This window comes from Salmo salar, chromosome ssa17 (assembly GCF_905237065.1).
Source record: "Salmo salar chromosome ssa17, Ssal_v3.1, whole genome shotgun sequence".
Lineage (NCBI taxonomy): Eukaryota > Metazoa > Chordata > Actinopteri > Salmoniformes > Salmonidae > Salmo > Salmo salar.
This window is the reverse complement of record NC_059458.1, coordinates 62,612,435-62,726,068: the sequence shown is the minus strand read 5'-3', so window position 1 is coordinate 62,726,068 and position 113,634 is coordinate 62,612,435. Positions and strand designations below refer to the sequence as shown.

At 43.1% G+C, this 113,634-nt stretch overlaps 1 protein-coding gene and 1 pseudogene across 13 annotated transcripts; both read right to left on the bottom strand.

Moving 5' to 3' along the window:
- Positions 1-2,697: 2,697 nt before the first annotated feature.
- LOC106576342 (glycogen debranching enzyme-like) lies at positions 2,698-13,257 on the bottom strand (annotated as a pseudogene).
- Positions 13,258-22,801: 9,544 nt separating this feature from the next.
- LOC106576312 (protein phosphatase 1 regulatory subunit 12A) lies at positions 22,802-90,757 on the bottom strand. Of its 13 annotated transcripts, none has more exons than XM_045699924.1 (28): positions 90,434-90,757; positions 68,590-68,720; positions 58,657-58,775; positions 52,393-52,552; positions 51,565-51,709; positions 51,343-51,417; positions 51,000-51,091; positions 50,213-50,373; positions 49,459-49,595; positions 47,825-47,932; positions 46,660-46,923; positions 45,484-45,575; positions 44,922-45,041; positions 44,217-44,369; positions 43,687-43,851; positions 43,319-43,480; positions 42,415-42,505; positions 41,611-41,793; positions 41,221-41,416; positions 36,421-36,551; positions 35,907-35,972; positions 31,550-31,566; positions 31,140-31,260; positions 30,911-31,015; positions 30,738-30,785; positions 30,519-30,549; positions 27,438-27,488; positions 22,802-24,529 (listed from the first exon to the last, which is right to left on the bottom strand). In XM_045699924.1, exons 1-27 carry the CDS (start codon positions 90,668-90,670, stop codon positions 27,457-27,459), a joined length of 3,342 nt encoding a protein of 1,113 aa, XP_045555880.1. In that variant the 5' UTR covers positions 90,671-90,757; the 3' UTR covers positions 22,802-24,529; positions 27,438-27,456. The 13 variants fall into 13 exon arrangements, with proteins under 13 accessions (XP_045555880.1, XP_014008888.1, XP_014008894.1 ...); XM_014153410.2 differs by lacking the exon at positions 30,519-30,549 and adding an exon at positions 26,242-26,460 and having other exon boundaries at positions 24,400-24,529; XM_014153411.2 differs by lacking the exon at positions 30,519-30,549 and adding an exon at positions 26,242-26,460 and having other exon boundaries at positions 24,400-24,529; positions 43,334-43,480.
- Positions 90,758-113,634: the final 22,877 nt, after the last annotated feature.

Here is a 113,634-nt window from a genome sequence, read left to right as displayed (position 1 = left end):
TTGTAATAAAAACTGTTTTTAATTTGTCATTGAGGTATTGTGTGTAGATTGATGAGGGGGAAAAAAACACATTTGGAAAATGTCAAGGGGTCTGAATACTTTCTGAATGCACTGTATATATTATGCACATTATGCTTGAATAAAAAGTACCACCAAACGTACCAAAGAGGATGACCTTAGTAAATGGGGGCCAGCTTATGTCAAAATTTGATCAGGTGTGCCTTCTTAAAAGTTAACTTGTGGAATTTCTTTCCTTCTTAATGTGTTTGATCCAATCATCGTGTTGTGACAAGGTAGGGGTGGTATACAGAAGATAGCCCTATTTGGTAAAAGACTAAGTCCGTATTATGGCAAGAACAGCTCAAATAAGCAAAGAGAAATGACAGTCCATCATTCCTTTAAGACATGAAGGTCAGTCAATCCGGAAAATGTCAAGAACTTTGAAAGTTTCTTCATTTGCAGATGCAAAAACCATCAAGCGCTATGATGAAACTGGGTCTCATGAGGACCGTCACAGGAAAGGGTGACCCAGAGTTACCTCTGCTGCAGAGGATAAGTTCATTAGCGTTACCAGCCTCAGAAATTGCAGCCCAAATAAATGCTTTACTGAGTTCAAGTAACAGACATCTCAACATCAACTGTTCAGAGGAGACTGCGTGAATCAGGCCTTCATGGTCAAATTGCTGCAAAGAAACCATTACCAAAGGACACCAATAGGAAGAAGAGACGTGCTTGGGCCAGGAAACACGAGCAATGGACATTAGACCGGTGGAAATCTGTCCTTTGGTCTGATGAGTCCTATTTTGAGATCTTTGGTTCGAACTGCCGTGTTTGTTCCAACCGCCTTTGTGAGACGCAGAGTACAATAGGTGAACGGATGATCTCCGCATGTGTAGTTACCACCGTGAAGCATGGAGGAGGAGCTGTGATGGTGCTTTACTGGTGACACTGTTTGTGATTTATTTAGAGTTCAAGGCACACTTAACCAGCTTAACCAGACCTGGCTTCCACAATCAACCGACCTCAACCCAAATGAAATGGTTTGGGATGAGTTGGACCGCAGAGTGAAGGAAAAGCAGCCATGAAGTGCTCAGCTTGTGGGAACTTCTTCAAGACTGTTGGAAAAGCATTCCAGGTGAAGCTGGTTGAGAGAATGCCAAGAGTGTGCAAAGTTGTCATCAAGGCAAAGGGTGGCTACTTTGAAGAATCTAAAATCTAAAATATATTTTGATTTGTTTAACACTTTTTTGGTTATTACATGATTCCATATGTGTTATTTCATAGTTTTGATGTCTTCACTATTATTCTACAATGTAGAAAATAGAACAAACAAAGAAAAACCCTTTGAGTATGTGTGTCCAAACTTTTGACTGGTACTGTATATGTACGTCAAGTAGGTTAGGTTTTCCGATGTGTGTCTGGGCGTGGTTGTGGATTTTGTTCACTCAGTGTTGATTGATGTTGAACGAGAGATGCAGATGTTTGCAAGCGTGTTTTATTTCTTTATTTTAAAGACTGGTTAGATGTGTGGGGAGGCATGTTTGGGCAGCTGTTGTTCACTCAGGAATGTGTGTGATGTTGTTTATAAGGCCTGTGAGGCGTCCTGTATGTCAGACTGTCTTTTTCCCATGTTCTTCCCTCTTCTCAGTAGTGTGTGTGGGGTTAAGACATGTTGTGTGTGTGACTAAGACGATGTTCGTGTCCTTTGTTTCCACACAGCTAAATGGGCGATGAAAAACAACACATTAGGCAATGCCACTACCAGCATGTAAGCCTCCCCCTTTTTCCTCCAAACATAATGATGGTCATTATGGAAGTTCTATTTTTGTTTCATCAGACCAGAGGAAATGTCTCCAAAAAGTATGATATTTGACTCCATGTGCAAACCGTATTCTGGCTTTTTTATGGCGGTTTTGGAGCAGTGGCTTCTTCCTTGCTGAGCGGCCTTTCAGGTTATGTCGATATAGGACTCGTTTTACTGTGGATATAGATACTTTTGTACCTGTTACCTCCAGCATCTTCACTAGGTCCTTTGCTGTTGTTCTGGGATTGATTTGAACTTTTCGCACCAAAGTACGTTCATCTCTAGGAGACAGAACAAGTCTCCTTCCTGAGCGGTATGACGGCTGCGTGGTCCCATGGTGTTTATACTTGCGTACTATTGTTTGTACAGATGAACGTGGTACCTTCAGGCGTTTGGAAATTGCTCCCAAGGATGAACCAGACTTGTGGAGGTCTACAATTTTTTCTGAGGTCTTGGCTTATTTCTTTTGATTTTCCCATGGTGTCAAGCAAAGAGTCACTGAGTTTGAAGTTAGGCCTTGAAATGCATCCACAGGTACACCGCCAATTGACTCAAATGATATCAATTAGCCTATCAGAAGCTTCTAAGGCCATGACATCATTTTCTGGAATTTTCCAAGCTGTTTAAAGGCACAGTCAACTTAGTGTATGTAAACTTCTGACCCACTGGAATTGTGATACAGTGAATTATAGGTGAAATAATCTGTAAACAGTTGTTGAAATTACTTGAGTCATGCACAAAGTAGATGTCCTAACTGACTTGCAAAAACTATAGTTTGTTAACAAGAAATTTATGGAGTGGTTGAAAAACGAGTTTTAATGACTCCATCCTAAGTGTATGTACACCTCCGACTTCAACTGTATGTAATAGGATGCTATTTCAGACACAGTCACTCACTCTGGATCCAACGTCTTCAATCCCAGGGGACCGAGTAGCTTCTGATCTGCCATCCCTAGTGTCTTCCTAGGCTCTCTCCACTGTGAACAGCTCTGGAGCCTGGAGAACACAGAGAGAGACAAGGTACAGACATCCCAGCTAACAATTCTATGGAGAGAGAACGTTTTTGTAATGTTACCCCAAATCAGGGTGCGAATTACAGGGAAGCCGGGGGGGGGGCTCACCTCTCCTGAATGAGACATGAGCTCCCCTAAAGGCAATAAAAGTCCAACATTGGGGGGGTCTCTAAATAATGATAATCTGAGTATTGGTGATACACTGGTAATGTTAAACACTCCAATCGTTATGAGATCTGATATTCTGCCCAATGCAACTTGGGCTCCCGAGTGGCACAGCGGTCTAAGGCACTGCATCTCAGTGCAAGAGGCGTCACAACAGACCCTAGTTTGATTCCAGGCTGTATCACAACCAGCCGTGATTGAGAGTCTCATTGGGTGGCGCACAATTGGCCCAGCCTCGTCCGGGTTAAGCTTTGGCATGTGGTAGGTCTTCATTGTAAGTAAGAATTTGTTCTTAACTGACTTGCCTAGTTAAATAAAGGTTAAATAAACAAATTATAAAACAAGACGTAGGCCAATATGTCATATTGTCAACCAATAAAATACAACTAGTAATAATAAAAATAGCAATGTGATCTAATGTATTACCCATGGAAAACCAAAGTACTCACCAGTACACTATTTAATATGTATTCATTCACTGATTATGAGGTTAACAATTATGCAAATGGTGTTTACATGTTGGTGATAAGGATAAACAATTATGGTAGTAAATTGTTATTGACCGTGAATATTATCTTCTTTTTGACATGCTTTGGACAATTGCTATTTGTGTCTCATGTAGAGCGTTGTTCCACTGTTTTGCAAAAACTGTCTTGTGATAAGAGTTACATCTACTGTTAAAAAAAACTGTTTAGCATTTGCATTTAGTGTGAAAACAATAAAAAATTGCTAGGCTAACTGGTTATACGGTTATTTGGATCCCAGTTTCGCTCATGTGGATTGCAGTTTCCTTCAGTATTGCACTTATCGATGAATCCAATGACTGATGTGGTGTACTCCTCAATGTTATCGGAAAAATCCCAAAACATATTCCAGTCTGTCCTAGCAAAACAGTCCTGTAGTTTAGCATCAGCTTCATCTGATCACTTTTTCATTGACCAAGTCACTGGAGCTTCCTGCTTTAATTTTAGCTTATAAGCAGGAATCAGGAGGATAGAATTATGGTCAGATTTGCCAACTGTAGGGGAAGGGAGAGCTTTGTACGCGTCTCTATGTGTGGAGTAAGGTGGTCTAGAGTTTCTTTCCCTCTAGTTGCACATTTAACATGCTGATAGAAATTTGGTAAAACAGATTTAAGTTTCCCTGCATTAAAGTCTCCGGACACTAGGAGTGGCGCCTCTGGATGAGCTTTTTCCTGTTTGCTTATGGCAGAATACAGCTCATTGAGTGCGGTCTTAGTGCCATATTCAGTCTGTGGTGGTATGTAGACAGCTGCGAAAAATACAGATGAATACTCTAGGTAGTGTTGTCTACAGCTTATCATGACATACTCTACACCTCAGGCAAGCAAAACCTTGAGACTTCCTTAGATATTGTGCACCAGCTGTTGTTTACAAATATACATAGTCCACCCCCCTTGTCTTACCAGACGCCGCTGTTCTATTCTGCCGATACAGCGTATAACCAGCCAGCTGTATGTTGATAATGTCGTCGTTCAGCCATGACTCTGTGAAGCCTAAGATATTACAATTTTTAATGTCCCGTTGATAGTTTAATCTTCCTTGTAGATCTTTGATTTTATTTTCCAATGATTGCATGTTAGCTAGTAGAACGGAAGGCAGTGGGTGTTTATTCGTATGAATTCTCAGAAGGCAGCCCGACCTCCGTCCTCTTTTTCGCCGTCTTCTCTTCACGCATCTTCTCTGGCGCCATGATACATGGCAACCATGTTCTGTGTATGTTTGGTGTGATGTTGATGCAAGGGCGTAACTTTGTGTTGAATAAGGGGGGGGGGGTCAGGGTCAATGGGTTCTGGTGGATTTTTTAAATATATGTCATGACGTTGGCCTCTTTTGGTACAGGGAGGACAGTTGACCCCCTCCCTGTTGCACCACCACCCAACCTACCCCCCCCCAATCGACCCTGTGTGTAAAGGGTCGTAAAAACTCTAAAATTCCAGGAGAGTCTTTGGCCACATGGCCCATAGAGAGACAAAGGAAATTCTTCCAACTCATAGAATTGGAGAGCCAAGTGACATTTTGTGTTCTGGAGAAGGTATGGAAGATTGGTGAAGAATCCAGCTACGAACTGATCCGCTTGGTACAATTTTGTGATACTCAGAAGAGACAATATAGCCATATTACCATAAAACTGTTTATATAATAGACTCAGCTTAAGACGTGCATCATATGGGTGTATGGAATGTATTAATAAGGATAAAGCTTTTGTAAGACATTGAGATGCTATTGTACTGATGTAATGGGATAGATTTGGTTACAGAAATACAATTCTAACTCAGTCATAGGCACGCCCCCAGGGACCCATACAGGACCAGGCGTAATTTGACAAGCTGTTCTATGGGCACTATAAAACACCCCCCGATTTACATTTCCTCAGACCAGGCCTACACTCCGTTGGCTAATAGGTTTTACCTTCCAATTCCTCTACTGAAAGTGAACCATACCACATGGGTTAACTTTTAGACTATCGATACTGACAGAATAAGAACAAGTCTTTGATATTAATTATTAGTCTGCAGCTAAGTAAATTATATCATTGAACGCGAAGACCAACGAAACAACCATTCGATGACGACATTAATGAATGTCGCTCTGAAAGATCCATTCTAACCGAGATAGAGAGAGAACGCGGACAAAACTTCCCAACAGAACCGAACTCTCCAACAAAGAACGACGACACACTGAGCGTAAATATATATTGATTGCAATTGTTCCCGAATGAGTGAGCCTTCAATTGTCAATTGTTAATATTAATGAACTCTGTAACTTCTGAGCCTGACCGTTTATGATCCATTGTTCAACAGGCCGACCTGCCTGTTTAGCCCACAAGGGCACATTCCGATACCAATCCTTTGTGACGATAATTACTGTTTGTATGTTTTTCTGTTAATTACTTAGTGTAGTAAATAAATGATTTTAAGACAATTGATTTTAGTAAAGACTGGGTTCGTGCAGATACAACAATTTACGACGTTTGGGATGAGACTGGACTAGAGGTAAATAAACCATTGAAACTAGAAGATAATCGCCCTATACTATAACAGAATATAATATTATAGTACAGGAAAGTTATATTAGGAAAATTATAGCTTTGTAATCTGAATATTCTCCTTGGTGCCCCGATCTCCTAGTTAATTACAATTAAACGATTAATCAGTTTAATCGCGTGATAATAATTATAGGGAGCTAATTGATAAACATATCTTCCGTTTAATGGTACCCCCAAAGACACGACATATAGCTGTGAAATTGTTGTTTCTGGTTAATTTTTAAGAATTGTGATTCCCGTGCATTCACTGTAACTGAATGGCAATGGGAGTGACTTTTAGCATGAGCTGAAAACTTCTCAATAGCCTTCTTCCAATTTCTAAAGCCTGTGCTGACAAATGCAGGGTCTGATTTTGCGACAAATGGTGACCTCTTATTCAGAAAAAAACCCTTTATAGAGACACTAATGCAGCCCGGGGAATACTGGACAGTACATTTGTTTGAAAGACTCACATAATGTTCAGCACAAATACATTAGTAACCTTAGTACACCAACACTGAGAGGGTTAGGGTTAGCCAGAGACAGACCTGTCTTACAGCAGCAGGGCTATTAAGGACAGAAATGTGTGATAACCTTTTCTTCACCCACATTGATAGTGTTAGGGTTATCCAGAGTACTGACTTGCCTTTACAACACTAATGACGTAGCTAAGTAAGCCTTATCAGAGCCAGAGTGACCCATAGGGTAGGGGCCTATCTTCGTGTTTCTTTAGCATGAGGCAGTTTGATGTACAATTATTTCCCTTGGACAGGACACTAGAACGTTAGCTACAAAGCTAATGAGGCAGTAAAAAGGAACAGTGGTTACCACCACAATGGCGATAACAAAGTTAGGCCTTAGCTGCTAGTCACACCAGGAACATGGCTGTCCTTGTAGATGCCTGTCTTGTGCACCAGGTCTGGATGTTTCTCATTGGGGTCCTGAAGGTTGTGAGACACATCGCACCGGGCACAGACGTTGATTCAATGTCTAATTCCACGTTGGTTCAACGTAATTTCATTGAAAGGACGTTGATTCAAACAGTGTGTGCCCAGTGGGATAGAACATCTCAAAGTTCTGCCGGATCCTCCTGTTCCACTCTTCATAGGGCAAAGAGATATTACGACCAAGAACAAAACAGATATGTCTAACTTATCGATCGGAAAACATACACACCATTTTTATTTTTTACAATTGCAGTGAGGTACTGTATCATGTTTAAATAGTCAATTCAACCTCTGACATTTCTGCGAAGTAGTATACCAATTGCCATAACTCATCAACATTTTTGAGAGTTAGGGAAAGTGGGTCACTAGTAAGAAAAGCACCACTGGTATACAAAAGCGAGAATTTTTAATTCCGCCATATTAACACGGAAACATCGTAAATTGTGTTTTTATGTCTGTAACTAGTTGCTTGACAAAGTCCCAACATTTCATAAGGATACATTTTTTTTTACATTTTAGACCCGTTAGTGCAATTAGGGTTAATGGACAGTAAAGTACATCCTATTTTATCATATCTTGTCTTGTCTTGAGCAAAGGGCAAAAAAACTGTACCTAAGTGTAGCTGAGATTCCTTTGTTATGAGCTGTGTCACTCTCTCCCATCTTGTCCATCCACGCCCCACAGTTAAAACAATTTCCTCAATAGACAAACCCAGAGTCATCATTCGCCTTGGCCTCAACATTAAACCCTGGAGGGGAAAGACAACCAAGCCATGTAAATGAAACATACTCTTAAGTTAATAAAAAATACTTTGGAAAGTATTCAGACCCCTTGACTTTTTCCATATTTTGTTACGTTACAGCCTTAATCTAAAATTGATTAAATAGTTTCTCTCATCAATCTAAACACAATAACCCATAATAACAAAGCAGCAAGCTCTGTCAGGTTGGATGGGGAGCGTTGCTACACAGCTATTTTCAGGTCTCTACAGAGAGGTTCAATCGGGTTCAAGTCCGGGCTCTGGCTGGGCCACTCAAGGACATTCAGAGACTTGTCCCTAAGCCACTCCTGTGTTGTCTTGGCTGAGAGGGTCGTTGTCCTGTTGGAAGGTGAACCATTGCCTCAGTCTGAGGTCCTGAGCGCTCTGGAGCAGGATTTCATCAAGGATCACTGTACTTTGCTGTGTTCATCTTTCCCTGCCACTGAAAAACATCCCCACAGCATGATGCTGCCACAACCATGCTTTGCCGTAGGGATGGAGCCAGGTTCTCTCTGGAAGTGACTCTTGGCATTCAGGCCAAAGAGTTGAATCTTGGTTTCATCAGACCAAGGAATCTTGTTTCTCATGGTCTTAGAGTCTTTAGGTTGCTTTTGGCAAACTCCAAGTGGGCTGTCATGTACCTTTTTACTGAGGAGTGGCTTCCGTCTGGCCACTCTACCATAAAGGCCTGATTGGTGGAGTGTTGCAGAGATGCTTGTCCTTCTGGAAGGTTCTCCCATCTCCACAGAGGAACTCTGTCAGAGTGACTATCGAGTTCTTGGTGTCATGACGTTGCCCTCTTTGGGTACATCGAGCACTATACCCCCCCTCCCTCTGCACCAGCCCTTTTCTATGCACCATCCCCCTACCTCTATACTCCTGACACCAGGCTCTGTCAGAAGAGGTCGTAAATTCCTATGAGGAGATCCTCTCCTCATGGCCACAGTATAGAGAGAGAGTGAGTTTTCATAGAGAGGACAAAGGGATTTCTTCAACCTCACAGAACTGGAGAACCGAACAACATTTATGTTCTGGAGAAGGTATAAAAGATCGGTGAAGAATCCAGCTATGAACTGGTCCATTTGGTACAATTTTGTGAAACTCATGAGAGACAATACCGCCACATAACCATGTTTATAGAAGAGTCTCAGGTATGAGACTTACATCTAATGGTTGTATAAAATGAATGAATAAGGATGAAGCTATTTGTGAGATGATGGGATGCTATGTAATGATGTTAATGTGAGAGAATTGTATTTCTGTTTAAAGTTTCACCAAGTCCTTGGCACACCCCCAGGGGCACAGACAGGACCTGGTGTCATGAGACAGCCTTTTTGATGTTCCGAATAAAACCCCCACCTAGGTTTTCTACCACCAGACCAGCTTACCTCGATAACGAGAGGGCCACGGCTTGAGAGGAGACCAGCTTACCTCGATAACGAGAAGGCCAAGGTTTGAGAGGAGACCAAGCTTACCTCAATTACGAGATGGCTAAAGGTTGCAGACCATGCATTTCTCTTGCTGAACTTTTAACCATACCACGTGGTTAAACTCTTAGACTATCGATACCGACAGAATAAGAACAAGTCTTTGATATTAATTACTAGTCTGCAGCTAGGAATTCGGTATCATTGAACGCGAAGACCGACAACCGCCGAAACAGCTATTCTATAACGACATGAATGAATGTTACTCTGAACTATCCATTCTAACCACAACAGAGAGAGAGCGAGAGATAGGGCGGACTGACTCTCCAACAGAAACAAACTTTTCAACAGAGATCCCGATGACACACCGAGCGTAAATATATATATTGATTGCAATTGTTCCCGAATGAGTGAGCGTTCATGTGCAAAGGATTAGCATTTCAATTGTTATAATATTCAACTCTGTAGTGTCTCCTCAGTTGACCCCCCACTCCCCTTTTGTCTAACAAGCCGCCATGCCGGTTTAGCCCACTAGGGCACATTCCCCTATCATTTCTTTGTAACCATTGTTTGTTTGTTATGCATTTCTGTGAATTACTTAGTTAATAAATAAATGATTTTAAGACAATTGTTGTATGGATGACTCATAGTGAAGACTGGGTTCGTGCAGATAACCAACAATTTATGATGTTTGGAATGAGACTAACGTGAGGTAAATAATAATTCATTAATTCGAAGACTAATTGATCAGATATTAAAATATCTGAAAGTTATATTAGGAAAATTATAACTTTAATCTGAATATTTTCCTTGGTGCCCCGACTTCCTAGTTAATTACAGTTACATGATTAATCAGTTTAATTGCGTAATAATAGATAGAGTTATTTGATAAATAGGTCTTCAGTTTTAATGATGCCAAAGACATGACATTGGTCACCTCCCTGACCAAGGCCCTTCTCCCCCGATTGCTCAGTTTGGCTGAGCGGCCAGCTCTAGGAAGAGTCTTGGTGGTTTCAAACTTCTTCCATTTAAGAATGAAGGAGGCTATTGTGTTCTTGCGGACCTTCAATGCCACAGACATTTTTTGTACCCTTCTCCAGATCTGTGCCTCGACACAATCCTGTCTCTGAGCTCTACGGACAATTCCATCGACCTCATGGCTTGGTTTTTGCTCTGACATGCACTGTCAACAGTGGGACATTATATAGACAAGTGTGTGCCTTTCCAAATCATGTACAATCAATTGAATGTACCACAGGCGGACTCCAATCAAGTTGTAGAAACATCTCAAAGATGATCAATGGAAACAGTAAGTACCTGAGCTCAATTTCGACTCTCATAGCAAAGGGTCTAAATAATGATGTAAATAAGGTATCTGTTTTTTATTTTGAATACATTTGCCAAAAGTTGAAAAACCTGTTTTCACCTTGTCATTATGGGGCATTGTGTGTAGATTACTGAGGATTATTATGTTTTAATCCATTTTAGAATAAGGCTGTAACATAACAAAATGTGTGAGGAAAAAAATCAAAGGGTCTGAATACTTCTTCGTTCTAAAACAAGGAAAATCCTTTCCTACGTCCCCATGAGCTCAAAGGCTATTCTGAGTTTAGGGGTTAGGGTTAGAACTATGGAATTCGAGTTAGGGTAATCGGTTAGTTGTTAGGTTTAGGAGTTAGGGTTTGGTCTAGGGTTACGGGTTAAAGGAAAATAGGATTTTGAATGGAAATACATTTTAGGTCCACACGAGGATAGAAGAACAAAACGTGTTTGTGTTTAAGAATTTTAAGAAACTTGAAGCTCATTTACAGCAAATCTACACAATTGAAAAACTCTAAAATGCTATTTGGAGAACAGAAAAAAAACAAGCAGAAATTAGCCCAACCATTATCACATTGGTTGCTGTAGCGTCATTCACCTTGTTCGATCTAAAAACACGTAGCCTATTAGTTATACAATCAGGGGTTGGAACCGGTTCAGGGAACAGAACCGAAAACCATAAAATAACAAACGTTTTCAATGAACAGAAACGGAAACGAAAGTGGTTCATACGCTTCCGGAAAATAACCATTATTTTAAAACATGGGAAGCGGTTAATAACGTTTTTTTAGGTTTCAAGCATTTTTTTCCTAGTCCCATTAAAAAGCAACGAAGTGCCTCTGCAAAGGCCTCACTCTGTCACTCAGAAATGTATTCCGGTATCTGCCCGCAAGCTGAAAATCTTTGCCAGTGTGTGCGTGTTTAGGCTACCTGCCCCTCCCCTCTCCGATGCATAGGCCACTGTACTGACGTTACCATAGGCCACTGTACTGACGTTACCATAGGCCACTGTACTGACGTTACCATAGGCCACTGTACTGACGTTACCATAGGCCACTGTACTGACGTTACCATAGGCCACTGTACTGACGTTACAAGTTTGATTCAGAAGATAGGAGAGATTTTAATTAGCGAGAGAAGAATGGATTAACTTTTTTCAATGCTAGTTAAGGATTATAGGCCTAGTTATCACCTTTCACGTTGGATTTATTAACTACAAAATCTTAAGATGTGTTTTTCAATTCTGGTGCAGCTCTTTACACACAAGTTTTTTAGCTAGCTAGCTCAAAGGACATTCAAAGTTCCTCCATAGAAGCCGCTCCTCCTAGTTATAATACTGTAGACCTAGATAATGCATGTCATAACAAGATGCCCAGCGCTTCAAGCCTCCTCCTCAACCCTCTCTCTCCACCTGTAAAATTTCAGTTGTATCTTGCGTAGGCTACACTTGCCTGTCCATCACGTATGTAAATAACTAGCATGCCTGCTCTATTGGCACTGATTGGTGAAGTAATTTAATGAGCTAAATGTAAAAAAAAACTTGATTTCACAGGTTAATAAAGGAACAGAAAGGAACAATATAAACCAAGTTTTGTAAAAAAAAAAAAGTACCTTTATTTAACTAGGCCAGTATGTTCAACTAGAGGTTGAATCGGTTCAGAACTTTTTTTTGCTGGTCGGAACAGTGGTACGGTATGAAAAAAATAGTTCTGTTCAGAACGAAATTATTGGAAAATAATTAGCCGCTACTCATTAACTCAGTACTGGGATTAAAAACTCAAATTGAATACGCACAGAGGGATCTGTTAGCAACAAAAGTATTTTATTAACAAAAGGTACACCCATACGTTTGCTTTACATAACATTTTTTGTTGTTTTATAGCTAATTTCCTGAAATTCTACACATTTTGCCATGTGGTGGGGAGACATTTTTGCAGTTTTAAAAGCTAATTTCCAGCAAATCTACATATTTTGACATGACCTATGCCATGTAATATGATATCTGAATGAGGGACCCCCTAGAGGTCAGGGCCCAGTGTTCTCAGTCGGTAATTCGACCATGATTACTACAAATTTAGATGGCTGGCTAGACTAACTAGACTATTTGACCAAAACTGTTAACTGACATGGGCTAATTGAGTGACTGCCAGTGAGTCACATATAACAGAGGGAAACTGCTGATGCACAACCAAGTTTCGAAACTGCACCTTGTGTATTCTACCATTCTAACTCTCAGCAGTAAGTTGAGTCCAAAATCTATATTTTTTATTCAATTTTAATCCAGACCTCGGTGTCCACATATGTAGCTACTGCCCTGTGTGCCATCATCTGTCATGTTGGGGTCTATCTGTGATCCAGCGTTCCTCTCCCTGAACTCCACCCCCTGCATGTGATGCGTCATCGCTTCATGGATGACATCATACAAGGGCTGGATCTGCAGTGGTGACATTGCAAATCCACTTTGATATGTACAGTCAATAAAGACAAGTCAAATTCATTAATAAAACATTTCCTAATGTCCTGTCTAAAAGTGTGTGAGTGTACCCAGGCTCCGGCAGGCTGTGACTCGGACATGTTTGTGGGGTACATCCTGGACACAGGGAGCATGAGCGCGATGACACTGTCAGGCACCATGTTGCAGTAGTCATGGATGCACTGCAGCCACCACCACACTACCTCACAGCAGTTTTAGCGAGTGTCAAGTCCCCTGACACTGCAGGTTGGGGTTCAGGTCACACCTCAGGCTGCTGGCGAACGCCAGGATGAAGTTCATGTGGAAAAAAGTGACGGATATAAGCTATTAGATAAATTCAAGCAATCATCTGTGTAAACCTGATGGTCTATTGACAAACATTTATGTGAGATCCATTCAATTGTTTAGCAGCATCCAAAATCATAAGTCCACTGGAGTTTCTTACTTTTTATGGATAGTTTTATTCTCCATGCACATGGAAACTTTATATGTGAGAGCTGAGAGTGTGAGACATAACTGATCTTCCTGTCACCAGAAACAGACCTCGCAGCACAATGAAGGTGTCCCGGCCCCAGCAATGGAAGATCCCAGCTGCAAAATGAGGGAAACCTGAACGTACCAGAAAGACAAACATTAATATCAGCCAACTAGTAACTGAAAGATAAAGGAAGGGAGCAACATTATGTGGATGTATCTATATCTCTGTAACAGTACAGAGAGGGGGATTTTCCATACCCAGAAGGGCAGAAATAAAGTTGTAATGAATTGGATTTAAATTGAACTTGATTGAATTTAAAGCCTTACCTGAAGCCAGTGAAACACATCACTGCTCTTTCTCATTGGTGACATCGTTGAGACGGTATGGCACGTTGTGCAGCGTGGGTGCGAGGGGGGCAGGCCCACAAAACACATCTGTACTGAGCCCAGAGCTAACTGCTTTACCAGGGTGGAACTAGTCTGGATAAACCTTAACACACAAATATTACAAACTGAAGGACTGCCCATTAACTTAGAACAGCAGTATTTTTGTACTCTGGTCACGACTTGTCTCATTGACAAATTCAGATTTTTCAATTTTATTTATGAATAGGAATAGCAAGTTGTTATTAAACCCAGTTTACATTTGATTGATGGTTGTATAGGCCCCAACAATGATGGAGCCAAAGTAGCATGGCACCAGGTAACGAGTGATGTACAAGGGATTTGTGAACATAGCCTGGAACCACTTACCCACATGGAGGGACAACACGAGACATATCATTTAACTGCAAAACAGTATTTGTTTATAGTCACTTACCTCCAGTCTAAATACACTGAGTGTACAAAACATTAGGAACACTTTCCTAATATTGAGTTGCACCCTTTTGCCCTCAGAACAGTGTCAATTCATCAGGACATGAACTCAACAAGGTGTCAAAAGCATTCCACAGGGATGTTGGCCCTTTTTGACTCCAATTGCGTCAAGTTGGCTGGATGTCCTTTGGGTGGTGTACCATTCTTGATACACAGGAAACTGTTGAGCGTGAAAAATCCAGCAGCGTTGCAGTTCTTGACACACTCAAACCAGTGGGCCTGACACCTACTACCATACCCCGTTCAAAGGCACTTAAATCTTTTGTCCTGCCCATTCACCCTCTGAATGGTACACATACTGAACACAATCCATGTTTCAATTGTCTCAAGGATTAAAAATATATATTTTTAACCTATCCCCTCCCCTTGATCTACACTGACTAAAGTGGATTTAACAAGTGACATCAATAAAGGATCATAGGCTGACCTGGTGAAAGCTGTGTCATGGAAAGAGCAGGTGTTAATGTTTTATTCACTAAGTGTATACAGTACATAATCAATACAACACAGATGCAGAGATTGTGTGTGATGAGGTGGTTCGTTTTGTTAGGTTTCTAAAAGTCTACTGCTTGGTAAGGAGGTAGATGACCATTTACCAGTAGAAGACAGCCAAGTCTTATGGTAGTTACTTATGTGAATGTATAGGCCCTATGTCTGCAATGCATAGGTCAGATATTGTATGGGCTGAGATTCATCACAAAAACAACCAAGTAAAATAATAATGTTGAGTAAGTGCACTGCACGGGGAGTAGTGAGTATGGCTGGTGAGTTGGTGTCAGGCACACTACCTGTCTTGTAGTGATTACAGAAGTGAATGAGGCGTCTCCTCAGAACCCCCACCTGCTCCTGGAACTTGGGGTCCAGGACAACATCGGTTACAGACTACGGCCATCAGTACATCTGTAAACTACAGTTTGTAAATTGTACTTCAAATCAGATAAAAGTTTATTGGTCACGTACACAGATTTGCAGATGTTATCACAGGTGCAGCAAAATGCTTATACAAACATAATCCCAAAAGTTTTTAAATAAATAAAAATCAAGAAATACCAGAACGAGTAATATCAGTGTCTGGAATATATATACAGAACCAGTCAAAAGTTTGGACACAGTGAAGTGAAGACATCAAAACTATGAAATAACACATATGGAATCATGTAGTAATCAAAAAAGTGTTGAATGAAAATATATTTTCGATTTTATATTCTTCAAAGTAGCCACCCTTTGCCTTGATGACAGCTTTGCACAATCTTGGCATTCTCTCAACCAGCTTCACCTGGAATGCTTTTCCAACAGTCTTGGAGTTGCCACATGCTGAGCACTTGTTGGCTGCTTTTCCTTCACTCTGCGGTCCAACTCATCCCAAACCATCTCAACTGGGTTGAGGTCGGGTGATTGCGGAGGCCAAGTCATTTGATGCAGCACTCCATCACTCTCCTCCTTGGTCAAATAGCCCTTACACAGCCTGGAGGTAGGTTGGGTCATTGTCTTGTTGAAAAACAAAACGACAGGCCTGGTTTTCGTAGCATTTCACTACACTCGCATTAACATCTGCTTACCATGTGTATGTGACAAATACAATTTGATTTGCGCTTAGTTGAACTATCACTCAGAATTCTGTGGTAGCCATGCTGGTTAAGTGTGCCTTGAACTCCAAATAAATCACTGACAGTGTCACCAGCAAAGCACCCCTACACCATCACACCTCTTCTTCCATGCTTCAGTGGGAACTACACATGTGAGATCATCCGTTCACCTACTCCCCACCAGACTAATGTCAATTGCTCATGTTTCTTGGTTTCTTATTGGTGTCCTTTAGTAGTTGTTTCTTTGCAGCAATTTGACCATGAAGGCCTGATTCACGCAGTGTCCGCTGAACAGTTGATGTTGAGATGTCTGTTACTTGAACTCTGAAGCATTTATTTGAGCTGCAATTTCTGAGGCTGGTAACTCTATTGAACATATCTTCTGCAGCAGAGGTAACTCTGGGTCTTCCTTTCCTGTGGCGGTCCTTAAGAGAGCCAGTTTCATCAGAGCGCTTGATGGTTTTTGAAGAAACTTTCAAAGTTATTGACATTTTCCATATTGACTGACCTTCATGTCTTAAATCTAGATGTTCCGCTAGCGGAACGCCTCACCAATATCCAATGATAGAGCGTGGCGCGAATTACAAACACCTCAAAAATCCAAAAACTTCAATTTTTCAAACATATGACTATTTTACACCATTTTAAAGACAAGACTCCTTTATCTAACCACATTGTCCGATTTCAAAAAGGCTTTACAACGAAAGCAAAACATTAGATTATGTCAGGAGAGTACCCAGCCAGAAATAATCACACCCATTTTTCAAGCTAGCATATAATGTCACAAAAGCCAAAACCACAGCTAAATGCAGCACTAACCTTTGATGATCTTCATCAGATGACACTCCTAGGACATTATGTTATACAATACATGCATGTTTTGTTCAATCAAGTTCATACTTATATCAAAAAACAGCTTTTTACATTAGCATGTGATGTTCAGAACTAAATTACTCACGATAAACGTTCACAAAAAACAATTATTTTAAGAATTATAGATACAAAACTCCTTTATGCAATCGCGGTGTCCGATTTTAAAATAGCTTTTCGGTGAAAGCACATTTTGCAATATTCTGAGTAGATAGCCCGGCCATCATGGCTAGCTATTTTGACACCCACCAAACTCAGATTTACTATAAGAAAAATTGGATTACCTTTGCTGTTCTTCGTCAGAATGCACTCCCAGGACTTCTACTTCAACACCCAATGTTGTTTTGGTTCCAAATAATCCATAGTTATATCCAAATAGCTGCGTTTTGTTCTTGCGTTCAAGACACTATCCGAAGGGTGACGCGCCGGCGCGTATCGTGACAAATTTCAAAATATTCCAGTACCGTACTTCGAAGCATGTCAAACGCTGTTTAAAATAAATTTTGATGTGATTTCTCTCGTAAAATAGCGATAATATTCCAACTGGGAGACCTTGTTTTCGTTCAAACACTGAAAACAAAAAATGGAGTCTTCACATGCACGCGCGCACCAGTGTCATTGTTCTCAGAACGACCACTTTCCAAAAGCCCTACTGTTTTTCGCCCAGGGACTGCAGAGTTATCATTCCCCGTTCTGGCGCCTTCTGAGAGCCTATGGGAGCCTTAGAAAATGTCACGTTACAGCAGAGATCCTCTATTTTTGATAAAGATGCTACAGAAGGCCAAGAAATGGTCAGACAGGGCACTTCCCATATAGAATCTTCTCAGGTTTTGGCCTGCCATATGAGTTCTGTTAAACACACAGACACCATTCAAAAGAGTTTTAGAAACTTTAGGGTGTTTTATATCCAAATCAAATAATTATATGCATATTCTAGTTTCTGGGCAGGAGTAATAACCAGATTAAATCGGGTACGTTTTTTATCCAGCCGTGAAAATATTGCCCCCTATCCTAACAGGTTAAAGTAACGGGCTGTCGTTTCTCTTTGCTTATTTGAGCTGATCTTGCCATAATATGGACTTGGTCTTTTACCAAATAGGGCTATATTTTGTATATCACCACTACCTTGTCACAACACAACTGATTGGCTCAATCGGAAAGAAATTCCACAAATGCATTCCAGGTGACTACCTCATGAAGCTGGTTGAGAGAATGCAGTGTGTGCAAAGCTGTCAAGGCAAAGGGCAGCTACTATGAAAAATCTCAAATATAAAATATACTTTGACTTGCTTAACACTTTTTGGTACTACATGATTGAATATTATTTAGTAGTTTTGATGTCTTCAATATTATTCTACAATGTAGTAGGTGTCCAAACTTTTGACTGGTACAGTATATACATATGTTTGGTATACTCAGTGTATGTATGGTGTGTATAGACAGTAAATTAATAGAAAAGGAGTGTACAGCAATAGTTATATAGGATGAGCCATGACTTGTAACCTTCAGGCCATGTGTATCATTTGTCTCAGAATAGAAGTGCTGATTTAGGACCAGTTTAGATCATATTATATGGACACATGGGACACTCCTACTCTGAGACATTTGATACGTAGGGCACCTGAGAGAACCAATAGGACATTGTATTCTTACTTACCTAGACAATAGTCACACTACCAGAGTGAGCTGTTCAAATGTAATATGTTTAAAATTCACTGCGGTCCTTACCAGTGACGTCAGCCTGCTTCACAATCCTGCTGTCATGTAGCTGGACAGTTCCAGTAGAAGAACAAAAAAAAAATGGTACTAGCCGTGCCTTAGAAAAGGAATATAACTCATGTACATGTGTTTAGACTGAAGTGACCCAAGCACAAAACCTCAGGTCTAAGAATAGCCCTGAGTTATCACACAGTAATCCCAGTGTTCTCATGCCTTAAATTAAATTGCCCATTGTGTACAAGCCCATTGTGTACAATCACATGCCAGGCATATACAGAGACACACCTGTAACCCTAGCTGGGATGTAAAGTTGTAATTCTATGGTGCTGTTCTCATGTTACCTGGATGTGTTCTCTGATCTCTGTGTGCTTAGGCAGACTTGATGCAGTTCCTGTCTTTCTGGTTTGACACAGAGATCTGATCCACTCCACAGTCCTAGCCTCCAGAACCACCACCTCTTTTTGAAAGATAAAAAAAAAAAAAAGGACTTAAGTAGTGGTGGAAAAAAAATACTAAAATCAGTATACTTGAGTAAAAGTAAAAGCTATACATCAAATTCCTCACATTAAGCAAACAAGATAGCATTTATTTTTTTATATTTTTTAATTTACAGACGGGCACACTCCAACACAAATACAGTATGTGTTTAGTGATTCCACCAGATCAGAGGCAGTAGGGGTTACAAGGCGTTATATTGATAGGTTTGTGAATTGATCATATCGTTGTCATGGGTAACGTCCAGGAACATGGCGTGGGCGATAGAGGGCACTAGACGTCTGAGGCTGAACGAACGAGCCCACAGGCTCTCCACCAAATGTGTAGACCAGCCTGCCCTCCACGTGACAGTCCCCTGCACACGCGAGAGAGCGAGGATATTGTCATTGTAGCAACTAGATAAAATAGGCAAATGGTTATAGCCAATATGGTCTATGCAGTCTTTAATAAGAAAACGCAACCTGAATGAATGTCAATTTATTCATAGTTCACTTGAAATATTACCACCAAGGGTCCATTTTAGCCAAGAGGCGATCAATTGCAGATTCATTTAATTTCCTGTGTATCAATATTTCATAAGGCATCTCATACCATTAACAAAGGCAATACCCAACTTCATGAACACATATCCATGTCACATGTTGAAGCAAAACAGAAACAGTGAACATTTATTTTTCCATTTCTACCAGATTATGTAGTCTGGTCCCAGATCTGTCCAGACATTGTCCAGCTCCTTGCTGCCCGTGAACAGCTCAGCCAACATATACAGGTCCGGCTTCAGCTAGCGAGTTCTCTCCAGCATGTACTACATACAGCACAGCCACACCACACCACACCACACACAGGCCAGGGCACACAATGCAACATGGACAATGTTGGTGAATGGAGGAATAGTGAGATAGATAAGAGGAGAGAAGAGGATATAGAAAGAGAGATAGATATGAGACAAGAGAGGAGGCGAGGGAAAGAGATGGGAAGGGGAAAGTGAAGGGGTACAGGCTGGGCAAGAGCGTAAATATGAAAATGACAGAGCGGAGGGGGACGTGTCAATTACCAGGCAACAAACAGGTTAATAATGGTGGGAATTGGCCCGATAAAAGGGGTGTTGGGAAATGTAGTAACAAAATCAATTTATATTTAAGTGAATGTGCAAAGGTAGTCTGGTGATAATGGAAAATATAGTTATACACTTAATATACAAAACATTAAGAACACCTGCTTTAAGTGCCTTTGAATGAGGTATGATAGTAGGTGCCAGGCGTACTGGTTATGTCAAGAACTGCAACACTGCTGGGTTTTTAACCCTCAACCGTTTCCCATGTGTATAAAGAAAGGTTCACCACCCAAACGACATCCAGCCAACTTGACAACTGTGGGAAGCATCAGAGTCAACATGGGCCAACATCCCTGTGGAGCACTTTCGACAACTTGCAGGCTGTTATCTTAGCAAAAAGGAGGGGTGTTCCCCATACAGTCCTACACCACGATAGGGAAGTGGCATTGCCTCTGACCAGACTATCACATACAGGTTAGGTCTGACCGCCTTGGCTGCTGCCAGCATCACCTACAGAGACCACCACATCACAGTAAAGCCTTCCTGGGGCTACAATTTGTTCTGTGATACAGTGCTGTGGAAGGGGGCAAATACTTTGTACTTACATTTACTTGACAGCATTTGTAATTGTTCATAATGCTCTAATCTAGGATGTTCCATAGTACATTCACACAAGATGGCAGGAAGACTAAGGGCCCCCTTTTCTAGAAAGGCTTCAATGTTTTTCCCCTCCAGCAAGAACAAGAGGACAATGTTGGCCTAGTAACACCTGTAATACTCTTAAATTGAATGTACTGAGTATCATTGAAAATATTCACCAGGATATGCAGATATGAATGTGTGGATCTACACTCAGATCAGTAGACTGTATCTTGGTCATGCAAGTGCAGCGGAGCGGAGTGACAGTTGTCCAGGCGTATGCCTGTAAATTGTTAGGCCGTGATCTCTGTGTAGTACTTCATGTGAGTCCACAGGTAAGGGCTGCCTCCCACCAGCAGAGTTTCAGGCTGTCTCCCCCACATTTCTCAGGGAAGGTAAATCTTTACCACGCCTTTTTGGAATAGACTGGATATGACAATTTTAGGCCTATAACTAGGCCCCAGTTACAATAGCACTATCAGCTGACGTGGAACCTAAAGCTGCTGAACTATCAGCTGGCCTGGAACCTAAAGCTGCTGAACTATCAGCTGACCTGGAACCTAAAGCTGCTGAACTATCAGCTGACCTGGAACCTAATGCTGCTGAACTATCAGCTGACCTGGAACCTAATACTACTGAACTATCAGCTGACCTGACTCTGCAAAGTTCCTCAGGGGGTCATATGACGTCACCCAGCTGTTGTGGGCCAGGAAGTGTCTGACTCATCAGCTGCATTTCCTTGTCAAATGCCAAGTTGTCCTCAGGTGAAATATCTGCACACCACTGGATGTTTCCCGGTGATGGGTCCCAATTTAGGCTGGTGGTCCACAAGGTGTTTGTAAACTACATTTCCCACGATGCAGTTCTAGCATTCAACATTAAGCTCATCCCTCCAGGTTCCTCAACCAGTTACAACACTCCAAGATGGATCAGGGCTCATTACTGTAACAAGCACAGGAGTGACAAACATTTGTAGATCCAACACGAGTGACCAGGCAACACCCAGCTCAAGATTCCTGGGATAACTTTCGTCAAGGTATTCCCGCTCCTCTGAAATGGGTCTAAAGCACCCTTATCGGACATAAAGATCCTAATTGTCTTATAGAAGGTAGCATACAGTATCAGAAAAGGTGATTCGACATAGTTAGCAATCACTCTGTAGGTGCGGTTCTATTGCAATAATGGAGTCTCCAAAAGCAGACATGATTTGTGGCCACAGATGGTTCGTTTACATTTCTACTGTTGAGGCTAGAGGGAGTTGACGTAGGCATACAGCTCCATCTAGCGGTCGCGTCAGGGACAATAGTTGACAACTGTAGCATTAGCTTAACCCTAACCCTTTTCCTAACCTTAACCTCATTCTCCTAACCTGCTACTTTAATTCACCTAAACTGCTGCTTTAATATCCTAAGCAGCTGTGGCGACAAATCGCACCCCTAAACCTCCCCACGCCTCACAATCGTGTGATTCGCAAACATTCAATGAAATACTTCACTCAGTGTAGTCACTCCCACTAAGTCCAACTGAATTGTTGCTATGCCATGATTATTTGCGCAACAGCCCTGGGGACGAGGTTAGATGGTTCCTCACCCTGAAAGTAACCTATGAGCCAGGAGAAACTAATCCATGGTTGACATGGGTCTATATCACATCATTAATATTACAGTTGAAACAAACTGACCTGAGGTGGTGGATGTAGGCCTAGAGGAGCATGGTTGATGGGCTCTCCCCAGCTGAGCTGGGTGTTTCCATTCTGTGTAGGTGAAAATAAACTTGAACATTATTGGTAAACATGAATAGGAATAAGTAGACGTCATTTCTAAAAACAGGTACACTCGTTTGTCCTAAATAAAATACAGGTAGTTGATAGACATCAACATGGACATCTTTGAAGGTCCTCCACAGCTTTAGCCAGTTGTTGGAGTTGGGGATGTCCATAACACAGCAGAGACAACCCAAGAAACCATTCTCGTAACATGATTCCGCTGTGCTATGGCGGTATCGCTGCAGAAAGAGGTCAAGACAAAGTATTCACAGAGAAGTGACAGGTTAGCATCCCCGAAGGGCTATAAAGTCACCTTCAAGTGCACAATGTAATGAATGACAAGAATAAAATAAGCAACAAAACTTTACAATGTACAAGTTTATTTTTAATGAACTCTTCAGTGGTTGGTAGTCACAGCACAGCTCGCATGTATGAAGCCACACGCCTATTTTACAAGATGGGAAATTTAAAAAGGAAAAACAGCAAAAATGTAAACCAAAAGAGGAGACGGCCAACAGTCCAACTACAAGCAACTTGTTTTCTTTGCTACAGTATCCTTAAAAAGGCCACCGAAATGCATAAAATGGGTTTGATGCAGGGACTTTATTTGATGGTGGCTGACATCAAATACTCCTCACATGGCATTGACAGTGCATGTAGACATTGTAAAAAGGACTGGGTTAGCAATACCTAAGATCTTTTAGTGACAACACCTTGGCTAATACTACGGCTTTAAAAACTGAAAAAAAAAAGAAATGAACAGCACTCGTCCAAAGTTACTGAATACAATGTGTGAAATGTAGTGAAGCAATTATATTATTTGTATCTCACAATTACCTTGAACACTTAAAACTGTAAAGAAGAAGCACTGAACACTGCCAGCCATTCCCTTTAAGAGAGAGGCCCTTTTGTAATCCAATGTCTTTAGACTATAAATGAAGAAAATAGTTAAAAACACACTTTTTTTGTCCTCTGGAGTTTGTATATTTTTAATAGTAACAGACGGGAATCATAAATGCATGCCATGTGCTGGTCTCAAACGATACATACAGGTATATACAGCATCACTCAGTACCTGCTAAAACGAAGTGAGAAATAGAGTATAAACCAACGACTACACTACAACCTTAAAGAAAAGAGGGGGGGAGAGGGTCGGTGAAAGGGGTGAGCGATGGAAAGATGGAAGAGGAGTGAAAATCCTACTAGTGATGGACTCATCATTAAAGCATTTTTATTAGAAATAAATGCATATTGCACATACAGTGAAAGCTTAAATTCCACCAAGTCCACCTGTTCTGTAAAGCGATAATTCCATTTACCTCTGAGGGAGACACACAAAGGTACAGAAATGGAAAGGGGGTGAGTGGCGTGGATAGAGGTGTGTGCGCGTGTGCTTGTGTGGTGTGTGTCGGGGGAGGGGGAGGTTGCACGCACTAAGACGGGAGGTACCACTGGGAAGTCTTCTGCTGTGAGACAGAGCCTGAACCCCTCTCCCCCAGAGGACCTCTGGGGGAGAGGGGGGTCAGAAAGAACAGGACAACTACACATCACACAACCCTTGTATGTGGGTCGAGGAATAAACAGGAAATGGAAACAAAAAGATCAAATAAGAGTTTGTGGCACAAATAAAATCAGGTGTGAAATAACTGTCCTTCTGTGACAGCCAAGAGATCGATAGAAGTGTTTTATGTACAACTAAGGCTTATTGGTTAAATAGTTGAGGCTTCCCCGCCCGCAAATGCTTTTACATGCCGTTCACAACCCTATCCTTTGCTGATGTAAACTCAGTGGTTCTATCTGGAGAGCAGCCACAGGTTGAAGTGGAGAATAACCTAATGGAGAGAGGGAGGACATGGAGGATGCTGTGGTGGTGGGAGAGGAGGGACAGAAGGGCTGAGGGGAGAAGGAGACTTCTCGCTGCTGATGTCTTGCAATTAATACCTAAAAGTTGCAAGTCCATTAGTCACTGCCATGGAGGAGTGGGCGGGCACAGGAGGGTCTGTTCTACTTGGAAAGCTTGCTAATGACTCGAATAAGAGCTCCATTCTCGTCCTTTAGTCTCTGGTTGTCTGCTTTCAAGTCTGGTAGCGTCTGGAAGAGAACAAAAGAGAGAAGGAAACGGGCTTAGAGACATGTCACCATAGAGACACGTTGAGGTTTACCAGTCAGCCCAGTTCTAGAAACTGTTAATTGCAGTGTGTCATCAGCATCTTTGACGAGCCACAGTCAACCATTTTTTCCCCTTGTCATTTATTTTCTTCACTGAGAATGGAGCAAGCACACCCCGGTCGAAAGTCTCTGCTAAATAGCCATGCAGAACAGGAGAGGCGGCTCCACTGGCGCCCAGGAAAACATACTCTTCAAATACACAGCACAAATCCTGGCAGCACAAACAATGCTCCTTTATTTGAAGCATACAGGGCCAGAAAAAAATGCATGAGCAACAAACTGCTGCAGCATCAAATAATGGCTCGGCAATCGTTCGTTTTGTCTATGTCTTTGTGAGGTAGACTTACCACATGTAAAGCTAACACCATCTCGCAGTCAATACCCAATTCTGCCCTGAACCAAATTGCCAAACTAACTGGTATAAGAAAATAATTGCATTACCACATCTGCCTTAATACAATGAGAGCAGTTACGTTATTCACTAACATAACTACACCACTGCCTGTCATCTTGGTCACGGTTTGTGAGTTTAGTCTGAAATTGAAACAATAAAATGACTTAATAAAAGTCCTGCGCCACTCATTAGGGTCATTCTGACTAGATATCTGAATAAGGGATACCCTACTGGTTTAACTATTTATCAACACAATGTTCAGTGTGATGCCCAAGTGTTGTGGATTAAGAAATACTACCCAGTTTGTTTGACAAATGAAAATATAACTAATCACAATCAGTCATAGATGATCATTTACAGGTATAATTCCCTCAATATCAACTAAAACCATACTGGGCTAAGCAGATTCATAAAGCCATGCAGTACAGCATTGCCTGGGCCAGAGCAACCATGGCAGATTACCCAGTCCCTCTTGAAACACTTCAGCACTCACATAGGGAACAACTCAACATCCAGGGAGATCAAAAGCAAAACTATAAGGCATTTTATTACAGATGACAATCAACCAACCTGAGGTTCTTATGGTATGTAATGGAAATTGAAATCATGAGCCAAATTAATATGTCTAGGTCACTGGGAAATTAAATAAGACCAGGTGTAAACCTGCAGTATAGGGGTGACCCAGTCTCAAAGCTGGGTTGATGTCATCGATAAGACTCAATTGAAATGGGGGTAGGACTGGAGAAAGACACAGGGGAAAGGAAATGTGTCCGTCCTCTATAAAAAAAAAAGAAAGTTTGCCATTTGACGCAAAAAGAAAGCCACGTCATGCAAAGCCAGAAACAAGCCCGAACGAAACAACACTCCTTGATAAGACTTCAAGACTGCACACTGGGGGGAAAAGAACAAAATGGGGCACTCTCCTTTACAGTACATCAAATGATATAGCAAAATCAACTGCATGAAGACCTAATCATGTAGTCCAATATTTATACTTCAGGTGCTGCACTAACGAAGTAGTACATATTTGCTTATATGAAAATTAACTCCTGAATTGATACTTACCTGACTGAAAATAACATTTACCTTTACTGTGAACTATAGGTACTGTAAATGGAAAGTGCCCAGTCAAAACACACTCCCCAATATGAAAACCAGAGAGGTCTGGGGAGGTAAGGGGAGTCAGTCTCAGGGGGGAGGAGAGAATCTTGTAGTTGGGCAGGGGGGGGGGGGGACCTGCCTGTCTATGGGTGAGGTCGGAGCACGAATGGAGCATGAGAAGGGAGGGTGAGGGGTGAGGAGGAGCGGTTGGGCAGGGCTACAGGTCCACAGAGGGGGGCAGCTGGCTGCAGGCTGACTGGGAGAGCTTGACCACCACGCGGGCAAGGGCCCTATTCTCTGCCTGCAGCCGCTCCTTGACCTGACGCAGGGCCTGAACCTGCTTTACCTCTGGGAGGTTCTGCAGGAAAACCACAACAGAGAGAGGGGGAGAGAGAGCGAGAGAAAGGGTCAAACCAGCAGAGGGCAGAGAAAAAGGGGGAGATGGGAGAGTACCAGAAGGGAGAGAAATAATGGAAGGGGGGGCCAATACAAATTAGAGAGAGGATAAGAAGAGGGGGCAAAGAGAAGACAAAACAGAAAAAGGAGATTGTTAGGAAGATGGGACAGAGTTTGGAACTGGAGGAATGACAAGTGTTTTCCAGGCAGGCTGGCATGTAGGAGAGATTGCAATCTACAGTAGCATAGTAGAATAGAGCGAGAGGAAGACCGATATGGTCGCTGGGTTGCCTATGACCTAGAAATAGTCACTTCATTAGCAGAGCTGGAAGAAGGAAGAAAACTTGCTGACTCTGGCATAATGGATTTTGTTGCCCCGTTTCTGGGAACATCCAATCTGACATCTCCTTAGTTAGAAGGGCATATGAGTTACGTCAACATAGATTATATAGAGCATCCCAAAATGTACACACACACACACGTGAATACACACATATTCAGAACACACAACACAGACAGGATATACTGGGGGCTCAAATCAAACAGCACTATGCTGACTGTCGGTTAGGACTGTTAGGTTATATAACTACTATGCTATAATTCACAGCAACAGAGTTTATCAAAATGGGACATTGAATTGCCTCCAGCCCTGCTCACATTGGGCCTGTGGCAGAGATAAAAATAGCAGTCTTTGTGCAAAAACACTAACCTGTATAGTAACTGTTCAGCAATACATTTCAGCAGGGCATACTAATCTAGTACAGTAGTGGTCCAGCTAAAGTATACAGTATGTTTAACAACAGAATATTGACTGCTGTTCCTGATCTTAAAGGGGCAATATGCAATTATGTCACTCACAACCTTCTGGTGCCCTACACACAAATAGGGCCATACAGCCAACTACATACATCCCGAGGGCCCAGTCACATGAGACAGTACCTTAAGTTCCTCCTCCATATCAGAGATCTTCCTTTCTAGAGCTCTTCTTTCCTGCAGGGAGGGGGACAAACAGATGTTAACCCCGAGTTTAAAGAAGAGGGAGACGAGCATAGAAAAAAAACACAAGACAACTACCACATACAGGCGCCCACAAACTGCTTCAGTTATGTACCCTCACACCTCGTGGCCAAAACGAAGGCCATACCTCAGCTCCGCAGCTCAGCTGTTACACCCTATTTTTCTTGACTAAAACGAGATTCCCTGGGAGGAAAAAACGATAACTATTACAATTTACTTGTCAATTTAGTCAACAAAAATGTGATGAGACTCCTACGTGACTAATGTACATTTAATTTGACACGGCACGCGGACCACGGCGCTAATGTCACAACATTTGGCAGTCAAGTGTCACCTGGCTTCGCATCAATTCAAAAGATCAACGAGTGACTGAAGTGACCACCTGGAGCTGTGTGGGAGAGCTGGGCAGATCAGCTTAATCAGCTGCAGACCGCAGAACATGAAACACGTAAATTCTGCCAATGAGAGGACTGCATTAAATATTCTGCATGCATACATGCTGAGGATTGGACTTGTTTGTAGAATTGACATCTTTCAGTTGCACGGTCTGATTGAGCTGATCTAGCCAGCTCTCCTCCCACTCAGCTACCCAGGTCACTTCAAATCACACGTCAATCTTTTGAAGTGATACGAAGCCAAGTGCGAGGACACTTGACTTGTAACTAAACTCAACTAGAAACAGTAAATGTTTACTCAATTTCATGTTGGCTATTTTTGCTTTGATCACATCAGAGCCTCTATTTTCCCCATTATTCATCTGTGTTGCTGCTCATGCGCCACGGTGCTCAAACGCAACTGGTTGCTTTTTTCCTGTGGGAGAAACTAATGCTATTTGTTGAATATTAGGAGTACGGTAATACTTCTGACATTTCTGGAAAGCTCAAATTGTCCCCTTTTCAAGAAACCACTGTTTTTTACCCTCCTTGACAGTTATGATGGGGAGAAAATCTGTTGTAAATTATAGCCTATATGGTTAATTATGGCTGGCATTAGTTACAATCTGCCACAATAATCAATGTTAGAGGTAGCCTACTTATTTAGTAGAAGAAAAAAAATGCACCGACTATGTGGCTAAAATGTGACTAAGCCTAAAAAGGTATTTTAAGACTAAAAGAAAGACTAAATCTAAATTGACACTGTCTGATAGTAAAACCTAGCTGCAGTTATATCCAGTTATGTGACGGTGGAGATGAGGTATGAACGTCAGATAACAGAAGCAGGTTGAGGAGCTTCATGAAGAAAGAGAGAGGCGAGAGGAGAGTGGGTGAGGTACACACGCATGACTGTGAAGCATATCAAAGCCAGAACCATGGAGACTAATCTAAAAGACCTAACAAGTTTAGTGCTGCATGTCCCATCTTCTCCTGATGTGGTTATTTAAACATGGCAAGTTAATGAAATGACACATGGGTAATCGTCAGCCATACTGGCAGGCACAATGCAGCTAAAATCAAAGCAGTTGTCTTCGTTTACAAAGGCAGACCCAAGCTGTGAAGGTCTGGAGGTGTGCTGACTAAGGAATGCCAGGGGAAAGCCATCTAAAATCCGGTGACAACATGGACTTTAAGCAGACTAAAGCAATAGAATAGGGTATGAGTAAATCACTCATGGGAGATGTTGGGAGTTCAGGATAAAAGTTTTTTCTTGGCCACCATACGAACTACATGTGCCCGTTGTTGTTAAGGAGATGTTTGGGTCAGTCGTTAAGGTGCTGTTTCTATGGGGTCAATTTCACGCCATATGTATAAAATATAATAAATCGTGAACTTGAAAAATAAAGTTGAGAATGTATACATATTTGAGGACAGTTTAAATAATGGATGTTGAAATCAAAAACCCAACAAGACATCAAAAGAAAAACCCCAAAATTTGTAAGCAAATCATTTTAAAGCGAGAGCAAAACAAACCATCTACCTACTTAGGTAAACATATTAATTACTTGTTGCACAACATTTGGCGCAGGTGTACGGCGAACCAGTTACCAACACCTGCGCCAAATGTTGTGCGACAGGTAATTCATGTTTCCTAAGTAGTAAGATGGTTTGTCATTAAATGTATTAGACAGACATGATTCTAATATCCGTACATTATTGACCCGTGATTGACAGTTTGAAGTAAGTTAGCTAAAACGAGGTGACATCAGACCGTCTACTTAAGGAGGCAATAGAAAAAAGGCCTGTATCATGTTCATTGGATTAAGATGAACCGTCACTCCAAAACTAGCAGACCAATACGCCTCCCTCTAAACCTCACCCTTCACGGAAAAATAATGCCAAAACTCACAATCGAAAAGACTGGCAGTGAAAGCAAAGATACGAGTAGCGTAACAAAAAGGGTAGTACATGCAGGCAAGAGCGTAGGCCAAATCTGTTTCAATAGGATTGGTTGCTGGGAAAGATGAACCGAAAACGATTTTTGCATTCGTTTTCAAATCTTTTTTTTAATCATTTGTCAGAGTCTTGCTCCAGCTTTAAAATTATTTACTTAAAAGTTTTGGCGTTTTGCTTTTGAAGTCTTATTTTTGTATACAATTCTATACATTTTGCTTTCAATTGTTTGGTTTTTGATTTCAACATCAATTATTTCACCCATCCTTGAAAATACAATGTTTACATTCAACTTTATTTTTCATGTTCACGATTTTATTTTGAAATCAATACATATGGCGTGAAGTTGACCCCATATGTTTGTGTCAGTCGTTAAGGTGATGTGAGTGAACACTTGCCAAGAAAATGGCAAAAAGCACATGCAGAAGATAACATATTTCCATTGAAACAATCCATCATGTATACTCGCTATCACACACTATGCAAAAAGAACAACCCTGGAGAAGTGACCACACACACACACTGGGTAAACATTTTCAAAAACACGTGAGAGAAGGTAGGTAGCTCGTGCTTGGGTGGGGTGGCACGCCCCCCCAGCCAACTATATGGGCATGGTGAGCCAGCCAGCAGGAGAGGCAGTAGACCAGAGAAAGTAGTCAGGTTTATAAGACCATACCACCCAGCTGAAATTGGGGCCTGCTTGTAACCTTCAGACATAAACCAGTTGGCATTGATTACCACGCTGTTAACCACTACCAATTCAGTTCAAGCCAATAACAATTATTGTATTTGTAAGTGCCTTCGATACATACAACTCATTTTTGTGAGTTCATTCATTTGTTGGGCAAAATGATTATATATATGTTAAAAACATAAAACACTTAATAATCATTACCCTTTTCTCCATCTCAAGCTGCGACCGGTCAGCAAAGCGCTCCTGCCTCTGTAACACAAGCAACGTCGATAGCCCAAAGTTAGCGAGGAAGTCCTATTTATTCACAATGTGTGATCCTAATGCTACATGATAATTTCCCAACTGTACAGTGCAGCCTGGCCACAGTGCCTCACCTGCGTGGCTTTCTCCAGCTGTAGCTTCAAGTCATTCAGCTGCAGGTCTGTGTCACGTAACTGGGCTTTCAGCTTCTCATTCTCAGCTAGGATCTGCTCATAAAGCTGAGAGGAAAAACAGTCAGAAAAACATCTAACTTCACAGGGAAGAATTACTATTTCTATGGTGGTGTTGAGTCTGGTGTGATTTTAACTAAGGTAGAAGGTGAGTGTCTGGGAACTCCAGTACCTTCTTGTAGTCAGTGCTATCGTCTCGGTCCAGCCTGCTTGAGAATGACCTGCGACCCTCGCCGTAGCCACGGCTACCCAAGTGGTCATAGCGGTCAGAAGAGGAAGTGCTGCTCTCATTCCTGAGGAGAATAAAAACATTGATACTTAGCTCTAGAGTTACAGTATCTTATCGGCCATGTCTAATATTTACACTGCCATATACCAGGTTGTCAACGGTTTATTTGGTCCAAAGTGGCACAAGCCCCCCCAAGTGAAGGCTAAGTAGCAGACAGGAAGGATGCATTCCCAAATGGCACCCAATTCTCTACATTGGTCAAAAGTAGTGCAATGAGCCCTTGTCAAAAGCACTATATAGGGAATAGGGTACCATTTGGAAAGACCTGAAGAATAACTGAATTTGGCACGTACCTGGACAGTCGGTCGCTCTGTGAAAAGAAAAACAGAAGTGATTTAATGTCTTTAACCGATGTTACAACAAGCAAATCCACATGACAGATTCAGAGCAGTGCAGTTTTCCTGTTGTCTAGACAAGCGCAGTGCCTGGAATGTAGATGATCAATTAGAGTGCATTTGAGGGTTTCAGTTGTTCTGCTGGGGAATGTTTGGCGCATCACACTGAAAACAGGATGTTTAAGGTGGCATTCTATTCTCCTAGCACATTTTTTTGTCCATTCTTTTTGTAAATACTAAATTAAATGTACTGATAGGTTAGTCATTTCCTTGGCTTCACAAAGGTCTGCCTCCTTGACTTGCAAAGAGTTGACAAGGCTAGATGTTGGACCAATCAGTGTCTACCCCCTCAGCTCCGAGCCTCTCTCCCTTCTCATAGCACCTGACCACTCCGAACTGCAACAGTCCCCCCCCGACATTCCTGAATGGCTGCCAAGCCTGCCAGTGCCTTAAGGGGCTGCCCCTGAACCCCAGCCTCTCCTAGCTCCAGCGGCTACAGCAGGCGGGATGGGGGTCAGAGGGCCAAGCCTACAGCAGTGTTCAAATTGCTGTTGGCTTCCTGAAGCTGAAGGAGCCCGAATGCCAGGAAAAGCACTTGTGTGTCAGCACATCTTTAAGACCTTAGCTACAGAGATTAAAATGGTGAGGGGGAAGAAAACTGACATGTACAACTGGTTGAATTACAGAACATAAAAATACACTGCTTAACAAAAACACGTTTTATTTAACCTACTTCATATATTTCGCAGATCTTGACAAATTCAAATCTACCTCAAGTCGTAAATTAAAAAATGTAATACAACTGTGCTTCACTGCAAGTAATTGATAAATGCAGAGAGATTCTTTCATTAACTCCAGTTATCCATGGCTCTGTTTACCACCTAAAATCAGTGGGCAGACTGGAGGGGTGAAACTAGTTTCATATTGCAATATTATATCGATACTTGTATATCAATTTGTACTGAATGCATTTCTAATTTACACATCTTCATCTGGCTTTTTCAATTGTAAAGATTACATTTTTTATTGCAGCGTTTTAAAACTCCTATATCTTTTGTTGCTTTACATCAATGCACGAGCGGGCGCCCTCTCCATCAATTCTATTCAAATATCATGATAGATATATCCTAGCCTACCTCTTTCAAGTAATAAATTCAATGCAGCATTAGCCTTATATTTTGGTAATGAATGATGGTTATGCATAGTAAGCTTCTAACTTTTAGACTGTCTCTTGCGCAACACGCACAACTGTGCTCCGCTTGCTGGCCTCTTTTTTTTTTTAACAAGGGCTCCTTAGCTCTTGGAGTCCCATGCAGGAAAAGCTAGACTAGTATATTATTCAAGCATGTCATTAGAATTATGACAATAAGGACAACTTATTTAATTTAACTGTTGAAAGCGAGGAAGGAATGAAGCAACACTAGAGAGAAATAGGTAGGCTAATAACAGAGGAAATATTACAAAAAAGGTCAATCAAATTCGCTAGCCTATACTTGTAACTTTGTAGGCCACATGTGCTGCACCAGAATCGCATGTTCTCTCCCTGCTTTATCATGGTTTGAACAAGGTGCGTAATTCCAGTCCATATAATACAGTTCACACTCAGAAAGATTAGTGCCACTAGCACCTGGCCACAAGATTAGTGCCATTTATATACCCATAGCATAGCTACATCCATGTGCTTGTATGCGTTCCTGTTGTGCATAATGTGCAGTAGCCTATATATCACATAGCATATGTATTGGATAACGTCCCAATCATTTGGCCCGTCTTTAATTTATGGTTCATAATATGCATTTAATCATGCTCAGGTTGCATCGGGCTTGAATTTTCAAATCAAAGCTCTAATCATAACCAGACATAGGCCTATTTATATGCTTTTGACTGACACTTCCGGTTTTGACGGGAAATACCGGGTTACACGGGAGAAAAGTTATTCATTCTCAGGATGGAACATTTGTAAAATACCAGGAAAATATTCAACCCTAAATGCTAGGTAACGTTAGTTGACTGTACCTGCACCAAAACTCTTGTATTGTTTATCCTATAGCTTGTTCTCCATCTTCTTAAAAGGTGAGCCAACATGTTTTCAGCCCTTTTATTTCCATGACTGATCAAAAGTCATGTTCTCGTCTCTCTGTAGCAGACATAGTGAACAATATAGTTTGAAACATCAAATCGCAACACAGAATCAGGAGAGTCGCTATACATATCGGCCCCTAAGTAACATCGTATCGTGAGGTCCCTGGCAATTCCAAGCCCAGGGAGAAACCCAAATCAACTCTGCCAGGAGGGAGCAGCTCTTCCTGAATGCTTTCCTATCCATGCAGAGATAAATGGACCATTTCCTATTTGGTGTTCCGTTCAGGCCACGCCCCAATGTGCAGCCTCCAACAACAGAGATACTGGCTTTATGGCTGGTTTCTCCGTCCAGCTGCCTTCCTCCTCCCACTGTGTGCGTCATCTGCAGCCAAGCGCCTGGCCACAGCACTGTCTGCTACGCAGTAGTGCACACGACACACCCCTTCCAAAACAGGAAGACTTGGCCAGGGAGACTCCATAAGATTTAACCTTTATTTTGACAAGAAAGTCATGAGACCACGGTTTCTTGCAGATGGACTCTGCATTAAATCAGATTAAATATACAAAATTACTAAAAGTATTAAAACATCCATCAGAGGTCACTTATCATTACTCTAAACTGACCAAGGAGGACGAGAATCTCTCATTTCAGAGAGCTCTGTAAGTTGTTTTATTTTGCAACTTTTATGTGGAACAAAGCAGCTTTACCCAACTCTGTGGAGACCGAAAGGGCCTCCAGTAGTATCCAAGCCTGAGACTGGGTTTGGTGATTTGCAAGTATAAATTGAATCAATGATACAGTAGACATAGGATGTTTCTGCATGAGTCCTTTGTAGATAAATAAAATGCTGCTCTCCTTACATACAAAGAGGCCTAACCCATTTTTTTGTTAGTCACACCAACCCTCTCCTCTCCCAAAGCTACACAGGAACTCTGTGGGGGTTATTTAGCTATCATTACAGGGTGATGTCATGTCCACTAAAAATAAGTCCTGGCTGATGGCAGAATGTCTGATTTTTCACTGCATGTGAAAAAATCAAATCTAAAAAAGTAATTTACAATAACTGCCCAAAAAAAGTAACTAGTCCAGAATATTTTCTCCTCCATTCGCAGAATAGTTTCCTAATAGTGAAAACGGCCTGTACGTTCAACCTTTGACATAAACAAGACAAAATGTCCTTTGTGTGGTGGCTTGTTTTGGAACTTACTATGGTGCAGTGCTTTGCGTTTGTGGTCACCTTAGCAACAATCACAGGAAAGGAGGAACCATTAAATCCAAAGTCATCAGAAAGAGGGAGTCTTTACAGTACCAAAGCTGGCCAAAATAGGCCAAATTAAGGAAAATCAGAGGCACTTGCTTGGCCGTGACTATAGACAAAAGAGCAAAAAAAGTTGATTGGGGAGGTTGAATGGGGTGAAAAAAAAACTGGCCAGTAACTAAAAAGCAAGTGTTTTATCAAAACTATTAGTCACCCAATAAATGAGCACGTCTTTCCTTAATAGTGGTCATTAGTCAGTATGTGCTGACATCAAAGTTACATTCCATCAAAGTTTAGTTGGGTAAAAGTTAAATCATCCTTTAGTTTGGGTCACAGCCTGGAGGTTGGACCACAGACAGTTGCGATAAAAGAGGTCAATGGAACTCAACCAAAACAAATGGCAATGCCATGGAAACAAGTGGTAGAAAGATCTGGAATATCCTAATTGCCCCCCAGTAAAAACAGCCTATATTTAGGCTATTGTTTATTATGTATATTTCACAATATGTTGGGATATAAATCTTAGCACAATACTAGTAAGGATGTCAACCCCAATAGATGTGTATGTCATCGTCATCAATCAATGGGGTTCATGACATACACATACTGACACTAATGTAGACATGCCTTTCAGTTAAACTACTGACTTCCCATAACCAATTTCTGAATGCTAGCTATGCAACCATCTCATACAAAACACGAGATAGCATTTAGCAGTCACTTCTTTAAAAAGTGAAACAGGACAACTTCTAAAAGTTAGGCAGCGAAAACAGCCAAATATATCCAAATCAGACTTTAGTAACCACCTTGTGAGCCCGTTTCAAATGAATACATAAATACGGAATATCCGCTTAGTTTGATCCGATTTGTTGAATTTGCGCCAATGAGGGCGTCACTGCATCCTGTGTTCCAATGAGCTCTTCACTGCATCTATTGTGGGTTTATTTCTGCATGGTTGTGTGGACTGAGGTTACCTGAGGTTCACCCTTGATGCTGCCTTCCTCTGAGTCCGCCGACTGGTCTGGGTCATTGTCATCACTCTGGAATACAAGGAGGGACAGAAGGTCAGGAACAGCCCTGGGACAGTTATCCTCAGAATAAATCCATAGCCTCGCTGTAATTCCCCATTTTTTATTTTTTTCGTTAATTAGGCAAGTCAGTTAAGAAGAAATTCTTATTTACAATGACGGCCTACCGGGGAACAGTGGGTTAACTGCCTTGTTCAGGGAAAGAACGACAGATTTTTTACCTTGTCAGCTCGGGGATACCGCCCCAATCAGCTACATCCAGAGGTGTTTCATGAGGTGCACTTCAGTGTAGTACCTCGAGAGTAGTTGTACTGCTAAATCTATAAAATGGCTTTTTACCTCAAACGGACATGTATCCTTATTGCCTTATGTGTGGGTCAAGTGGGCTCTGATCATTACACTTGAGGCATGTCCACATTATAGTGTCTGTGTGTGTGTGTGTGTGTGTCACGTCACAAACCCCATCTTGGGTCCAGAAAGACACCCCGGTGGAGCGTCTCTTCTCACGGGGCCGCCGGCGATCCCGTATGGAGCGGGGCTGGGACTTATCCTCTCCCTCCTTCTCCTCCTCCTGCTGCTTCTTGTCTGATTCTGTCAATCACAGAGAGATTGAGTGAGACACCTGCACCTGACCTAGCACATTTTGGGGTCAATTCCAATTCTGCATCCTGCTTACATTGTCAAAATCAAAATCACCCAATAAATGAGCATGTCCTTTATCAATAGTGTTAATTATAGTCAGTATGTGCCGACATCAGTTTCATTCCATCAAATCTTTGGTTCGAGCCTCCCAAGTGGCGCATCGGTCTAAGGCACAGCGTCACAGACCAGAGGTGCTACTACAGACTCGGGTTCGATCCGAGGCTGTCACACAGCTGGGCCAGGACCGGGAGACTCATAGGGCAGTGCGCACAATTGGCCCAGCATCGTCCAGGTTAGGGGAGGGTTTGGCTGGCTGGGATTTCCTCGTCTCATCGTGCTCTAGTGACTACTTGTGGCGGGCCAGGCGCCTGCAAGCTGACTTCAGTCATCAGTTGATGTTTCCGCCGACACATTGGTAAGGCTGGCTTCGGGGTTAAGCAAGCAGCGAGTCAAGAAGCAGTGCGGCTTGGCAGAGGCATGTTTCATTTAAGGCATTTCATTTTTAGGCAACCCAATCCTCTCCCTGCCTGGGTGGCATTCAGGTTAACCGTTCTGTGCTCAGATGGCCATTAGATACAGTGCCTTCAGAAAGTATTCATACCCCTTGACTTATTCCACATTTTCCACAGCCCGAATTCAAAATGTATTAAATTGACAATTTTTTCACCCATCTACACAAAATATCCCATAATGACAAAGTGAAAACATGTTTTTAGATTTATTGAAAATGTAATACAGGAACCTAATTTAGATAAGTATTCGCACTCGAGTCAATTCTTTGCAGAAGCACCTTCGCCTTTGAGTAGTCTTTGGTGCCTGTATCAGCTTTGCCCCTTCGATTTTCTCCCATTCTTCCTTGCAGATTTTCTCAAGCTCTGTTAAGTTAGATGGGGAGTGGCGGTTAATAGCAATCTTCAAGTCTTTCCACAGTTTAAGTCTGGGGTTTGGCTGGGCCACTTAAGAACTTTGACATTCTTGTTCTGAAGCCATTTCAGCATTGCTTTGGCTGTATACTTGGGGTCATTCTGCTGTTGGATTGTAAATCTTCGTCCCCCAGTCTAAGGTCGTTTGCACTCTGAAGCAGGTTCTCGTCGAGAATTTGCTTGTATGTCTCCATTCATTGTTCCCTCTATCCTTACCAGTCTCCCAGTCCATGCTGCTGAAAAGCATCCCAGTAGCATGCTGCTGCTACCACGCTTCACAGTAGGGGTGGTGTTACACGGGTGATGAGCTATACCTGATTCTCCAGACATAGCGCTTTGCATTCAGGCCAAAGAGTTACAATTTTTGTCTTACCACAGAATCTTTTAGCTTATGCTCTTAAGTTTTTCACGTGCATTTTTGCATGCTGCCATGGGCCTTTTTCTCAGGAGTGGCTTCAGTCTGGCCACTCCCATAAAGCCCAGATTGGTGAAGTGCTGTAGAGACCATTGTCCTTCTAGCAGGTTCTAACATCTCAGCCAAGGAAATATGTAGTTCTGTCAGTGATCATTGGCTTCTTGGTCACCTACCTGACCAATGTCCTTCTTGCCCGGTTTCTCAGTTTGGTCGGCCGGCCAGCTCTAGGCAGAGTTCCATATTGTTTTTTTTAAATTTCCCAATGGAGACCACTGCGCTCTTGGAAAATTTAACAACTCTAGAAATTGTTTTATATCCTTCCCCAGATAAATGCCTCATCACAATTATCTTGGAGCGCTACGGACAGTTCCTTGGACTTCAAGGTATAGTTTCCTCTCCGACATGGACTGTGGGACTTTATATAAACGTGTTTTTCTTTAAAAAAAATCAAAAAATGTCCAAACAATTGAATTAGCCACAGGTGGACTCCAAGTTGTAGTGACATCAAGGATGATCAAAGGAAATTGGATGCACATGAGCACAATTTGGAGCATCATAGCAAAGGGGTGTGAATACTTACATACACACACTGAACAGAAATCTAAACGCAACATGTAACGTGTTGGTCCCATGTTTCATGAGCTGAAATAAAAGACCAGAAATTTCCATATGCACACAAAGGTTCTCTAAAATGGTAACACATCTGTTAGTGAACATTTCTCCTTTTCCAATATAATCCAACCACCTGACAGGTGTGGCATATCAAGAAGCTGATTAAACAGCATGATAATCACACAGGTGCACCTTGTGCTAGGGACAATAAAAAGACAAATGTGTTTTGTCACGCAACACAATGCCACAGATTTCTTAAGTTTTGAAGGAGTGTGCAATTGGCATGCTGACTGTAGGAATTTCCAGCAGAGCTGTTACCAGTGAAATACATTTTAATCTCTCTACCATAAGCCACCTCCGTAATTTTAGAGAATTTGGCAGTATGTCCAACCGGCCTCACAAGCGCAGACCATGTGCAACCACACCAGCCCAGAACCTCCACATCCGGTTTCTTCACCTGCAGGATCGTCTGAGACCAGCCACCTGGATAGCTGATTAAACAGGAGTATTTGTCTGTCTATAATAAAGCCCTTGTGTGGGGAAAAACAAATTCTGATTGGCTGGGCCTGGCTCCCCAGTGGGTGGGCCTATGCCCTCGCATGGCTGCGCCGCTGCACAGTCATGTGAAATCCATAGATTAGGGGCTAATGAATTTATTTCATTTGACTGATTTCCTTATATGAACTGTAACTCAGTAAAATCATTCTAATTGTTGCGTTTACATTTTTGTTCAGTATAAATTAGATCTGTATTTCATCTTCACACATTTTTCCTAAAAACATGTTTTCACTGTCGTTATGGGATACTGTGTGTAGATGGGTGAGAATCTATTTAATCCATTTTGAATTCGGGCTGTAACAAAATGTAGAATAAGTTTCTGAAGGCACTGTATATCTAATAATGATACATACTCCAGCCATACCTCAAGATGGGAATACATTCTACATCAGTAGAACTCAAGCTTCTATTTTTCAATGAATAGGTCTGCTGTTGAAAGCAGGAGTATCTCAGTATAATATTTGTGCGTGCATGTGGGTCTACTCAGCCACAATCAATGCACTCCTGAAAGTGTGTCCAGTATGCTTACAGTTTGGTGAAGTAATCCTTCTAAATGCTAAATGACGTAAATGTAAATGAGTACATAGATTTATCATACTGATACACCAAATGGCAGCAACAAACTCAGCAAAAAAAGAAACGTCCCTTTTTCAGGAGCCTGTCTTTCAAAGAATTCGTAAATATCCAAATAACTTCACAGATCTTCAATGTAAAGGGTTTAATGAACCATAAACAATTAATGAACATGCACCTGTGGAACGGTCCTTAAGACACTAACAGCTTACAGATGGTAGGCAATTAAGATCACAGTTTTGAAAACTTAGGACACTGAAGAGGCCTTTCTACTGACTCTGAAAAGCACCAAAAGAAAGATGCCCAGGGTCCCTGCTGATCTGTGTGAAAGTGCCTTAGGCATGCTGCAAGGAGGCATGAGGACTGCAGATGTGGCCAGGGCAATAAATTGCAATGTCCGTACTGTGAGATGCCTAAGACAGCACTACAGGGAGACAGGACGGACAGCTGATTGTCCTCGCAGTGGAAGACCATGTGTTACACCTGCACAGGATCAGTACATCCGAACAACACACCCGCGGGACAGGTACAGGATGGCAACAACTGCGCAAATTATACCAGGAACGTACAATCCCTCCATCAGTTCTCAGACAGTCCGCAATAAGCTAAGAGAGGCTGGGCTGAGGGCTTGTAGGCCTGTTGTAAGGCAGGTCCTCACCAGACATCACCTATGGGCACAAACCCACCATCGCTGGACCAGACAGGACTGGCAAAAAGTGCTCTTCACTGACGAGTCGCGGTTTTGTCTCAGCAGGGGTAATGGTCGGATTCACGTTTATCATTGAAGGAATGAGCGTTACACTGAGGCCTGTACTCTGGAGCGGGATCGATTTGGAGGTGGAGGGTCCGTCATGGTCTGGGGCGGTGTGTCACAGCATCATCGGACTGAGCTTGTTGTCATTGGAGGCAATCTCAATGCTGTGCGTTACAGGGAAGATATCCTCCTCCCTCATGTGGTACCCTTCCTGCAGGCTAGTCCTGACATGACCCTCCAGCATGACAATGCCACCAGTCATACTGCTCGTTCTGTGTGTGATTTCCTGCAAGACAGGAATGTCAGTGTTCTGCCATAGCCAGCGAAGAGCCCAGATCTCAATCCCATTGAGCACGTCTGGGACCTGTTGGATCGGAGGGTGAGGTCTAGGGCCATTCCCCCCAGAAATGTCCAGGAACTTGCTGGTGCCTTGGTGGAAGTGTGGGGTAATCGCTCACAGCAAGAACTGGCAAATCTGGTGCAGTCCATGAGGAGCAGTACTAAATGCAGCTGGTGGCCACACCAGATACTGACTTACTTTTGATTTTGACCACCCCTTTGTTTAGGGACACATTATTCAATTTCTGTTAGTCACATGTCTGTGGAACTTGTTCAGTTTATGGCTCAGTTGTTGAATCTTATCTTCATACAAATATTTACATGTTAAGTTTGCTGAAAATAAGTTGACAGCAAGAGGACGTTTCTTTTTTGTGAGTTTATGAGGTTTAAGACAACCCATAGTATTTAGAGCTCTGAACCCGTAACTCTGCTTTCATGGCTGACCTTTCTCAGTGTCCCTGGAGGAGCGGCTGTAAGAGGAGGTGATGCCGGTCAGGCTGTTGGGCCTGTTGAGGGAGCTGGAGGTGATGCCGGTCAGGCTGTTGGGCCTGTTGAGGGAGCTGGAGGAAGTGGAGGACGGGGTGGAGGCCGTGCTCAGGGTGGTGGTCGAGGTGGCGGAGGGACGGTAACGCTGGTAAGTCTTGAGAGAGGAGAAAGAACAGGAAATCCAGAGTGGTTACAGTCTCCAGATCAAACAACCTGGGCTTGAGGAAAACTGCAACAACAAAAAAATCTCAAAAGCGATTGTCAGTTTACACATCAACAGTAAACTCATATGTTGTATTTCCAGATGGATAATAGAGCATCGTAAATAACGAGGAAGCCATCACATACCTCTTCGAAGCTGCGGTACCTCGACCGGTAGTCATCCTCCTTGGTTTCACCAGTCTCCTTCTTCTCCTCCTGCTTCTCCTTGTCTTGTTTCTCCTTCTCTTCCTTCTCCTCGTCCCGGGTCCGTATGGGGCGGCTCCTGCCGATGGTCTTCTCTGCCTCTTGGAGGTCAGTCAGAGTCACACCCTGAGAGGAAATTGAGAGAATTTACTGAATCTGAGGAAAAGGGTTGCAGGAGCAATGTTTTTTATTTGGCCATTTTTATTTCCTCATGGAGGGGAAAAAACTACAAAATGGCATTAATCCTCATTTTGGAAGAGGAAAATGTACAACTAATTTCAGGCATTCACTTATTGCACTGTGAACATGATTTTGGTTATAAAAAGTGAACAATTTAACAAGGTATTTTAAGCTGAACCATATTTAGTTATTTCAGATAGTATTAGTGACGGCGTGTAAAAGGACCAGCCCAGTTTCCTACGGCTTGTAAACAATCTCATTAAAACTCGACACGCTTAGGAATGTTTGCCAATTTACACAATGTTTATGTTTCCACAAAAACTGGCAACTTGATTTTTTTTTAACAACAATCAGTTCAGCGATATTACCCCAAGCCACATTAAGACAGAATACTTGATAACACATACATAACTTTTTTTAAATGACTCACAGTAGAGAAATGGACTAACCAACCACTACAAAGTCCAATAAGAAGTGACTCAGTTGAAACTGTTTTTATCAACAAGTATCTCGTTGGCCATTAAGGCCCAGTTCAGAAGCAGAGTTAGGACAGACGTCTTTACTAACCTGGGTAGACCGTCTGGACTGTCTAGCCTGTCTGGAGCGGGCTTTCCTCTGGGACTCCGACTCTTCATCCCGGACAGGCGTGAGGTACGATCTGCAACACAAACAAGAACAAGCGTGAGGTACGACCTTGAACAAAAACAAGCTAAAGGATGAAGATGATCGACATGGTAGTTATGAGATTAGGCTCTTTACTTGAACAGTTGTCAACAACAATCTAAAATGCCAAATCTAACATCCAAGTGTTTTTTCTGCTCACCATTTAATCAACCATATTTTTATTGTACTATCAAGCTATGGAGATATTTAATCTCCGTTCACCTTTTATTTAGCATTAGTCTCAAAATATTGCAAATATTGAGACAGATAATTGTAATGTTTTCTTTGAAGAGGGAATGTGTTCCTTCATCCCATACAAAAATATAAACTCAATCACTTGTGAGCCTTGGCTAGGCCTTGAGAAACCCATCTTCCTTATAAGGAGAACTTTCTGAAGCAGTCAGGGTTCTAGAACCTTCCCACAACAGGTGGCTTATTTCAGCAGCAGTGACTTCACAGGAAGACATGCTCTTAACCCCATTCATTTTAACAGACTCCCGCTCCTCCTCCAGTGTGTACACACTGTAGGAGATCACACCCAATTCTCAAATAGAGGCAATGCAATCTCAAACAGCACAGGATCTTGCTAGCTTCAAGATATTCCGCTTTCTGAGAGACGGCAGTTATTACATTGTTTCTAGTTGTATAAACAAGAGAAGAAACATGAGCTTTGTGTAAAATAATAGACAAGGTGTGTATCAGTGACATCCGTGTTTTTCCCCTGTGGGTGCACGTGTGGGCACCCATGTGTGTTTCCATGTTTGCATTTCAGAGTGTGTGCGTGTGTGTAGACGGGGGGTGCGCGTACGTGCGCATGTCGGACCTGCGTCTCTCCCTGCCGTCAGAGCCAATGATAGTGCCAGTAGTGGACGTGGTGGTGGTGGTAGAACCAGTGTTAATCGTAGGGATGACTGCAGCAGACTCCTTCTCCCGCTCCTTTTCCCTCTCCGCACTCTCCTCTGCCCAGTACCTGATCCACACAATTGTACACAGGACTTCAAAATATGACTAACATTTTTAGGGTTCTCCTAGGATTTTTTAACACCTGAAACATCTAGATTTTAAAAGACGGCCTTATGATAATAAAATAAAATGTACTTATTTTACATAGTGGTGCAGTGCCCCTCTTACATTCTTTGGGGAAATCCCTGAGTGTGTGTGTGTGTGTGTGTGTACCTGCTGGTGAGGCTGGAGGATCCGGTGCGGGTGGAGGAACCCAGGCTGGAGAGCAGACTGCGGTCACGGTGGCCGGTGGGCGAGGTAACAGACGAGGTGGTGGTGGTGCTAGTGGAGGAAGAGGTGGTCGAACCCAGGTCTTCGTGCCTCCTGCCAAAGGAACCACTGTGGATACCAGTGGAACAACAGTCAGATAAGAAATGAGAGAACAGGAAAGAGGGAAGGAGAGTGAAAGATCAGCTGGACAGGAGAGGACCCATTACCCATACAAGGAATGACACGTTATGAAAACTAGGCGATCAAAAACAGTCAACACTGTGGCCTTTGAAGATGAATTCCTCTCCCATTAGCCGTTACCCAGTATTCCAAAATGGGGTTTCTCTCTCTTCAGTTGATGGGAGGGTCAAGAGAACACCAGTCAAAGACGCATGAAACTACACAACACTTATGCAGCCGAGACCGACAGACAGGTGACTGACAGACAGTGGAGGTGGACAGAGGTTGTTGTTCAGTGGGGGCTGGTGGTATACCTGCGGTAAATGCTGTAAGACTGGTAGTGGGAGGCGGGTGACTGCCAGGGTTTAGTGTTACAGGTGATAGGGTCCAAGCTGGAGGCAGACGAGGACTTGGCTGGCACGTCCCGCGTGCTGCCGCTCCGCCCTAGCGTTAGCGTGTGGGACGTGCTGGCAGTGTGTGAGGGTGGGGGGGGAGATAGGCATGTTAGCAAGGGGGCGCACACCACACACATTTACATAACATACATATAACATGTATAAAAACTAATCTCTGATACGCTTGGTCCATGTCTCGGTTTCTTGAGCCGTAGTGATGGATTCTGGGTAATGTAGTTTTGGAACCTTGGCAGATTGTAATGTAGAACCTGGTGTGTAGTATAGAGAAACTAAAGGCACAGAAACCCGACAGGACTAGTACAGTCATGCAGGAGACTGTGGCGCTTGACAGAGGCGTTGGACTGACTTGCATGAATTTTCTCAGTAGATGTTTGCATGTTAAGCATGTACGTGCACTTTTGTCAAATGACAGTACGAAATCAAATCGACATGAGGAATGAACAAAACTACTAAGAGTCAACTAAAGTGGAACTGGAAATCTCCACGACCTTGTTAGTAAGTCCAGAACTAGTACTGAATGAATGGAAGATGGTGCACTGATCTGGTGTAGTGAGGCGGTCAGGTTGAGGAATGAGGGGTAGCATATAGTGAAGCGTGGCTAACCTGCGCTGATAGCTGGGTGTTGTTCGGGTGGTGGAAGCACTTCCTTCACTGTTCTTCAGCTCATCGTCCCAGCGTCTCCTGGTGTAGGAGCCGCTACGTACCAGACTAGCAGCAGAGTCCCTGGGATTGGAACCACACACTACAATAGCACCCAGGGCTCCACAATATACTGGCAAGGACCCGCAGCCTTGTGCTACAAGTCAATACTGGATAAATCCTAAAATGTGCCTAAAATGTAAAATCAGTAATGACTAACAAAGTATCAATGACTGATATTTGTAACATTATATTCTAGATATTGCCAATATGATTGATGCTGGCCAAATGTGAACATTGAGAATATAATTTCTCTAACTATTTTCAGCACTTCATAGAAATATGTATGAGGCCACTTTTTAAATCTATAGATTTTTCATTGTAAACTGAAGTACTCGGATGCAGCAGAGCGGTTACATAAAGACAACATGCAGTGCTGCTTTGGGCCTGTAACACAGCAGTGAACAGCAGGTGGTGCTCCTGTCAATGCACTTTTCCCTTCAGAGGGACCACGCTGGCACTTCACCTGTTCTCCTTCTCGTCAATGTCTGATGTGCTGGCCAGCCTCCTGGGGATGGTGGGGGCAACGTAGGCAAGTCTGGTTCCTTTGTCTTTTTCCTGCACATGAAACATTGGAGCCATTTGCTTGAGCACCTAAACAAACACATGCTACATCTACTAACATTCTTCATACATTGTCCCCCAGCCAACAAACCTGTCTCAATCGACGGTGGATTTCAACTTCAATCTAGCAATGCAACTTATCAAAACAGTATGGAATGGTGAACCATCAACTTCATATGAATGATGACATCCGTTTCAAATGGTGCTATATGTCCAAGCAGCTGGACATAAAAGCATATAAAATACACACAATACCGTTTAAAAGTTTGAGGTCACTTAGAAATGTCCTTGTTTTTGAAAGACAAGCACATTTTTTGACCATTAAAATAACATATTGATCAAAAATAAAGTGAAGACATTGTTTATGTTGTAAATGACTATTGTAGCTGGAAACAGATTTTTTATGGAATATCTACATAGGCGTACAGAGGCCCATTATCAGCAACCGTGACTCCTGTGTTCCAATGGCACGTTGTGTTACCCAATCCAAGTTTCATTTAAAAAAAAAGACTAATTGATCATTAGAAAATCCTTTTGTAATTATGTAACCACAGCTGAAAACTGTTGATCTGATTAAAGCAGCAATAAAACTGGCCTTTAGACTAGTTGAATATCTGGAGCATCAGCAATTGTGGGTTTGATTACAGGCTCAAAATGGCCAGAAACAAAGTACTTTCTTCTGAAACTCGTCAGTCCATTCTTGTTCTGAGAAATGAAGGCTATTCCATGCAAGAAATTGCCAAGAAACTGAAGATCTGGTACAACGCTGTGTACTACTCCCTGTGTACTACTCCCACAGAACAGCACAAACTGGATTTAACCAGAATAGAAAGAGTGGGAGGCCCCGGTGCACAACTGAGCAAGAGGACAAGTACATTAGAGTGTCTAGTTTGAGATACAGACGCCTCACAAGTCCTCAACTGGCAGCTTCATTAAATAGTACACGCAAAGCACCAATCTCAACAGTGGAGAGGCGACTCCGGGATGCTGGCCTTCTAGGCAGAGTTGCAAAGTCCTATAGGGTCAGACAGGCACTGAGGCCTGGGGTCAGACAGTGTGGTGTTAGTTAGCTACTGACCTTCTCTTTGTCCTTGTTGTCCAGGGAGGAGGAGAGGCGGGGGCTGGAGGCCGAGCGCATCACCCCGGCCGTGTCCTTCTCCTTCTGGGCCTCCTTAGTGGCCGTGATCTCTGCCAGCGCCCCGTAGCTGCCGGTCTTCCTCAGGCCCAGGCGCCACGATGCCGGGGACTCGTCCGATTTCTTAGTCTTATCATCCTCCTGTTTATCTTTAGGGGAGACCTCTTTAGGAGAGACCTTACCAGCAGGGGACACCTGCTGGGCCACCTGGGGGAGAGCGAGGGGAGAGGGGTTAGTGGTTAGCCGTTAGCTTAGACACGTTAATAAAGGAGGTTTATTCAGAAAGCAGACGAAGGCAGCAGTCCGGGGTTTAGTTTTCTTGGGTGAAGAACACAGAGCAGTCCACAGAGGTTAAACAAGAGGTCAAAAAGCAAAGGAGTTTTGGTATGGAATGAATCTACTGTCTGATCTCTGGCAGCACTTGAGAACGTGTCATGGATTGACAACAAAATGCAGGGGATGTTTTGAGTAGAGGTGCATGTTCGAGGGGGAACCAAAGGTCTGGAGACATGCTTGAGACACCACAAGTGACTTGTTCCCCTAGAAATAATATAACCACGTCTAGGTCGACGGCTCCCTTGAAAAAGAGACCTTGGACTCAATGGGACTCCCTGCTAAAATAAAGGTAAAAGGAATAAACTCCGGTATTAGACTTTTGACTGAGGGACAGAGTACAAACTCCTTACTCTTAGCAGCAGTGGCAGGCCTAGAATCAGACACTAAAGAGACTAAACACTGTTTACTGAAACTCCAGTTAGTGCATGGATGGATGGGACTGGGTCAATGCAACCTGTTAGGGTTTAGAGGGCTATGTTAAGTCCTCACACAAGCCTTGGGCACACTGTTAAACTGCACACATAATGGCTAGAGAGACATCAAACGGACAATATTTAGAGCACATGAGCCACAGAGAACGCATTATAGGACTGTGTTTGAAGACGCATGCAGTAAATAAATGTTTTGGCAGGGAAGGGACTGTCACTAGGGGGGTTAGCAAGAATGTTGACTGGATGGGCTATAGGGGTCAGGTGATTAGGCAAGTTGTTGTTTGGTGCGAAGGCAACAAGGGCATGGTAACTAATAACTCTGGAACACACCAATGCCTCACCATGGGTTTTTTGGGCACAAGAGAAATGCCAGTTTTGCGCAAGCCTTGACGCCACAATGCAGGACAGCTTGGCTCCGCCACAGGCATGAGGGCAGTAATATAATCAGACTAAAGCCAACCAAGAGCCATGATGAGAGAGGGGCGGACAGAGAGAAAGAGAAACAGAAACAGAGTAGAGACAGAAGCAGCAGCAAAGATGGACAGTACCTTGCACAGAGAGACAAAGACATATTTTAAGGCCTGAACACACCACACAATGTTTACTGACAAGTGGGTCAATCGTTTCTATTGGTTGTGTGAGTGACAGCTCTCGCAGGACACGAGAGGCTTTTTTAAAAGACAAGACAATGCTAGTCTCAAAGCGGACATTGTTAATTGTTTTGATCACTCTCGTTAGACAGAGGACATTGTTGTGGGTGTGCTAGGCATTAAAGTAGGAGGGGAATAAGAGCATTTCTACAAGAGAGATAACAGGAAATATGGATAACTGGGATAGTGATGGGTATATTTCATAGTCTGGACTTCAGCTTGAATGCCGAGTCCTCTAACAAAATGCAATCAGATGGAGGATGCATCCAATGGGAGAAATTTCCATAACTTCAACTTAAAGGGAAAATGTGACCATTTAAAAATATTGGACTTCAAAGTGAAGTAAATGTTTGTAGCTTAACAGGTTATTTTTCTTCTAGTTTAATGATACAGTGCCAGTGGTGTTGAAGGAAAGAGAGTACATTTATAGTAAGAGTAGTTTGTAGTATCATGTGGCGTAAGTCCACCGCCTCAGTTCTTATGAGGGAATAAAGAAGTGCCCTCTGAAGAGTGTAACAGGCCTACACTTAAAGACACAGTATATGGACTGAGGTCAGCGAGTACGTTCAGTCAGCTGCAACGCCACATCTGCACTGCAGAGGGCAGCAGACAAAGGGAAACTGTGGGGACATTTTTGAATGATAAATTCCCATCCTCATTGTGTCTCGTAATAATCAACACTGCTAAAATATCTGCCTGATGGCCTTACCTGTGTCCTTCCAGGGGTCAACAGTGTACCGCTAACAACGTCGAGCAATGACTACCCATCCCCATGTACAACCACCGCCATGTTTGTTGAAGACCAGAGGTCCTGTTCTTCAACTAATCGTAACTCTCGCACCCTGGGCCTCTGTGACGCAGGCGACGACAACAAGACCTACCCAAGTGTTGTACTGTTCATGTGATGGTGTCAAATCCCACGTAACCCCCTTTATGTAAACCCTGTGTAACTTGAGCCAAGCGTGAAGCGTGGGTTTGTGTTAAAGCGTTAACTAAATAGACATTGAATTATATCGATCTGTATACCGGTGAGGTGTCCAGATGTCTCATCTCAGGGCCTCGCGTGAAAGCTGCATTCATAAACTGAGCTCAGGCGTCGCTATGTGTCCCAGATGACAGGTTACATCCTAACGCATCAGCGGTTAAACCTTCCTTTTAGGTTCTATAACTAACAAACTTCTGGGACACGGAACCACTTGGTCAGTCATATGACTGTAGAAAGAGTTCTTCAGTTGTGGGAGCTGTAAAGGCGTGATAAACTCTCTGCAGAAGAGGCTGACGAGGACAAGTGGAGGACTGCAGTGGACCTATCCACCAGGCCGTACCTTCTTGACAGGCGAGGTGAGAGTCACCTGGTTAGTGGGGCTGGTTGGGGAGGTGGAGGACACCGTAACGCTGGTCGGCGCTGGCACCACAGTAGTGCCGTTACTGTTGCTCACAGGGACAGGCGTCTTGCTCTTGTCTGGAGGGGAGGAATAGAGGTGCCAGTATGAGTTACTGATGCATAAAGATGGGTCTATACTTCATCTAACTAACTGTCTGTAGACCATTAAAATGCGACAAGTGTCGTAGGCAAAAACATATTTTTTTAAATAATACTCAGGTAGAGTGTCTGCAGACCGTCGTTGCAACTGTTGTTTGTAAGATATGGTCTGATTAGCATGCCCGCTAGCTACAGCGCTAGCACCAAACCCCTCTTCAGAAATGTGTTGTAGTACCAAAATAATTTTTAAACAGATGGGTTTGTTGCCGTTAAAATAGAACAGGTATGCTTTTTGGACCATATTTTGCTTATGTCATGCAGACCGTCGTTTTTGTGTTTATACTTTTCATAAAGATAACGACAATAGGGGATGTCATAACCAACAATGTTCATGATGTCGTTGCAACAAGTGTATAAAGACACCATTCAAAAGAGTACATTACAACATTTACAAATCAGTTCGACTAATGTAGACAGGGTGTAAAGTCTTCAGACTTGAACTCTAGACTAATGGCGTAGATTGAAATCAGGTCAAGGTTTAGAAACACCCTGCCTGCCATTGAGGTTATTGTACCATTACAGTAGGTAGAACGTACCGGCTTCAGTCTCAGACTCTGAGTCTTCCTCCTCTTCCTCCTCGCTGGAGCAGCTGGACTCCTGGTCCTTCTTGCCCTCCTCTTCCTCGTCCACCTTCTCCGGTTCCAGGGTCTCGATGCGCAGGGCGGGCTTCTCGGGCTCCAGGAGGAGGGTCTCTTTGCTGGAACACACAGAATGTTCGGTACTTTCAGTCTGCATGGATTCATTATAATCAGACTATAAAGACATGTGTGCACCATTTCAGAGTAACACCCATAAACCTCCATATTTTCAGGGTACCTCAATGACTTGGAGCTACTTTCAATGTACTGAAAGCATGGAATTTCAAACAGGCACTTTAACAATGATTTTCCCCGTGGCCTAGACCTCAAATCAAATTGTATTAGTCACATGCGCCGAATACAACAGGTAGACCTTACAGAGAAATGCTTACTTACAAACCTCTAAACAACAAAGCAGCTTAAAAAATACAAAAAAGAAATAAAAGGAACAAGTAATTAGAGAGCAGCAGTAAAATAGCAATAGTGAGACTATATACAGGGGGTACCGGTACAGAGTCAATGTGCGGAAACACCGGTTAGTCAAGGTAATTAAGGTAATATGTTCATGTAGGTAGAGTCATTCAAGTGACTATGCATAGATAACAGAGTAGCAGCGGCGTAAAAGATGGGGTGGGCGTTCTACCCTGGGGTTAATGCATAAAAGATTGACAATCCATTATATGACTGTATTTCCCTGAGTGACTACCTAATGTCACCCCATTTCCCCCCCAATCAGGATATTTACCTCTTAATGGATTTTAGATTTTGATTGTTGTCCCCAGTGGTCGTCGTTTCTATCAAGGGAGACTTCTTAACATCCTTCTTTTCACTATTGAGCTGCAATGGGAGAATGTTTTTTTTAAATGATTGACGGAAGTTAGGGTACTAACACCATAACTTCAAACTTTCAGTGGTAAAATGTTTTAATAATTGTCAGATTTGATCAAGGGCTTCTGCTATGCTTACACCTGCAAGGCATATACCAGTGAGTCGCAGTTTCACTTTTGAAAGCTATAATAACAGGTTATGCAGTTCATCCAGGCTCAAATGAAAGCTCTTATGTAAGCATTAGCCACACACTGGCTTACCAGATTCTGCTTCTTCTGTAATTCCTCTAAGTAGCCAAGGACATCTTCATCTGCAACATCAAAAGATGTCTGACCCTGAGGAGGAAACACACAATTCTCAGAACTAGTGTTACGAGAAAAGCACATATGTGCAGTACATTACGTAACAGTACATAGTCCATATTCAACTGAACCTTAGAGGGTATGGATAGAGGATGGAGATGCCTTAGAAGTACTACTCACCACTTTATTGATAAGGTCCATGTCACACAGGTTCTCAACCAGTATCTTGCAGGCCTCCTCTTTGCCCCAATGTGAAGCGGCGTGGAGCGGGGTCCAGCCGTCAAAGTCTTTAATATTTACATCATACCCTGCTTGGATTAAAAGCCTGGGGGGCGCAGAGGGGGGGGAAACAAAAATAGTATTTGAGATTTAGCTAATCTTGTTTTCTTGGATTTGGTGCTGAAACCTAATCTTATCAGTCGTTGCCAGTGTCCAGGCTTTTGCTACTGCGGCAGCATTATGGCTGTATTTCGTATTAGTTACGCAAAAACAGAACCCAAAGACAAATAAACGAAAAGGTATTCTATCAACTATTTGCATAAGCGCAAATACATTTGTGCAAAGGTTTAAGACCCATATTTCAGTGAATAAATGTCTTGCATGACAGGAAAAATGACCTCCGAGTGACCTCTGAGTATCTGGTACTCAACATGGTAGATGTTAGTGTTAGCCAACTATGGCAGTGGAGTGTGTGTGGGAGACTTTGTTGGCTGCATTCCCAGGAGCAGATGGACAGGGTGCTGCAGTCCCTCCCTTAGGCAGTCTGTCTGTACTGACAGGCCAGAGCTGGAGATGGGCTCTTGATAACCATTGAAGAAGTAAAATCCCACAAGGGACATGACTATAAGCAGCATCCACCTAAGAACAACAAATACCTAACGACAACATGTAAGTGGAAATATCTTTTAAATCCGCGTTAATAAAGGCGATAAGTCTAGAATAAAAAGGAATCCAAAGATGGGCTACAGCTTGTTAGAGGTAAAGGCGAGGTAAGGCATCTGGACTTACTTTAAAACCTCAGCGTATCCCTTGGCGGCGGCGACGTGGAGTGCGGTCCCCCCGGACTTGGCGTGTCGGACGTCGTTGATGGTTCCGCTGTTGAGCCACTGCCGGGCGTCCCTCAGCATGATCCGCTCCTCCTCCTTCCTGGCCGCCTCGATGTCCACGCCTGGTGGGGGCGGAGTGTAACGGTGACCACTGTTAGTCTGGCCTCGGTGGATTAACGGCTACTTAAAAGAGAGGCCGTCCCTATAAACACTGGAGATTATCTAGGCTACAAAGAGCAGTAGAAGGCAGAAACTGTCAGGGAATAATGCTGCCTGTCTGGCATTCAACCCCAGGGAACTAACACAATATTACAGAAATGATTCAAAGACATGAAAATGGAACCCTGAAATTAGCTGAAACTGGACACACCACATACACATGCTTGGCACACATGGCCTTAAGTGAATGCGTTGAATGCTCACACTCAAAGGGGAACTACAGTCCAGAGTTAAATTTGAAACTAACAATGGATGAAAAGTCAAAATGCGGCTGAAAGCCTTTACACAGCAGAAATCTGACCTGGAATGTTACACAACAGTCTAAATTTCCCTACGGTTTACAGTGTTGTAAGCGAGCTATGGACATTTGACATACTTTGTATGGTGAGATGTCAAAATTCAAGCCATTCAAGGCATGTAGTTGAAGCAAATAATCCACTTGTGGTTGTGCAAAGTGAGTGGGAGCAAAGCTAGCACTCTTTTCCATTGACTAGAGGCCTCTGACAAATTGCTTATTTCAATGTTATCACTGCTCTGGGACAGAGCAAACAGTAAGTTTTCCATGTGGGTTAGTATGTCTAAGGTATAGGCCGGCACTATACAGGCTGTTGCAGGAACGGGCGTGTATTGTCTTGCCGACACTCGACTGGAACGCGAGACGGCTGAAATTTGGAGCGACTGGTAAAGGTGTGTGACTACTCAGCTGTGAGTTGATTGTGCTCAACTACATAAACAATGAGCATACGTGCTCTGGGGTGGAAGCCAACAAACACTTCAGCTGATCCTATAGGTTTTGGGTTCCTCGTATGATGCACCATCATCCCTCATTGGTCAGCTCTTGCAAAAAAGGCTGGACTTTCTTTTTCTATCCATTCATGAAGTTAAATTTATTTTTCCATTCATGAAAAGGTCAAGGAAAGTCAAGCAGCATTCAAAAATAAACAAGATTGACAAAGATCGAATATCATAAGGTACAGGAATAATTTGATTTTATTCAGAAATAGATCAACATTAGTTAAAATCAGCTCTGGTTAACACTACCTGTCATTGTTGATGAGATTAGCGAGCTGAAGCGTGACTAATTAAAAGGACAAAAGAAGATTCCAACTGTCTGACAGTGTGTTAGGCTGGATGGACAGGGAGCAGTTAACTCCAGCAAGAAATTCTGGCCTGGCGCCAGCGGAGGAGAACAAGGGACGATGGGACGTAGATCTGTCAGCTAGAGGACCTGGGCAAAAATTCCTGCACAAATTCACTGACAGAGCGCCGCTTGTCTGCATGCTGCGTTTCAATCGTGGGAAGGAATTAAGACGACTCAGAAGTTCTGAAATTGACTCCTGGCTGCCCAAAAAAACACTCCTGCAGCACAGCTGCAGCTCACCACAGTCCATCTAGTTTGGTTTTACTTTCACATTGTGCAGTAAGAGTTAATGGTTGTGACAAAAATACGTCTAGCTAATCTACAGGCCTTTGCATTGAGTTGTCCATCCCTTTCATCAACGACACCTTGGGTCACCATGATGTCTGGCTGCATGGAATAAACAAGCCCCATTTGAAAGGGGGATGGGTGTGGCTCTATGAGTCAAATCCCTGACTCACTGCACAAATGAATGGTCCAATGAAACAGAGATTTTCCAAATACAGAAGTGAATCAATGGGTTCAGGCTGGTCTTGGGGGGAGATGGCACCATGGCTGCAGTGTTGAGTAACGCATTGCCCTTTAGTCCAGTCCATGTGATGCCATTACAGTGTAATACACAATGCACTGCTGTCATAATGGATCTCAATTAGTCCTTTATTCTGCTGGGCTGCTGCGCATTCAGCCTGTGGAATGGGTGGACTGTGGTACAAAAGGTGAGAGATGTCCACAACGCCACAGATGCATGTTTTACAAATGCACCAGCAAGGCAGGGGAACTCTATTAGTCAAGGCATTATCAACATTACTAGCCTTGCAGTAATTGGCCTGTATAAATGTTTATTGCAACTGCTACAATAGGGCCCATCGCTTACTAGAGAGCAGGGACATTTAAGGAGTAGCCTGTACTGGTTCTATAAAAAGGCAGGGAGACTAATAGATCCTAAGTAGGACTACAAAACAGCAGCCTGGTGGAGGAACTGGCACACATTCCAAGCTGCTTTTTCAAGAGAATATTGCACCTTCTACCGGGACCCTGAGAAAATAGAGAAAAGCCAGTAGACCAGAAAACTGACTGATTAAGTCCCCACCACACTCCCTCCCCCTCTCTCAAAGCTAGGCCTGCATATGGTCTGGTAAAGCCAAAATGGAAAATATCCCCCCCCCAACAAAAAAACTAAAATTAAATTAAAATAAATTAAATTAAAAAAATCGACCATGGAACAAACATGTGAATCCTGAGGAAAGTCACCTGGACCTCTGAGGACGTGATAACACAGGACTAAATTCAGCTGAGGGAAAACCTGTTGACAAGCCAAAACTAAAATTACCCAAGACATTGAGCAGGGAAACTGAGTGGGGGGCACCAGAGACAGCCCTTAAGGCAGCTATGGAGGGAGTGGGGGGGCTGTAGAGGCAGCCCAGTCACCTGGCCGGTGTGGAGCTACTGTCTGGGAGACAGAGAGGGGATCTGAAGGTGGAGCCAGCCGCGGGGGAACAGTGGTGGCTCCTTAACGGGTTTAACCCCATGACTAAGAAGGTACCTTTCGAGAGGAGACCATGCGACGGGAGGTGAAAATCCCATTAAAACATACAGAGTTGCACAACACTGTACCTTACTGAACATGGAGAGCTGCTCTAGCCATTATTGTGGTAAATTCAAGAACAAATGCTCATGAATTCATTCCTTATGTGGAGTTCCATCGAATAGCTTGGGCATTACCCTCGTGCTGCAACTCTGCTGCAAACTAATTGTCAGTGTAACTGCTCATCGACAAAAAAAATGTGGTATCACTGATCAGATACAGCCAGGAGGTAGAAACATTTGCATGTTAAAAAGGCTTGGCCAGGTGGTTTGATGTCGGTCATATGACTGATGGTAAATGCAGTGGTGTGCAACACTGTGGTGCTGCAGGCAGGGGTTTGTGTGTCTGTCAATAAGGGATCTTGGGAGCTGGCGTAGTGACGTCCCGCTCCAAAGCCGCAGACTGCGTATCCATCAAGCCCAGCAAACGAAGGCTGAAAGCTGCAGTCGGCTGTGAGACGCGCAGGGTTCCCATGGGATAAGCCGCCGCCTCCGTTATATAATACTCTTAAGTAGCGTAGCATGCTAACAAAACAGGAGGAGAGGTCATAACTGCTGAATGAATCCTGCACATTCAGCCCTTATGACTTGGAGTGTTAAAAGGGATAGGGCTCTGACCACCTCAGCCAAGCCCTGCTCCAGGTCCCTCCACCTCATACCCAGACATGGTTCATGTTACTAGGGCTAGGCTGGTTCTACTTAAGGCTGGGCTGTATAGCGTATTTTACAATATACCATTACTGCTGCATGGACCGGTTTGTACTTTACCTTCTGTAAGGGTATTTGAATGTTTGGTTTGTTAAATGTGACATGCCGTGTGTAACGTCCATTTTTAGAGTTTACATGCTACTTGAGTCATCCCTCGCCACTCTCTCCATGCCACTTTCCACACAGACCTAGCACAGCCCACTGTCACTCAAGGAGGGCTTTGTTGTTGCTTGACCACGAGACACATAGCCAGAGTGAATTTACGAACACGCCCCATCTACTCCGATTTCAGAGCACTCGTCTGAGTGTGCCAAAGCGCAGAATAACTGATGAATTTACGAACGCTCAACACCTGTTGAATATGGCCGGTGTCAGTAAACACCGGCAAAAATATTAAATAGTTGCCAGCAGCACAGTTACAGTCACCAACACTGGATAACATGAAAACAGCTTAACCAGCTCTGCTAGGGCAAGTAAAAGGGTGAGTGAGGTGTTCTCTCATTTATGTCTGGAATAGCAAGCTAGTTCATTTTAGCCAGTTAGCTTGGGAGCTTGACTGCCGTTGTGAGGTCAGAACGCTCCGAGTACGAAAACAATCTGAATTTACAAATGGAAAAATCTGACAATTTTCGAACACCCGGAGCGCTCTCTAGCACTCGAGTGAATTTTACAAACACACCCTTAATCCAGTCTGCATGGTCAATGCCACAATGTTGATAACGATGTTTCTACTTTGCTTCTTAATAAGCGTTCAATAATTATATTAGTTTGTGTTTCTTACATCTGCAAACAGCTAGTTTGTCTTCTCTTAGCACGTTTTGGCTAAATCATGTTTGCCGCTAATGCTAATCACTAGTTAGCTAGCTAATAAATGTACTGAGTCAGAGCAAACGTAGCTAGTTAATACAGCCGGATACCAGTGCAGGCCTAAATCAGCATGTTTGTGCAACAGTATCATATAAATCAGAGGTATAGGCAAAGTGTGAATGTTGACTACATGAAGAAACATTTAATGTAGCCAAAGATTATAGGGTCCCTTAGGAAACACAGACCATCACTTTGGTTCCTACCGTGTCAACTCCGCCCTGGAATTTTCATACGTTGTCATGTCAAACACTTCAAAATGCCCACTATTATTTATATTCTAACTATAGAATTAGAATAAATATTATATTTCCATGATTCCAACAGTTTATCAATTGTTTTGATCTAAATCATAAGTCAAATCGCAATTGCAACATTTGGTTAAAAATAAGCCCTAGTTTTTTTTGCCTATATCGTGCAGCCCTACGTGGCAGTGTGGACATTCTCAAATGAGTGCAGGAAATGCAGAGGGAAAATGTTTTTTAGGTTGAAGTTGAATTGAACAGTAGAAAACAGAATGATTCATTGAAATCACTTAGAATGTATTTGTTGCCACTGTAGGGTCACTCACTACTCAAAGCAAATGTAGAGCTATAATTATTCAAAAACATAACATACTGTCAAAAACAATATCGGCGAGCCCTAGTTCTACTCATCTACTCCTTACGGGAGGAGCAACCTAAGCAGAGAAGGGTGCAAACAGAGGGGGTGGGCCTGCTGTCTGACAAGCTGCTACCTAACTTCTTATTATGGCTGGTGGCTAGCATGGCTAACAACGTAAACAGCGCAAAGGTGTCGAGCCACACTTAGTGGATTTGAGGAGAGGTGCATTTGGAATGGCTACAAGGTGAAGGGAGAGCGCCATAATCTTCCGACAACGCAGCGGCATCATGAGCAGAGGAGTGGTTTGTCCCCGGGGCCATTAGCATGTCTGAACAAGGCCTCCCACCAGAGTTGGGGGGGGGTACATTTCATCATCTCAAGAACACAGAGGGCCAAAAATAGAAAAAGCCTTCCATCCAGTTTAGAATCACAAAGAGAAACCCAGAGTTTAAGTGGATCGCATTAATCTCCATTATGTAACTTCTCCACCGAGGCAAAGCGTCGCAGCCGCCGGGACTGGGTCTCACTTGATTTCATAAATGCTTTATGACACGGTACACTCATGACATACCTGGACTTCATGTACGTAAGCATGGTATTGGGTGAAGTAGTAAAGGGGGCATTAGACTAGACCAGTGAGGTGTTGGCCATGGAGGCTGTAGTGCTATTGAACCAGGCTGAGTGCACGCCACTGGAGGCCTGCAAAGACCTGCTTCATGATATGACCAGAGGCCACAGCGGCCTAGATGCATGTACCACGATCCATTGCCCGCACACACACACCTCTCATCCCTTAACCGTCTATTTGGAAAGTCAGTGCATAACGGCCTGGTATGGAGCAAACACAGAATGATGCTAGCAAAGTAGCAGCACTCGTTTGTCATTAAAAAGTTATCTAATTTTAAAACTTAATGAAAAACATTTCCATTATGTCGTTTTAGGCCCTTCCCTTCCAATTACATAGATGTAAAAAGTCCCATTAATTATGTGCTTGGTGGACAATGTTTGACCGGCAATGGTTCAACTGAAAGCAGAAGTGAAAGAGTTGTTGTTGACTAGCAGGTCAGTGTGGGGCAGACCGAGTGAGTCAGTGCTGCGGTCCGTCTGTACCTTGTCGGTTGATCTCATTCTTCAGGAGCTCCTCCATGGCCTCCTCCTCAGCGATGTCCAGTGGTGTCTCCCCCTCACTGTTCACCACCCCCACGCTGGCTCCCTGGCCAATCAGATACCTGCACAAACACACACACACACACACACACACACACACACTTACTTAGGACAGGTAAGTAGTAGTCCAAGTCGTATTAGTAAATTCATTCTTCACTGCATCAATACGGATGGATCAAGTCTCTTATTTAACCCAGGTGAATACAGGTTCAAGAAAAATGCCTAGGAAATCATGTCTATATCATTCTATGTATTAGGCCTATATAAGCTACTACTGTAGGCCTATGAAAGGTTTGAAGACAAAAATGGGCCAAATTCTAGCAAGACACATTTACGAGGATTGGAAAATAGATGCATTTACCAATTACCATAACTCTGTCAATAATTTGTTCTTCACCTGCAGGGAAACAGTCGACTGAATATATTATGAAAACCTGTACGTCATAACAAGGGATTCCGTTACGCAAAATGTGACAACGGACATTTCACCAGCAGCATTTCAACATTTACCCGACGGTGCTCAAAATGACAGAAATCACATTTAGATTATGGTAAATCATATTAACAGAACATACAAGTCGAGGATCAACAATGTGTGGTCTTTCTTACCAAATTCTGAGTCGCACTTTGAATAATCGTCCACATTTTCTTTCTCAGCCAACACGAGTAACGAACAGCAAAATCACTAGCCTTTGTCAATTTACTAACCCCCATAGTAGAAAAAGGTGAACTATTCTATTGGGCAACTTGTAGAAAAATAAATAGCTTATTCCAAAACAGACAGTGGGACAATTGTAGGATGATAGCTCACACATTCATATAACCAGTAGGTCTAGGCTACAAAAAAAAAAAAACACGTTAAAAAGCAATGAGTGATGCGACGAAGTTTAGCTTAAATTTTGATAAACTATTATTTCTTCACATTATAAGTGCAGTAACACGCACAACGCATTAGGCTATGAGCAATTGTTCGTTCCATAATACAAAAAAATACACCATTGTCAAAAGCGCACCGCACATGCTAGCGGTTTAACGTGAATAGGGCTGTCCGACAAAAAAACAAAACAAATTGCCGTCAGAGTCTGTTCTTTCAACCAATTGATAGGCCGAAATGTTAAGTCCATTTCTCCATATAGACATCCTATGTGTTTTAATAAAATCAACTATATGCACTGATCTTGTCTGATGTGTTAAGCTTGATTAAATAAGACAAATTAGGGTGTCGGACAGCAATTGATTTGATTGTGACGGGCATGGCTAGTCCTCCCTGCTGCAGCGACCACCACAGAACAGTGTGTATCGTGCTGTAACCATATACAATTTCAGTAGCACGTCTTAGTCTGATGACTGTGCCATCCAAGGCCTCCTCAATGGACCAGTCCCCTCAGACAGGCGTGAATCAGACAGTTGTCGTGTACACCATGGTGATTATTATTAGCTACTGCTCGACTAAAATAAATCGCAGTCAACCAAATGGGGTCAGCCCTAAATGTGACAGATGAAAATATCTGTTAGACATTTAGAAGGGAGATTTAATATGCAACAACTAGCATGGGTTGCTAATATGACTAGGACTGTGCCTTTGGCTACTGGACAATGAAAGGAAGTTCATAAAATAATTGCCTCCACGGAGGGATATGGTCTGATTTTGGCTAAGCTACTTTGTAGTAAAACGTTCAGGTTTCAAACAATTAAGCATATGTTCTCAAATTGCATACTGCCTCCAGATCATTGCAAAGTGATGCGATATGCATTTGCTGTTTGAGATGCTGTAGCAGAAGATCTTGCGCTGTCTGACAGATTTTCCATCAATGAATAGGCAAAAAATTCATTATTTCGCAATGGGATTTTCTTCGCCAGGACAATTGGCCGCCGCCAATTTTATTCATTCATCGGCTATTTCATTTATTTACTTGCATTTTAAAATCATCCGAAAGCCAGCTTTTACCAGCTAATGGAAACCCTGGTCACAACCCACTGGTAGCAGAAATCCCAGACCTTGGGAAAGGCACATATCCCTCCACTGACCTAACCACCCGAGGAGTTTCACACTACCGCTCCACCCTATGGGTTTCATGCTGTATCCCTCCACTGACCTAACCACCTGCGGGGGAATGGTGTAATTTTAGAGCGCAATTAGGGGCGTTTTCTGATAGAGTTTCTTGAAATGAAGTTAAGCACATTGACGCTGGGGCTGTAGTGGAGCAGGTTGAGAGCTTCAAGTTCCTTGGTGTCCACATCCCCAACAAACAATCATGGTCCAAACACACCTGAAAAGATTTGGCATGGGTCCCCAGATCATCCTGACTGGTTGCATCACCGCCTAGTATGGCAACTGCTCGGCATCTGACTGCAAGGCACTACAGAGGGTAGTGCGTATGGCCCCGTACATGACTGGGGCCAAGCTTCCTGCCATATATACTAGGCAGTCAGAGGAAGGCCCCAAAAAAACTTGTCAAAGACTCCAGTTACCCAAGTCATAGACTTCTCTCTGCTACCGCATGGCAAGTAGTACCGGAGCACCAAGTCTAAGTCCAAAAGGCTCCTTAACAGCTTCTACACCCAAGGCATAAGGCTGCTGAGCAATTAATCAAACGGCCACCTGGACAATTTACATAGACACCCCCCCTTTGTTTTTACACTGCTGCTACTCGCCGTTTATTATCTATGCAGTCACTTTACACCTACAAGTGACCTCAACCTGTACCCCACACACACACACACACACACACACACACACACGGTAACAGTACCCATGTAACTATTTCTTGAACTGCATTATTGGTTAAGGTAGTCTAAGTAAGCATTTCACGGTAAAGTCTACACCGGTTGTATTCAGCGCATGTGAAAAATAACATTTTATTTGGTTAACAACTGTACCATTGTCGCTAAGCCTAACCCTTTTCCTAACCTTAACAGTCTCCTAACCTGCCATGCTAATTCACCTAACCTGCCATCTAAACAAATCTGTGTCACGAAACCATCAGTTGCATAAGACCGGAGCTGACCAATGGCAGATTCCGGATATCAGGGAACACCCCAAATTGCAGTCTGTCATTACACCATATTCACCTGAGGGGTTTATTGTTGTATCCCTCCACTGACCTAACCACCTGAGGGGTTTACTGTTGTATCCCTCCACTGACCTAACCACCTGAGGGGGTTCATGCTGTCATTCTAGTACCCTGCCTCTAATCAGACAACTAGTTCACTGCATAATTAGCCTAGTGATTCACCCTTGTGGTCAACCACGCTCCAATTATCTTTTCTCATGGATTTCTCGCCCTGCGCTGGCTGATTCAAGAGGCTCTTGGAACAGCAGGAGATCTTGACTCCTGCTGCTACCAATTACAGCCGTGGAGAGCCGCAGACCCTTCTCATTAGAACACACCACTTGAAACCGGTGCATTCCGGTAACTTCCCTCGTAATGGCGATTCAGCGACCGCCGTTACATTTTAGAGTTCCACATCGTCTTTGAATTCACTTTCGCCCCATTTTAGCTGGGTTTTACAAGGTGTGGTTGGGCCTTGTGGTTAGGAGTTCACCCTGCCATCTACTGCCGAGCGATTTGTGCTTTGATAAAATAAAATCAAGTTTTCGATTTTGAAAGATTTTTTTTGCAATTAAATGCACCGTGGGTTGAATGCTGTAACACAGAATAAAACCATTAATAAAAGTCGCAAGATGGTGACTGCACAATACTACTTATTAGGGCTGGGAGATATAGTAAAAACAGCATATCATGAGATACAGTACCAGTCAAATGTTTGGACACCTACTCAATTCCAGGGGTTCTTTATTTTTACATTGTAGGATAATAGTGAAGACTTCAAACTATGAAATAACATATGTAATCATGTAATAACCAACAACCAAAAAAATGGTTAAACAAACCCTTTGCCTTGATAACAGCTTTGCACACTCTTGGCATTCTCTCAACAAGCTTCATGAGGTAGTCACCTGGAATGCATTTCAACTAACAGGTGTGCCATGTTAAAAGTACAGTTATGGAATTTCCAATCAGTTGTGTTGTGGCAAGGTAGGGGTGCTATACAGAAGGTATTTTACCACAGGGATAAGTCTAAATTATGGCAAGAACAGCTCAAATGAGCAAAGAAAAATGACAGTCCATCAGTTTAATCTCTATGGGATCGGTGACCCCCCCCCACGGGACGGTTGAGTTAATGTGATTAGCATGAGGTTGTAAGTAACAAGAACATTTCCCAGGACATAGACATCTGATATGGGCAGAAAGATTAACAATAAATTAAGCTAACTGCACTGTCCAATGTGCAGTAGCTATTACAGGGAAATAATAACATGCTATTGTTTGAGGAGAGTGCAGTTATGAACTTGAAAGTGTATCAATAAACCAATTAGGCACATTTGGGCAGACTTGATACATTAACAACAGAAATGCAATGGTTCATTGGATCAGTCTAAAACTTTGCAAACACTGCTGCCATCTAGTGGCCAAAATCTAAATTGTGCCCAAACTGGAATACATTGTGGCCTCTTACATTTCAAAGATGAAAAAAAAAGTCTTTGTATTATCTTTTACCAGAGCTAGTGTGTTATATTCTGATGCTTTAATTTCACATTTCCACAAGCGTCAAAGTGTTTCCTTTCAAATGGTATCAAGAATATGCCTATCCTTGCTTCAGGTCCTGAGCTACAGGCAGTTAGATTTGGGTATGTCATTTTAGGCAGGAAAAAGGAAAAATGAAAAAAAGTCCAATTGCTAAGACATGAAGGTCAGTCAATACGGAAAATATCAAGAACTTTGAAAGTCTTCAAGTGCAGTCGCAAAAACCATCAAGCGCTATGAAACTGGCTCTCATGAGGACCCCCACAGGAAAGGAAGACCCAGAGTAAGCTCTGCTGAAGAGGATAAGTTCATTAGAGTTACCAGCCTCAGAAATTGCAGCCCAAATAAATGCTCCACAACGTTCAAGTAAACAGACATCAACAGTTCAGAGGAGATTGCATGACTCAGGCTTTCATGGTCAAATTGCTGCACAGAAACCCCTACTAAAGGACACCAATGAGAAGAAAAGACTTGCTTGGGCCAAGAACACACAAGCAATGGACATTAGACCGGAGAAAATCTGTCCTTTGGTTTGGAGTCCAAATTTGAGATTTTTGGTTCCAACCGCCATGTCTTTGTGAGACGCAGAGTAGGTGAACGGCTGATCAGCGCATGTTTAATTCCCACCATGAAGCATGGGGGTGGTGGTATGATGGTGCTTTGCTGGTGACACTGTCAGTGATTTATTTAGAGTTCAATGCACACTTAACCAGCATGGCTACCACAGCATTTTGCAGCGATATGCCATCCAATCTGGTTTGCGCTTAGTGGGACTATAATTTGTTTTTCAACAGGACAATGACCCAACATACCTCCAGGCTGTGTACGGACTATTTGACCAAGAAGGAGCACGATGAGTGCTGCATCAGCTGTCCTGGTCTTCACAATAACCCAATTGAGATGGTTTGGGATGAGGTGGACCGCAGAGTGAAGGAAAAGCAGCCAACAAGTGTGCAGTATGTGTGGGTACTCCAAGACTGATGGGAAAGTATTCCAGGAGAAGCTGGTTCAGTGTGCAAAGCGGTCATCAAGGCAAAGGGTGGCTACTTTGAAGAATCTAAAATATATTGATTTGTTTAACACTTTTGCCTACTACCTTTTTCCATTTGTTATTTTATAGTTTAAGTCTTCACAATTGTTCTACAATGTAGAAAAGAGTCAAAATAAATACCACCCTTGAATGAGTAGGTATCCAAACTTTTGACAGGTACAGTATGTATAGTTAAAGTCAAAAGTACACACATTTAGGTTGGAGTCATTAAAACATCGTTTTTCAACCACTTAACAAATTTCTTGTTAACAAACTAGTTTTGGCAAGTCGGTTAGGACATCTACTAAAAAAAAAAAAGTATGAAATGTATGCACTCACTACTGTAAGTCGCTCTGGATAAGAGCGTCTGCTAAATGACTAAAATGTAAATGTAAAATGTAAATGTAATCTACTTTGTGCACGACACAAGCCATTTTTCCAATATTTGTTCACAGACATTATTTCACTTAAATCACAATTCAAGTGGATCTGAAGTTTACATACACCAAGTTGACTCAGCCTTAAAACAGCTTGGAAAAATCCAGAAAATGATGTCATGGCTTTAGAAGCTTCTGATCGGCTAATTGATATCATTTGATTCAATTGGAGGTGTACCTGTGAATGTATTTCAAGGCCTACCTTCAAACTCAGTGCCTCTTTGCTTGACATCATGGGGGAAGAAAAAAAATCTAAAGAAATCAGCCAAGACCTCAGAATTTTTTTTTTAGACCTCTACAAGTCTGATTCATCCTTGGGAGCAATTTCCAAACGCCTGAAGAAACCACGTTCATCTGTACAAACAATAGTACGCAAGTATAAACACCATGGGACCACGCAGCCATCATAACGCTCAGGAAGGAGATGCGTTCTGTCTCCTAGAGATGAACATACCTTGGTGTGAAAAGTGCAAATCAATCCCAGAACAGCAGCAAAGGACCTTGTGAAGATGCTGGAGGAAACAGGTACAAAAGTATCTATATCCACAGTAAAACAAGTCCTATGTCGACATAACCTGAAAGGCCGCTCAGCAAGGAAGAAGCCACTGCTCCAAAACCGCCATAAAAAAGCCAGACTACGGTTTGCACATGGGGACAAAGACCATACTTTTTGGAGAAATGTCCTCTGGTCTGATGAAACAAAAATAGAACTGTTTGGCCATAATGACCATCGTTATGTTTGGAGGAAAAAGGGGGAGGCTTGCAAGCCAAAGGATACCATCCCAACCGTGAAGCACGGGGGTGGCAGCATCCTGTAGTGGGGGTGCTGCAGGAGGGACTGGTGCACTTCACAAACTAGATGGCACCATGAGGAAGAAAAATTATGTAGATATATCCTGAAGCAACATCTCAAGACATCAGTCAGGAAGTTAAAGCTTGGTCGCAAATGGGTCTTCCAAATGGACAATGACCCCAAGCATACTTCCAAAGTTGTGGCAAAATGGCTTAAGGACAACAAAGTCAAGGTATTGGAGTGGCCATCACAAAGCCCTGACCTCAATCCTATTGAACATTTGTGGGCAGAACTGAAAATGTGTGTGAGCAAGGAGGCATACAAACCTGACTCAGTTACACCAGCTCTGTCAGGAGGAATGGGCCAAAATTCACCCAACTTATTGTGGGAAGCTTGTGGAAGGCTACCCAACACGTTTGGCCCAGGTTAAACATCTTAAAGGCAATGCTACCAAATACTAATTGAGTGTATGTAAAATTCTGACCCACTGGGAATGTGATGAAAGAAATAAAAGCTGAAATAACATCACTACTATTCTGACATTTACATTTTTTTAAATAAAACGTGGTGATCCTAACTGACCTAAGACAGGGAATTTTTACTAGGATTAAATGTCAGGAATTGGGAAAAACTGAGTTTAAAAAATATCTAGGCATAGTTATTGGTGTACTGTTAGAATCATGGAAATATAATGATTAATTAAATAGTTGGAATATAGTGGGCATTGTTGTTTGACATAAATTAATAAGCCAGGGAAGATGTGTGTAAGGAATGGAACCAAAGTGTTGGTCAGTGTTTCCCAGGGGTCCCTATACAATGTTCCGTTCCTTTTTATGTGGCTAGCTAGCTAACATATTCATGCTTCGCCTATTCCTCTGATTTAGTAGATACCATTACACAAACATGCAGATCTAGGCCTACACCAGCACTGGTTTCAGGCTGTAATTAGACATTCGGTTTGCGCCAACTCCGATTACATTTAGCTATCCAGCTAACTAGCAGTTAGCATTAGCTCCAGAGTGAACAGCAAGTTAAGTGCTCGTGACTACACGGCCAAGCAACACCAACAACTGTTCTCCTTGAGTGACTTGCAAGTAGCAAACGGAGTGAACTATAAAAATGGACATTACGGACACGCTGGTGTTGCGCCTCACATTCGGCCAACCAAACATTAAAATACTGTTATAGAAGGTGAAGTAAAAACAAAATCGAACTGTGCATCAATACCAGTATAATTTATTTACATTACTTTAATAAAATCTTTCAGTTCTCTATATAACATTTGATGACTAATTTAATTCCAAGTCCTTATCTATAGAGCTGCTGTAAAACTACAAAAAAATGGATATTGTCAAAGTAAATAAAGCCTACTTTTATGACTCCTGAATACCAACTATCACATAGATCATGTATTTTCAAGTAGAGATACCTCGAAGCAACTGCTCTCTAACCCTCTCGATCAGTGTTCTTGTCTCTTTCGGTCTGCCCCACACAGACGGTCTGTGCTATAGACTGAACAAGTAGGCTCGCAAAGGATTATGGTCATTACCATGTTTTCTGCGCTAAACTATGTATAATATTGGCCTGTTGGAAACTACAACTCCTTACTTTATCACCCAGTTTGGCCTTGATCCGATTTCGAGAGAAACTGTGCATTGAGCTCACAGAAAAACGAAATGGAATTCAAATAGTTAACAGATAGTCAATGAGTTGTTTAAAAAAATAAGTGTTGGTTAATCGCTTAGAACTACTGCCATCGGATGGTTGTGGGTTTGACACCAAAGGGCTTGGCGCAAAAGGCTGCCATTGCCTTTCCGTCTTTGTAGGACTGGGAATGGGAATGACGGGGACAGTGTTGTGGGCTAAAATGGCGCTGCTATGTGCTCCTACCACCCACATCAGGTCCCAGAATCGCCCAAGACCAAAGCACTCCATTAGTCATCCATATCAGACAAGGCCCTTCACATTTCTCCTTCATTCCTCATTGCATTGAAAGTAAAGAGAGCCCTTGTCTTCAACAGCCCAGCCCTGATATGGAGAAAAATGGGGCAATAAGGTGGACTCCCCACTGTATGAAAATGATTCAACTGAACAGTCGACAGCTTTTTTTACTTACTTTTAATAAATAATTTGCCGTAGGGATGAGAGGGAAGTCTGAAGGATAGAACTTTCCGGTAATATCTACAAGGCGGCTCTTGGAATTACAACCAATTGCAGCTGATGAAACACCATAAAAAGGCACAATTTGTCAATCAATAACGTTGGTAGCGTAGTATGATAATTCTACTCTAACTTGGGCAGCAAGACTGCACAGGGTGTGATTGTGGGATAACGCTCATGCCAGGCTCCTGTAATATAATACAGAGAAGTAAAACAGGTCACTGCAGAATGAGTGCAAGTGAGTTCCTTCAGCTCTCAGACTGTTTAAAATATCTACTGATAATATCTCCCTACTTGCCGGCCTGGTTTCTGATCCCTTTAAACAGCCTTCTTACCTCAAAAGGACAATGATAGAAAGGATTGGAAAGCAACTGGAGTAATGACTGATGCCGGAGGTTACCCCCGATTTCGCTATATTGATTACATCACAAGGAACTTGTGTGAGGTGGTTGGGGCCATCTGACAGGCGGTTGCCCCAATCAACATGTAATCATGCACCTTGGAGAAACACGGACCATTGAAAACGGTGACCCCTGGCAAGTTTAGGCTGTACTCCATAAGTAGCTATTAAGATTGAATTGATTAGCATTGCATTTCATAGTCTAAGTCGATTGAATAGAAAAAGGTTGATTGATGACCTAACCTGACTAGTGCTTTACAACAAAATGTGTCTGGGCAGGGTAATGGATGTTCTCCAAATGAAAAGGCATTTGCACAATTGTGTGTTCAACCAGCCATAAACCTCAGGGAATAGCCTTGTAACACTTGGGCGCTAGAGACCAGCCATTCCCTAGAGGTCCATAACAGCCTCCAGCTGGACACTCGCCACGTCAGCCATGACACCTCTAGCCCAGCAGCTGTACTTACTCTGCTATGTCCATGTATCCACAGGAGGCTGCAGCATGGAGGGGGATCCAGCCCTCATTGTCGGGCTGGTTGATGGCAGCCCCATGCTCCACCAGGAACGTCACCATGTCCACATTGTCATCTATGCACGCCTGAAGGGAGGGAGAGAGAAATAGTAAGTACGTTAGAAAAGTCCAACATTTAACACTAAGAAACTTCAGTGTGACGACCCCCGAAAGGAGAAAAATCACAAGCCTTCAGGGACATGCAGGTAGGCTTGTTTGTGTGTGATGCCTTCCTCAGAGTGTCAAGAACCAGCTAGCAGCACCTGCGTGTGTGTGTACACACACACACACACACGGTTGACCCCTCCAACAGGGAGTGGGTGGTGTCAGTAGGGGCTACCTCACGCCCCGTTTTAAAAGAGGCGCCTCACTTCTCTAGAAATTGTTGGGGTATGTTGGCGGGGTTAACAATGGCCAAAACGTCAGGACATAGCCGAGGTGTTTGGAATACCTCAGTGCGTACTATTGCTGTTGGGGTGGGGGAAAACTGTGTTCTCCGACAGCTCATATGCAAAAAAATATGCAAATTCTTTGACTTTTCACTCCCTCTTTCAGGCTGTCCCATTCAAAGGCTGTACCTATGGATTTGTGCCGCTCTAGACAACATGACCAATGTTTCATTCCAGTCAAAATGTGGTTAGACAGAAAAGACCATTGAGCTACCCAAAACACACTCGCCATTATACCCTCGACTCAGTAGTATTTAGTCCCCAGGAATAGGCCATTCCTTTGCATTCTAAGAACAAGAAACCGGTAAGTCAGAAATTCTAAAAGGAGCCTTCTTTTCCTTCAAATACGCATGCCAGGACTTGATAGAGGCAAGGAGCACAAACCTGAGAAGGGAAAACATTAGGCCTAAGCAATGACACTACAAAACGGCTGTAAAGACTAATCTGCTAACATCCAAAGACAAACCATAACAATACAATAAAGTGACATGTGGGAGCGAGCCAGCAACTGTGTGCATACTAGCTGGGGCCGTTCCCTGCCGAGGCTGAGAGGTAAAAGGGATGACAAAGGCCAACTATCTGTAGCAGAGACAGAAAGGAGAGTGAGAGGGCTGTAGGGAGTTGACTCTTCAGAGGACTAGGGGCTGCTGGGCCAGATCTAGAGACCTCAGTGACGACCTAGGGGTTAAAATGTCACCCGCTTCAAAGCCAGCCAGATAATAAGGTGACTGTCGACAAAGAAACAAGGCCAGACAAAACATTACACACAGAAATTACGGGATTAAAGCTGGATAAAATGAGTGAAACAACCTTTCACTTTTGACGGCAAGTTTCAGATCTCAGTTACTATAGTAAGTGGATTTCACAAATCAGGAATGCCCGAAAGGCCCCCCCCTACCCTCATTCGACTGAAAGAGTACTACTGTTAAATGTCATTCTGGGATACCTTTTCGGACCCAGGACCTGGAATTGAATTCCCTGCTTTGCATAACCTTGATCTCTTCATAACTTTGACCTTGAGGGTTCCCCCTTTCTAAAAGCAGTCCGTAAAGTTTCCCACTCTCCCTGCGAGCTGCTATGACGCCTCAAAAGCAACGAGGGGGGAAAACACACACCGGACTCACGTTTGGGTCACAGCGCTATCTGGCTGGGATCCTTGTCCAAATTTGGGCCGTTTACAGCATCGTACATGGCCAGGGCTGGAGAAGAGTCTGTGTGGGCCTCGCTGCTCTTATCTGGGACTGTGTGTGTGTGTGTGTGTGTGTGTGTGTGTGTGTGTGTGTGTGTGTGTTTTACTATCCTCATAGTTCCTGCGATGATAGTAAAACAAGGAAAATTCTCCCTCATGGAGACATTTCCCATGTGTGTGTGTGGAGGCCGTAGGATGTAAGCTGTTCAGGCAGCTGCTTGGAAGAGTGTATTCAGGTGTGTATCCACCTTTAACTGACTGGCTGGGCTCCTCTGACTTTGCTGCAGGGCAGAGAGACGGCACTCCACTGAGCGCAACCCACACAGCTGCTTACAACCACACTCTGGCTGAGTGACAAGATGACCCGTCTGTCTGTCAAGAGTTCAGTCACCATCCCTTAGATACATTGTAGTCATTCTTGATAAGAGACTGTCTGCTAAATGCTGAAACCAAAAATAATGTAGCTAACTGTAGATGGTATACAAACAGCTAGACCGTTGTTCTGCACCGTCTGAAGTCTCATACCTGCAGGTGACTGATACTATAGGCAACTAAGGTAGTAGCAATTTAGGGCAGTTGATTTGTTTACAAATCTGCTACCATGCCCCTTAAGGAGAACTCACAGCCGGTTCCTGATGCTCCCCTCTGCGTCATCCCCTACAGGACGCCCAGCCCACCGGCTACAGGAGCCCAACAATGGTAATCCCTTAATGGCTGTGATTGTGTGTAGCTGACAGGTGCCAGAGTTACTGCCAACATCAGAGGGACGAGTAGCATGGCAGCCAGGGGGACAGGACGAGGAGAACAAAAAAAAGGAGACGATGGGGAGTCATCCTTTGCTAACAGTCCTTTGGCAGAGCTGTGGGGAAAGTGGCATACCTGGCTGCCCCACTGTCACCGCTCAGAGACAGAGTGGGGCAGCCAGGCATCGCTCAGTGGCCTGTGAGACACCCACTGACGCAGGAGGGACACTGCCACTGTTTAAAGTGAGGGGGACATTCCTTGACCAATATAGGAGCCGCTGAGAAATGCGACGGGAGCAATACTGAGAATGGGTTGAAACATCTTTTTACTGACGGGGGATTGCAGCAGTGTTTCGGTAGTTAAAGCCGAACAAGGCAGATAAAGACATCTTTATTTGAATTCTAAACACACTATGCGAGAGAGGGAGCTAATCTGACTATTAATGTAGGTAATAACAGGAGACATTGAGTAAAGCCCGCCTCACACCACGACTGACAGACAGGCCTGTTCTGCACACAGACAATTCTAGGGGAAACTTTTGTCAGCAGTGTCAAGGGTAACACTTTATTCAATAAATTTAGGTGAAACACTGCAGACATGTACTGACTCGCACCCCATAGGAAACATACACGTTGCCATGCAAACCTGTTTGACCAGTGTTCTAGCTAGAGAGCAGGCCTTGTCAGCAGTCTGGGGGGGGGGGCAGGAAGGAGAGGGCAATGCTGTGTCTCGAACTCGCAAAATAAATGTAGCATCATCATGACTCGCAGTTCAAGTCCAGTGATCCTCAACCACACAGAGCGATGTCGCCGATAGTAATACTGAAGAGGGCTGTGCTAACAGACATAACATGAAGACAGCAGCTGAATATAGCAGCGGGGGCTACTTCTCCATTTCCCTTCCAGCATGTTCTTAAACCAATGAGCCCACTAACGCCAGTGCGTTTTGGACTTCAAACCCCTTATAAAATATTCCAGGGCTGTACCATCGGATTCATCTATTTATTCTGAATCTGAAGACACCAACCATTAGTCTGTGATTAACGGTGTTTATGAGACAATAGCCGATCCTGAAAAGCCCTGGGGCCAGGTCTTTTTAAGTGTGTAGAGTCTGAACGGTTTGCGCTATATCAAACAAGCACGCACACGTAACATGTTCTGCTCCATGACGCTCACAAGCTACACACGAGTCATTGGAAGGTAAGGGGTTCTTCTACATTAGAAATCAACACGACAGTGTCTTTAGCTCACATAGTTGCTGTCAAACTCAAAACAGTTGTCACTGACTAGTTGGACATTCATTTCCTACTGAGCAAACAATCTGTACTTACAGCATTCATATAAATTCATTTCTCAGATTTGCTTTGGCGACCTTATATATTTTATTGACATTTGTCACTAAAACTCATGAATGCACCGGGTTGTGTCAAATTGTTTTACATTATGAGTCTAACTATAAGGGCTGGATCACCGCTAGCCCTGAAACCAGGGATCCCGCCCTCTCCCCGGCCATCCCTGCAGGTGAGAACTCCAAAGTCAGGGCCAGGCCTGGAAAGCCGTACGAGCCGGATAAAATGCCATCCCATCTTGGCAAACTGCATGCCCCCTCCGGCCCGGGTGAAATGTCTATATGCGAGAGTGATATGTAAAGCACATCCATAGCAGGTGCCTTAGCCTGCAGGCAAGGTGGCCTTTCTGGGAATGCCCTTCTATAATGGAGGAAGAGAGGGGTTCTGGGAAGTAAACACTGACAGAGCTTTAGTAAATGAATCAATGATGCACATTTTGACAGGATCCCCCACTTCATTGGTTTATAGAGTAAAGATGCACTATGGAGAAATAGCTCCGCCATTTCCTGGTTGCTAACATTTTAATAGTTCCCCTAATTTCAGTTTGTGACAAAACAAGCTTGTGTAGAGAAATATTGTATTTCCAGCTATTTGAAGCATAGAAATAGCACAAAGAACAGATCTACTGCTTCTTAGACTTGCTTTCAAATGAGAATGACAGATCTATAACTCACATTTATGTGAATTTGGTCAGTTTGTCCAAAGGTTACATATTGCAGCTTTAAAAATGTACATGCCTCTCCATCTGAAAAACAGTCTGTTTATCCATTAAAATGGTCTGACCAGGGGGAATAGCAAAGTAGTTGTCATCACGACGCCCACCACCCAAAGCCAGGTAATGATGCTCTTTTTGTGTTACTGACCGACTAGCAACAGATCCTAGCGGATTATGTTTAATTAAGTTCAAGTAAATCGAGATGTAATCATCCTTACCAGTTGCAATATTGTTTTTTTACATCTATGAAACACACAGCTCTAACGTTCTTAGGAATCTCTACATTTACTTTTAATTCAAAGGCGACTACTGGAATAATTTATAATAGTGGTTCAATTCTTACCAGGCCTGCTTGTGATTAGAGAAACTGTGTGGGAATTTACCACAGGTGTAACTAGTCTGCACTCAATCTCAGTGCTGCTAAGTGACAGAACACTTAGCATCTTATTTTCACTGGAGGGTACTTTAAACACGACAACACAGGACTGTTGTAACCGATGCCCTTTTCAAACACTGAAAAGTACTCCTAAATCAAACCTGTGCGTGTTTATTGGGTGTGTGTACATTCGATTACCCATTCCCATCAGTTGAGCGTCAGCCGGCATGTGCCAGGGAGTGACTGTGGCTATGAGTGCACACTTCACAAAAGAGCACTGAGGGTAGGAGGTAGAGGCTTTCTCTTGTAGTCTGAGAGCAGAGCCTAAACACCCCAGTGAAACCTGACCCATACAAAAACACACTGGGTTCACGCTGTAAACCACTATGTTAGCACAGCCAAATGCCTTCACATCATGGCCCTGCTAGCTAGCCGTCCATGTGCTGACTGCAGGAAATCATATCCGCGGGCATTAGTGAGCGAATGCTCTGCATCTGTCCAGGCCTTGTCAAACATGGTTCAATGGAATAGAAAGTTGGAAGTGAAGAGGGAACTAACAAGTAGAATGTTTAACACATGACAGAACCAACCTCGTCTGCTGGAAGAGATGCTTGGAGGTAGCCTCCATGCTGGCTGTGTTCACAAGCTCAGGCTACAAGGAGCGACTGTCCCCCAGCAGTCGAGACTTTCTTCAACCGCAAGGCAAGTGAATCAGTGCCCTATGCGCCTCACACATTCTCTTCAATTTAGGGCACCCATATGGGTCTGATTACAGGGCACTATCTATAGATTAACTTAATGAACCCACCCTGAGAAGCAGGGATAAATATGGAAACACTAAGAGCAGAAAGAATACAGTGTCCATATGCACCAGTCTAATGCTAAAATAGAGGATTTCAAGAGCCCTGGCGAGCGGGCAGAGATGGGCAAAGCCGTTTTCAGAGAACGACCGAAACTGCACCAATGTCTCCCCCCCCAAGGGAGCCTGGGCCATGGCAACCAAAAGACGACGAGAATTCAGTCGTCGGGCCTTTGTAAGAAACATAAATAAAGAGAGAAAATAGTTAATTTAAAGCACACTGGGGTTGCTCAGACAGCCCACGGACACAGCGCACGGACCAGACCTCGCAAGTACAAGATCAACAGCTAATCTTGAGAACAGGGGGAGAGAAGGGTTCCTTCTCTTTTTGGACGTTCCGAGTTTTCGTTCACCCCACCACTGTTCTCATGACCGGTTATGGTCAAAGGACAGAAACACTGTTCTCTGCTGCTAGACCTCTCAGCAAAGGTAACGGTGCTCATCTCCAGAATCGCAGAGTATATTATTGGACAGGTTGAAAGCATAGGTCACCATGAACCATAATAGGTTAGCTTAAATGGATACAACAAATAGAATGGTGACAGCCTACATTAAGAGAACTGAAACTTCAGGGTGGCTATTTCTGTGGAAAAACCCAAATGGCGTGTCTGTCATCCATATAACCAGACTTGAGGCCGACACTGCAAAGTCTGACCAATAATGCAATACGACCACAATGCATTTTAGATATTCTTTTACTGTCAAATCAAAGGGAACATTAAAGACTTCCACCTGATTAAAATGTGTTTAACCATTATGCTCCAACCAAGAGTATTTCTCCAAAAAGAGTATCCTAGCCCATGTATACAGGTTCGCCTATCAATTACAATGAAGTCACAATAGGAAAACATTTCATACAACATAATGAACCTGTGACAGCTTCCAAACCCCATCTCCCACCCATAGTACAGTTCAGAAAAAGGACAGAGGGCTTTTTCCATACTTTAAAAGGCACTGTACTTCCTACCGATAGTGGGGTGGGGGCATCGTGCAGAGCGCTCCAAGCTAACTTTAGCAGCACTCCACATCAAGGAGAAGACACTTGAGGATCCCTCCCACCACTTCCTCTGGCAGGGCCCTCCGATGGCAAACAGACTCTGGAACAATTGTAAGACGATAGATCCCAAATTCACACAACCAGTAGGCCTAGACAACAAAGAAAAAAGTTAAAGCAACAAGTCTGATGCAACAGATCAGAACGTTTAGATTCAAAATGTTGAGAAATGTATTTCTTTACATTATAGGCACAGCAATGTACACAATTCAGTAGGCTACAAGTGAATGTTTGTTCCATAACAGAATTAGCGGGAAACACTTGTCACAAGGGCACTGCACATGCAAGTGGTTTCACGTGACAGATGAAAATATCCGTTAGAAATTTAGAAAGATGGGAAGTAATAGGTTACTTTGAAGCAAGGTAAGACTTATAATCATAATATGTATTAAAACATTCAGGTTGAAAACAATTTAGTATACGTTTTCAAAATGCATATGGCCTCCAGCTCACTGCAAAGCAGTGTGTGATGTTCTGATGAAGCCTGCCTTCTGTTGCCGTTTGATGCCAAGTTCAAAACTGGGAAAAATCATTTTGTACGTATATCCAACTCGGGATCTCAGGCCTCTTTCTAGCACTCCGACATTCCAACCTGAAGATGACTGACATGATTTGACCTCGTATTTTTCAGAGTTCCCAGTTGTCTTGAAAGCCCAAAAGATGCAGCAGCAGCTCTTGCGCTGTCTGGCAGATTTTAACACTCTGTATGCATGTGACAATTCCACGAAATAATGCAAATTAACCTACAGTGGGGGGAGTATTTAATCCCCTGCTGATTTTGTACATTTACCCACTGATAAAGAAAGGATCAGTCTATAATTTTAATGTTAGGTTTATTTGAACAGTGAGAGAATAACAAAAATATCCAGAAAAACACATGTCAAATTTTATACATTGATTTGCATTTTAAATGAGGGAAATAAGTATTTGACCCCCTCTCAATCAGAAAGATTTCTGGCTCCCAGTTGTCTTTTATACAGGTAACGAGCTGAGATTAGGAGCACACTCTTAAAGGGAGTGCTCCTAACCGCAGCTTGTTACCTGTAAAAATGACACCTGTCCACAGAAGCAATCAGATTCCAAACTCTCCACCATGGCCAAGACCAAAGAGCTCTCCAAGGATGTCAGGGACAAGATTGTAGACCTACACAAGGCTGGAATGGGCTGACAAGACCCTCGCCAAGCAGCTTGGTGAGAAGGTGACAGTTGTTGCGATTATTCGCAAATGGAAGAAACACAAAAGAACTGTCAATATCCCTCGGCCTGGGGCTCCATGCAAGATCTCACCTCGTGGGGTTGCAATGATCTTGAGAACGGTCAATGATCTCAAGGCAGCTGGGACCACAGTCACCAAGAAAACAATTGGTAACACACTACGCCGTGAAGGACTGAAATCCTGCAGCGCCCGCAAGGTCCCCCTGCTCAAGAACACATATACATGCCTGTCTGAAGTTCGCCAATGAACATCTGAATGATTCAGAGGACAACTGGTGAAAGTGTTGTGGTCAGATGAGACCAAAATGGAGCTCTTTGGCATCAACTCAACTCGCCGTGTTTGGAGGAGGAGGAATGCTGCCTATGACCCCAAGAACACCATCTCCACCATCAAACATGGTGGAAACATTATGCTTTGGGGGTGTTTCTCTGCTAAGGGGACCGGACAACTTCACCGCATCAAAGGGATGATGGACGGGCCATGTACCATCAAATCCTGGGTGAGAACCTCCTTCCCTCAGCCAGGGCATTGAAAATGGGTCGTGGATGGGTATTCCAGCATGACAATGACCCAAAACACACGGCCAAGGCAACAAAGGAGTGGCTCAAGAAGAAGCACATTAAGGTCCTGGAGTGGCCTAGCCAGTCTCCAGACCTTAATCCCATAGAAAATCTGTGGAGGGAGCTGAAGGTTCGAGTTGCCAAACCTCAGCCTCGAAACCTTAATGACTTGGAGAAGATCTGCAAGGAGGAGTGGGACAAAATCCCTCCTGAGATGTGTGCAAACCTGGTGACCAACTACAAGAAACGTCTGACCTCTGATTGCCAACAAGGGCTTTGCCACCAAGTACTAAGTCATGTTTTGCAGAGGGGTCGAATACTTATTTCCCTCATTAAAATGCAAATCATTTTATAACATTTTTGACATGCGTTTTTCTGGATTTTTTGTTGATCAAATACTTTTTTCCTCCACTGTATAGACTGATAAGCATGACCAGTCAAATTATTTTTACAGACTGGTATTTCCATCAATGAATAGGCAAAATTAGTATCTCCTCACAGACAATTGGCCGGCAAAACATACAAAGGCCGGCTATTCCCAGCTAACGGAAACCCTGGTATCAACCCACCAAGCAGACAGGTCTCCAACGGGTCATTCCAACCACTGTTAGCCATGGCTAGGACCCTGCGTATTTCCCGACAACGTGACTTGTACCAGTGTGGCTCAGTTGGTAGAACATTGCACTTGCAACGCTAGGGTTGTGGGTTCACTACTGTAAATCGCTATGGATAAGAGCATCTGCTAAATGACTAAAGCAAATGTAACGTTACCAGGATCATATCAGGACCCTAGATCAGGAAACATACAGGGCCCTAGGCATGGGTATTGGCACAGCCAGTGCTGGTATGGCACAGCCAGCGCTGGTTTTAGAAACTTTTGTTTTAGCACAGGAACCAGCTCAGAACAGATGAAACAAAACACTGAGTGCCATGAGTGGAGAACAGTGTGGTGAGTGAGCAGCTGTTTAAACCCATAACGACAGAGCGAGGCCTGAGTCACTGTCCAGGTGGGATCAAAGCACCAGCACAGCCACCAAGCACGTCGAGCTCTTTGAAAACATGACATAACCCAAATGACAGCATTATCGGTCACAATATCAACACCATAAAAAAGTACAACTGTTGTATTTTTTTTCTGTAGCAACTATCACCAGTCTATCATTTTGTCTACTCATGTTTCAGATAAGCCTCACAGGCCTTTTGAGAAAACAAAACTAGTAATCTAATTTCAGAGGAGAGAGATGAAGGCAGTGCAACATTTGCGTAGCTGTCAGAAAAAGCAAAACATCCATCACAGGCCTGGCTTTAAAATATCACGTGTACAACCCAAATATACCCGCTGGCTTTTTGAGTCAGCAACTCAATGTAATAACAGGAGATGGGCTCCACTGTGGAGCCCTTGTTTTCTCTTTGGAAAAGACCCTTCACTCCCTTCTAAAGCAACAGTATGGAGACAAAGCAGCTTCTCCTGGAGACCAACACTGGCCCCTTTCTCTCCCTCACAACCTTGTTTCCTTTCCGCAGCCACCTAGCATAGCTGCAGCCAAGCCACAGTCTAGCATAGCAGTGGAGAACTTCCCAGATAAGTAATACTCCGGGGCTCAGCGCTTCGAGTGACGCTCTGGCCACACCTACTGGGCTATGTCACCGGCTCAGAGGCACGCAGTCACTTCCACAAAAGGCATTCCTTCTTACCGTGTGTGTGTGTGTGTGTGTGCTCGCGAGAGAGAGAGGGGAAGAGAGAAAATTAAAAAGAGGGAGCAAGTGAGCGAATGTGTGTGTGATTTAAAAGCACAAAGCTACTGCAGGAGGCCAGGGAAGGGTTGGGGGGGGAGCGCTGCGGGGCGGCCAGCTGGGTTCCTCCACTAGATGAGCCCTGTTGGGAGCAGTAACCCGGCTGCACAGAGAACTCTGCCTCCACTGCTGAGGATGACCATATATGGCTCTGGGATTCCCATGGAAAAAGGCCAGGATTGAAACAGAGGGGGGAAAAAAGTCCAGGGAGATTGTAACTATACATTTCGGCTTACGCTCTACAGCCAAAACAATAGCCCTGCTTGAGAGCCAAGTTTGTTTCCATGAGCTGTTACTGTCAGTGGTCCAAGGAGAGGGGGGGCAAATGAGTTGGGGGCAACAAGGTCAGACGGCCACAGTAACACGAGTGTGTGTGTAGCACAATCTCCTTTAATACCGTGCATTGTGGGTTAACCTACAGCCATGAGCAGAAAATGCTGATGAAGCCTGGTGTTCATGTCATTCTCCAGGCAAGCACTGCCTGAACTCCAGAGGTTAAAGGGACAGTGTGTATGCTTGTGTCTGCCCGCCAGGCATTCAAACAATCCATAGCCATTACGGTTGAAAAATATGGATCACCTCCATAGCCTTTGTAATAAAGGCTCCAGCCGTTGTCCCCTACGGCACCATCAACACCTCCACACGTGATCTGAACTCAATGTCTCACATAGACAATATAATGTGCATGATGGTCCTATCTTCTTAGGCCCAGCTCACGAGACAGGATCTCTTTCGTTCCTGGTATCACCAAAAGGCTGCTTTTGGGAAAGAATGAGTGAAGACAGAAGCATCAGAGTGATTTCCTTAAAGAGCTAAGCCACACAGTAGCCAATGAGGAAACAGTTTACACAATTTGGAGGGTTGTCTTGGCTCTCCAATGTAAGAGGGGCATATAGTGCAGACTGGGCTTTCAAGTAGGAGAGGAGCTGGGTGTGTGTTCTGTGGTGGTGGTTTTGGTGTCGAATGCTGGGTGGGGGTGGGGGGGGGTTAGTGATAAAAGCAGGCAATAGGAGTTAGTAGATGAAGCCATGCTCACTTGTGGAGCCTCAACAAGGAAATGAGGAAAATAAACAAATACTTCCTGTTCCTCTGCCTGAAAAATCTCTCCAACACCCCCATCCCCCACTACATCCTATTCCCCCCCATTTAAGAAGAGAAACATTCCTGTCAGTCCTCCTGCCCTCTCAAAACAGACGACAGCAGAGAACACCTTTAATTAGCCAATGAAAATCCACATGAGGAGTCCTGAGCAGAGACAAAAGCTCTGGTGGAGACTAGAGCGTTGGGATTTCCAAAGGCACACCTAATCTCCCTGAGCCTCAGAAAATGTCAACTACATTGGAAAGCTCATATGAATCTCCAGTGTGGTCTGAGGAGACTAAATTGGACAAAAATTACTGGTACACCAAGAGTTCAAAATATTTTGTAAATGTATGCTAAAAGGCTCATTGCTTGTGAAAGAAAGAGTTCACTTATTTGGATTGAAAGGGTTGTGCTTCCGACTGTAGCCTCCTTTCTCCAGACAGGCACATGTACAGTAGGGCAGTCTGGTTATTTTTGGTTCATTTAATTAATTTGGCAGGCTATCAACATCTGGGATAGGAGCTCAATTAGACTTAACGACCAGACAATATTCACGCTCTACAAAATGTCAAGTCTACAATATTAGGAAATGAGCAGTGAAAAATATGCAAATGGTGACATTGAACCAAAATGTCCACTGATTTAAAAAAGTACATTTACCTTGTAGTATATTCCTGTTCTGAATAGTTTCCTACTCTGGTCTGTTCAGCAGTGTTAATGGCACCACTAAATTACTGTACCTGGAGATAGTAAATAAATCAGTGGTTTTGAATGATGTCCAATGCCTGCAGCCATCAAAACTCACAAGCCAAACACTGCCACTGCTTTTACTCTGCAGTCAAATACACACGCACAGCACACACACGTAGCACAGCACACACACACACACACACCACAGACTATAATTAAAAGCCCCTGTCAGCACAACTGCACGCAGCAGTTTCACTGGCACATAGTCACAAGGCTGGTGGTGGCTCAGTACAAAACTAGATCCATCACAGGCTGAGGGGAAGAGGCAGACTGGTTAGATGTACAAAGGTAGCTAAAAAGAGAGTTTGTTGTGTACAGGGTTGGTTGACTATAGGCAAGGAGCCCACTTTGAAACCACATAGGGGTGTGAAGCCCGTCACGTCTAGTAAGTTGTAGGTCCTTCACTCATACTCTAGGGTGGTCTAGGCCTAGATCTTACGGTCCTTCACCTAGGCTGTAATCAGGGCTTTATCTCAAGGATCGCAGTCGAGTTCAGATATCTCCATTTTCAAAACGCAGACCATCAAAGAATCTGATTTTAAACAATTTCACCTGCGTTTTACATTGCTTACAACAAAAAAAGGCCATCATATTTCTAATGTTTATTATAGAAAGAATGTAGCCAGCTACATTTCCTAATGATTTGCTTGAATTTAATCTTGCATTTCACCAGAGAAAAGTATCTACACATCAGTCAGAGGGCTGTCTGCTGATAGATGAGAATTCACAAACAGCATTTGAGTGGAGAAGAGCAACTAAAACACTACATTAGTCTGATGCCATGCAGAAATGACAATAAGCAGCATTTTAGATCTGTGTTTACAAAACGCATCAATATATTTCATACGAGTTCTCTTTTTTGCATGAACAGCGCATAACTCTGTTAATGCAACACCTGTAAGTACAGTTTTTGCTGCACCAATTTCACTGGCTGGAAAGATGAGGCCATTTTGAGACTAATGGAAAGAATGTAACTTCTTCCTCCCAGGACAACAACAAAACAGACTCTGGGCTTAATTGTCCTCCTCGCTGCATAAGACATAGGAATTCACAGTCTTCAGCGTCCAGGTGTTTTCAGTTCAAAAACATTTTATAAACCCACACTCAGTGAGGCATATGACTGCTGGAAAGCAAAGAACCCTGGGATAGTTTAAATAACAATCTAGAGCAGAGGAGACTGTGCCACAGGGTGAATAAAAACAGACACGCTGCTGAAGTCATCCCACTAAAATTTTGCAGCAGCTCAATACTATGCTAAGGCCCAAGTGTGGCCGGAGATGTGGGGCAGAGGGGTAGGAAAGAGAGCAAGAGAGCTCTTGGCAGCTTCTCATCCCAGTTTACCTTACACAGATGTTGTCAACAGGTCTATGTGCCAGGACTATTTCTCAGCGACCCGAGGAGCCCCGACGACATAGTGAGAGATCTATAGCGTCTCGCTTGGGTGAGAAATAGTTTGCATGTACTGGAAAACAGTAACAAGAGGGTGGTACAGGTGTGGATGAATGGCAGCTTCTGGTTTCAAATCAACCGTGACTTTGCCTTTAAATGTATAGCCGAGTCGCCAGCTTCATTGTCTCGTTTTGATCATTGACGACATCCGCAGAGCACCTAGCCTATCGGTTGCTAGTGTGTGACAGGTCAATTCCGTCTCCACAGCCTGGCTGTCACATCTGTCTGAGCACGTGGCAAAAGAGGGTCGAGTTTACGCCACTGAGGAATTCTACCTACAACCCCAGGTGAACCCGTTTCAACCTGCGGTGACGCTAGTCTCAAATACTTCAGACAGTTCCTACCACTCGAGCCCTTTCATAATTAAAGCATCAAGAAATTGGGTATCAATACGTCAAGAAAATGTGAGTGTTTATGCCTATATTTTATATGCGTTTTATTTGAGGTAACATTGAGTCGTTTTTCTAAGAAAATCTGAAGTTGAACAGGCATGGAAGGTGTCCGCTTTCTAATGTGTGACACATTGTGTAAGGAAGCCATGCAGACGTGTCATGATCAGCAGACTACCTGACATGTTGAGAAGCAGTCGAGAGCAACGACACAAGGACTTCCTGCACTTGATTATAGGTTTTGTGGAAACACTTCAATGAAAACTTAGACAGGGCTCGCCTGACAGAGCAAGACCTACCAATTATAAACAGGTAGAATGTGCAAGTTCTGTGAGCTTTCCTAATATTACAGTTGTCACAAGCTAGAGGCCCGTGACGGTTATGCTGATGATTCAGAGGCAACGTTGAATTAACATTGGGTTGGGTGACCCATAACACTTGAATTATAATATGTTATTAATGCACTAGTGCCCACAAAAACTGACAAGCAATCGACTGCTACGGTTATGAAAACACTGCATTAGCCATTAACCTTTCTACAAGACAGACGACTGAACGCAGAGTAATACGATTCAGATTGTCTTCATTCCATACTATAAATAACTGAGTGACATTTTAATGTATTCTCAAGCTGCTCTGTGCATTATAAATGCATGAATTGCTGCCTTTGGGCAGGTCAATTAGAAAGCCTAAATTTCATCTACAACAAAAAAGGGGTGGTTGAAATATTTTTCTTATAATAATAGATTTCTATAGTGCCTTTCTACCAGAGGTACTTCAAGAGCTTTAAATAGTAACATCTAAACTCACCTCAACCACCATAGTAATATGGATTTCACAAAGTTCTCCAAAAACGACCAAATGTTTAATGTCTTAAAATTTGACAAAGTGACGAATTATCACCACCATCACATTACAAATATAAGGTCATCCAGCTGCTGTACAGTACCCCCTTCACCATAAACCAATGGCTACAATTACATTTAATTCAGAGCTGCCATTTGTAATGGCACTGACCTTTGGCAGGGCTAAACAGCCTCTGTTGACAGGGGTTTCTGACCATTCCTCAGAATGGTTTCAACAAAGGAAGTGGGGCATTCCACTGTAAGAGTCCCCTCCTCCACAAACCAAACAGTGCCATGTGCTGTGTTCGCGCAGCGCCTGCATACCCAGTCCACTGCCAAACAGGCCACCTCCAACTGGTTTAGGGCTAGGAATAGACACCTTCAATGAGAAAACTGGCTTGGAGTGACATTGTTTGAGTGACATCTACAGGAAAAGGTATCAAGTAGAGAATGATGTCCATCTTCTGGACCTTGGTATGGGGGAGAAAAAAAAGAAAAAAAAAATGAAAGTATTCAGTCTTGTTCGGCATTCCTTTGATTATCTTCCAAGGTGAACAACGACAAATGTCCCTAGCAATGAGGAACACGGTGCTCCCCCGTCATCAAGTCACAGCTCGTTTCATCCCAAATCAACTTAAATCTAGTAGCGCTTTCTGGTCCTGACACACACAATTCTCACTTCGGATCAGGTGATCCGTGGTAAACCAAAACGCTCTCCGCTTCCCACCAGGGTAAGTGAGTTTACAGCCTTAAGAACAAAACAGAGCGCCGCATGACTGGTGGAAGAAATGTTCCAGAACATAATATTTCAGCAATAGGATCTGTGACGACAACACTTTACAAGGTCAGACCTTCAAAATATCAAGTCAACAAGTACATTTTCCAAATTGAATCAAGAGATTCAATTCAAGCAACAAAGACAACTCAACACCTCCACTGAAAGTCGAATCTATGCTTCCTGCCATGACACAGCCCCCACCCACCTGGCTCTCATTGGCCGACTGGGAGCCTCTGCCACAGCTGAGAATCTCAGGGTTGGGGCTGGAGCAATTATGTAATGTGTTAATGTAACTGGTGCTGCTTTGGATGAAACTGCAGTGAGGGCCCCATGCACTGCTGTCTGCATCAGTTCCATTTCAAGATTCATGCAGGAAAAAATTTAAATAAATTGCAGTCCATGTGATTCTAAACTGCTGCTGGCTACTCTGCTCAGTCAGTGGTTATGTAACTCTGTATGTACGCAAATCGGCCGCCAAGCCGCTAGCAACTTGGCATGAGAAGTTGCCATGGTTACATTGTTAGAGTTCACACACCGATAGTGAGGGCGTGGAATGTAAACTGTTGTTAAGGTAAAAAAGTGAACAGTTGGCATTTTATCGAGCCTATCCCAATGATGTCGTAAAACCTTCACCGTGACGTCAAAACCACAACTTTCAAAAAGCTATTTTGATGAGCCAGTAAAAATGTAATCCTTTGACAATAACTGTACCAGCTAGACTATATACACTGTAAGTGCATTACCAATGATATACAATGTGGATGACTCAAGAGAAAGGCCAGATATGGGTGAATACGCATGTTGTTTCCCTGTGTAGGCCCTGCCTTGATAGGGCACAGTATGCAGCAGTCAGCTGGGTCCTGGCATCGCCTAGGGAGAGGCTGGCAGGCAGGGCAGAAAGAGGAGGGTAGGACTGTGTGTGTGTGTGTGTGTGTGTGTGTGTGTGTGTGTGTGTGTGTGTGGTGTAGTAGGTGACAGCTGAGGAATGCCTGCTCTGCTCTCCCTTTGCCATGGTTTCCACCGACCGTCATGCGAGGAATGCACGGGCCAGGACGACAGGGCCGGAATGCTACCCATCCAGTGCATAGCTACAAACATCTTTCTCCAGTCCTGCCCCCTCATTCACAACTCCCTGTACCTTCTCTCCACCCCTCACCTCTGGGGAGCAACTGTGTGGAAAGTGTTACAATTCTGGTTTACAAATTTACTCAGTGGTCCTAGAGGGCTGCAGGGTGTGAGGGCTTGTCCCCCAGCATGCTTCAGTTCGGCTAGTGCCTCGTCAAACTCAGGTAGCCGAACGAGTGTGCTCGCATACTCCCTTAAAGACTTTCGCTTTGAAAACCTAGAAAAAGTGGCAATAATACCGTTTGTCCATTAAGATGCCATAGCCAACTATTCAGAATTAATCTAAGAATTTTATGATGGCAACTCAAATTTGACATTTGTGCCAAGGTCTTAGTCACGCAGTTTTTCATCTAAGATGTTTGATTCAGTATTTCATGGGGAAAAAAATGTGAATAAAAAAAAACAAGTAATCTTTTATTGAAGAATCCGTACCGTTGACCAATCAGACGAAGGGACAGTCTTCGGCTTCAACTTGCCTCCAGGAATTTTTTATTTTTTCAAATAAAGTGCCCAAACAGCCAAAAAAAAAACCTCACTGAAGTCCAAAACATCACAAAATGTTTGTGCATATATTATCACAACTATTCCGAACTGGTAGCATGCGGAAGCCTTAACACACCCGATTCAAATTAACAACGTCTCAAATCAAATAGGCCTAGTCCTCCAGGTCCATAGTTAAGAACAGTGGTGGTCATTCACAACAAAAGGTGAACATCAGCGGCCATTGTTCAGTGACTAGTAGGTGATCTCTGTTCCACACAGACAAACCCTTTGAAGCCAGACTGTCCACAAACTCCAAATGCATGCCAGGCCTCCAGTACAAAGCTAAGCGGTCCAGAGTATGTGTGGCAGTGACTCATACCCAAACTTAGAATCATCTTCACAAACCAATCTATACTGAGAAGAACTGGTGCAGGTGGTATTTATAACCTGGCACTCAGAAGTGGCGGGAGTGCAGTGCAGTCACTGCACCCAAGGAGAAGTGAGTGACCCTCCTTGTAAAGAATTGTTACAATCAAAGCTAGAGGTCACTGCCTTGTCACTAGGAAGGGACATGGTTCAGGGCATGTCAATGTCCGCTGATGTCATCAGCACCCGACAACCCCCATAAACAATTGTTGCAGATAAAATAACAGCTCTACAGCTGCAACTGAAAGGAGACTTGCCACTCTACCATGTCAATTAGCCTACACTGCCTGGCTGGTCAGTGGTCACTCGGGTATCTGCGTTGTAGCAGCATTAGAGTCATGTTAAAGCAACCGTAGTCTCACGACTAAGCCAATTATTACAGTAGTGGTGAATCGTGGCACCATGTTTGACTCTATTAATAAAAAGGCTAGTCAAACCACAGGCAGATGACTACTAATCCTATACACCCAATAAAGACGTTTCCGTGGAAGACTTGTTAGGGACCAATGAAAATATGAGGCTTGTTTACAATGAATGGGGGATGGATAGTGGCGTATTGGGGAGAATTGACTTAGACTGTTTGGTTTAGTTCCAGTCAAGACCAGGACTAGGGTGCATTACCACTACTGGCCTCCTGCTAATAGGAGGGGAGTCCATCCCACTCTGGGAGAGTCATTAACCATTCATTCTGACAACTGATTCTCTAAGCCAATTGGCCCTACTCCTTGAAGGCAGAGATTCCCAATGTGGATAATGATTAGCAAAGCAATCAGGGACAATTAACGTGGCAACCAAAACAAACAGAGGCAACCCAGACTGAGCCACATTAGATGGGGGTTAGCAAAAATGTCACTATTCAAATAGTATCAAGATATTTTTAACAGCAAAAATGTTTCTACTTTTATTTATATATATTTACGTGCTGAATACAACTTCCCCAACAACGCAGTTTAAATTTAAAAAAAATAATAATATATATATATATTTTTTTAACTGCGTTGTTGGGGAAGTTGTATTCAGCACGTGTCCAATCAAATTAGATTTGTCGGATATCCGGATATCTGAAATACATGCATTTTATTACATTTTTTTTTAAAACTTGAGCACTGCTGCACGAGGAGCTGTGGAGGTGCCGGTGAGATGGGAATGAGCAGACTGAGGCAGAGAGCGACGCTACTCGTCTACAGCCAAGACTACCTAGCTTGTAAAAGCCACAATGTTATTTATCATCCCATATAACAGTGCCCATCTTGACTGGAGTAGCCTAGAGAAGCTAATCTAGCCAACTATAGCTAGCTAGGCTAATTGAGGCCACATATTGCACCCCCCCCCAACTGCCTACCTGTTGGTTGCTCGTAGTAACCTACTCATTTCGCTAACTTTTAATCACATAATTGTATTCCATCTTGCATTGCAATAGTGAACTCACTATCCATTGAGCCGCTTTGATTGGCCAACAAACACCTGAACGCTACCAGTCTTTTTTATGGGGAGAACGTCATAAAAACTACAATGAAAGGTTTGTTTTTATTAAATGTATAATTTGAAATGTCATGGTATATTCTTGCATGTAACAATGTCACATGGATATTTTACATTTAGAAAATTCTGTGTTAAAATAGGCCTACACATTTTTTGGGCCCTAAAATTAATACTCAAAAGTATTCTAATACCAACATCCATTCAGATATTGAAATAACAGTGCATATCCCTAAACCAAATCTCTGTTGATTTGAGCAAACCAACATCAGCCTGACCTTCCTGAAATCCTAGGATTAGCACGCTAAACGCCAATCCCTATATCGCCTTCAACTGTTTTCCAAGACCCTGAAGCCAAGGATCACATGCTGGAACACAAACAAAGCTGCTCCAAGTCTCTCCAGACATGGTTAGGTCTCAAACACTGCGTCGCAAATGCTTTCCTCACTCTGCTTGTCCCTGGAGTGGACTCCGGTCCAAAAAAAGGCAATGTTTTCACCCAGTGAGCCTGCGCAGTGCGGGGGGCTGACTAATTCCAGTTGAAAGGAAGACCAACTCAGTCACCCTAAAGAAAGGCTAATTAAGAGTAGGGCTGGGCGGTATAGTGTTTTTTGCGATATACCAGTATTGATGCACGGAGCAGTTTGGGTTTTTACTTTACCTTCTATAACAGTATTTGAATGTTTGTTTTGTTAAATGTGTTAGGCATGTGTGTAACGTCCATTTTTATAGTTTACTTCGCTACTTGAGTCATCCCTCTATGCCACACAGACCTGCCCCGGCTCCTGTCACTCAAGGAGCACATTTGTTGTTCCTCGACCACGAGACACTTGTGTTCAGTCTGCATGGTCAATGCAGCATATGCAACAATGTTGATGACAACGATGCAGTTGTCACTTTTCTTCTTAATATAAATCTACTAGCATTCTATAAATACACTATTAGCTTGCGTTTCTTACATCTGCAAACTGCTAGTTTGTCTTTTCTTAGCAAGTTGTTCCTAAATCTTGTTAGCCGCTAATGCTAAATCGCTAGTTAATAAATGTACTGAGTAAGAGCAAGTGTAATTAGCTATACAGCCTGATAATACCATTGACAGTGTAGACCTAAATCAGCATGTTTGTGCAACAGTATTTTCTAAATTAAAGAGGAATACGCAAAGCAAGAATATTTTAGCTGCATGAAAGAGCTTAGAGAAAACATTAAATGTAGCCAAAGATTATAGGGTCCCTTAGGAAACACCTATCAACACTTTGGTTCCTACCCTGTCATTTTAATTCGTTGTCATGTTAAACACTGTACTAAAAGTGCCCACTATTATATTCTTACTATATAATTAGAATAGACATTCTATTTCCATGATTCCAACAGTTAACCCAAGTGTTTTGCTCTAAATCGCAAGTCAAATTGCAACATTTGGTTAAAAATAAGGCCCAGATTGCTTGCCCATATCGCGCAGCCTTGTGGCAGTGTAGAAATTATCTTAAATGCAGACATTTATGAAAATTACATTTTTGGGGTTGAAGTTGAATTGAACAGTATAAAACAATCAGAATGGAGAAAGACCCATTGAAGTCACTTAGAATGTATGTGTTGCCATCCAAGGGTCACTCACTACTCAAAGCAAATTTAGAACTTGTATTATTAAAAAACATAATATACCGTCAAATAACGTCAATTTTTATTAAAATACAGCCCTAATTAAGAGACATGTACTACTAGTCAGGGACTATCTCAATGTCAGACAAGACAATAATTTGTGTGAATTCCTCACCTGCGGCATAGCTACTGTAGCTAAACATATTGTAAAATATTGCTGCATGTTCCAGCTTCGACGTGATCCAAGCTGACATCTGAATTTAATTTGAATGGAGTTTTACTGCCGACCGACTGCAGTCAAGCTTATGCTTGGTAAGGAACAGTGCCACTGCACTGGCTAGTTAAACGTTCTTTCCACAGGTTAGCTAACGTTAGTTAGCCAGCTAGCCAACTTGTAGCAAGCTAGCTATCAACTTACAAAAAAAAGTTACTTTTCGGTACTTCTTATTGACTCCAATAACACAATTGGCTGCAGTTTTAACCTCGCCAACGACTGTAATAATTGAGTATTTGTTAAACAATAATATGGAGTTAAACTATCTTTCATAGCTTACACAGGTTAGCCAGAGCAGGGCGGCAGATCAGTTCCAATAATGGTTTGCACAGATCTGGGCTGTGCCTGTAACTGGCTGACGTTAATTAGCTATGCTAACTGCACCACCCAAGTGGCTGGTTAAATGTTAGCAAGCAAGCCAACGTCATTCTTCCTGACTATTGGATGTTTGAATCAGCTGCTGATAAACGAAGACCAAATAACTAACAATCCATATAACATTAGTTAAGCTACGAATGCATTTAAACATACCTAGTTAGCTCAAACAGGATAGCTACCAATCAGATATTAAGAGTTTATCCACCCCTTCGCTTCTGATCCAATTCAATCAACACAGCCCAACAAATGAAATGGCCCTGTCTCGTCTAAAAAAAAAAAAGACGGGCGTGCTAGGTAAACAGACTGAGCTCCGGTAGGAATAACTCCATTCTCCATTACTGTGGCAGGAGGTAAGGTTTGCTACCATCTTTGGCAAGACATACTGTTGTCGTGCTATTGTATGGGAAGTGTCTAGGCTTATAGTTGTAAAATACAAACCTGGTGGAGGGCAGTCAGACCGTCTACATTGGCGTAGTTGATGTCAGCACCCCGGTCAATCATTCGGAGCACCTCCTCGGTATCGCCGCTTGAGCAGGCAGCCAAAAACACGGCGCCATCGTCGAACTTCACCTTCGTCTTCTTCTTTTTCAGAATAGGAGGCTCGATGTCTGTCTCCGACCCTAACCACCGTTTCAACTGTTCGTTCCTTTTTTGCTTGGCGTCCGCCATCTTCATCCCCTCCTGTCTCGGGCTTCTTATCTTTCTCGGAGAGAGGATATACTTTATAGTGCCACTATCCCACAGCGCACTGGGGCGTGGGAAGGGGGGGCTGTGAGAGCGTCTGGATTTGTTTTCCATAAACTCGCGAGACAAGGCAACGTCACCTCAGGATCTGCAGTATAACGTCACCATCAGCAGATGAAGGGAAAAGGAGGTTTTACATTATGTTATCATGTATTATCATAAATAAGAGCAATGAGACCAGCATAATGTCTATTTTATTCATTGTGAGTTCTATCAGGATTGCTTCCAGTTTTTTTTCAAGGGTTTTTATGATGGCAGGTCAAACTAAGTCAAAACATTTGAGAAAATAGGTATTTTATTTCAAATAAAATAAAATTGTATTTGTCAACAGTGCAGTAATATCTAACAAGTAATCTAACAATCCCCAACAACTACCTAATACACACAAATCTAAAGGGGTGAATGAGAATATGTACATGTAAGTATATGGATCAGCGATGGCCGAACAGCACAGGCAAGGTGCAATAGATGGTATAAAATACAGTATATACATGTGATATGAGTAATGTAAGATATGTAAACATTATTAAAGTGGCATTATTTAGGGTGGCATTGTATAAAGTGACTAGTGATCCATTTATTAAAGTGGCCAGTGGTTGGGTCTCAATGTAGGCAGCAGCCTCTCTGAGTTAGTGATTGCTGTTTAGCAGTCTGATGGCCTTGAGATAGAAGCTGTTTTTTAGTCTCTCGGTCCCAGCTTTGATGCACCTGTATTGACCTCGCCTTCTGGATGGTAGCGGTGTGAACAGGCAGTGGCTCGGGTGGTTGATGTCCTTGATGATCTTTTTGGCCTTCCTGTGACATCGGGTGCTGTAGGTGTCATGGAGGGCAGGTAGTTTGCCCCTGGTGATGCATTGTGCAGACCGCACCCGCACAAGGGGGTGCAATTGCCGTACCAGGCTGTGATACAGCCCGATAAGATGCTCTCGATTGTGCATCTGTAAAAGTTTGTCAGGGTTTTGGGTGACAAGACACATTTCTTCAGCCTCCTGAGGTTGAAGAGATGCTTTCGCACCTTCTTCACCACACTGTCTGTGTGGGTGGACCATTTCAGTTTGTCTGTGATGTGTACACCAAGGAACTTAAAACTTTCCACCTTCTCCACTGCTGTCCCTTCGATGTGAATAGGGAGGTTTATTTATTTTCTGAAGTCCACGATCATCTCCTTTGTTTTGTTGACGTTGAGTGAGAGGTTGTTTTCCTGACACCACACTCCGAGAGCCGTCACCTCCTCCCTGTAGACTGTCTCGTCGTTGTTGGCAATCAAGCCCACCACTGTTGTGTCATCTGCAAACTTGATGATTGAGTTGGAGGCGTGCATGGCCACGCAGTCATGGGTGAACAGGGAGTACAGGAGGGGGCTGAGCATGCACCCTTGTGGGGCCCCAGTGTTGAGGGTCATCGAAGTGGAGAAGTTGTTTCCTACCTTCACCACCTGGGGGCGGCCCATCAGAAAGTCCAGGACCCAATTGCACAGGGCAGGGTTGAGACCCAGGGCATCCAGCTTGATGATGAGATTGGCGGGTACTATGGTGTTGAATGCTGAGCTGTAGTCAATGAACAGCATTCTTACACAGGTATTCCTTTTGTACAGATGGGATAGGGCAGTGTGCAGTGTGATGGCAATTTCTTAGATTGGTAAACATAGCTCTTTCATTCTTTTTTTCAGCTGTTTATTAATAACGTTCAAAGAACATCATCCCTATTCAAATGAAATTACCAGAGGAAGACAATAACAATTAAAGAACATTGGCAATAGAAATAGGCAAGGGGGTTTATGTTTTACCAACAGTGGTAAAATGGTATAAAAGGGCACAATCCCCAAAAGTAGAACTTGCAGATTTTTTAAGGTAGCACATTGAGCATTGCACGCCAAGGTCTCCGAAAAAAAAAGTGAAATCGATGTTGCAGAGCCAATATCAGCCGACAGGTAGGCCACATACTGTACAACACAGGCCAGTTAAATGCATGTCTTATCAAAATGATTTTCGGAGCTTTTTATTCATCAAGGATGTGGTGCTATTACATTGTGTTTACATTTAGAGTTATTTGTGAGGCCCTAAAAAAACTCAAAATAATCTCACCAGTGATTAAAATGCCAGATCAAATTACATCCCAAAGAATTTTCAACTGGGCCTTTAAATGAAATGTGACCATGGTCACTTAATCAGACTTTCAATTTTCAATAGCTTGTTTACAAAACAACCACTAGTTGAACAAGTATGTCTCTATTTTCTACTTAACTATCTCTGTGGTAGTTTCACTGTAGTAGCAGGATATTAGTATGTTTACTTAGTTTGTGCCCATCTGTGTCAGCTGTGCCACTCCTTCAGAGGAGCCATTATGGAGAGAGAGACTATTGTCCATGAAACATTAGCTGGCCAGTCCATGGAGATAATTACATTAGATATGAGAGAGACAAGTAGAAGCCTTTTACCATGGGTGCTTTGAAGCACTGTGGGTCGATAGGAAAACATTTAGTGACCAGTGTGCAACAACAACTTATCTAAAGGAAACTATTGACTTCCTCCTTGGCCTCAAATTGGATTGGAAACCCAAGGGTGTAAGCCATGGTATGGACTGCTTTGTCTCTCAGTAGTGTTTGTGTGTGTGTTTTGTAAGGGGAAAATACCTTTACAAGAGACATGAACTTTATTTTTGTGTCGGATAGTTATATCAGGTATAAACCAGTGGAGGCTGCTGAGGGGTAAATGGAATGGCATTTGATACCATTCCACTGATTCCACTCCAGCTATTACCATGAGCATGTCCTCCCCAATTAAGGTGTCATGAACCTCCTGTGGTATAAACATACATAACAGGAGGCTGCTGAGGGGAGGACAGCTCATAACAATGGCTGGAATGGATTTATTCACTAGGCAAGTCAGTTAAGAACAAATTCTTATTTACAATGATGGCCTAGGAACAGTAGGTTAACTACCTTGTTCGGGCGTAGAACAACATATTTTTACCTTGTCAGCTCTGGGATTTGATCTAGCAACCTTTCGGTTATTGGCCCAACACTCTAACCACTAGGCTACCTGCAACCCCTTAAGATGCCACCAGCCACCTGTGGTAGACATAGGACACAAATACACAGACTATTTGTGTTCCTTTTCATAACAGAGACACAATGCACACCAAAGAGCAATATAAAGCACCTTTACCACAAACCAGTACCTGGAATGATTTGATGGGAGCACTTGAAGTGAAAGGAATGTCTGGTGGACTCAGCCTCTGGGGTGGTTCAGACTTAGCCCTGAATGAATGCAAGGTGGACTGGCGAAGAGTGGTTTTTATTTTGGCACCACCGAGCGTTATTTTTGGCAGATGCCCATGTGTACGTTGCAGGGGTGTGGTTTTGCTTCCTTGTATGCTGGTTGTGGAGTTATTTCTAGAGGCCAGTTCCTAGGCAGTCGTCATGGAGCATGCCACAACACTATTTAAATGGAAGTGCCATTTACTGTCATGTTCATAATGATAGTGTTTATGGGTTTGAGTACAATAATTGTTGATCTAATTGTCCTGCTAATTCTGGTGGGAACGGCTCTTGGATCTCAAAGTAATTTATTTCCTACATTAAATCTAGAACATCCCTGTGTATAAAACAAGTGGGGATAATAGTGATACAGATACATGTTTCTTAAGTTGGTTTCCCATTATAGGCTGCTTTAGTTAATCTTCTGTAACGTTGCTTGACACGATGCTTCATTTGTTAATGGAACCCTCTAGTATCTGTCAGCAGTATCGGAGATGTTGTTGTGCGATAAACCCGCCTGGCTTCGGACAATCTGACAAAATCTGACAACCTCAGCCAAAAAGCCATCCAAGCAAAGAAATTATCCAAAACATTTACACAGCTCCACCCACATGAGTTAAACCTCAAGACAGACCGACAACTGTGAGGACAGAAGGGTTGACGAGAGAGAGATCTCCTTTGTAGATACAACCGGCTGCCACTTCTTTTCCCAACCCTGGTCCCTCCATCAGACCCAGTGGACGTCCAGCAAGGACCAGTGGTGGAAAAAGTACCCAATTGTCATACCTGAGTAAAAGTATAAATACCTTAATAGAAAGTTACTCAAGTAAAAGTTAAAGTTACACAGTACAATACTACTTGAGTAAAAGTCAAAACTTTTTTGGATTAGAAAATACCTCAGTATCAAAAGTAAATGTAATTACTAAAATATACTTAAGTATCAAAAATAGAAGTAAAAGTATAAAACATTTCAAATTCCTTATATTAAGCAGACAGCACCATTTTCTGGTTTTTAAATTGTACGGATTGCCAGGGGGACACTCCAAAACTCAGACATAATTTACAAAGATACATTTGTGTTTAGTGAGTTTGCCAGACCATAGGCAGTAGGGATGACCACTGGTTCTATTGATAAGTATGTGAATTTCACAATGTTCCTGTCCTGCTAAGCATTCAAAATGTAACGAGTACTTTGGGTTGTCAGGGAAAATGTATGGAGTAAAAAGTACATATTTTCTTTAGGAATGTAGTGAAATAAGAGTAAAAGTTGTCAAACATACAGTTGAAGTCAGAAGTTTACACACACCGTAGCCAAATACATTTAAACTCAGTTTCACAATTCCTGACATTTAATCCGAGTAAAAATTCCCTGTCTTAGGTCAGTTAGGATCACTACTTTATTTTAAGAATGTGAAATGTCAGAATAATAGAGAGAATGGTTTATTTCAGATTTTGTTTCTTTCATCACATTCTCCAGTGGGTCAGAAGTTTACATACACTCAATTAGTATTTGGCAGCATTGCCTTTAAATGGTTTAACTTGGGTCAAACGTTTTGGGTAGCCTTCCACAAGCTTCCCACAATAAGGTGGGTGAATTTTGGCCCATTCCTCCTGACAGAGCTGGTGTAACTGAGTCAGGTTTGTAGGCCTCCTTGCTCGCACACACTTTCAGTTCTGCCCACAAATGTTCTATAGGATTGAGGTCAGGGCTTTGTGATGGCCACTCCAATACCTTGACTTTGCTGTCCTTAAGCCATTTTGCCACAACTTTGGGAAGTGTGCTTGGGGTCATTGTCCATTTGGAAGACCCATTTGCAACCAAGCTTTAACTTCCTGATTGATGTCTTGAGATGTTGCTTCAACATGTCCACATAATTTTCCTACATCATGATGCCATCTATTTTGTGAAGTGCACCAGTCCCTCCTGCAGCAAAGCACCCCAACAACATGATGCTGCCACCACCGTGCTTCACGGTTGTGTTCTTCGGCTTGCAAGGCTCCCCGTTTTTCCTCCAAACATAACAATGGTCATTATGGCCAAACAGTTCTATTTTTGTTTCATCAGACCAGAGGACATTTCTCCAAAAAGTATGATCTTTGTCCCCATGTGCAGTTGCAAACCGTAGTCTGGCTTTTTTAAGGCAGTTTTGGAGCAGTAGCTTCTTCCTTGCTGAGCGGACTTTCAGGTTATGTCGATATAGGACTCATTTTACTGTGGATATAGATATTTTTGTACCTGTTTCCTCCAGCATCTTCACAAGGTCCTTTGCTGTTGTTCTGGGATTGATTTGCACTTTTCGCACCAAAGTACGTTCATCTCTAGGAGACAGAACGCGTCTCCTTCCTGAGTGGTATGATGGCAACGTGGTCCCATGGTGTTTATACTTGCGTACTATTGTTTGTACAGATGAACATGGTGCCGTCAGGCGTTTGGACATTGCTCACGATGATGAACCAGACTTGTGAAGGTCTAAAAACAATTTTCTGAGATCTTGGCTGATTTCTTTAGATTTTCCCATGATGTCAATCGAAGAGGCACTGAGTTTGAAGGTAGGCCTTGAAATACATCCACAGGTACACCTCCAATTGACTCAAATTATGTCAATTAGCCTATCAGAAGCTTCTAAGGCCATGACATCATTTTCTGGAATTTTCCAAACTGTTTAAAGGCACAGTCAACTTAGAGTATGTACACTTCTGACCCACTGGAATTGTGATACAGTGAATTATAAGTGAAATAATCTGTCTGTTAACAATTGTTGGAAAAATTACTTGTGTCATGCACAAAGTAGATGTCCTAACCGACTTGCCAAAACTATAGTTAGTTAACAAGACATTTGTGGAGTGGTTGAAAAACAAGTTTTAATGACTCCAACCTAAATCTATGTAAACTTCCAACTTCAACTGTATAAATAGTAAAGTAAAGTACAGATACCCCCCCAAAAGTACTTAAGTAGTACTTTAAAGTATTTTTACCTAAGTACTTTACACCACTGGCGAGGACAGACTTTTTTTGTTTCGTTTTTATGTAGTTTTTTTTTTAAATTGAAAATTAAAACATACAATCTACTTGCAGTGAAGCCGCTCAACATTTGCATTACATTCAGTCATCTAACAGCTGCCCCTCAACCATCCGAGACCCGCAAACAGGCCCCCCCACCCAGAAGAAAAAAATAAAATACATTTTTAAATAATTCCAGTCCTCACCCCCAAGACCCCTCCGCCTCAAGCCCCCGTCCCCCAATGCACCAACAACCAACAAAAAAGACAAAGACAAAGGAAAACAGAAAACAACAATGCAAAAAACTAAAGACATGAAGGACAACAAAAATCATAACAGCAAGGCCAAGTGAGTATGTTTGAGTGCATGTATGGCACTATTTACGTGTGTATGTGTGTGTGTGTGTCCATGTATGTGCACATGTGTGTGTTTGAATGAGAGTGTGTGTGTATATATATGTGTACACGCGTACAAACACCTGCTTGGCATCAGCCTCAGGCAAACATTGACAGTCATTTTATCCCCTGCCCATTTTATCCCACTCCCACTTGTCTCCAATTCCACATCCCAATCCTCAGCTTCCCTCGGCCCATCCCACCTATCTCTCCTGGCCACCCTCTTCGGATTTCTATGCACCATACAGTATATCTTTCAATAATGCTGTGATGTTTAACATACAATTTGAATCTATCTAATCGAATACAATCCACAGATTGCGAGTTGAAGATAAATACTTTTACTAAGAGTATTAGTATGTTAGAAATTGACTGACCAGGTCTCTCCAGGTCTCCCAACAATGCTATTTCTAGGGTCAATTTTAGATTAATGTTAAGCTTTTTCAGCCATTCCAGAACCTGAGACCAGAAACAGACTACCTGAGGTCAAAACCAAAACAAATGGTATATTGATTATGAATCCTCACACCAAAATCTAAAGAGCTGCGATGATTGCATGTCCCAAATATTCAACGTTTTGTTGGTGGCAAGTCTTGAACTCCTACACCCTATAACATGGAATCGGTATATCAAAAAACTGGTATACTTTCCTATTTATGCTAATTTTATTCCTCCGCCAGTTTGGATCCTTCATATTGGGCAGGCAGACCAGTTCCCTACCACCTCCTGTTGCCACCTGCATCCTCCATTTTTGGTGTAATGATATAATCAATTGGTTCTAATCTTTGATTGAGCAGACCTTCCCATTCAATTCTGAGAACTCCATGAAAGACATAAATCTACCATTCCAATTGATTTATTCTTCATTTAAAAACAAAATACACTTTTCAAACATATTTTACATAAATACAGGTCTTCTATCAACCAGCATATTTGAGTTCAGCCATAATATTTGTTGTAATATTTGTTTTATCTTTTCAGGGGGATGAAATTGAAATTGTAACCAGCTCTGCAATGCTTGTTTGAAAAAGAGAGATACTTTGAAAAAGGTTTAATTTTCAATGAATTGAAAATGAGACATGGCAGTCTGCACAAAGGCAAAAAGGCAATTTTTAAACAATGGGTGAGCTTTTCTTAGTAATCTACTTGACAACAATTTAGGGTTCAAGTAAAACGTTTGTATAAGTGAAGCTTTTAGAGATATGTTTAGTGCTTTTATATTTAATAATCTCAACCCACCGAGTTCATATTCATTATATAGATTGGCACGCTTTATCTTGTCTGGTTAAGCGTCCCAGATAGAGCGAAATATTTTCTGCTCATATGATTTGAAAAACGAATCATCAGGAGTAAGCAGCGCCATAAGTAAGTGAGTAAATTGAGATATGACTAAGGAGTTAGTCAGTGCAATTTTCCCATAAATAGACAAGCATTTACCTCTCCATGGTTGCAGGATTTTGTCTATTTTTACTAGTTTTCTATCGAAATTCATTGTGGATATCTTTTATATATCATTTATATATCTTGTGATATGAACACCAAGTATTGTCTACTTCACTGTCAGCCCATTTTATAGGTAAACTGCAATGTAATGTAAAAGTGGTATTTTTTAAAGATTCAATACGTAATATTGTACACATAATTAGGTTTAAGTCCAGAAAAGTAATCTAGAGCTTCAATGAGACAACGCAGGGATCTAGCTTGCTGACTTAATATAAAACTTGAGTCATCGGCATACATAGATAACTTTGTTTTTAAGCCTTGGATTTGACATCCTCTAACATTGTTATTTAATGTGATTTTAATAGCTAGCATTTCGATGGCCGTAACAAATAGATATGGTGACAGAGGACACCCTTCTTTAACTCCTCTTGAAATTTCAAAACTCTCTGAGAGGTAGCTGCTATTGAAGTGTAAGAGGCCTCCAGTTTTTTACATAGATTGGATGTTTATATTTACCATCCAGGTCTTTTTGACATCTTTTTTTAATAATAATGAGGACAGACTTAACAGTAATTGATTTCTGCAGACTCAGAGCATAAATCAGCCTCCTGGTAGGACCGACGCTGAGGCGTGGAGGATCTCTAGGCCAGGAGAACCAGAGGGAGGCCACGATACACAGAGGGGGGATCAGGCCCAGTTCATCCTGATTTACTGGCCACCCCTCGAACCAAAGTCTATGGTGCAAACAGCCATCAGGAGATCCTAGAGGGAGGTCTTTTGTGTTTAGTCACAGGGGAGGTGGAGCACGCCAAATGTCTGTGGTGTCAGGATGATGGCTAAAAGGGTTTTATGTGCTGATATCAGGAGAGCTAGTAGTGGAAAGTGATGTGTAAGCTGCTGCTGGGCATTGCAGGGAGCAGACCTCCCAGTGATGTGATGGACAGTGTGAGTGAGTCCAAGGTACGTGTGTTGGACGGCATTGATATCTGTAGTGTTTGTATTGGAACACTGACAATCTGTCAGCGTCTGCGTATTGTTCTTCTCAATGTGCTCAAGGTGCTCAAACTCAATGAAATCATCCTACCGAATAAACACACACTAGAAAATGTGTCAAATGTGTGTCAAAATCACCTTCAAAAGTTCTTGCTTCTGCTTTCAAATGTTGATTGTCAAGCCAATAGTGGAGACATTGTATTTCAACCTTAAAGCAGGGCCCCTCTCCTACCTAAACACCTTACTGTCATCGGTTTATGCTTACTATACATAACATACAGCACCATTCTGTATGTGAGACTGAACAGCTACACCTTTCCCACAGGTTAGATTATAAAGATCCAACCATTCATTATGTAATGATGATGTCACGTCAAACACAGTAAATCCATTTGCTTGTAATAAAATTTGCAGGGATCATTGGTAGCTTGAACGGAATATAGAAGACAAAGTCTGTGATACAGGCAGAGCCAAGCATGGCAGTGAATTGTCTCTCTCCACGAGGCAGGTAGAGTACCACCAAGAAACCATCTGTGGGTGAAATACAGAGCCAAGCTCTATCTATCTTACAGCCAAGGCCTTCTGAGACATCATGGTGCTAATTTGTTACAGGCTTCTGATTGGATGCCTCAGCAGAGAAACAGTAGATCATACGGCCCCCAAGGTGAATTAATATCCACTCTCCACCGCCCCTCCTTCTGGCCTGTACTTCCCAACCTGCCAGGTCCTGTCTGTAGTCAGTCGCCACAACCGCCTTAGCCCCTCTGCTTGTCTAACAGTGGTCATTTGCTCCCTGGGGCAACCATGTGATTCATCATCCAACCACATGAGTTATATGACTGTTGCGTTCTGTTTGGCTTTTCCCATGTGGACTAGCCTACCTCTTGAAGGTATAGTAAATGTTTAGGTGTCTTTTCCTTAAACATTAAACAGTTGTGTTTACCACAATGCTCACGTGTGCCATTAGTGGCTGCCTCAGCTGCATGCAGGCCAGTCCAGTCATCATGTGTCACCGGGAGGGAAGGTAATCCAGACGAACTCTGTCCCTCATTACCTTTCACTTTGATGCCAGAGGACTGTTTGCTGTTGTTCCTGTTCCTCGCAGAGATCAAAAAAAAGTTTGGGAGGGAGACAAATGAAAAGTATCAATAGCACAAACCACCAACACTCTCTTTTTGGCATTGTCCATCGACATGTTAGTGACTGAAGCTTCTTAAAAACAAGCCATAAGTCATAAAGACTTATCCCAGGGGCTTGTTGTTTGTGTGTGCTGTTGTGTGATCTTGTGTCAGAACGGTTATACCTATGACTGATTCCTCAGGGGAAGCTGGTGTTTACTATTGTAATTGAGTGTTTCTGAAGAAACCGTTCCCTGATGTGGTTTGTGAAACCAGATGAGGTGAGCAGTCTAAGAGCATGCAGAAGAGATAGCTGACTGAGGCCGAGGGTGAGGGCTATACAATATTGTGGACTGTTGTGAGTGGGATGATTGCTATTGCCTGTGGTTGTGAGTGGGATGATTGCTATTGCCTGTGGTTGTGAGTGGGTGTGAAACTGTTAATATATTGGACAAGGGTAAATGATCAGATATTGCACTGAAGATGAAATACAGCTTAGTTAGAATCCTTCCAATAAATAACTGACTACCATTGACAGCAAAACGGTCTCTTCAGACATGTTCACTAACTACAGTAACATGTCCCTGAAGGTAACTGAGGCAGCAGCCACTCAGAGCTGGGTGACTCGTGAGTGTGGACGAGTGAGCACCATCTGAGTGAAGCCAGACGCCCACTTCCTGTCGCCCACTGCCTGCTGCCGCGGCGACGTTGGCGCCTGTGACATACACTCAACTCCTCCCAGAGCAGAAAACACAGACTGCAGTGCTATCATCACACTGATAGAAATAGTCCTGCTTTGATGTTATCTGGGATGTGAAAGGCGATGGCAAGAAATGCATAGATAGTGCCGGCTCAGACCTTAGCCTCTTCAATTAGACACTGTCAGATTTTAAAGCTCTCCTCCAGCCCCTGGTATCAGGTGAGAGTTAGCAGGTCTGCAGACAGTGTCGCTCTCGGCCTGCTGTTTTGCAATGGGCAAAGTACATATCATCACATTCCCAGAAAAGGACAGCATGACGCTTAAATAGGCAGCAGGCCCAATGCAACCGTTCCTATACATCTGTGCTCATCCACGTCTGTCATTGACAAATAGGCCCTAAGCCTCTATATATTCAAAGTATGTTACGTGTGGAACCTTGAACCACCATGAGTTGAGCTGAGTTGGCTGAGGCAGAGTGGTTAGATTCTGTCAGACCATCCTCATTGAGTAGAGTAATAATAGCAAGCTGATCTCCGCAGCAGCCAGTCACATGCTGTGAAGTCTGTTGATGTTGCGTGTGTGTGTGTGTGTGTGTGTGTGTGTGTGTGTGTGTGTGTGTGTGTGTGTGTGCATATCTGTGCACATGTTTGCATAATTTCTAAAGAAATCTATTGAGCAGTTCCCCCAAGTAAATGAATAAAATGACTGTATGGTATGTAAGGCTGGGGTTTTAGGTTTGACATTGTGGGTGACACACTTCACGCTTCTGTGACAAAAGCTTCTCAAGTGTTGAAGTGTAGTTTATTGCCCATGTCAGTTGTTGATGAGTCCAATCAATTTGAGGTTCACGGAAGACCCAAAACAACCAACAACCAAACTATGGAAACACATCACTAAATAGATAGCAGAAAGGCAGTAGTGGAAAGAACAAGCTGTGGCTAAACTCTCAGTGCAGCGTATAATTGTGGCGCCCAGCAAACAGCAGCAGAGCAGAGACACTGAGTCAGAGAGACTCAGGGATTTGACTCTTGCATCCAGGGGTCAGAGGTCAGACAGATCTGTGATGGAGCTGCCCTCCCCCCCTCCTCGCAGCTGTCCCAGGGCCCCCTTTTTCACTGTGCTGCTCTGAGCCTCCTTATGGGGGAGACTCAGCTTCTCTCTGTAGTCTCAGGGAGCTTGTCACTTTGAATTCACACTCTTAGGATATCTACACCACTGAGCATGTGGCTTCTTCAACTTAAGGAGCAATATTTCTCCGTTGTGAGCGGGCAGGCAGTTCTTTGAGAATACCAGCCAGTCTGTCAAATGCATGACACCTGGCAAATCTTGCTGGTGCGCCCCTGTGCTCAACACGTGATATATCTCAGCGAGAGCGTCCCTCGCCAAAATCCCCCCCCAAGAGGAGGAGTGATCATGAGCTGATCTTGTCATGGACAACAGCTGAGCTCCTGCCTCAGCCAGATACAGGGCAGGCCCCTCACTTAGCAGCTCTTCCTACTATAGCATCACTCCATTGTCTCTACGAGTCTGAAGGCTGCACATACACAGATACTGTAGTCCATCAAAGGAACGTTCAAATTTTAAGATACCCCTCAGTGTGGGGTTATACTTCCTATGGTATGGCTATGGTTTACTGTAATGAATGGATGTATACTATGCACATTACTCTACTGGTGCAGGGATACATGTCTCTTTAAGGCAAAGTAGTGACAGCCTAATGAGACATGGCTATTGGACTGACCTTGTTTCATATCAAGAGTCTAATAATAGCATGAATCTGGAGCTGTGCAGCAACCGGTAATGGGTTAGAGCTAAAAGCTCAAATTAGTCACTCCGACAGAGCAAACCATGGAAAAAGACGCCTGCCTATCCATTGTTTATTGTCATAAAAGGTTAACAACATACACGCCATTGGTGAGGCGGTGTATTAAGGTGATGGAGTGTGTTTAGTCTCTCTACCAAACAGCTGACCTGTCCACTCCTATGGGCTGCTAATTATTACCATGGCAACATTGGCACTGGCAGCTTCATCAAGAGCCCAGTGGACGAGAGGCACTCTCAGCTGTCTACTCCTCCATTTGTGTCTATTGGCTTATTAACAGCAGGAGGATTTGCTGTTCCTTATTTTTCTTGTCACTTCCTCATTGTCTGTCTGTCTGTCTGTCTGTCTGTCTGTCTGTCTGTCTGTCTGTCTGTCTGTCTGTCTGTCTGTCTGTCTGTCTGTCTGTCTGTCTGTCTGTCTGTCTGTCTGTCTGTCTGTCTGTCTGTCTGTCTGTCTGTCTGTAATTTCCTCAATTTCTCCATGACAGTAGACATATCAGTGGTTAACATTAATGAGTGGTTGATAATGGAGAATATATCAGAAAGCCTCTTGACTTCAAAGAGTCAAATATATCTCTGGGACAAAGAGACTGGAGCTTTCCCCTTTAGAGTTACTATTGGTTATATCTCCTATCCAGACTCCATTCCATTTAGCCTACCTTCATGACAACCATGTGATGAAAAGGGCAGCCACGTGATCGATCACTCAACCTGAGGGCTGTCGGGTCTTCAACCCTCAGTTGGAACTGAACCCAAACCCTTTTGATGATCAGTGGATGGGAGCCCAGTGGAGACATCTCTATCTCAGGGTTCACAGTTCACCAGACCAGCCCATTTGCCATGAACAGGACTTCAAGGCAGTCAAATCTGCATGCAGACAGGTTCACGTTTCACTTAACAGGTGTCATATATCTTGTTTCCCATCGGCCTCATATCCCCCATGACCCCAGAGTAAAACAACTAGTTACAGGAAATTAGTATTATCCATCCACAACATTGTAGCCAGTGTTAGTTGACAAACTACAGAGCGAATAGGAGCCCAGACCAAAAATACTGTAGATAGACAACCAGAGCCTCTGGCCATTGAAGACATAATCCTCCTTAAACCTAGTCCGCCATGGTTACCACTGTGGAGAGTTGGCACATGTACAGTGAGAGACCCTCCATTTTACACAGGAAGCCCTGGAGCAGCAGTGTTGAGTATCTGCAAGATGAAGCAAACAGAATAGACCCTCCAACCAGAGTTATAAATGGAGCTGTGTTCCTCAACTCTTCCCCCTCTATTTACACTGGAGACACTCATTATTAGGGTTTATGTTGCAGCTCTCCACTCACCAGAATCAGAAGACCAGTGAGGAGGTAAGAATCATGCTGCTGAGCTGAAACAAAACTATTATTTTAGCACACAATACAGTTGGTTTATAAGTTAACACAGGTGACCTGAAGTATACAATATACACACGTAGAAGGAGATGGCATTGGCATTAACATTGCAGGATTAATGCATTCATGTATTATCATAAAATGCAATAATAATTCAATGAGAGTGATTCTGCTTTGGTGAGATGAGGGCGTGGTGTCACAGGTGTGAATATGAATATTCAGCATCCAGGGAAGCTTTGCTGAGACCTGCATTTCTAACAAGAGTAGAATTACTCAGCTGTGTTGACTTATCACAGACAGACGTTCTCTCATTAAACAAATAGAGTGAAATAGCTCATCAAGCTTGTTGTAATCCTATTCCAAACACAGCCAGTGTCCCTCTCTCGCCTTGCCCTTCATGACCAGACAACTGTGTCGTACGTCTGCCCTCTGACAGACTCCAAGGCCAATCTACACCCACAGTAAGCATTTCAGCATAGCTGCTAATGGTCAATGATTTTGACCATGGAACTAGACTATGGTGGTTATGTCACCGAGCGACGAGCTACCACGACGGCTTTCTGGGATGCGCTTTAAATTTAGAGTAACAAATTAGGTCAAGGTCAGCTGAATGTCTAAAGTCAGCCCACTGCACTGGTCCCACTGGTCCCACTCCATCCTAGGCCCAGAGATAGTAAAAACTAAATGGCTGCCAATATACAATCTATTGGTATGGATGTGCTATTTTCTATACTTTAGAACCGGAACCCCCAACAGAAGCTAGCCAGCTAACTAGCTACTAGCTAGTAGTCAGTTGGCCACTGCTAGCGGTCATCAGCTAACCTCAGCACGGTCAGCTCCTGCCAGTCTGCACTGCGCGATTCAACCCAGAGCATACCGGACGGCTTTTTCTTCACATCTCCGGATTCCTACCGCAAGCTCTGAATCTTTTCACCTATCCGAGTGGCTATCCCTAGCTAACGTCTCTGTCCTGAAGCAAGCAAGAGCCAGTTAGCCTGGAACTAGCCTCGTGCTAGGCCCATCTCCCGGCTAGCTGAAGAGGTCCATCAGCCACTCCTTGAGCTACAATACCTATTTTGCCAATTGGCCTGGCCCATTTTACTGCAAAAAACGGTGCCCCGTCAAGGGTTTCAACAGGCTCCTCCGTCGCGACGTCCCCGAAGGCCCATCTGCTAGCCTGCTAGCCGTGGCCCGCTAGCTGTCTAGAGCAGCATATCGGACTGTTAGCTGAAGAGGTCCATCAGCCAATTTCTTGGGCTACAATACCTATTTTTCCAATTGGCCTGGACCCTTTTACTGCCTACACAGAGCCATGCCGATCCATCACGACTGGTCTGGCGACGTAACCGTCCGAGGGGGCTGCAACAGACTCTTGCGTTGTGACGTCCCCCTAAGGCCCTTCTGCTAGCCTGCTAGCCCCAGCCCGCCAGCTGTCTGAATTGCCGTGTCTCCAGCTCACCTAGCTACCCACTGGTCCCTATGATCACTCGGCTACGCATGCCTCTCCCTAATGTCAATATGCCTTGTCCATTGCTGTTTTGGTTAGTGATTATTGTCTTACTTCACTGTAGAGCCTCCAGCCCTACTCAATATGCCTTAGCTTACCCTTTTGTTTCACCTCCCACACATGTGGTGACCTCACCTGGTTTAAATGATGTCTCTAGAGACAAAACCTCTCTCATCGTCACTCAATGCCTAGGTTTACCTCCACTGTATTCACATCCTACCATACCCTTGTCTGTTATGCCTTGAATCTATTCTTCCATGCCCAGAAACCTGCTCCTTTACTCTCTGTTCCGAACACACTGGACGACCAGTTCTTATAGCCTTAAGAACCTTATCCTACTCCTACTCTGTTCCTCTGGTGATGTAGAGGTTAACCCAGGCCCTGTAGCCCCCAGCACTACACCTATTCCCCAGGCGCTCTCATTTGTTGACTTCTGTAACCGTAAAAGCCTTGGTTTCATGCATGTTAACATCAGAAGCCTCCTCCCTAAGTTTGTTTTATTCACTGCTTTAGCACACGCTGCCAACCCAGATGTCTTAGCCGTGTCTGAATCCTAGCTTAGGAAGGCCACCAAAAATCCTGAAATTTCCATCCCTAACTACAATATTTTCCGACAAGATAGAACTGCCAAAGGGGGTGGAGTTGCAATCTACTGCAGAGATAGCCAGCAGAGTTATGTTATACAATCCAGGTCTGTGCACAAACAATTCGAGCTTCTTCTTCTAAAATCCGCCTTTCCAGAAACAAGTCCCTCCCTGTTGCTGCTTGTTATAGACCACCTTCTGCTCCCAGCTGTGCCCTGGACAACATATGTGAATTGATTGCCCCCCCCCCAGCTTGTACTGTAAGATGACGTAAACTGGGACATGCTTAACACCCTGGCCGTCCAACAATCTAAGCTAGATGCCCTCAATCTCACACAAATTATCAATGAACCTACCAGGTACAACCCCAAATCTGTAAACATGGGCACCCTCATAGATATCATCCTGACAAACCTACCCTCTAAATACACCTCTGCTGTCTTCAACCAGGATCTCAGCGATCACTGCCTCATTGCCTGCGTCCATAATGGCTCTGCGGTCAAACGACCACCCCTCATCACTGTTAAACGCTCCCTAAAACACTTCAGTTAGCAGGCCTTTCTAATCGACCTGGAAGGATATTGACCTCATTCCGTCAGTAGAGGATGCCTGGTTATTCTTTAAAAGTGCTTTCCTCACCATTTTAAATAAGCATGCCCCATTCAAAAAATGTAGAACCAGGAACAGATATAGCCCTTGGTTCACTCCAGACCTGATTGCCCTTGACCAGCTTAAAAACATCCTGTGGCGTACTGCATTAGCATCGAATAGCCCCTGCGATATGCAACTTTTCAGGGAAGTTAGGAACCAATATACACAGGCAGTTAGGAAAGCAAAGGCTAGCTTTTTCAAACAGAAATTTGCATCCTGTTGCACAAACTCCAAAACAGTCCTGGACACTGTAAAGTCCATGGAGAATAAGAGCACCTCCTCCCAGCTGCCCACTGCACCGAGGCTAGGAAACACTGTCACCACTGAAAAATCCACTATAATTGAGAATTTCAATAAGCATTTTTCTACGGCTGGCCATGCTTTCCACCTGGCTACCCCTACCCCGGTCAACAGCCCTGCACCCCCCACAGAAACTTGCCCAAGCCTCCCCGATTTCTCCTTCACCCAAATCCAGATAGCTGATGTTCTGAAAGAGCTGCAAAATCTAGACCCCTACAAATCAGCTGGGCTAGACAATCTGGACCCTCTCTTTCTAAAATGATCCACCGCAATTGTTGCAACCCCTATTACTAGCCTTTCTAAGGTCTTCAAAAGCGAAGTTAACAAACAGATCACTGACCATTTCGTATCCCACCGTACCTTCTCCGCTATGTAATCTGGTTTCCGAGCTGGTCATGGGTGCACCTCATCCACGCTCAAGGTCCTAAACGATATCATAACCGCCATCGATAAAAGACAATACTGTGCAGCCGTATTCATCGACCTGGCCAAGGCTTTCGACTCTGTCAATCACCACATTCTTATCGGCAGACTCAACAGCCTTGGTTTCTCAAATGACTGCCTCGCCTGGTTCACCAACTACTTCTTAGACAGAATTCAGTGTGTCAAATCAAATAGCCCATCCAACTACCTCATCCCCATATTGTTCTTTTTTTTTTGCTTCTTTGCACCCCAGTACCTCCACTTGCACATTCATCTTCTGCACATCTATCACTCCAGTGTTTAATTGCTAAATTGTAATTACTTTGCCACTACGGTCTATTTATTGCCTTACCTCCCTAATCTTACTTCATTTGCACTCACTGTATATAGATTTTTTATTTTGTGTTATTCGTTGTACGTTTGTTTATTCCATGTGTAACTCTTTGTTGTTGTTTGTGTCGCACTGCTTTGCTTTATCTTGGCCAGGTCGCAGTTGTAAATGAGAACTTGCTCTCAACTTGCCTACCTGGTTAAATAAAGGTGAAATAAAATTAAAATAAAAAAAATATTGAGAGACAATGGAAAATGTATAGCGTATTTTGCAGGTATATATTACAAAGTGTTGAGTTTTATAGTGTAGAATACAACAAGCCAGTCTGAATGGGTATTCTCTCCTGCTACATGATGATGAGGTAATGTCAGTGCTGTCTCTGAACTATTAGGCTGGACGGCGAGGTGTGCTGTGTCAGAGAAGACAAGCCGACGACTGACGCTGTTCATCATGTGGAAATTGTCATCAGCCCGTGACCAGTGCTCACGCATTACATGTACCAAAGACTGTCTATTATATTGACAAGATAGTCAAGTGACCTCTCTAACAGTGGTAATACATGTCCTCAAAGATGGAAGGCAGGCGGGAGGAGGCGAGATCAGGTGGGACCATTCTAGCCCATAAGAGGGCAGATACTTACGTGGAAGACAGGCGATAGAGATAGAAAGATGACTCATCTTTGTATCTGTGCCATTATAGCATCTGTGAAAGCATAGGCAGTCCCTTTGAGGCTATCTCTATTTTAACATCATCCATTTTCTTTTTCTTCATTGGCTGATATCGCCCAACTCTTTGGAATCCCCACCCAGTTGACTACTTTAAAATGGTGGAAGCTCTCAATGGCAATGTCCATGCTAAAACAGGTTATATCCATGATGTGTCCTTTATCTATCTCTATGACAACAGGCACTGCTTCGATATAAAGTTGCGAAATGCCACGTGCGTTCACTTATATCAGTGCATTCGTAACAACCTAACCATTATGAAACTTCTATTCAATCAAATAAACCTCACATAGAAAATTCCTCACATTGTGGTATTATTTTCATGGACAGATTCCCTGTAGCTCAGTTGGTAGAGCATGGTGTTTGCAACGCCAGGGTTGTGGGTTTGATTCCCACGGGGGGCCAACACAGAAAAAAAAAAATGTATGAAATGTATGCATTCACTACTGTAAGTCGCTCTGGATAAGAGCATCTGCTAAATGACTAAAATGTAAAATCTCTCGCTTCCTCTCTGCCTGTACTAAGGGTAGGGTGGAGGACATAAGGTGTATTTTTGTGTATGAGAGGGAGGGATGACATGCAGCTTGTGGAGCCAGTCACTGTGTACCTCCCAGACACCCCTGGGCTCATGTCAGAGCTTCCCTAAATCAGATTTAGTCAAACACATTTACCTGTCACCCCAGATCAACTCAGCCTGCATGGTTTGATGCCTCTCTCTACACACACACACACATACAGGTCTCCCACGTGTTAATGTGTGCATGTAATCTCACACTCCCTCACAGGAGAGCATATACATCTCTCATGGCATGCTGTTTTCAGGATGTAATCATTACATAATGGACTTGTTATCTATTAAAAATAGGGGTACAATAATATAATATATCTACCGATAGAGAAAGTGACAACTAAACTAAAGCAGGGAAGTACTTATCATCCAATTCATATGACATGGAAATCATCCAGCCCATTAATGCTTGGCATATTTTCTGGTTACAGTTTTACATATGAATTTCATGCATCACCTCCAGGGAACTGAATATCAGCTGACTCCAATCGAGATCTACGCTATCCTGGAGCTAGACTTCCACATTATCATTGGAAAAGACACAGCAAAAGCAACCATTTTCAGGTTCTCAGCTCTGAAAATGGTTCCAATCCACACACCACATTATCCTCCGATCAACTCCGCATTTGGAAATCGTTCAAGGAAATGTCCTTGGAACTGTGACCAGCCTGCATGGAAGCCATCAAAAAATGCAGTTTAACAGACATGTAAACACAAACAGACTTGACATGGAAAGCCGGCGGGAGGTGCAACCTAAGACAAACAAACTGATTTATTTTCAGAGCCTGTGTGACATCATAATAACAACCTCCAGCAGCGGGGCCGGTGTCTAAAAATAGGGAAGACGTCAAAGCGCTGGTACATATATGTCCATAAAGTGTGCAGCACATTCCTCAGATAACAGCAGATGGCTCACAGATTTGGACGTTGCGGTGAGAGGAGGAACAGCCCACACACCCTTCAAACTAGGCATCACAGGCCCTTTGGTGCGGCGATTCACCGCGGAGAAAGCGAAGAGTGGAGACAGGGCTCCCAAATTGTTCTGTGTGGAGGAAAACGGGTTTAAAAGGGACCCTGGGTTCGGCCATGTTGTAGCATTGTGTACATGAAGCAGTCCTTGACCCCTATCAGTGAGGTCCTGGTGGAAAAAGTTGGACCCTCTGAGAGGCCAACAGCTGTTGTCTGAAGAAGACATCCGCTACTGAACATGTTCTGTGTTTTTTAATTAGTTGTTAGGGTCAAGATGTAGCTAAAGAGCCTTCCTGGTAACGGCATGAGAATTTCATAGCATGGAAATTATCACTTGATACATCTTGCTGATATTTGTATTGTTGGCCTAGATTAACACATACATACATGGTAGTTGATGAAATGTTTCTATTTTTCGTAGAAGGGGAACCAGCTATTGTTCCCATATATTTCTTGGCTCACTCCATGATCTTGTTTTTCTCTCCATCTTCAGTGGCCCCAAGACTGAACCATGCACATTAACAGGGGTGTCATACGGATGACAGTTGAATTAATGACACCCTTCTCCAGAGCCTTCAGCAGACTGTAAATGGTCCATAATGCTTGAGAACCCTGCCTCGGCGCATCATGTTGTCAACCATGTTCATGTCACATTCTATCAAAGTGGACAGCCCTCTCTTCCTCTCTCTTCTTCACTCTCTCCTTTAAACATGCCCTATCATGGAGAAACACGTACCTTTTGTGAGGAAGAGGAGGAGACAATTAGATTGCATTGCTGGAAATAACAGTTTTATACTACTCAGGGATTTATTGTACTTTTCTAATATCTAATAGAGACAAATATAAACATTGCCCCATTGAACGACTACACATACTGTAGCAATTTGTCCAATAAACCCATGGTCTCTGTGTGCACCAGTCAGAATATGATGGACATGAGGCTTACGTACTCCAGCCCTCTGAAGTCATCGATGTTGTGTGTGTATCTGATGTGCACGACGAGTTTCACAAAGCCTGCTGCTAGGCTTCTCTCCTCTTTAAGAAGGAAAGAAAAAAAATGAAAAGAAAAGAGTCCACAACGACATCATTCATCCTGGCCTTTTAAGGAGTGCTCCTGTGGAGGCCTTGTGAGCGCTGTGCTGGCCCACTTTCCCAGCAGCAGCAGCAGCAGCACACAGCTCCCAGCCCCATCCTATCTTCTCCTGGGGAGCCAGGAGCACAGACACTGACTGTACTGAGACACAGACACACACGGTGACGATACAAAGACGGTTACACAGAGACACTCCGTCAGGCTGCTTATGTCAGGGGTGTACAACCTCAGTCCTAAAGGGCCTCAGTCCTGATGGAGTTATTTTTGGTTTGGGAACTATATTGTTGATGATGTCATTGATTAGCTATGGTGAGGACAGAAAATGGCATACATTGCAGGCCTCGTGGATCGGAGACACCTATCCTATAGACACGCAGACATGCACCGGACTATAAACACAAAAACGCTGTACATTATGCAGAGGAACAGACAGTAAATCACACTGAGCATATGCATGCAGCCATACTACACAGACAGACACTAACAGAAAAACCCAAAAAATGAGACATAGACCAAAATGTATTTCCATGCATCTATTCAATCAAAACGCATCTCATTCAATAATTGATTTATAATGGTGGTCCATTATGCAACTGAGGTAGAGCAATAACACTACCGCTATCACTGTATGATTCAGTCTGGTGTTCATCAGCAAGGCCATGTTCAGAGTGTGGTGGTGGTGGTGGTGGGGGAAAGAACCTCCATGGTTCTGGCAGCAGTATTCATCATTGTATTTTCTCTCAGGTCCAGCAGATGTTGTCCAGGCTGCAGCCACTGTCCCAGAGCCCATCAGATAGACAGAGACGGACTGGAGAGGGACTGTGCTGTGGTGGCCCTCCCTGCCCTGACCCGAGCGCTGCTGATTGCCCCCACACACCCTCCACACTCTGCCTCTTGCATGAACCCTTACCAGAACCACAAAAGGAGGACAAAGGAGTGGGAGGGGGAGAGAGAGGAGGGGGGGAGAGAGGAGGGAGAGTGTGTGTGTGTGTGAGAGAGAGAGAGCGAGAGAGAGAGAGAAAAAAGAAAGTGAAAGGCTGAGAGAGAGGAGGAGAAAGATTGTGAATGTGACAGAGAGACAGTGAGGGAATGACTACTGCGTTGGCAAGTTTAGTTACTTTCCCATTATGCTTTGCTCTATTGCCAGGTCAACTTAATGTTTTCAATGTTTCAAGTATAGCTTTAAGACAGAACATTTGAATGATCCAGCCACTCTATAAACAATAACCCATTCTAAAATACATAATGACACTTTACGAGAAAGTGGGATGAAGAAATGTAGTTTATGTGAACAGAACACATTGGATATCACCTTAATGTCATGGCCGTTTCATCGCGCTAGCTTTTAACTCAATATTACAGTAGGGGAGGGTGGGGTAAGTTTATTATTTAAACAATTTTAACATAGGCCAGACCCTGTTGTTATCTCATATTCCAGTGATAATGCCTTGCATTACACCTGGGAAGAAAACATTTAAATTTGCTCAACAATAAAAATGTACTATCTTGAGCTCATATGCATGACACGTTCCAAAATATTATGCATATTATGCATTAAACTGACAAAATTGTATTATAATTTGTATGGAGTATGGTGGCCATTGGCTCAACTTACCTCAAGGCAAACATTT

What these genes read in the sequence shown, in the direction of transcription:
- LOC106576312 (XM_014153410.2), bottom strand. Translation starts at nt 90,670, where the DNA reads ATGAAGATGGCGGACGCCAAGCAAAAAAGGAACGAACAGTTGAAACGG. An exon ending in TCTTACAGCATTTACCGCAG is followed by an intron (nt 43,852 to 44,216) that starts GTATACCACCAG and finishes TGGTATCCACAG; the next exon opens with TGGTTCCTTTGGCAGGAGGC. An exon ending in ATATGGAGGAGGAACTTAAG is followed by an intron (nt 26,461 to 27,437) that starts GTACTGTCTCAT and finishes GTTTTCCTGCAG; the next exon opens with AACCTCCCAGAGGTAAAGCA.